This window comes from Neoarius graeffei, chromosome 16, assembly GCF_027579695.1.
Source record: "Neoarius graeffei isolate fNeoGra1 chromosome 16, fNeoGra1.pri, whole genome shotgun sequence".
In the NCBI taxonomy this organism is placed as follows: Eukaryota; Metazoa; Chordata; class Actinopteri; order Siluriformes; family Ariidae; genus Neoarius; species Neoarius graeffei.
Genome location: NC_083584.1, coordinates 3,417,511 through 3,561,689, shown reverse-complemented (window position 1 = coordinate 3,561,689; position 144,179 = coordinate 3,417,511). Strand labels below are relative to the sequence as shown.

The 144,179-nt window shown below is 44.5% G+C and overlaps 5 protein-coding genes across 7 annotated transcripts in view; 2 read left to right on the top strand and 3 right to left on the bottom strand.

The window, feature by feature from the left end:
• LOC132899892 (SH3 and cysteine-rich domain-containing protein 2-like) overlaps positions 1–14,746 on the bottom strand; it is a 29,467-nt gene extending 14,721 nt beyond the window's left edge. Inside the window, exons 1-3 of the mRNA XM_060941945.1 lie at positions 14,654–14,746; positions 8,331–8,622; positions 7,225–7,319 (exon numbers count right to left, since the gene is read on the bottom strand). Of these exons, the coding sequence (XP_060797928.1) occupies positions 7,225–7,319; positions 8,331–8,622; positions 14,654–14,746 (480 nt within the window). The remainder of the gene's footprint in view (positions 1–7,224; positions 7,320–8,330; positions 8,623–14,653) is intronic.
• Positions 14,747–22,560: 7,814 nt separating this feature from the next.
• Positions 22,561–45,198, bottom strand: fbxl20 (F-box and leucine-rich repeat protein 20). Of its 2 annotated transcripts, XM_060942334.1 has the most exons (15): positions 44,894–45,198; positions 39,118–39,179; positions 37,163–37,217; positions 34,008–34,082; positions 33,753–33,847; positions 33,041–33,109; positions 32,844–32,939; positions 32,438–32,564; positions 31,567–31,641; positions 29,883–30,013; positions 28,153–28,213; positions 27,984–28,028; positions 27,835–27,891; positions 25,794–26,006; positions 22,561–24,628 (listed from the first exon to the last, which is right to left on the bottom strand). In XM_060942334.1, exons 1-15 carry the CDS (start codon positions 44,933–44,935, stop codon positions 24,521–24,523), a joined length of 1,311 nt encoding a protein of 436 aa, XP_060798317.1. In that variant the 5' UTR covers positions 44,936–45,198; the 3' UTR covers positions 22,561–24,520. The 2 variants fall into 2 exon arrangements, with proteins under 2 accessions (XP_060798317.1, XP_060798316.1); XM_060942333.1 differs by lacking the exon at positions 44,894–45,198 and having other exon boundaries at positions 34,008–37,217; positions 39,118–39,162.
• A 12,190-nt stretch (positions 45,199–57,388) lies between these two features.
• On the top strand, positions 57,389–86,504 carry cdk12 (cyclin dependent kinase 12). Of its 2 annotated transcripts, none has more exons than XM_060942331.1 (15): positions 57,389–58,117; positions 58,211–59,253; positions 67,632–68,270; positions 68,357–68,563; positions 71,562–71,701; positions 71,786–71,956; positions 72,760–72,949; positions 73,030–73,086; positions 73,173–73,274; positions 77,829–77,906; positions 78,520–78,636; positions 79,327–79,458; positions 79,553–79,752; positions 79,855–80,295; positions 85,824–86,504. In XM_060942331.1, the coding sequence occupies exons 2-15, from the start codon at positions 58,238–58,240 to the stop codon at positions 86,180–86,182; spliced, it is 3,849 nt and encodes a 1,282-aa protein (XP_060798314.1). In that variant the 5' UTR covers positions 57,389–58,117; positions 58,211–58,237; the 3' UTR covers positions 86,183–86,504. The 2 variants fall into 2 exon arrangements, with proteins under 2 accessions (XP_060798314.1, XP_060798315.1); XM_060942332.1 differs by lacking the exon at positions 85,824–86,504 and adding an exon at positions 81,086–82,010 and having other exon boundaries at positions 57,390–58,117.
• A 6,127-nt stretch (positions 86,505–92,631) lies between these two features.
• LOC132901020 (uncharacterized) lies at positions 92,632–98,028 on the bottom strand. Its single transcript, XM_060943434.1, has 2 exons — positions 96,851–98,028; positions 92,632–96,790 (listed from the first exon to the last, which is right to left on the bottom strand). Exons 1-2 carry the CDS (start codon positions 98,026–98,028, stop codon positions 92,632–92,634), a joined length of 5,337 nt encoding a protein of 1,778 aa, XP_060799417.1.
• A 7,371-nt stretch (positions 98,029–105,399) lies between these two features.
• On the top strand, positions 105,400–125,921 carry ppp1r1b (protein phosphatase 1, regulatory (inhibitor) subunit 1B). Its single transcript, XM_060942330.1, has 5 exons — positions 105,400–105,723; positions 118,253–118,336; positions 123,805–123,880; positions 124,772–124,873; positions 125,105–125,921. Exons 1-5 carry the CDS (start codon positions 105,619–105,621, stop codon positions 125,236–125,238), a joined length of 501 nt encoding a protein of 166 aa, XP_060798313.1. The 5' UTR covers positions 105,400–105,618; the 3' UTR covers positions 125,239–125,921.
• The last annotated feature ends 18,258 nt before the right edge of the window (positions 125,922–144,179 follow it).

Below are 144,179 nucleotides of genomic sequence, written 5' to 3'. Positions count from 1 at the left end.
ACTTCTCTCCTGTAGTGTACACTACTCTACCACACTTCTATCCTGTAGTGTACACTACTCTACGACACTTCTCTCCTGTAGTGTGCACTACTCTACCACACTTCTCTCCTGTAGTGTACACTACTCTACCACACTTCTCTCCTGTAGTGCGCACTACTCTACCACACTTCTCTCCTGTAGTGCGCATGACTCTACCACACTTCTCTCCTTTAGTGTACACTACTCTACCACACTTCTCTCCTGTAGTGCGCACTACTCTAGCACACTTCTCTCCTGTAGTGTGCACTACTCTACCACACTTCTCTCCTGTAGTGCGCACTACTCTACCACACTTCTCTCCTGTAGTGTGCACTACTCTAGCACACTTCTCTCCTGTAGTGTGCACTACTCTACCACACTTCTCTCCTGTAGTGCGCACTACTCTACCACACTTCTCTCCTGTAGTGTGCACTACTCTACCACACTTCTCTCCTGTAGTGCGCACTACTCTAGCACACTTCTCTCCTGTAGTGTGCACTACTCTACCACACTTCTCTCCTGTAGTGCGCACTACTCTACCACACTTCTCTCCTGTAGTGCACACTACTCTACCACACTTCTCTCCTGTAGTGCACACTACTCTACCACACTTCTCTCCTGTAGTGCACACTACTCTACCACACTTCTCTCCTGTAGTGTGCACTACTCTACCACACTTCTCTCCTGTAGTGTGCACTACTCTACCACACTTCTCTCCTGTAGTGCGCACTACTCTACCACACTTCTCTCCTGTAGTGCGCACTACTCTACCACACTTCTCTCCTTCAGTGCGCACTACTCTACGACACTTCTCTCCTGTAGTGCGCACTACTCTACCACACTTCTCTCCTGTAGTGCGCACTACTCTAGCACACTTCTCTCCTGTAGTGTGCACTACTCTACCACACTTCTCTCCTGTAGTGTGCACTACTCTACCACACTTCTCTCCTGTAGTGTGCACTACTCTAGCACACTTCTCTCCTGTAGTGTGCACTACTCTACGACACTTCTCTCCTGTAGTGCGCACTACTCTAGCACACTTCTCTCCTGTAGTGTGCACTACTCTACGACACTTCTCTCCTGTAGTGTGCACTACTCTACCACACTTCTCTCCTGTAGTGTGCACTACTCTAGCACACTTCTCTCCTGTAGTGTGCACTACTCTACGACACTTCTCTCCTGTAGTGCGCACTACTCTACCACACTTCTCTCCTGTAGTGCGCACTACTCTAGCACACTTCTCTCCTGTAGTGTACACTACTCTACGACACTTCTCTCCTGTAGTGTGCACTACTCTACCACACTTCTCTCCTGTAGTGTGCACTACTCTACCACACTTCTCTCCTGTAGTGTGCACTACTCTACCACACTTCTCTCCTGTAGTGTGCACTACTCTATGACACTTCTCTCCTGTAGTGTGCACTACTCTACCACACTTCTCTCCTGTAGTGCGCACTACTCTAGCACACTTCTCTCCTGTAGTGTGCACTACTCTACCACACTTCTTTCCTGTAGTGCGCACTACTCTAGCACACTTCTCTCCTGTAGTGTGCACTACTCTAGCACACTTCTCTCCTGTAGTGTGCACTACTCTACCACACTTCTTTCCTGTAGTGCGCACTACTCTAGCACACTTCTCTCCTGTAGTGTGCACTACTCTACCACACTTCTCTCCTGTAGTGCGCACTACTCTAGCACACTTCTCTCCTGTAGTGCGCACTACTCTAGCACACTTCTCTCCTGTAGTGCGCACTACTCTACCACACTTCTCTCCTGTAGTGCGCACTACTCTACCACACTTCTCTCCTGTAGTGCGCACTACTCTACCACACTTCTCTCCTGTAGTGCGCACTACTCTACCACACTTCTCTCCTGTAGTTCGCACTACTCTAGCACACTTCTCTCCTGTAGTGCGCACTACTCTACCACACTTCTCTCCTGTAGTGTGCACTACTCTACCACACTTCTCTCCTGTAGTGCGCACTACTCTACCATACTTCTCTCCTGTAGTGCGCACTACTCTAGCACACTTCTCTCCTGTAGTGCGCACTACTCTACCACACTTCTCTCCTGTAGTGTACACTACTCTACCACACTTCTCTCCTGTAGTGTACACTACCACACTTCTCTCCTGTAGTGTGCACTACTCTACCACACTTCTCTCCTGTACTGTACACTACTCTACCACACTTCTCTCCTGTAGTGTACACTACTCTACCACACTTCTCTCCTGCAGTGCACACTACATTACATTACATTACATTACATTACATGGCATTTAGCAGATGCTCTTATCCATAGCGATGTACAATGAATGCAAAAGTCAGGTACACAAAGTGCTGAACTTCTAGACAAGAAAGTTCTAGTGCCAACTGAACAAGTGACAGCAATACTTAGTGTAATATTTTGCTGAAGTACCAATACTCAAACAGCCAAGGAAACAAACCAACCATATAAAGTACAACTAAAGAACTCAAAACAGCTAAGCCCAGGCGAGACCATACACAGCCTGGGTTGGTCTAGACCGAAACGCAGTTACACAGTGGGCAGGGAGGAAGGGGAGAGGTGCAGCCTGAAGAGGTGAGTCTTCACAGTCTGTGCTTGGAGGTGGTCAGGGAGTCGGCAGTTCTGACCTCAGTGGGAAGGTCATTCCACCAACGGGGAACCAGGACAGACAGCAGTCTTGAGTGGGCAGGGCAGGAGCAGAGAGGAGGAGGGACCAGGTGACCAGTAGTAGTGGAGCATAGGGATCTGGCTGGTGTGTAGGGTTGGATCAGGGTTATCCCTAATCCCTTGAGAGCCTGGTAAGCTAGCACCAATGTCTTAAATTTGATGCGAGCTGCGATAGGTAGCCAGTGCAGGTCAGCAAACAGAGGATTGACATGGGAAGAATGAGGGAGGTTGTAGACTTGGCAAGCTGCAGCATTCTGGATGAGCTGCAGGGGTCTGATGGCAGAAGCTGGAAGGCCAGCAAGGAGAGAGTTACAGTAGTCCAAGAGAGGATCAGCGCTTGGACCAGGAGCTGAGTAGAGTAGGTGGTGAGAAAAGGGTGGATCCTTTGGCTGTTGTACAGGAGGAATCTACATGTCACTGCAGCGATCTACAGGTCACTGCAGCGATGTTCGCTGAGGAGGAGAGTTTGTCATCGAACACAACCCCTAGGTTCTTTGCACTGGGTGAAGGGAGACCTAGAGATGTCCCCCATGGAAAGGACAATGTCCATGGGTGGAGAGGATGGAGCAGGAATGTAGATTACCTCTGTCTTGCCTGGGTTGAGCTTCAGGTGATAGTTGTCCATCCAGTTCTGGCTCTCACCCAGGCAAGCAGAGATGTGAGCAGAGATCTAATGGCCCTTTTCCACTACCCTTTTTCAGCTCACTTCAGCTCGCTTCAGCTCACTTCAGCCCGACACGGCTCGCGTTTCGACTACCAAAAACCAGCACAACTCAGTTCGTTTCAGCCCTGCTTAGCCCCTAAAACTCGCACCGTTTTGGAGTGGGGCTGAAGCGAGCCAAGCCGTGCCGAGTGAGTCTGGGGGCGTGAGCAGACACTCCCCTGTGCACTGATTGGTGAGGAGGAGTGTCCTCACATGCCCACACACGCCCCGCGAGCGCGCTGGGATCTGTAAACACCGCAAACCCGGAAGAAGAATAATTACGAATTACGAGAATTTCTGAAGCCTTATGCGCCTCGCCTCATCTATACGCTCTTGCCAGTATCTGTCCGCGTTGTCGGTGACAACAAGCCACAGCACCAAAACCAGCAACACTAACGACTCCATGTCCTCCATGTTTATTGTTTACTATTCGGGTCGTGAGACTACCGCTTAAAAGCTCACTGAATCAGTGACATACAGAGCATCGTGGACAAGTTCGCGGAGCGCAAGGCTCGTCGTATGCCCTTCAAATAATGCGCGCAGTAGGCTATTGATGTTTTATTATGAGCCATGTACAGTATGTCGCCGAATGTTTTTTTGTTTCTGAGTTACATGTTCGTTTGAAGGACTTAATGTCCAAAATAATAGTTGCACCCCGTAGTGTTGAAATTGGTAAACACAGCGCATTCAGTGAGGTTTGCACCGCCCTCCTTTTATTTCTGACTCTTCCTGTCACCGTTGCAACCTCTGAGCGCTCATTCGTATGCCCTTCAAATAATGTGCGCAGTATAGGCTATTGATGTTTTATTATGAGCCATGTACAGTATCCTAATGTTTTTTGTTTCTGAGTTACATGTTCGTTTGAAGGACTTGATGTACTAAATAACATAGTTGCACCCGGTAGTGTTGAAATTGGTAAACACCGCAGTTGCGGACATTTTGTAGCCTAAAATGATGTTATGATAAGCTTTAATAAAGGGTCCGGTCATTTGCCCCGCCCCCGGCCCGGCTCTGACTTGTTCCGCCACTGTCACTGATGTCACTGTTTGCGCTGCTTAACGACATCACGTGACGTCCACCCACTTTCGCTAACTCCACCCAATGTGTCCACCCACTTCCAGCCAGCACGGTTCAGCGCGGTTGTAGTCGAAATGCAACTCCAACAGCCCCGCTCAGCTCGACTCAGCTCGACTCGGCACGGCACGGCTCAGCCGCGTTTGTAGTGGAAAAGCGGCATAAGTGTCAGAAGGAGGAAAAGAGAGAAACAGTTGGGTGTCATCAGCATAGCGGTGGTAGGATAGACCATGAGCAGAGATAATTGGGCCAAAAGACTGGGTGTAGAGGGAAAAGAGAAGCAGACCAAGGCCTGAACCTTGAGGGACACCGGTGGTAAGTGGGTGTAGTGCTGATACAGTACCAGACTGGGTAACCTGGAAGGAGTGACCAGACATGTAGGACTTCAATCAGTCTAAGGCTGTCCCACAGATCCCTACAACTGATAAGGATGGCAAGAGGATGGAGTGATCAACAGTGTAAAATGCAGCAGAGAGATCAAGGAGGATCAGGACTGAGGAGAGGGAGGCAGCACGTGCTGCATGAAGTGCCTCACTGAATGACAGAAGTGTAGTCTCAGTTGAGTGTCTGGCTCGGAAGCTGGACTGGTGAGGATCCAGGAGGTTGTTCCATGAGAGAAAAAAGGAGAATTGGTTAGCAACAGCACATTCAAGTGTCTTTGACAGGAAGGGGAGAAGAGAAATGGAGCAGTAGTTCTGGATGACAGAGGGGTCTCAGGTGGGTTTTTTCAGAAGAGGGGTGATGTGGGCCCGTTTGAAGCTGGAGGGAAAGTGTCCAGAGGACAAGGAGGAGTTGATGAGGGAGGTGATAAATGGGAGGATGTCAGGAGTGATGGTCTGGAGGAAAGATGAGGGGATAGGGTCAAGGGTACAGGTGGTCAGATGGTGAGAGAGCAGGAGCTGGGAGACATAATAAGTGGAAAGAGCAGAGAGCAAGGGGGAAGAGACAGGGAGGAGGGGGTTGGAAGGGTGAGGCAGGCATGGAGAAGGTGCTGTGGATGGCCATGATCTTCTAAAAACACTGCAAAGTCCTCTGCAGTGATGGAGGACTGAGGTGCAGCTGGTGGAGACTTGAGGAGAGAAGACAAAACAAAACAGTTGATGAGGGTTAGAGATGGAGGTGTGAATTTTGGAGTGATAAAACTTCATCTCGGCTGATTTGAGTGAGGCTGAGAACTCAGCAAGGAGAGACGAGTAATGGAAAAGGTCATCAAGGGCCCTGGATTTTCTCCACTTCCTCTCTGCTGCACGGAGACCGATTCTGTAGGAGTGAAGTGTTTCAGACATCCAGGGACTAGGAGGGGAAGATCTTGCTGGCCTTGAGACAAGAGGAGATGATGTGTTCAGTGATGAAGAAGGAGAGGAGAGCAGGAAGGATGCAGCAGATACACTAGAGTAGAACTACTCTAGCACACTTCTCTCCTGTAGTGCACACTACTCTTGAGATTGAGGTTGAGAGTACGTCATGCGCGTTCTGGCTGCCGCTTCTCACCGGAGCTCTTATTTTATTTCTTTTTCTATTTTTTTTCTTTCTTGTGTGTTTGTGTAGTTTGGTGTTTGTTTGAGTGTTTTGTCCGCCGGTTGTGGTGTAGCTCCGGACCCAGTTTGGGGCGTCGGTTCCCTCCAGGCCTTGGTTCGCTGTGGGTGGTGCCTGTGCTCCCAGCTATGGACTGCAGTGAGCCTGTTGCTCAATTTACATCATGGTTGTCCAGCGCTCTGTGCTTTAATGCTTGGCGTGATGTTCCGAGCGATGTTGCTCGGTGGTGTCGCGGCGGCTGTGCAGGCGGTTTGGGACACACCAGCGCTCTGCATGGCGGTGCTTCTGTGCTCGCTTTGTGGATCCATGGCATGGTGTTCGAGCAATGTTGCTGACGGCGTCACGACGGCGGTGCTGGAGATGTGGGACCTGTTTTCGTGTGCCTTTTGGTGGGACTGTGGCTGCTACACCATGGGAATTACATCCTGACCTCTACTTGGTGGACTTTTTATTTTTTATTATATATATATTTTTTTTCTTTCCTTGTCTATAGTTGTAAAGCGTCCTTGGGTTTTTTGAAAGGCGCTATATAAATTTAACTTATTATTATTATTATTATTATTACTCTATCACACTTCTCTCCTGTAGTGCACACTACTCTAGCACACTTCTCTCCTGTAGTGCACACTACTCTAGCACACTTCTCTCCTGTAGTGTACACAACTCGAGCACAATTCTCTCCTGTAGTGTACAGTAGTCTAGCACACTTCTCTCCTGTAGTGCACACTACTCTAGCACACTTCTCTCCTGTAGTGCACACTACTCTAGCACACTTCTCTCCTGTAGTCTACACAACTCGAGCACAATTCTTTCCTGTAGTGTACAGTAGTCTAGCACACCTTCTCTCCTGTAGTGCACACTACTCTAGCACACTTCTCTCCTGTAGTGCACAGTACTCTAGCACACTTCTCTCCTGTAGTGCACAGTACTCTAGCACACTTCTCTCCTGTAGTGCACAGTACTCTAGCACACTTCTCTCCTGTAGTGCACACTACTCTAGCACACTTCTCTCCTGTAGTCTACACAACTCGAGCACACTTCTCTCTCAGGGCATCCATTTAATTCACAGTTGATCTTTCCTTATTCTTAGTGTAGACAATACTGATAGAAAGAGGGTTTTAGAAAGACAGAGAGAGAGAGAGACAGACAGACAGACAGACAGACAGATAGACAGACAGACAGAGAGAGAGAGACAGACAGACAGAGAGAGAGAGACATACTTTTCCTTGGCATGGTTGCTGTGAGAGTTCTGCAGTGCACCAGAGATGAGCTGAGATTTTACACGTCCTGCAGCGCAGACCCTGTTTAGAATTCCCTACAGACACACACACACACACACACACACACACACACACACACAGACAGATGCAGACAAACAGACACACAGACAGAGAGACAGACACAGACAGACAGAGTCAGTGAAATAGGTTACACATGCAGACAGACAGACAGACAGACAGACGGAGAGTGAATTAGGTTACACATGCAGGTTTAAACACCAGTGTGATGCGTCTCTGACGATGTGATCCAGTTCTAATCCTCACTCTGAGATCTGATCACTGTTACCTCTTTTCCACCAACATTGAGCAGGTTCTTGAACCGGTTCTTTACAGGATTCGTTGAACCTTGGTGCCAGCTAGTGAACCGGCCCACGTTTTCATTAGTTTTTGATCAGAACTGTTGTAATCACGTATGTGTGATGAACGGAGGGCGTGGCACAGCAGGAGTAAACAGTTGCAGCAAGAGGGCGGTGTGCGGTGATTACCTGCGAGCTTCTGTTCTGTTATTGCTGATATTTGTTTTTGGTCCATTTTTTCTGAAGATGTTTCCTTTTCTGTTGCGTTCTCCATGACTGCGCTCCGCTTCCTCTCCAAAATAATGACATGCCCCCTGATGTCATCACGGTTCAGGGTGGAAAAACCAGCGATGTTTTGGTTTCAGCTGGGAACGAACTTTTCAGGATCTGAACCAGTTTATTTTTAGTCGAAATGCTCTGAACGGGTCAAAATTTGGTGCACAAACAAGAACAGAACCCGTTCCCTGTTGGTGGAAAAGGGGTATGAGTTGTATTATTATTCCACCACCCCCTCCCTCCTACGCCCTGCTGCTGTCACAGAAAATTAATCAACACCTTCAGACCAATCAGAATCCACAATTCCACAGCTGAACATTTTAAAGGGACGATATGAAGGACACAGACGTCCATTACTCATTAGCTGGATTAGCCTCATTGCTATGTTACTGCCCGATGGAGATTCCACTATGATTAAGAGTGATCTCACTACGCAGTGGTGATTTGAGACACAGCCGGTGTTATGCCGCTCACCCACGATGACGTGTTTGCAGAGCTGACAGCTGGTTGGTCGACGGAACACGTAATCCAGGAAGCAGTGTGTTTGTGCAGGGCGGAGCTTTTGCTGTACCAGGAAGGAGGGGCTTAAAGATGGTTTGGGGCTCTCGCTGGGCAACGGTGAACCTGGAAGCAGAGGCGGGGATGGGGGCAGGGCATCATCGATGACATCAGAAGGCAGACGGGCGTCGCTGTAGGAGCGCTGGAAGAAATTCTCCACACTCTTACTGCGCATAAACGCCAAGGAACGCTTTAACCTCAACATCTGCTGAGAGATAGAGACAGAGAGAGGGAGAGACAGACAGACAGAGAGAGAGACAGACAGAGAGACAGACAGATAGAGAGAGAGACAGAGAGAGGGAGAGATAGACAGATAGAGAGAGAGACAGACAGCCACAGAGAGAGACAGAGAGAGAGAGAGAGAGACAGATAGAGAGAGACAGAGAGAGAGAGACAGAGAGAGGGAGAGAGACAGACAGCCACAGAGAGAGAGACAGAGAGAGGGAGAGATAGACAGATAGAGAGAGAGACAGAGAGAGAGACAGAGAGAGGGAGAGAGACAGACAGCCACAGAGAGAGACAGAGAGAGAGAGAGAGACAGACAGACAGAGAGAGACAGAGAGAGAGAGAGAGAGGGAGAGAGACAGACAGCCACAGAGAGAGACAGAGAGAGAGACAGACAGACAGAGAGAGAGGCAGAGATAGACAAACAGAGAGAGAGAGGCAGGGAGAGATAGAGAGAGACAGAGAGAGAGAGACAGACAGAGAAAGACACACAGAGAGACAGAGACAGACAGACACAAAAAGAGAAAGACAGAGAGAGAGAGAGACAGAGATAAAGAGACAGTGAGAGACAGACAGCCAGACACAGAGAGACAGACAGAAAGTCAGTAATCAATGTATTTAAATTGTCATGTTCCACAGTTCTTTCTGTAATGGAACTCAATCTCTCACAGTTCTGATTGGTTGAGATTATTCGACGTGTCACACTGACCAACCTGCTTTACTGTTCCTGCGAGTGACACTTTAACACGGAACCAGGAAATACATTCACACCTTCACTCATTCACACATTCACACCTATTCACACCTTCACTCATTCACACATTCACAGCTTCATTCATTCACTCATTCACACATATACACTCTTTCACACCTATTCACTCTTTCACACATTCACACCTATTCACACATTCACACCTATTCACTCATTCACACATTCACTCATTCACACCTATTCACACCTTCACTCATTCACACATTCACAGCTTCATTCATTCACTCATTCACACCTATTCACTCTTTCACACCTTATTCACTCATTCACACATTCACTCATTCACATCTTCATTCATTCACTCATTCATACCTATTCACTCATTCACACATTCACTCATTCACACATTCACTCATTCACACCTATTCACACCTTCACTCATTCACACATTCACAGCTTCATTCATTCACTCATTCACACATATTCACTCTTTCACACCTTATTCACTCATTCACACATTCACTCATTCACACATTCACATCTTCATTCATTCACTCATTCACACCTATTCACTCATTCACACATTCACTCTCACACCTATTCACTCATTCACACATTAACTCTTTCACAACTTATTCACTCATTCACACATTCACTCATTCACATCTTCATTCATTCACTCATTCACACCTATTCACACATTCACTCTTTCACACCTATTCACTCATTCACTCATCAACACCTATTCACTCATTCACACATTCACTCTCACACCTATTCACTCATTCACACATTCACTCTTTCACAACTTATTCACTCATTCACACATTCACTCATTCACATCTTCATTCATTCACTCATTCACACCTATTCACTCATTCACACCTATTCACTCATTCACACATTCACTCATTCACATCTTCATTCATTCACTCATTCACACCTATTCACTCATTCACACACATTCATTCATTCACACATTCACTCTCACACATTCACACCTATTCACTCATTCACACATTCACTCTTTCACACCTATTCACTCTTTTGCACATTCACACCTATTCACACATTCACACCTTCACTCATTCACACATTCACAACTTCATTCATTCACTCTTTCACACCTATTCACTCTTTCACACCTATTCACTCATTCACAGCTTCACTCATTCACACCTATTCACTCTTTCACTCATTCACATTCACTCATTCACACATTCACTCATTCACACATTCACTCATTCACACCTATTCACTCTTTCACACATTCACACCTATTCACTCATTCACACCTATTCACTCATTCACAGCTTCACTCATTCACACCTATTCACTCTTTCACTCATTCACATTCACTCATTCACACTTATTCACACATTCACAGCTTCACTCATTCACACCTATTCACTCTTTCACTCATTCACTCATTCACACATTCACACCTATTCACTCATTCAGTCCTATTCACTCATCCACACCTATTCACTCGTTCACTCATTCACACATTCACTCATTCACACCTATTCACTCATTCATACCTATTCACTCATTCACACCTATTCACTCCTTCACACCTATTCACTCATCCACACCTATTCACTCTTTCACACCTATTCACTCTTTCACACCTATTCACTCCTTCACACCTATTCACTCTTTCACACCTATTCACTCATTCACTCATCAACACCTATTCACTCATCAACACCTATTCACTCATCCACACCTATTCACTCCTTCACACCTATTCACTCATCCACACCTATTCACTCCTTCACACCTATTCACTCATCCACACCTATTCACTCTTTCACACCTATTCACTCCTTCACACCTATTCACTCATCCACACCTATTCACTCCTTCACACCTATTCACTCATCCACACCTATTCACTCTTTCACACCTATTCACTCATTCACTCATCAACACCTATTCACTCATCAACACCTATTCACTCATCCACACCTATTCACTCTTTCACACCTATTCACTCATCAACACCTATTCACTCCTTCACACCTATTCACTCATCCACACCTATTCACTCTTTCACACCTATTCACTCATTCACACCTATTCACTCTTTCACACCTATTCACTCATTTACTCATCAACACCTATTCACTCATCAACACCTATTCACTCCTTCACACCTATTCACTCATCCACACCTATTCACTCTTTCACACCTATTCACTCATCCACACCTATTCACTCTTTCACACCTATTCACTCATCAACACCTATTCACTCCTTCACACCTATTCACTCATCCACACCTATTCACTCTTTCACACCTATTCACTCATCCACACCTATTCACTCTTTCACACCTATTCACTCATCAACACCTATTCACTCCTTCACACCTATTCACTCCTTCACACCTATTCACTCATCCACACCTATTCACTCTTTCACACCTATTCACTCCTTCACACCTATTCACTCATCCACACCTATTCACTCCTTCACACCTATTCACTCATCCACACCTATTCACTCTTTCACACCTATTCACTCATTCACTCATCAACACCTATTCACTCATCAACACCTATTCACTCATCCACACCTATTCACTCATCCACACCTATTCACTCATTCACTCATTCACACCTATTCACTCATTCACTCATTCACACCTATTCATCTAGAGTTTCACTGTTTACACTCTGGCTGTCAAAACACCAAGTCATTCAACACCAACATTAAATACATCACGATCACACATTTAATATTATCAGTAATTCATTCATTCCTTTAAAATCCACAGAAAGTTTATTTTTTCCACACAGAGGACACGGGAGGAGACGCGTCTGAATCAGAGACGTGACTCGTCTGGAGCAGTGAATATTTTATGGATAAAATGATGTTTGAAGTTAAAGTTTCTCTGTAAGAGCAGCAGATGAGCGCTGAGTCAGTTTCCCCTTCACACTGTGAGCATGTTTTCTTTACAACAGACTCAGAGTGCAGCAAACTAACACACACACACACACACACACACACACACACACACACAGCTTTATTTTAGTAGTAATTATTGACTTTAGTAATTCAACAATTTAAAATAGTGAATCAAAAGTATAATAAAATATCCGACACCTCACACACACACGACCATTTCATCACCTCGATTTAAAATCTGATGGCTTGATTAATCTGTGTCTGGGAGTTTAATAAAACTGGGAGTTTAATAAAATAAACAAAATGTAAACGAGCACTCTGTGCTGGACCGAGTGCTGTTCTCTGTGCCGGACCGAGTGCGGTTCTCTGTGCCGGACCGAGTGCGGTTCTCTGTGCCGGACCGAGTGCGGTTCTCTGTGCCGGACCGAGTGCTGTTCTCTGTGCCGGACCGAGTGCTGTTCTCTGTGCCGGACCGAGTGCTGTTCTCTGTGCCGGACCGAGTGCTGTTCTCTGTGCCGGACCGAGTGCGGTTCTCTGTGCCGGACCGAGTGCGGTTCTCTGTGCCGGACCGAGTGCGGTTCTCTGTGCCGGACCGAGTGCGGTTCTCTGTGCCGGACCGAGTGCTGTTCTCTGTGCCGGACCGAGTGCTGTTCTCTGTGCCGGACCGAGTGCGGTTCTCTGTGCCGGACCGAGTGCGGTTCTCTGTGCCGGACCGAGTGCGGTTCTCTGTGCCGGACCGAGTGCGGTTCTCTGTGCCGGACCGAGTGCGGTTCTCTGTGCCGGACCGAGTGCTGTTCTCTGTGCCGGACCGAGTGCTGTTCTCTGTGCCGGACCGAGTGCTGTTCTCTGTGCCGGACCGAGTGCTGTTCTCTGTGCCGGACCGAGTGCGGTTCTCTGTGCCGGACCGAGTGCGGTTCTCTGTGCCGGACCGAGTGCGGTTCTCTGTGCCGGACCGAGTGCGGTTCTCTGTGCCGGACCGAGTGCTGTTCTCTGTGCCGGACCGAGTGCTGTTCTCTGTGCCGGACCGAGTGCTGTTCTCTGTGCCGGACCGAGTGCTGTTCTCTGTGCCGGACCGAGTGCGGTTCTCTGTGCCGGACCGAGTGCGGTTCTCTGTGCCGGACCGAGTGCTGTTCTCTGTGCCGGAGCGAGTGCTGTTCTCTGTGCCGGACCGAGTGCTGTTCTCTGTGCCGGACCGAGTGCGGTTCTCTGTGCCGGACCGAGTGCGGTTCTCTGTGCCGGACCGAGTGCGGTTCTCTGTGCCGGACCGAGTGCTGTTCTCTGTGCCGGACCGAGTGCTGTTCTCTGTGCCGGACCGAGTGCGGTTCTCTGTGCCGGACCGAGTGCTGTTCTCTGTGCCGGACCGAGTGCTGTTCTCTGTGCCGGACCGAGTGCTGTTCTCTGTGCCGGACCGAGTGCTGTTCTCTGTGCCGGACCGAGTGCGGTTCTCTGTGCCGGACCGAGTGCGGTTCTCTGTGCCGGACCGAGTGCTGTTCTCTGTGCCGGACCGAGTGCTGTTCTCTGTGCCGGACCGAGTGCTGTTCTCTGTGCCGGACCGAGTGCTGTTCTCTGTGCCGGACCGAGTGCGGTTCTCTGTGCCGGACCGAGTGCGGTTCTCTGTGCCGGACCGAGTGCGGTTCTCTGTGCTGGACCGAGTGCGGTTCTCTGTGCTGCTGAATAATGAGTGCGGAAACTGTTTTGTTTCATTAAACCTGTGATTAATGTGAAAATCACAACCAGGACGATATTCCTGCAGTAATATATCAGTGATACACCACACTCCTATTAGATTTATTTCAACACTCACAAAATATTCTCTCTCAGATATCATTATATTAATCTTTCACTTTTCATTTTTAAATCGCCTCTGACATTTCCTCAGCAGCGAAGTCAACGCTGTTTCCTTTTTCAGTCTGTATTTTCTATCCCTGATTGCTTTTCAGGATTAAAGCTGAGAGTTTGTGTTTAAAGGCAATGGTCTGGACTCAGAAAACCGACTCAAGCCACTGCGTAACCCGACTCTGAATACCAGAAACTTTCCTTGTGGAAATCCTGACATGACTCCTGGACTCAGGTCTCCATCTGAGATTACGACCCTCTCTCAGCACACACACACACACACACACACACACCAGTGATCAAACAGCCGTGATCAACACACTGTACACACAACACACTGATGTTCAGCTGCTCCCATTCATAACTACAGAGAGAAATGTCACTTACAGCTGCTTTAATGTGAAGCCCTGATGTTCACATTTACAGAACAGAAGCAGCTGCACTTCAAACTTTAGTCTGGATTAATCTGTAAGACTGAAATCCAAATGTGAAATACAACATATGGGGAGAGAGAGAGAGAGAGAGAGAGGGAGAGAGAGAGAGAGAGTCTCACCTTGGACCCGGTGTTGATGGATAAGGTGCTCGGTGATCTCTGCAGCTCGTGCGGCTCCACTTCACTCTCCATCTCATCACTCTTTTCCGTCATCACCGCTCTGAAACTTTACAATAAACTTCAGCCTGAGCAGGAGCAGGAGGAGCAGGAGGAAGAGGAGGAGGAAGATGATGATGAGGAGGAGGAGTGTCGGACTTTATCCCGGTAGTGTGTGCGCTCAAATAAAAAAAAATAACCAAATTGCGCGTGCGGGGAAAAGAAGAGGAGAGAAGAGAAGAGAAGAGAAGAGGAGAAAAGAGGAGAAGAGGAGAGAAGCGGAGAAGAGAAGAGAAGAGAAGAGAAGAGAAGAGAAGAGAAGAGGAGAGAAGCGGAGAAGAGAAGAGAAGAGAAGAGAAGAGAAGAGAAGAGAAGAGAAGAGGAGAAAAGAGGAGAAAAGAGGAGAAGAGGAGAGAAGCGGAGAAGAGAAGAGAAGAGAAGAGAAGAGAAGAGAAGAGAAGAGAAGCGGAGAAAAGAGGAGAAGAGAAGAGAAGAGAAGAGAAGAGAAGAGAAGAGAAGAGAAGAGAAGAGAAGAGAAGCGGAGAAAAGAGGAGAAGAGAAGAGGAGAAGCGGCTCTCTGACTTCTAATGCATCCGCGCACTACTGAACAAGCGGAGAGCGCACGCGCTCTCTCTCTCTCTCTCTCTCTCTCTCTCTCTCTCTCTCTCCCTGCAGGTTTACTGTAAAGTCAGCAGCGTTAAAATGACACTGCATCCCAGCTTCAGTGTTCAGCTTCAGTGTTCAGTGTTCAGTATTCAGCTCCAGTGTTCAGTGTTCAGCTTCAGTGTTCAGTGTTCAGTATTCAGCTCCAGTGTTCAGTGTTCAGCTCCAGTGTTCAGTGTTCAGCTTCAGTGTTCAGTGTTCAGCTTCAGTGTTCAGCTTCAGTGTTCAGTGTTCAGCTTCAGTGTTCAGTGTTCAGCTTCAGTGTTCAGCTTCAGTGTTCAGTGTTCAGCTCCAGTGTTCAGTGTTCAGCTTCAGTGTTCAGTGTTCAGCTTCAGTGTTCAGCTTCAGTGTTCAGTGTTCAGCTTCAGTGTTCAGTGTTCAGTATTCAGCTCCAGTGTTCAGTGTTCAGCTTCAGTGTTCAGTGTTCAGCTTCAGTGTTCAGCTTCAGTGTTCAGTGTTCAGCTTCAGTGTTCAGCTTCAGTGTTCAGCTTCAGTGTTCAGTGTTCAGTATTCAGCTCCAGTGTTCAGTGTTCAGCTTCAGTGTTCAGTGTTCAGTATTCAGCTCCAGTGTTCAGTGTTCAGCTTCAGTGTTCAGTGTAATACCGGGAAAAATTTCCCATCATCTGATCCAAGGACACGGAGAGTAAAGAGTGCACTCAAACAAATAAAAATGAATAAATTATTAGCTGCACCCTACCCATAATACACACTGCCTTTTGCAGGGCGTAGGGAACAGGGTGAAAGGAACAGGGCGTAGGGAACAGAGCATAGGGAACAGAGCAAAAGGAACAGGGCATAGGGAACAGAGCATAGGGAACAGGGCAAAAGGAACAGGGCGTAGGGAACAGAGCATAGGGAACAGAGCATAGGGAACAGGGCGAAAGGAACAGGGCATAGGGAACAGGGCATAGGGAACAGAGCATAGGGAACAGGGCATAGGGAACAGAGCATAGGGAACAGGGCGAAAGGAACAGGGCGAAAGGAACAGGGCATAGGGAACAGAGCATAGGGAACAGGGCGAAAGGAACAGGGCATAGGGAACAGGGCATAGGGAACAGAGCATAGGGAACAGAGCATAGGGAACAGGGCGAAGGGAACAGGGCGAAGGGAACATGGTGTAGGGAACATGGTGTAGGGAACAGGGCAAAGGGAACAGGGTGAAGGAAACAGGGCAAAAGGAACAGGGCATAGGGAACAGGGCATAGGGAACAGAGCGAAAGGAACAGGGCGAAGGGAACATGGTGTCGGGAGCATAGTTTATTCCTGAAACTGAACTGCATCTGATGCCAATATTCACTTTCAAGTTCCAATATACACTATATTTCCAAAAGTATGTGCACCTCATAACTATGAACATCTCATTCCAGATTTAGTCCCTTTTCCTGTTATAATGTGCTCCGTTCTTCTGGGAAGGCTCTCCACTAGATTTCTGGGTGTGGATTTGTGTTTGTTAGTGAGATCAGACCCTGATGATGTGATGTTGAGGCTCCAGTTCGTCCTAAAGGTGTTCAGTGGGGTTGAGTTGAGTCAGGGCTCTGTGCAGGACACTCGAGTTGTGCATGGAGCTCCTGTGCTTTGTGTACAGGAGCATCGTCAGGCTGGAACAGGTTCGGGTCTCGCAGTTCCAGTGAAGGAAACTGTAAAGCCACAGCGTACAGAGACGTTCTATACAACTGTGTGGTAAATTTGTTAAATTGTGCCAATTCTTTCCAGTGCACCTCAGTAGAAACACAGTGGTTTAACTCAGAGCCTGTGCACAAGTGTAGCATGTGGAGGGATAGATTAAATAAAGGTACTAAAGACGTACCATTCAGGGTATTACTGCACAGGGACAAGAAATAATACAGTTTACTGTGACTGAGATTTGAAATATATTTAAATAAAACATTTTTTTTCGTGGTCCGGTTTCCATCAAATCCTGCGCTCTGATTGGCTGGCGAGCGGGTCCGTATCCTATGATACAGACCCTAGTTACGGACCCCGGTTACGGACCTCTGGCGACTCGCTCGTTCACAACAACAACAAACATAGTAGCAATTTTTGTCAACATTTATTTTCACATTTCTCAGGAGAATCGCATTAATTTTACAGCATGGATAGCGATAACGACAGTGTTCACAGCGAAAGCGAGTTTTACCCCCCTGAGGAAGAAGAAATAAAATAAAACATTTGAGGAGAAAGCTAAAAACCTCTAACTGCTGCTAACGCTGAGCAAAAACATGGCTGAGTCCTGAATGACTCCTATTTGTATAAATACGGGACTACATAGGCAGCAAAATGTAGTTTTTTCCTGCCATGGAAGTGCACTTGTATACCGAGGAGGAAGCAATTTGCATTACAGTCGTGAATGAGGATTCAAAATGGCGGCTCGGCTCGCCTCGGCACAGTTTTTCCTTTCGGGCGCTCTCGTTTTCTGTTAGAATTTGGTAAAGAAAAAAATATATATATTATTTACCAGCTTAAGGTCGGTCCGTATGGTGAAATACCGTGACCTCGGCCTTGAATACTTGAGTACTTTCAAGACCTCGGTCATGGTACTTCACGATACAGACCTCCCAGCTGGTAAATAACATATATATACTCTACATCTTGATCGTTAGTTTGCTGACATTTTCCAACATGTTAATTAGTACTAAAATAAACTATTAAAAGTTAAATGACTGTTTTCAATTTTATACAAAGTGCAATAATAAGGGTGGCACGGTGGTGTAGTGGTTAGCACTGTCGCCTCACAGCAAGAAGGTCCGGGTTCGAGCCCCGTGGCCGGCGAGGGCCTTTCTGTGCGGAGTTTGCATGTTCTCCCCGTGTCCGCGTGGGTTTCCTCCGGGTGCTCCGGTTTCCCCCACAGTCCAAAGACATGCAGTTAGGTTAACGTGGGGCGGCCTTGGGCTGAGGTGCCCTTGAGCGAGGTACCGAACCCCTGACTGCTCCCCGGGCGCTCTGGCGTGGCTGCCCACTGCTCTGAGTGTGTGTTCACTGCTTCAGATGGGTTAAATGCAGAGGATGAATTTCACTGTGCTTGAAGTGTGCAGGTGACGGATAATAAAATAAAGATTTCTTCTTCTTAATACAATATGTGAAAGCTGCTGTAGTGAATACAAACCGTGAACAAAATAAATATTCTGTATAATACATGGAGTCAAAATATGTAAATAAATAAAATATAATACAATAGAGATATAATCATTTCAACTTATTTGTGAAAATGAACACCCACGTGCAATGAACCGGTGCTGCAGGTGCTCTAGCCCCTGGCCCTTTTCTGTTTGCTGTCCAAAGTGCCCTTTTCATAGGGACTGTTTTGTTGTTTTGTTTTTTTTTAATATTTGTAAAAGATAAGTTAGCTCCAACATCAATATTCTCTACAATTTGACAATAATATATGAAATTATAGATTTATAAAATAACGTTTTTCTATGTAAATGCGGGCATCAATCCGTGACGTCATGCATTCAGTGCGCCTCCGTGCAGAAAGCGCATGCAGGCGGTTGGCAGGCGGTTGGCAGTGGGAGACAGTGCGAGGAACGGCATGGTGGGTCACACTGAAAGTCTCCTTTCATTTCTTATCTGAACATGCAATATTGTGCAGCTTAGAACACAACAGTAAATGCGTAGGGTTGTTTATCATTTAATGAAGCCGCCGAGGCTGTATTTAAACCGTTTGCTCCATCCATTTCATTAACGTGGCAGATTCGGAAACTTTAGTTTGAACGACGGCGTTAATAACATATTCTAGCAGCTTCGAAAACTTAAAGTGCCATTCCACCATTGGATGTATTCTTTGGCATAAAATACAATATATTTTGACAACATATATAAATGGTATCACTAGACAGAGAAATCTTTTAGCTTCAAAATGATATATCAAACATAATTTTTTGACAACGACAAGTATATTAATTTTGCGACCAAAGTCACCTACCCTTTTAATTTCCGCGCGTGATGTCATCGGCAGGTTCCCCTTCTTGTGTACCACGTGACGTGTGACGTGGCACATATTATCAGCAATGGCGGATAGAACGCGATAAAAATAATACCAATAAATCTAGCTAATACCAATAAATCTAGCTAACTGAAAGATTAACTCAATTTTTCGCAATTTTTTTGGCCCCCATATACGAGGAGAAATGACTCTCTCACTTTGGGGGTTTCCTGGTCTAAAAATAGACCGACACGTGGTACACAAGAAGGGGAACCTGCCGATGACATCACGTTTCACTACCGCGCGGAAATTAAAAGGGTAGGTGACTTTGGTCGCAAAATTAATATACTTGTCGTTGTCAAAAAATTATGTTTGATATATCATTTTGAAGCTAAAAGATTTCTCTGTCTAGTCGTGTTGTCATAAAATATATTGTATTTTATGCCAAAGAATACATCCAATGGTGGAATGGCACTTTAAGGCTGAATGACGACGTCCACAACATATTCTATCAAGACACACAGAATGTTCAGTTGCAATTGAAATTTAGTTTTGAATAAAGTTAACTTGTGTGAAAAATTTGTTCCAAGTGCCCTTTTTTGAATGTTGAGCCCCTGCCCCTCCAAAGGTCTTTGCACGGCCCTGGACATGAATGTAAATGCAGCCTGAATTATATCTACATATCGACTTACTATGTGCATCACAATAAACTTCATAAAATCAGCTTCATGATTAAATCCATGATTAACTGTGAAATTGCTGCTTTTCAGCATCGGAGAGATGAGAAAGAGCTGATCACGTGACAAGAGACGGTTACCTCACCATCATGTGTGAAAGAGCCAATCAGGCTAAAATATGCAAATACATGGCAGGAGAAAGGGGCGGGGTAATATAACTGGAAGCCTTTTGTTTTGCATATTTATGAGCTCAGAGTAAAAGTGTCATAACAGGATTTTATTCGAGAGAAAATCTATTTCAGGGTTTTCAGAAAACGAGTTTTATATATTTATAAGAATAAAATAAGCTGAATATTTTTTTAAATGTCTGTAAAACTATAAACATGGAAAGAGAAAATAATAATGAATATATTTACAACAGTAACAAATACTACTACTATAAATAATATCAATGCTGTAGATTGTTCTTTAGGCTCCGCCCCTTCCTTTCAGTGATGCATGATGGGATAGATTAGTGCACACATCAGCAGATACAGTCCCTCATCACACCGTTTTGTATCTTATACACACCTGTACACACACACACACCTGTACACACACCTGGACCACAGGAGAGTGATTTGAGACAGCCGCAGCGTCAGTGTCGGCCGCAGGCGCCCTCTGGTGGTCAGAGACGGTAATACAATTTTAAACGTGATTCAGGATCCAGTTTTGTTTCTGAGGTTTAATTTGCACTGGAGGCCAATCAGAGACAGCCTCCAGGTCAGCATGGGGCGGGTTTACAATGGAGAGATCTGATTGGCTGACTGGCTCTGAAGCAGCTTCATCTCGCTGCGGTGTACAAAGTAATGCACGTGCCCATAAACAGTGGTGCTTGAAAGTTTGTGAACCCCTTTAGAATTTTCTATATTTCTGCATAAATATGACCTAAAACATCATCAGATTTTCACACAAGTCCTAAAAGTAGGTAAAGAGAACCCAGTTAAACAAATGAGACAAAAATATTATACTTGGTCATTTATTTATTGAGGAAAATGATCCAATATTACATATCTGTGAGTGGCAAAAGTATGTGAACCTCTAGGATTAGCAGTTAATTTGAAGGTGAAATTAGAGTCAGATGTTTTCAATCAATGGGATGACAATCAGGTGTGAGTGGGCACCCTGTTTTATTTAAAGAACAGGGATCTATCAAAGTCTGATCTTCACAACACATGTTTGTGGAAGTGTATCATGGCACGAACAAAGGAGATTTCTGAGGACCTCAGAAAAAGCGTTGTTGATGCTCATCAGGCTGGAAAAGGTTACAAAAGTTTTGTAACCTTTTCCAGCCTGATGAGCATCAACAACGCTTTTTCTGAGGTCCTCAGAAATCTCCTTTGTTTGGTTTTGTAACAAAACCATCTCTAAAGAGTTTGGACTCCACCAATCCACAGTCAGACAGATTGTGTACAAATGGAGGAAATTCAAGACCATTGTTACCCTCCCCACGAGTGGTTAACCAACAAAGATCACTCCAAGAGCAAGGCGTGTAATAGATCACAAAGGACCCCAGGGTAACTTCTAAGCAACTGAAGGCCTCTCTCACATTGGCTAATGTTAATGTTCATGAGTCCACCATCAGGAGAACACTGAACAACAATGGTGTGCATGGCAGGGTTGCAAGGAGAAAGCCACTGCTCTCCAAAAAGAACATTGCTGCTCATCTGCAGTTTGCTAAAGATCACGTGGACAAGCCAGAAGGCTATTGGAAAAAGGTTCTGTGGATGGATGAGACCAAAATAGAACTTTTTTTGGTTTAAATGAGAAGCGTTATGTTTGAAGAAAGGAAAACACTGCATTCTAGCATAAGAATCTTATCCCATCTGTGAAACATGGTGGTGGTAGTATCATGGTTTGGGCCTGTTTTGCTGCATCTGGGCCAGGACGGCTTGCCATCATTGATGGAACAATGAATTCTAAAGGAAAATGTCAGGACATCTGTCCATGAACTGAATCTCAAGAGAAGGTGGGTCATGCAGCAAGACAACGACCCTAAGCACACAAGTCGTTCTACCAAAGAATGGTTAAAGAAGAATAAAGTGAATGTTTTGGAATGGCCAAGTCAAAGTCCTGACCTTAATCCAATGGAAATGTTGTGGAAGGACCTGAAGCGAGCAGTTCATGTGAGGAAACCCACCAACATCCCAGAGTTGAAGCTGTTCTGTACGGAGGAACGGGCTAAAATTCCTCCAAGCCGGTGTGCAGGACTGATCAACAGTTACCGCAAACGTTTAGTTGCAGTTATTGCTGCACAAGGGGGTCACACCAGATACTGACAGCAAAGGGTCACATACTTTTGCCACTCACAGACATGTAATATTGGATCATTTTCCTCAATAAATAAATGACCAAGTATAATATTTTTGTTTCATTTGTTTAACTGGGTTCTCTTTATCTACTTTTAGGACTTGTGTGAAAATCTGATGATGTTTTAAGTCATATTTATGCAGAAATATAGAAAATTCTAAAGGGTTCACAAACTTTCAAGCACCACTGTAATAAACACTTCAAATCATCTCTCTCTCTCACACACACACACACACACACAAAATACCACCACACAGCTGTTAATAATATAGTTATATATTTATTCATACATACATATTCATTCATTTATTTATCTATTTATAGGGGTTAATCGTAAAAAGGAAAACAAAAACAAAGTAAAAGGGAACAGATTTACAACAAGGGGAATTGCAATAACTAGTCACACCATCCCCAACACACACACAAATTGTGTACTGTACAGACAGACAAAGACAAACGTGTGAGAGACATAGACATGTTTGTATAATGGAGAGACAGTGTGTGTGTGTGTGTGTGTGTGTGTGAGATAGATATTTCTTAAACCAGTCGGCTCCTGTAGTGATGAACTAGTGTGTAGATCCAGTTTCTCCATCATGGGTGGAGTGTGTAAACCAAAGCCACCACGCACACAAACCGTACAGACAGTGACAACATTAATACACACTCTCTGATTGGTTCAGTTCATTTTCTCATTGTGGTTAGAGAGAGTGTGTGTCCCACCTCAACCCCAACACTTCACCAATCACCTTTTCCAGTGTGCGCACGCACACACACACACACACATCATTCTTTAAATCCACCATATGAAGTCACTGATCATATCTGTCCTCCTGCAATCTGATTGGCCAGTTGTGACACCACTGACTCCTTCCTAATGTCTAATTGGCTGTGCATGCAGGCCCTGCCCACTCAAAGTTCCATGTACCTCTTCCAATCCAGTCCAGTCCGATTGGCTGGCTTGTTGTGACCTTGCCGAGTTGTCCGTTCCTGCTTCCCCTGTGTTCAGGCCCCGCCCATCACATGGATTGTTGTTGGTTTTTTGTTTTTTATAAAAACTAGATTTGTAACATGCAGCTTTTGGCATATTTTACTGCTTTAGAAAAATAGTCAGGTTCCTCTGTGTGACCAAACCTCAGAGAGAGAGAGAGGGAGAGAGAGAGAGTTTGTGTGTCCATTCGTAGTGACTTTTGGAAAACCGTCCTAGTTAAATTAAAATCATTAATAAGTTTGTATTTGGGAGCAATGTCCAACTATTTATGACTATAATTTTTTTAGATGTGATCCACTGACTCCCGTCTCACCTGACAAATTCATACGACTCAAACAACCGACTCGTACAACTTGACAACTGACAGATGGCCCACCAACTGACTCGCACTGACGTAACCTGCCCAAATGATTCACCTGACTATGACTCATGTAACCGATTTATAAGACTTGCAGACTCATGACTGATGGAAATGACTCTGAGAGATCTCTGTTTTACCGACACCCAAAACACTCATAACTCATTCAAATGAGTCATAACTCACAGCCTCATCTCAAAACCTTGAATATCCCACTCACTAACCAACTCATGACTCACTTGCTGACTGACTCTTGGTTCATGACTCACTTGCTGACCCATAACTGATTCACTAAGCCATGTCTCACTTGCTAACCGACTCCTCGACTTGGCTCCTGGACTCACTAATTGACCCATGGCTCACTCCCAACTGACTCCTGGATTTGACTCCTCGACTCACTATTCAATTCACAACTCACCTGCAGACCGACTCATGAGTCATGACTCGCTTTACTAACTGACTGATGACTCACTCATTCACCAAGTCATCCCTCACTCACTAAATGACTCATGGACTCACTAACTGACCAAACAACTCCCCAAATGACTCATGACTCACCCACTGCTCACTTACTGACTCACGTTTCATGTCTAGACGACTGAAGATTTCCACAAGGGGGCGCTGTGCAGCACTCAGGCTTAACAGCAGCAACACCATGCATCTGAATTATAAATACTTTTAGATGTGCAGTGAATTTCTGAAGAAATGTGAGAAGTGTCCTGAACACTGTAAGGACGGACACACACACACACACACACACACACCTCTCTCTCTCTCTCTCTCTCTCTCGCTTTATCAAACGATCCCCCAGCATGTGCGACTGGACAATCAGGGTCAATGGTCATTCAAGGTTGAGGAGGCGGAGACTGTGACATCATAGCAGGATACAGCAGCGGCAAAATCTCTGGCGACTTCCTCCTACTGAAGGGGGAGGAGTCACTGGTGCAAAGTAGGCGTGGACTTTAATGTTGGGCAAGTGAGTCTGGATGGAAAAAAAAAATCAAAACAAAACCTTAGCATTTTAATCCCAGACTCCACCCATTCTGCTCATCACTATATTCCAGTGACTGAATAACTGCTCCAAAAACACTTTACTTTACTTTTATTGTCCTCACTTGCGATTAAATGCTGCCTTTACTGAGTTTGTAAGCAAATCTGGTGACCTTATCGTCAGGTAAAAGCAAAGTGGACCAGTTTACTCATTCATCCTCACAGCATGAATGACGTTAATTCATGCGATTCACCCAAATGACTCATTACTGACTCATGACTGCCAACTGACTCACATTGACATAACTTGTCTGACTGATTCATATGCTTCACCTGACATTCATATGACTTGCAGACTCACTGAATGACTCATAACTGACTCATTTACTACCGACTCACCTGAGACTCATAACTCACTCAACTGATTCATGGCTCACAGACTCAGCAAACAAATCCATGAATCACCTGACTGCTTCATGAGTCAGTTGTGTGAGTTATGAGTCTATCAGCTGAGCGCACAAAATATGACTTGAGTCAGTCAGCAACTCTGCAAGTTATATGAATCAGCTGCATGAGTCAAATGAAAGAAATCAGGTAGGTTACGTCAGTGTGACTCAGTTGTCAGCCGAGGCTTATTTTATAGCTTCACCTGACAGACTTGTAACTAAAACAAATGACTCGTGCTTTACACACTCACCTGACTCACAGACCTCACACAAATCCCCCAAATGACTCATGATTCAGTCAACAGTCAACTGGAGACATAACTGATTCACTATCTGAGCAAAAGCTCAGTCTCCAGTGAACTCCCTGACCAACCCAGGGCTCACGCGCCAACTGACTCATGACTCAATAATGTTCTTAACGGCTCAGACCTACACGAAGGAGCAAGGGGTCATTTTTAAGAGCCCCCTGCTGGCTGAAAGGTGAACTGCTAGCTACCGAAACCGCTTGCCTCTGTTAAAAAAAGTGCAAATGACACGATTTAGGAGAGAAGGGTGGAGCTGTGGGTGGGGCTAATTCTAGGACAGTAAAAATGTAAAACATTTGTAAGTCTGATACAAGAAACAAAGAACTGAGTGAAACCCACCCAGAGCATGAAAATACTGCGAATCACATGCGCGCGCGTGTGTGTGTGTGTGTGTGTGTGGACTCACTCTGAGCCTCTTAATCCCAGCACGTGTGATCTGTTGGCAGTCGTATAACTCGATGCGGTCGAGGCAGTGGCAGGTTTTGAGGTGCTCCAGGGAGGCGTCGGTGATGAGCGGGCAGTTATCAAGCTCGATCACCTCCAGGCGGTCGTGAGCGCACGGCCCACTGCCCAGGTGACGAATCCCATCATCCGTGATCAGCTCACAATGAGACAGACTCTACACACACACACACAAAAAAAAAAAAAAAAAAAAAAAAAAAGGTGTTACGGTCATGACACAGGAATAAAGCGAAATTATGTTAAACTGCATCAAGAGTAAAAAGAGGTTCTACCATAATAACAGAGTAATAAAGAGAAGTTGAAGTAAATTAGAGTGCAAAGTAAGTAACTTGGTGTCATGAACCCAGTTACCCCCCCCACACACACACACACACACACAGAGTAACGGAACATATAAAAACAGTTAACAAAATGACATCAAGAAAAAGGAGTCGTTACCATAATGAGAAGAGAGAGAGAAGAAACCTGCGCAGGTCTGAGCTCAGACGTTTTCTGATTGGGAGATAGAAGCTGCGGCGTGTTATGAGCTGGGTATATAAATTATGAAGCTCGAGAAGGTTATAAAAACGTAGCGATATGGCCTAAACTTTAAACAGTGCAAGACATCAGCAACTTAGTTCAGTAAATTCTTCCATTAGATTCATTTGTGGGGAAAAAGTCTCAGGAAGCGGCACAAAGGCACATAAATAGAAAAAAAAAAAAACCTGCTCAGAAATACAGCGACACCAGGATTCGGAGAAATGTTGCAAAATGCATTCCTTTCCTGGACAGCGCTCTCGACCACTCGGCCACAGAGGATTACATCGCAAACTGAGGTTACATAACGTGGCACCTACAGAGTCAGTACGCAGCGGTGCCACACCACGACCGTGTTATCGCTTCCTGAGGCTGGCACGCCAATTACATTCTTAAACACGCTCGAACTCGGTGAAACACACATACAGACGGGTGCCTCTGTAGGCTTCAGCCAAAAAGTGAGAGTTACTGCTTTGTCAAAGAGAGAAAACTGGGGGGAGATCATGAAGAGACAGAGGAAAGAAGAGACACAAATGACACAGGGAGGAAAAGGAATGATCATAAAATAATAAAATAAAACGAGACCGTCAGTGAGGGCGTGGCTCACTCCGGCCCCATCTGGTCCAGAAGGAACGATCTAAAGTGGGCCACCTTGCGCAACAAATGTTGCGAGCTATATACACGATATACAAGCGATATATACAAGCGATATCCACTCTAACAATACCAACCTATTTACCAGAAAGAATCCAAAACGGTGAGGAATTGACAGATTTTTGTTGAACTGCTCATTAAGGCTTAATTAGTCCATAACTTCATTAATAATTGTAATTAAATAAATCTGAGTAGAAGTTCTATGCACCCTAGGTTCCCCTACCTTCATACCAGAAAGAATCAAAATCGGTGAAGAATTGAGGGAGGAGAAGCGATTTGTGTGGAAACTGCTCATTAGGGATTGATTAATTAATTACTCCATATCTTCATTATGAATCACAATTATGCAAATTTGGATAGAAGCTATATGCACCCCAGGCAGACCGACCTTCCTGCCAATAAGAATAAAAATTGGTGAAGAAGCAATTTTCATGAAATGTGGACGATGACAGACAACACACGACGGCATAAACTAATCACCTGTCGGCTGGAGGAGTTAAAAAGGAGTCACCATGAACACATAGAAAGGAAAAGGGCGGTAGTGAACAGAATGGCACTGATGGAGAGAAAGGAGAATTACTTTAATACCACAAAGAGAAAAAAAAAAAAGAGAAGAAAGTCTTAATGACAGAAAAGAGTGAAAGATAAGAGGGCGTGGCCATACTGATTGAAGGAGAAGGAGGAGTTACTGTGAAAATAAAAGGGAGAAAAACAAGGGGATACACATGAGGGGAGTCATGATGCTGACAGGTGGTGCCATGACGACGGAGAGAAAGGAGGCGGGTCAGTGGACTAAATAAAGTGACATCACTTACGAGAACCTGGAGCCGAGGGCAGTGTATCGACAGCTGGATGAGGGTGGCGTCTGTGATCTACAGCAAAAACACATCACACTGTTCCCGTCACATCTCTGTAGTGGACGGGATTGAAAAAAATAAAATCAAAACAACTGACGCCCACTCACCTGTACACACTCCTCCAGATCCATCTTCTCCAACTCGTGGCAATTCTGCAGAAGAAACCGAGGAAGAGGGACAACATTTACGCTGATATTTAATTAGAACAAAAACACTTAAGTCCATAGACACCGTCTGTACCGTACACGCACGTGTAAGAGAACGTGCGTCACTCACCCTTGCGAGTGTGGTAAAGCCGACGTCTGTGAGCTGGGAACAGCGAGCCACTTCTAATATTCTGAAAGACACACAGATGAAGATATAAAATCTCTCTATCAGTTATTCTTATAGCAAAGTTGATTCTTTTCCTCTGGCAGCACATCCCCAAGAATTTTATTCCTCTTATACCACAGCAGTTCACCAATTTTTTTAATTTGAAAAGAATGACGTCATACTTTTTAAAATCCATTTATAGTTACGTTTAATGTTACAAGAAGTTCGTTCCTGGTCTCGCGGATGTTGTAGCAGCTGTAAACAGTCGCTCCCTCAGCAGAGTCTCTTTATTCTCGCTCTCAAAGTTAATCAGACAAAAATTAGAAACGCAGCTCGTGTCATCATGTTACTGAGAAACCACAAAGACACACGAACATCATCTCACGTCAGAAACGTCACGTTTCAGCTTCATCTCTGACTGTTACACACTGGAGACTCCTTCCAGAGACGATACGCACGCGCACGCACGCACAGCTCTTTACTTTAAGAAAACTAAATCAGTGGAGCGTCTGCTGGACACGCCCCTGTGAATGAGCGGTTACTATAGAAACGATAACGTATCTGAATGAGGGCATGAATATAAACCTGCACTACTGTCAGAGCTGCTGTTAAAGAAAACTAAATCAACACCTTCTGACCAATCAGAGTGCAGTTCTCAGCTGGGCTGTGGTATATTTAACAGTTATTCCATGAAATCGAGTCGTACATGAGCTGATGGGTGACGAGGCGCGTAGCACCGAGTTGTCTATAATCCATGTACGGTGAGACTGAGTGGAATGACGGTTTTATTCTCTCCACATTCACTGGATTTTGAGAAACTGAGCATTTTTATTTTTAGCAAATTCAATAAATAAAAACTTTATACAAAACGTCTGACAAAATCATCTCATTCATCTCATCTGTAGCCGCTTTATCCTGTTCTACAGGGTCGCAGGCGAGCTGGATCCTATCCCAGCTGACTACGGGCGAAAGGCGGGGTTCACCCTGGACAAGTCGCCAGGTCATCACAGGGCTGACACATAGACACAGACAACCATTCACACTCACATTCACACCTACGCTCAATTTAGAGTCACCAGTGAACCTAACCTGCATGTCTTTGGACTGTGGGGGAAACCGGAGCACCCGGAGGAAACCCACGTGGACACGGGGAGAACATGCAAACTCCGCACAGAAAGGCCCTCGCCGGCCCCGGGGCTCGAACCCGGACCTTCTTGCTGTGAGGCGACAGCGCTAACCACTACACCACCGTGCCACCCCCGACAAAATCATTTCCGCTGAAAATGCAAACAAACCGGCGAAATGACCGGAGCGATTTGTGAAAAAATATGATAAGATTAATTCTTGAGGGAAAAAAAAAAAATATGTTCTTATCATCAAAAACTTTTATTCCATATTTTGTTGCTTTTTTTGTATTTTTTACAGTTTTGTTTTTGAGTTTTTATTTTGTCCTCGGTTGCTTCAGTAACACGCTCCGCCATTTTGTTTTTTTCTACTCACGGTATATGAGCTGATATCCTCGTAGTAGAGTCGCCAATCAGAGCGCGTAACTGCTCATATCCAGTGAATGTGGATGGAATAATAGGAGATAAACTCTCAGTAGGACTGCTTGCGTGAGAGATACACACACACACACACACACACACACACACACACACACATATATATATATATATTCATATGCACGCGTGTACCTGAGATGAGGGCAGTTCTGTCCCAGAGCATTTAGAATGGCGTCTGTGATGTTCGCGCAGCCGGACACGCACAGAGACTGCAGCCGATGACAACCTCGACAAATCGTTATTAAGCCTTCATCTGTGATCTGCTGCTCAGAACAAATCACACACACACACACACACACACACACACACACACACACACACGTGTGTATATGAAAACCACAGACACAAATTTCTCGTCATATCTACACTATTACACAATCTGTTTGACTCTGAAAAGGGTTCCTTTCTGAAAATGAAACTCTTTCAGAAGCTAAGAACCTTTAATTAACCAAAAACTATTAAGGAACCCTTGAAGGCAAGGGTAGAAAGAACCAAGAGCCACATAAAAGGTTAAACTCCAGACAGGTTCTAGATATTAAAGAAGAACATAATGAGGAATAATTTGGAATTTGTACAGTTTACAGATACTACACACACACACACACACACACACACATACACACACACACACATACATAAAGAACAAAAGGGTTCTTTAACCTCCTAGGGCTCAGCGGTCACATGCGTGGACAGCACTTTATGGAAATTCGGAACAAGAATCCACATATGTGGACATACTTTTTCTCTAAAAGTACATCGTATCAAAAGGTGATGCTTAGTTTTTATTCTAATCAGGTTCTAATAAGCCCAAATAGCAAAGAGAAATAAAAAAATGCATGTAAAAAAACAGCTTGGGCCTTAGGAGGTTAAGGGTTCTGGATGAGGATAATTAAGGGTTCTTGGCTGCCAAAAAAAAGGGTTCAAACTAGATAGGAGATTAATCAGAACATCAAGGACATAGGAGCTCATCTGGCCGGCCATCAAAACAACCCTGACGACCAAAACAAACAGAACCGAAATGTGACGATGTGAGAGAGGACCAACCTCCACCACAAACTGTTTACAACAGGAACATCAACAAAAGGATGAAATTTTGTTCCCTGAGGGAAGACCGACCCAAAACATCCATCAGAACTGAATCCGGATGATAAATGAGAGGAGATACAATTCTAGTCAGAAGGAAATGTGTTAAGTGACCTAATGACTAATTTGTTGGACGATACAGCGACAGTGTTGTGCAGAAGGTCGAGTTGAAACGATCAGAACTGAGATCCACTGGGAACTGAGGGAGGAGACACGATTTAACCGAAAAGAAACAAAAAGTTGTAAACAAATTGTTTAGAACAGGAAAAACAAAAAAATCAACAAAGAAATGATCAAGTTTTGTTCCCTGAGGGAAGATCGACCCAAAACATCGACCAGAACTGGAATGGGATGAGAACTGAGAGAGGAGAGACAATTCTAGTGAGAGGACTGGAAAATCTGTTAATTTGGCCTAATTAGTAACTCGTGAGCAAAAAATCTGACAAAACAACGACCAAGTTTTGCGTGACTGATGAGTTCTTTCAGACAAAACAATCGGAACAGAAACCCGTGGAGAACTGACGGAGGAGACACGATTTAACTGAATTGTGGACGACAGCCGCGGCGCCATGGCAACAGATCATCAGCCTGACGGACAGAGGAGCTAATAACCCACCTGAAGAAAAGTTAACCAACTTAGACTGAATAAAATTATTCACATCAAGTTATAAATAAAACCTCAACTCCATTTGATGGGCGTGCGTGCGCGTGTGTGTGTGTGCGCGTGTCTTACTGAACACGTCTGCAGGTTGAGCGTGACCAGGTCAGGACAGTGAGCACCGATGTGTTTCAGAGCCTCGTCTTCCAGCTACGCAAGAGAACAGACAGAATAAAAGCCACGGTTACATCAGGAGTTTCCCACTAATGTCCACCAACACGGACAGTCCGCTGGACACGCCCCTGTGGAGGAGCGGTTACTATAGAAACCACACCGTCTGTGGGGGAATGTGGAATACTTCCTGCTCTAATATTTAAATATAAATGTTAAATAGATTTAAATAGTGTTAATTACATAAATAATGTTAAATAGCTGTGTGAATGAACTGGTGCATTAAATCCACAGAACACACACGCAGACACAGAGAGAGAGACACACGCAGAGAGAGAGAGTAAGAGAGAGAGAGAGAGAGAGAGAGACAGAGACACATGCAGAGAGAGAGAGAGAGAGAGAGAGAGAGAGAGAGAGAGAGAGAGAGAGAGACACAGACAGAGAGAGAGAGAGACACACACATGCAGAGAGAGAGAGAGAGAGAGACACACAGACACAGAGAGAGAGAGAGACACACACACATGCATAGAGAGAGAGAGACACACACACACGCATACAGAGAGAGACATGCAGAGAGAGAGAGAGAGAGAGAGAGAGAGAGAGAGACACACGCAGAGAGAGAGAGAGACACACACGCAGAGAGAGAGAGAGACACACACGCAGAGAGAGAGAGAGACACACAGACAGACAGACAGAGAGAGACACACAGACACAGAGAGAGACACACAGACACAGAGAGAGAGAGAGAGAGAGAGAGAGAGACAGACAGATATGGAGGATGAGGAATATTTCATTTCAGCACATGCAGGAGGACCTGACTGAGGCCCCGGGGTACCTGTGTACAGCCCTTGAGGAACAGGCCTTTCAGCCCCGGACAGCAGCGGACGAGCGCCTGGATTCCGTCTTTGGTCACCTGATCGCACCAGGAGATGTTCAGCTGCTCCAACATCGGACAGCCCTCACTGCACACAGAGAGAAACACACAGAACATCTACAACAAGAGAGACCAGACGGCTTTCGCATTCATTCTTACAAAATCACTTTTAGACAGATAAACGCTAATCTGTGCAAGAACTTCAGAAAGGAATCAGGAGAGGAACCGGGAAAGTGGAACCGGTTCCTCTGATTCACACTGACGGCGCGATTACAGTACGACAGAGGAGGAGAGGGGCTTTACACAGGGCAGGAAGGGGCAAACTGGGCACGCGTGCGCGTGTGTGTGTGTGTGTGTGTTTACTCACCTGAGTGCTTTGAGAGACAGGTTGGTGATGGAGGTGCATGAGGCGAGATCCAAGTGCTTCAGTTTGGGACAGAATTTACTCAGACTGTTACAGGTACTGCACACACACACACACAAACACACATTTATCAGTAATTATTATTTAATTACACACACACACACACACACACACACACACACACACACACACACACACACCTGTCTGTGATCTTTGTACAGCCGTTCAGACTGAGCAGCTCAATGTTTCTGCAGTTCTGCGCAAACGTCCTGCAATAAAACCACAAAACAATAAACAAACAAACCCTGCTGTGATGATAACGGAGACAGAAACAGCCAGAACACATTAAACACCACGAAATCCACTCCGACAAACACGTGAAGATATTCATTACTGACAGCGCAGGATCTGCACTGTACACCGTTTATTCTGGGAAACTTTCACTGTGGGCTGTGATCCTAAAGAGCTGGGAGACGGAGAGAAGGACGATGGAAGAGAAGGAGGGAGAAAGAGGGAGGGAGAAGAATGAAGAAAAGAGAGAGAAAGAAAGAAAGAAAGAAAGAAAGAAAGAAAGAAAGAAAGAAAGAAAGAAAGAAAGAAAGAAAGAAAGAAAGAAAGAAAGAAAGAAAGAAAGAAAGAAAGAAAGAAAGAAAGAAAGAAAGAAAGAAAGAAAGAAAGAAAGAAAGAAAGAAAGAAAGAAAGAAAGAAAGAAAGAAAGAAAGAAAGAAAGAAAGAAAGAAAGAAAGAAAGAAAGAAAGAAAGAAAGAAAGAAAGAAAGAAAGAAAGAAAGAAAGAAAGAAAGAAAGAAAGAAAGAAAGAAAGAAAGAAAGAAAGAAAGAAAGAAAGAAAGAAAGAAAGAAAGAAAGAAAGAAAGAAAGAAAGAAAGAAAGAAAGAAAGAAAGAAAGAAGTACCTCAGTGCACTGTCTCCCACACCTAAACAGCCTCGGAGACTGAGCTTCCTCAGGAAACCTCCACATCGCTTTGAAATGTTCTCTACCACACGACCCTGCATTAAACACACACACACACACACCCCACTGTATTCTTATACACACACATACAGTTAGAGATGTGGTAATATTAAAGCAGATTGTAATATTGTGTGTGTGTGTGTGTGTGTGTGTGTGTGTGTGTGTGTGTGTGTGTGTGTGTGTGTCTTTCCTGACCTCGATATCCCTCTGGAAGTCGAAGAGGTCGATGCGCTGCCAGTTACTGCCATCTAGAGCCAGAACGTTCCACGACTGAGGAGCGCACACACACACACACACACACACTCTCTTTTTCACATCATTAAAGGAGAACTGAAGGCAAATTTTTTTTATTATCAAAATTCTCTCATCTTGTTGTCTTCGTCCGCTTATCCGGGGCCGGGTCGCGGAGGCAGCAGTCTGAGCATGGAAGCCCAAACTTCCTTCTCCCCAGACACCTCGGCCAGCTCCTCGGGAAGAACACCGAGGCGTTCCCAGGCCAGCCGAGAGACATAGTCCCTCCAGCGTGTCCTGGGTCTTCCCCGGGGCCTCCTCCCGGGGGGACATGCCTGGAACACTTCCCCAGGGAGGCGTCCAGGAGGCATCCGAAAGAGATGCCCGAGCCACCTCAGCTGGTTCCTCTCGATGTGGAGGAGCAGCGGCTCTACTCCGAGCTCCTCCCGAGTGACTGTGCTTCTCACCCTAAGGGAGCGCCCAGCCACCCTGCAAAGGAAACTCATTTCGGCCGCTTGTATCCGTGATCTTGTCCTTTCGGTCATTACCCAAAGCTCATGACCATAGGTGAGAGTCGGAACGTAGATCGACCGGTAAATCGAGAGCTTCGCCTTTTGGCTCAGCTCCTTCTTCACCACGACGGACCGGTAAAGCGACCGCATCACTGCGGAGGCTGCACCGATCCGCCTGTCGATCTCACACTCTATCCTTCCCTCACTCGTGAACAAGATCCCGAGATACTTAAACTCCTCCACTTGAGGCAGGACTTCTCCACCAACCTGGAGAGGGCAAGCCACCCTTTTCCGGTCGAGAACCATGGCCTCGGACTTGGAGGTGCTGATTCTCATCCCAGCTGCTTCACACTCGACTGCAAACCGCCCCAGTGCATGCTGAAGGTCCTGGTTTGAAGAAGCCAACAGGACAACATCATCCGCAAAAAGCAGAGATGAAATCCTGTGGTTCCCAAACAGTCAAAATCTATCAAAATTCTATTTCTCATTTTATTAAATATAGGAATGCATTTTTGATCGCTATTTTGTCGCTGCTATAGCAAGTTCTGAGTGTTTGAAATCTGCTCTGTAATAGATCAGTCCATATGTCAAAGCAATGGCCATAATCGAGATGCGTTGAGACCTGCGTGAGACATCGTAGGACAGCAGTAAAACGTACAGCGGAAATCAAAGTGACCAACATCTGCCAACGTTCCCGGTGTCCAAAATCGCTCACTTGTTCACTACTCCCTATATAGGGAATTACTATATAGTGGACTATATATTGAGCTAGAGCTGGGCGATATGGCCTAAAAAAAAAAAAAATCTTCGATTTTTTCACAAAAAAATCCAATTTTCATCGATTTTTTTCCCTACTAAAAATCAAACTACAGATGACAAAGAAATGGTTCAAAACAAGTTTTACCTTTATTTTGTTTTCACTTAAATTTCCCCTTTGGGGTTAAAGTGCAACCAGAAACCAAAAAGAAGCCAAAAAACAAGCTTGTAGATGAGAACATCGCGATAACATCTGTGACTGCCTTCCACCGCCCCGTTCTGATCATCAGGCACACGGTGGGAAACGTGTCCGGGGCGGCTGCTTGCTTTGCTGCGGATGGTGCGCTCGCGCTGCGGCGGTGTTCGTTCCGCTGGGAGCAGCACTTCTCCCGCTCCGCTGCAGGCTTCTGTTTAAGGGGTTGGAATAAATTCGTCGTGCTGCGTCCTTTGGAAGCAACTGTTTTCAAACACACCTTACAACGAGGACTTGTTTGGTCTGCGTCCGACGCCGCAAAACCGAACCAATTCCAGATCACGGAGGAAGTTACTCCTTTCTTGGGCACAAGTTGCGGCTTTCCCCCAATCGCTGCCATGCTGTTTGTGTGTCTCTATGGCAAGTGCGCGGGAGGAGGGCGATAGTGTCAGTGCCCGATCCGTCCCTGCTGCCCGATCCGTTCTGCACATGCGCAGAGGAGAGCATCGGTGGAGGAAGTTAAAACTGAGAGAAAACCAATTTTCATAAAAACACATCGTCCTTAACTGTAAATTCGAATTCATCGATAAAATCGATTTATCACCCAGCTCTATATTGAGCTCATTGGTAAAATGAAAAACGCTTTCGGACACTAGTCCGTCACGCTGGTATTTACGTCATTACTGTTGCACAATTAAAACGTGCCAGATCAGTCGGCTGGTGGGTTTCAAAATAATAAATACACGCGTGTGTGTTTGTGATAAATCCATATTATACTGAGCGCATATCCCACATTAATCAATACACAGTACCTGCAGCTTTCAGCTCTTTTAAATCAAGCCTGAATCCTTTCTTCTTCACCGCTGCCTTTTATTAAATCACATTTGAGACTTTTAATTTGATTTCTTTCAGCGCGACCACAATGCATGATGGGATATATTGCTTTGGTTAGTGACCGTCGTTATGCACTACTTTTTGTGATGCATCGTGGGATACTTTGAGTGCACTATATAGGGTGTAAATTATCCTCACTAAGGTTTTGGACAGCACTACAGAATGGTGTCCCCGCTGTATAGTGCCCTGTATAGTGAGTAGGGAGCGATTTTGGACACAGGGGTCGTCAAAAGACGCACGCGCCCTCTTTCGAATGCTGATGTGATCAAGCCGGAAGTTTTATTTGTTTTGATAGCGATCAGGAAAGTTTGAAAAAAGTAGGCAGTAATCGTCGTTTAAACTCGTTTTTGTGCAATATTTCGTTTGGAAAACAGTTTTCAAAATGGCGGCACTGACACCTGGGTGACGCTTCACGTTTTGAAGTCTCGCACAAGTCTCGTGAAGATCGCGCGGATAAGCGACGCCTGCCATCGACCAAACGAACTAAATTCAACACGGCTAAACACCGAAAAGGCCGATAAGTATAATATTTAATTGCGATTAGTTCCCAATACGAGTCACGATATAAGGTTACTAAAACCCAAAACGTCATTGAATAACACGCTAATTAAGAAATAAAGCAAGTTTACAAATGACTTCAGTTCTCCTTTAAAACCTTTTAGAACCAATCAAATCAATCTGATGTAAACACACAATGATAAATCTCTCTCTCGCGCTCTCTCTCACACACACACACACACACACACACACACACACACACTCACCCGAGACACTTGTGCGCAGCGACAGAGCGTGACCACATCTAGAAATGAGAAAATTCTGGAAAAGGAAAATATTCAGATGAACACAGTTTGTAAAAGATTTCAGTTTGTAAAAGTTTATAGAGAACACACAGGGTGACAAACGCCAGGAGTTTATTTCCACAGCCTCATCCCGTGGCCATGAGCTTCTACTACTCCATAACAACATTAGCATTATAGCTCATATCCAAAACTGTACTGCAAAAAATTAACTGGTAATGATAATAACGAAGTGATTAAATAAATATATTTAATTTATTTAACATATTGAATTTGCTATGATGCTACATTACGAGTCACCTCCTGGCTAATTATACTGAATATCTGACCATTTTTGTGCTTTGCAGAAATAAAAAAAAATAATTTACACACTCTCACTCTGGTGAATTTTTGTATTTTTTTCTTGCTATATTGCTGTCCATCACACAAACTGAAAGACTGATTTTGATTTCTTTAAATAATCCTGGAACATCATTTAACATCTAACTCATCAGCTCAGAGCAGTCCGATCTGTGTGACCTCACTAACCGTAGACGTATCAGACGCTCACTGGCCGTTCTGTGAAAACTGTGCATGCAGACGCTCATCCAAGTTTCCAAACCTGTCATTGTTTAACTCTTGAATATTTCCTATCATGAATACTCTCATTAAAAAGCTTATAATCTCTGCTTTCCAAAGAAATGTATCTGGTTAAGGTCTGTTCAGTGCTTTGGGAGTAACGGCAGGTTGAAGTCGGTACAACGGAGTAAAAACTCTGCTCGCGGGACGTCGGGAAACTGCCGCTGCTTTTTGAGTCACGGGAAAGCGGTCAGGCTCTCTCTCTCTCTCTCTCTCTCTCTCAATCAGTTTCCCACTGGATTACTCGTCAATATCAATCAGATCACTTTTATAGTGATGTTCTCTCGCTCTCACTGTTTCTGATGAAGGATTCAGCAACATTTTCCCTCTGCTAGTTTTGATGTTCTGATTCACGGAAGATTTTGAAATGAGTTTTCATAGCTTTACCTACTTATTTTTTTCAAATCAAACTGATTCATGTAAATAAATAACTATTTTAGAATATAACTGGAGTTGTTTTGATGAAAAATATTGAGATCTTAGTGGTCGGAATGAGATTTTAAAAAACGGATGTCAGAAACGCGAGTGTCGGTTTCAGTTGAGTTAATGTGAATTGTTTACTGGATGTGGATCAGACAGTTTTTTCGAGGTTCGCTTTGAAAGCTGTGAATATTAATCAAAATAATCATTTATTTTATTTCATATAAACACTAGTCAGCCCTACTGAGAAATACAAAGGCCTACAGAGCACAAAGAAGGGGATAGAAATCATCTTTTATTACTTTTTTATTCTGATAGAGAATAGTAGATGTGAAATATTCAGTGTTTATTTATGCAGATTTTATAATTAACACTGATTTCTCCTCCTGTGTGATGTATAAATGAGTTAAGATCAGCTTTATATTGCACAAATAAAGCCATTTGGTGAAACTTTGAAGAAGAGAGTGTACCAATTTACCATTTTTACCTAATTAGCATAATTAATACTAATTTACAGAATTTGTTTTTACTAATTTTTCAAAAACTTTGTATTCAGTCTACAGCCATCTATGTGCTGCCAATTTCCATGTAAATATCTTGAAAAAAATAGAAACGCTATGAAGAAAAAAAAAACATTTGATCTCATTGGTTAATGAGCCCCATTATGGACCATGTGACCCTCAGATGGACGTTACCGCAGTTTTCTAAAAAATTAAGCCGTTTCTTCAACCTTTGATTTGTAATATCTAAAAAAAAAAAAATGGATATAAAATTTGTATTCTGCAAAATGTATGTTGTTCTGCATTCAATTCTGAATTCATCGAGACCAGTTTCAAGCAATTTAGATTGAATTTGAATTTTCAGCTGATCTGCCTACTAACCGTAACAACAGCTCCTTCGGAAGCTTCTTGTTGATGATCGCCTCGTCGTTGTTTGAGAACATCTGAGGAATAAAGATATCAGCATAATTAGCTAAAAGCAAAAAAAAAAAAAAAAGACAATATTCCTGATTTTATGGAACATAAAAACTTATATATATATATATATATATATATATATATATATATATACACACACTTATTTGTGTACAAGACGTCCTGACTGGAAACAGTCGAGGAGTAAAAGTTGTATTGTGAATGAAAAATATTTGAAACTGGCCACCAGCGGCTCTAAATCCAGTCCTGTATATACAGTAGAGTACACCTGGAGTTCAGCAGAAAATTCCACACAAATGATCCTTTCACACTTTCACACAAGTTCAGCTCAGAGTTTAGAAGTTGTGATGCAACACTGCCGTTTCTCAATACAGCAAAACCCATGTGAGTTGGATTAGCGCTGGATGCTAAGCGTAATTACAGTAATCTTCACCATACAGAATCATTTTATTAATAATTTAATGACAAATCTGAGGAAAATGTTGATGTTCTTGATGGTTGTGTATCGCTTCCACGGGCACTGTGCGTTTACATTTATGTAGAAAACACACAAGAGCTGTGTACTCGCTAGCACATTAGCTCAGTTATCAGTTAGCTTGTGCGCGGGTAGGAGAAGCTAGCACATGTCCTTATCTTATCTCAATTTATCCACTGAGATGATTTTACTTTATAAATCCTACATTAAAAACTACATTCATGAGTTCTCTCTCTCTCTCTCTGTTTTCTTCTCTCAGAATATTCATCAGAACAACGCTAACAATGAAATACTTCATAGTTTTCCATTTTTCTTTTTAAATCCTTTTACTTTTTTATTATTTTACCTCAGGATCGCTTCTTAAAACCCACATGACAACCCCAACAAAATTCACATTTTAAATTTTATTTTCATTACTCTGGCCTTTCTCAGTGACAACAGCAAGGATGCTAATGCTAAACGATTTTTGGATGCAACATAACTGCCCTTATCATCATCATCATCATCCTACAGTTTCTCCTACATTCATGTGTGACATTTCCACTACTGTCTCATGCTGAATGATCTCTGTGAGCATTACGCTCCTCATACAGCCTCGAATGAGCTTTAATACTAAAAGAGTGAAGAACTGAAAACTTTAGCAAAAGATAGTTCTTCCAGCTAAAACAATTGAAAATTACAGATGATTATGGATTCAGCGTTACTGAAGGATTTGGTTATCTTTGTTTTCTATCACAGCTATAAAGGAATGAGAGTCGTGCTGTTTATTGCTGTGAGAGAGAGAGAGAGAGAGAGAGAGAGAGAGAGTATTCGCTATTGTAGCCTGCTAGCTAACGGTTTAATCAGCAGTTAGTGTATGAGATTAGAGTTGTATTTAGTTAAATCCCTACAGAAACACTAAATGCTAATCATGACCTCTAACTCTTTGTTCCTAATAAAGTAGCTTTAACTTTACACATTTAATTACATACTGGTGCATTATGGGTAATACACCCTGACACACAGTAGAGCACAACTGAATCAAATTACCAACAATCACAACAAGAGTATCTTGCTCGTACCACAACTACGCAAAAGATATTAAACAATGTTACCAGACATTAAACTTAGCGTCCATGTTACCAATGTACATAGCGTTTATATACAAGTTTCCACATGTTTATATAAAACATTCATTTATTCACAGAGTTCCTAATCGATTTTCCCCCTTTGCTATGATATTAGACAGAAAACAGAACTGAGAATTTGACTAGCAAGCGTTCACACCAGGTCTTTATCTACGCAATACTTATAAGAAATGATGAATTTCCTGTGAGTTTCCTCATAACGTTCTTCCTCTCTGCATCTTACAGACTTTTAGCTTAAAACGTTACACTAAACATTACACTTTGAGACCTGAATCATAATAGGTCTCATTTATCAACTGTTTAGAAGTGTAGTCGTAAGTTGCGTGTAAATATTTTTATGGACAAACCAAAGTAAAAATTCCCTCCATATTTACAAAAGTTCCTGATTTTCTATGGACTCAAATGTGTATTTTGATAAATGTCAATCAGACGTCAATTACCATGCCCATTAATGGAAAAAAAAAAAATGTGTAATTTAGCCACGCCCACAAAACTCTAAAAGGCAAAGAGAGCTAAAAGTGCAGCACGCACCATTAGCACGCACTAACCCCGCCTACTCTTACAGGGTGTTGCTACTTCAGTCCTAAATTAATGGTTAGTTTATTTATGTTATTTTATGTATTGGAGGGGGCGGCACGGTGGTGTAGTGGTTAGCGCTGTCGCCTCACAGCAAGAAGGTCCTGGGTTCGAGCCCCGCGGCCGGCGAGGGCCTTTCTGTGTGGAGTTTGCATGTTCTCCCCGTGTCCGCGTGGGTTTCCTCCGGGTGCTCCGGTTTCCCCCACAGTCCAAAGACATGCAGGTTAGGTTAACTGGTGACTCTAAATTGAGCGTAGGTGTGAATGTGAATGGTTGTCTGTGTCTATGTGTCAGCCCTGTGATGACCTGGCGACTTGTCCAGGGTGAACCCCGCCTTTCGCCCGTAGTCAGCTGGGATAGGATCCAGCTCGCCTGTGACCCTGTAGAACAGGATAAAGCGGCTACAGATAATGAGATGAGATGAATTGGGGGTGGGGTTTTTTAATTGCTTTCTTTCTTCAAAAGAAAAGTTCAAAGACATGCAGGTTAGGTTACCGTGGGGCGGCCTTGGGCTGAAGTGCCCTTGAGCGAGGCGCCGAACCCCTGACTGCTCCCCGGGCGCTCTGGTGTGGCTGCCCACTGCTCTGAGTGTGTGTGTGTGTGTGTGTGTGTTCACTGCTTCAGATGGGTTAAATGCAGAGGATGAATCTCACTGTGCTTGAAGTGTGCATGTGATGAATAAAGGGTTCTTCTTGTTATTAATATGAAGCGACGGAGTTTCTGATATTGTTCATTAAAATGTGTGTGATATTAGTGAAATATTTTACACCTGATGCTGTAATCCGTCGACTATTACAGTTTGAAGATCCATCGAGGTTCATGCTAGCGAGCCTCCTGTTGCTTTATCAGCTGCTAACGTGAATGTAGAGTTAATGTGGCTAACATTAGTGAGGGCTACATGGTGGTTGTCATGGCAACATTATATTCCAACAGGTGTGACTGTTTGTTCAGCGAGGTGTGTTGGATCGGGCGACCAGGACTCCCGCTAATGATTTAACGTTAGCAGAATGATACCGAGTGTTATTATTCTGAGACAGAAGATTTTGCTTCCTAGAATGGTCCGTCTGAAGGTTTCAGCAAAAACTGTGGTTTTCAGGATGTCAGTGTGGACGCAAAGTAAAAACAAAAGAAGACATTGTGGATTTCTCAACATAAACACCTGGAGATACATTACACATTAGTATTAGTATAAATATGCAGGTGATTATAGGAAATCGCGTGCTGATTGGTCGAGAGATTCTGACTATTTCTCAATAATCACCTCGAGTGACTCAGTAAAACGGCGTCCAATCGCTTCGCCACTGTAAGTGATGAAGAATTACAAATGATGAAAGAAAATGCTGTTCCTAAAAGCATTAAAGATGCTCCGAAGTTTGGTCTAAAACTGTTTAAAGGGAAGGTGGAGTTGTGATTTATCGATTTCTAAACAAAGTATTTTATGTGACTCAGTGTAGACCAGCGTTTCTCAACCTTTTTTCAGTCACAGCACCCTTCAGAAGTACCGTATGCAAATTCTCAAGGCACCCCCATATAAAACATACGCAGTCATGCTGACCCCGGCAGTGAGGTTGTGACGTGGGAAAGGGGGCCAGGAGACAAATTTTGATGATGCATGAGGCGGCGATGATCTGCATTAGTGTAACTATCGTTTTTTGGAATTTTAATTCATTTTATTTATTTCACTGTTAGAATATATAATTTTGAGAAAGGCTGGTGTGGAAAAAGGACAAGTCTGTGCTGCAAAGTTATTACATTTACATACTGATTTTGAAGTAAGTAATTTCTTTAATACGATTTTTTTAAATAAATCACCTATGTATTAGTATCGGTAATTGTATGGGGACGAGTAAAATTAAGGATCAATTAATTTCATGAGTGATTTCGAAGTTTCGAAAATTTCAAAACTTTGAGATCACGAGTGAAATTGATCCTTAATTTTATGAGGAACTACACGATTACTTGTTTGTAATATTTAGGGCCAAATTCATACTTCGGAAGCTGTTCAAGTTCACAACATTTGTCATTCACGTTTTCTGAACCGATCAGGGTGCGAGACTATCTTGCACGTTCGAATCAGTTTCTAAAGCGCCTTTCATCATGACACGGCGACACGACACGAGGATTTTGAAAGTGGTTTACAAAATTTTATTGGAACTTCTTTGCAAAAGCCATTTTGTTGACAGAATTTGCTAATTTTTGTAACTGTAACCAAGCAACGAACCAGCCAATAGCATTTCAGAAATACGGCCCAGTGTTAAGGAAAAAAAGCCCTCCTTGATTGACCAGTCAGAATTGAGTAATTTAGCCCCATGCATTATATATAATAAAACAACTGTCCGCCTCAGGCTCAGGGAATAACAACATTGCCTTCGTCTTGATTATTATTCACTGATATTCACTTCAGTGAATAATTATTAAACATTACATAGACACGAGTGTTTTACTGGTAAATAAGCCACTTGTATTTTTCATCCGAGCTCCATCTGGGACATGGAGAACCTGAGGAACTCGATGAACTGTTTTGATAAATGTAGGGATTTCTTGTTTGCGAATGTGTTGATATAATCAAAAGAAAATCACACGTTGGCTTGAAGATATGAAGTTTATCTTCTCGTGTTGAAAATATTTTCACTCGTGATATAAAATTATACATTTCACCACTCGAAGATAAACTTCATACGGTATATCTGTGCACCAGCCTGTGACATCCTCAATATTATTATTTAAAAGGAAATTGACTTTAGTCACCACACGGCTGTAGGTGTTTAGATGGAACTGTTTGTTTCAGTATGAGACAGTAAGTAAACAAGTAAATAAACAGTGACATCCTGCCACCCATTGGGGTGTTTCTGCCCCACTTTGCCACCCCACATCGAACACCCTGAGTTAGCCTGCATGCTAAACCCGACCGAGTCTCAGATCTGCCACGTTTTCAAATAAATAATCAGTCAGTGGGTGAGGATTAGTGACCCCACCACAGCTGCAGTGTCCCTTCAGCCGGCGCTCAGCGGAACCCGGGCGGGTGTCGGGTCGAGTCCCCAAACCGCTCCTTCATGAGCCGAGGCCTGGCGGGCGCGCGCGCGGCTCAGCTCTATAACCGCCCGCTTTTATGATCAGATCCCATTAAACTCCGCACATGATGCGCTTTCGTGTGTAAAGTGTCGAATAAAGCGGTGTGTTTTCTCCAGGCTGTGTGTGTGTGTGTGTGTGTGACATGCGGCGGGTTTGTTTTGGTAGACGGCTGAAAGAAGGGAAGGAAAGAGCAGGCCGACAAACGCGAGCAGCAGCGCCATGTGGAGCTTCAGTAAGCGGCCCGCAGGCCCTGGGCTCGGGTTCGGGGGCAGCAGGTCTGTGAAAGCGGCTAAACGAGCTGTTAATATTCAAGTGAGCACGAAACCACCTCGGCCTAAGAGGAAACACTGAGCTGCACAAAAACAAAGAGGAAACAGCTGACAGCTGGGATAAACAAGGCCCGAAACCTCCTCTAACACACTGATCTCCCCCGAATCATCAGCCGCCGGTCCTGTGGAAGGCAGCCTCTCACCTCAAAGCGACTCCGCGACACCCCGTTCACCTCCTTCCCCATTCCACAGCCGCACTATTCCTGGAGATGACTCGATGTGCCAATGATCCGCTGGTTAAAAGGGCAAAACCGACTTGTGTGTCCTGTTTCTGGCGATGTGAAGCCGCCTTCTCCTGCTCATTCTCCCATCTGTCTCACAAATAAACCCAATGAGTATTCCTCCTCTTCTTCTCCAGTGAGAGAACAGAGCCGCTCCTGAGCTGGAATTAAGCCGATCTTATCTGCTGTGGGTTTCGCTGCAGATCTCCACCTCCTCTCCACCTCCTCCTCCCCCTTTACCCCACTAACATCACACACACACTCCACTCCCCTACCTAACCCACTCCCCTAAACTCACCCACTCCCCTAAACTCACCCCAAACCAGCACACTGCTCTCATTCAGCTGTGTTTTAATCCAAGCTCCGAACCTGCAGGTCTACACACACACACACACACACACCCCACTGCATCACTATCATGACCACACACTCACAGCTCAGAAATGTTCATCAGGCTGATTTATTATTATTATTATTATTATTATTGTCTTGAAGTGATTCAATAGCGCTGATTGTCAGGTTTGTAAACAAAGCACGGCATTCTGGGTATTCGGACCTCGTGGGCGAAGGTTTTAACTTCATCACTTAAAGCTGAGAAAAACAATAATTGTTATATAAATGAACAGATGACATCACACGCGATTAATTTTTAATTAGTGTGATCATCGTTCTCTTCCTGATGTAAAGCCGCAGGTCTCAGATCAGTCTGCAGTTTACATCAACAAAAACAACAACACGCGGATTTCCACACAAATGGACCCAGGCCGGGTGTGTTTACACCGCCGGATTATCCGCTTGAATGAACAGGGCTTTTTACAACAAATTTACGACATTTACACGTTTGTTTAAATCTCCCATATTACTCGCAAAACCACAACATGGAACTGGCCGTACACACCGGAAATGACGTATGCGGAAGTGGGTTTGTATACAAACGCGGAATTGGTCTGTTTAGATATCTAACAAAATATAAATTCTCTATTGTGAGTGAGTGTTTTATCGTATTAGATTTATACACTTTAAACGTTTGATTTTCAACACAAATTGACGTCTTTATATGTTATAAAATTTAACTACAGCTTGAACAAAAGCGGAACTATTGGCTAAGTGTCCGTGTTCCAGCACGGAAGAAATATTTTCAAGAACACAAAATCTTTTCGATGACAAACATGAACATAACCAATTACAAATCTTTCTTTAAACAACTAACTGATTGATAATTATTTTTTTTACATAATGATAATGAATGTAAACAATTTTTTACGTTTGATTAGATCATAGGAAAAATCAGCCAGAAAACCTTTTTTTAATTCAGTGATTTAAATGTTAAAATGTGGTTCAGTTTTCCTTCCTTTTATGAGCAATGAGGTGAAACTTGGAAACTGAAACCTTCATTTGAATAGGCACAGTTCTGTGGTCAGATCTCTGTGTGTTTGTCATCTTTTGGCATTAAAATAACAGACAAATATCTTTGGACACCCTTAAATGATCACCTAACTGAGCCTGTATTACATTATTATTGTTATTGTTATTATTTTTCTTTTACACCACAGTGCTGTTGAGTTCTGGACTCTGATTGGTCAGAAGGTGTTGATTAATTCTCTATAACAGCAGCTCTGACAATAGTGCATGTTTATATTAATGTGCTCACTCTCATATGTTATCGTTTCTATAGTAACAGCTCAATGATAATGAACAGACTGAAAAAATCATTAAGGTGAAGTGAAATGTTTATGTAATGTTTCTAGAAGGAGCCTCCAGTGTCAGCGCTTTGGAACAGTCAGAGGTGAAGCTGGAATGAAGTTTTCTGACCTCTTCAGGACAGAGAGGTTTACACTCCTCTGCGTTTTCTTTCATCTTATTAACATCAAGAGAGAGAGAGAAAGAGGCTGGTGAGAGAACGACTGTTTATAGCTGCTACATTGTAAACAAGAACAGAAACTAAATTGTTTCATGAATGTTCCACAACATTAAATGGAAATCAATAAAGATATGACGTGACATTCTTTAATAAATAAAACAATTGTAGTTGTTGGTAACTTGGTGTGGTATAAAAGCAATAAAACACTCAGGGTGGTGTTGTTAGAGGAAAATAATCAACTTTATGGAGATAACAGTAACTTTATTTCATCACAACACTCTGGTGTTGATTATTTTCCAGCACATCCTGGTGTGTTTTATTCCCTACATGACCATTATGCCATGTTATGATTTGCATTTCCATTAAATAAAAACCCATAATGACGACCTTCATCAGACATCAAGGACAAACTTCATTAGATTTTGTGTTATTTAATATACTGATTAATGTTGTATTGTTTTTGATTGATTCCTGGGAGTTTCTTTCATTTTCCCTGATTACACGATTCCACTGTGGCACATGGATAAAGCAGAATGACTCTGGAAACCTTCAGGTTATGACCTGTAGATTGTCAGTGTTTTATATCATTATTTCATCATTTGTTCACATTTTAGAAGACATACTCATGAAGAAAGATTAAATTTTGGGGTGTAGTTTAATCCCTAATTACGTAGGACACAACCCAGAGACTTCATTAATCCAGAGCAAAGGCGTGTTTTACAGGATTATCAGCCTCAGCCCGGTTCATGACGTGGGTTTAAACAGAACAGAAATAACTAATCATGTTGAACAACAGGTTTCTTTAGAGTCAGCAAACACTCAGAGGAGGCTCTAATCATATCCCCTGGGGAAACAACAACAATGCTGGATAAAAAGACTGAATTATTCCAGCCATTTAAAGAGAAATGTATCTGATAGGAATTACAAACACACAGTGTGGTCGTCTGAACTGAACCCCAACATTTAAGTGATAATGAAGTAGAGATGTGTTGTTTATTTTTTTTTGCTCTGTTTTCACTCTCTGGTAAAATTACAAACATTCCAAAGGTCTCCTCACTCTGACTGCTGTGGGAGATTGATTTTTTTTTTAACCTCCACATGCTGATAAACTGACAGGTTTCCAGTTACAGTGGTGCTTGAAAGTTTGTGAACCCTTTAGAATTTTCTATATCTCTGCATAAATATGACCTAAAACATCATCAGATTTTCACACAAGCCCTAAAAGTAGATAAAGAGAACCCAGTTAAACAAATGAGACAAAAATATTATACTTGGTCATTTATTTATTGAGGAAAATGATCCAATATTACATATCTGTGAGTGGCAAAAGTATGTGAACCTCTCGGATTAGCAGTTAATTTGAAGGTGAAATTAGAGTCAGGTGTTTTCAATCAATGGGATGACAATCAGGTGTGAGTGGGCACCCTGTTTTATTTAAAGAACAGGGATCTATCAAAGTCTGATCTTCACAACACATGTTTGTGGAAGTGTATCATGGCACGAAGAAAGGAGATTTCTGAGGACCTCAGAAAAAGCGTTGTTGATGCTCATCAGGCTGGAAAAGGTTACAAAACCATCTCTAAAGAGTTTGGACTCCACCAATCCACAGTCAGACAGACTGTGTACAAATGGAGGAAATTCAAGACCATTGTTACCCTCCCCAGGAGTGGTCGACCAACAAAGATCACTCCAAGAGCAAGGCGTGTAATAGTCGGCGAGGTCACAAAGGACCCCAGGGTAACTTCTAAGCAACTGAAGGCCTCTCTCACATTGGCTAATGTTCATGTTTATGTGGGTGGTAAAAGAGAGCAACTGGACTTGCTTGAAGATTCTTGAAGACGTTTCACCTCTCATCCAAAAGGCTTCTTCAGTTCTGTCTGACTAGTAGGGAGTATCAGGTATTTATCCTCTCATGGATGAAAAGCTCATCTAAGGTGTCGTTGAGTCATCCTGTTGGTGTGGGTCAATGGGGGCTGGATGTGAACGGCCTCGAGAGTCGTTAGGGTGATCAATGGAATGCCCATTAAGATGATCAAAGGAATGCTGATTCTCTCTGTCCTCTTGTGAGTCACTGAAAACCGCTGGGTTTTGGTGTGCATTCAGTTGTCTGGGAAGTGTGCCAAGGACTGCATTGTAGGTGGCTGATAAATTATGTCTTACATCCACACGACAACGGCAACGAGATGTTATTTAAAAAAATATCGCGTCCACATGGGCAACGATCAGTAAAATATCAGGTCCATATGGCAACGCAACACTTGCTGAAAAAGATGCAATACACATGCCACACCTCTAGGGGCGCTGTAAGACGGTCCCTTCGGAGACACCAGAACAATAGAAGTAAGGACGCATGCGCATAAACTATTATGCGCGAGACTTCATATTAGCCACAAAGTCAGAAAAATCTGTTCGTAAAATTACATTATAATGACCAAATACAATGAAAAGTATTTTTCCAGTCTCACCTGTGAAAGGTAATCCCATGTGATCTCGTTTGGACGGTAAACCTGTTGGTACAGTTAAACGCAGCACATGAATGAGGCATCTTTATTCTCTGCTTTGACCCATCCAATATGGCAGCGAGGATGACGTATGATTCTACGCGGAAGGCGGCGTCTTTAATGGTCCGGAATAAATTGAATGCTACATGTTGATGGATTAATTTGTTCTTCTACGCCCTTTTTGAGGAATGTATTGTAGGACTTAAACCAACATCTGAAGAGGTGAGATCGCTCCTTTTTTTCCCTATTTTTCCTGGCGGGATTGACTCTGCCCTAAGGGCTATTCTCTCTCTCTCTCTCTCTCACTTTGCACCATTACACAATAAATATTCACAGTGAAAATATTTTGTAAGCGCGTTTCATGAACCAAGTTATAGGATTTGTTGACAACTCGCATCGAGTTCGTTACACTTCTACCCGGCGTGAAGGACTCACAGTCATGTGGTTGTGACGTCATCGTAAACAAATCCATTCTACTCATCCAGACGACTTCGCAACGGCGCCGTTGCCAGATCTTTCCACTCTGGAACCCGTTCTCAAAAGATTGCGTTTTGGGGCATCCAAAACGCCGGTGCCGTGTGGACGCCAGACCGAAACGATAAACAATTGTATCGGATTCACCTGAATCCGTTGCCGTGTGGACAGGGCCTTAGACCCCCACCTTTGTTCAGTGATGGCCGTTCCAGGTTGACAAAAATGGCTTCTTTAACTCCTCGCTCATACCAATACCTGATACTCCCTACTAGTCAGACAGAACTGAAGAAGCCTTTCGGATGAGAGGTGAAACGTCTTCAAGAATCTTCAAGCAAGTCCAGTTGCTCTCTTTTACCACCCACAGTTTACTATGACCTGGATGACTGAGAATCTTCACAGACACGTTAATGTTCATGAGTCCACCATTAGGAGAACACTGAACAACAATGGTGTGCATGGCAGGGTTGCAAGGAGAAAGCCACTGCTCTCCAAAAAGAACATTCAGTATGTTTACATGCACATCCAAATTGAGCTGCTGTCGGTAATCGAGCAAAGGGTCCCAGCAGGGGTGCCAGAGAAATCCAATCCTACATGCACACAAGGAAATCGAGCTATTGTGTGAGGTACATTGTGCACTCGAGCCACAGGTGGTGCTACACGCCCCATCGTGTTGGTACACTTCCGGTTGTCGTCATGAAGAGCTATTCAAGAGTGTAAACAAAGTTATCAGTTCCGTGTTCTCCATTGCGCGTTTTTCTCCCGTCCATGAATTTTAATATATTCAACTCCTTAAGCTGAATGAGCATGAACTCTGTCTCCTCATTGCTCCAGAAGTGCACGTTTCTGCTCGCCATTTTCTCTTCTTCGTTTGTTCCTCCTGACCTCTTCTGCTGCTCGCTACTACTGTTGTCATGCCGACCGAGGCTGTCGTGTTTCCCGCTTGTGGTCTCGTCACTCGTCACTTCCGGAAGGGGCAGTGCTGAAGTAAGTAGCTCGACTACGTAGCTCGATAGGGTTTACATGCACTAAGTAGCTCGGCAAAAATCACATAATCTAGGTCGTGTAGCTCGATTACGAGAAATCAAGTTCGGTTCAATTTCAGCCTAGCTAAGGTGTTTCCATGGCATTTAGAACTTCGATTTCAGTCGAGCAACGGCAGAAATTCGATTTCCTCTATGTGCATGTAAACACACTCACTGTTGCTCGTCTGCAGTTTGCTAAAGATCACATGGACAAGCCAGAAGGCTACTGGAAAAATGTTTTGTGGACGGATGAGACCAAAATAGAACTTTTTGGTTGAAATGAGAAGCATTATGTTTGGAGAAAGGAAAACGCTGCATTCCAGCATAAGAACCTTATCCCATCTGTGAAACATGGTGGTGGTAGTATCATGGTTTGGGCCTGTTTTGCTGCATCTGGGCCAGGACGGCTTGCCATCATTGATGGAACAATGAATTCTGAATTATACCAGCGAATTCTAAAGGAAAATGTCAGGACATCTGTCCATGAACTGAGGCCACATCCACACGACAACGGCAACGTGATGTTATTTAAAAAAAATATCGCCTCCAAATGGGCAACGATCAGTAGAAATCAGGTCCATATGGCAACGCAACGCTTGCTGAAAACGATGCAATACACATGCCACACCTCTAGGGGCGCTGTAAGACGGTCCCTTCGGACACACCAGAACAACCCATACGAAAAAGAACAGTAAAGAACTTATAAGAGTTTACCACTGTCTTAGTAGTAAATCCTTATAAATATAAATAAATATATATGCCATGTATGATTTACTCCTGAAAGTGGCCCATTTTGCATTTTCCTCATACAAATTTTTTATGAAAATCTAGTATGTATGAAGTGAACATTGTGCATGGTTTTTACAGATAATGTGTATGATGAATTACACCGTCTTTGTATGCTTCATGTAATGTTTGTAGTTTTAAATTATATTTTACAGTTTAAAATGTACATGCCTTTTATATGTAAATCCAACACAAACATATGTGGATTTACATATAAAAGGCATATACATTTTAAACTGTAAAATATAATTTAAAACTACAAACATTACATGAAGCATACAAAGACGGTGTAATTCATCATACACATTATCTGTAAAAACCATGCACAATGTTCACTTCATACATACTAGATTTTCATAAAAAATTTGTATGAGGAAAATGCAAAATGGGCCACTTTCAGGAGTAAATCATACATGGCATATATATTTATTTATAAATCCTTATAAGGATTTATCCTTATATTTATAAGGATTTACTACTAAGACAGTGGTAAACTCTTATAAGTTCTTTACTGTTCTTTTTCGTATGGGAATAGAAGTAAGGACGCATGCGCATAAACTATTATGCGCGAGACTTCATATTAGCCACAAAGTCAGGAAAATCTGTTCGTAAAATTACATTATAATGACCAAATACAATGAAAAGTATTTTTCCAGTCTCACCTGTGAAAGGTAATCCCATGTGATCTCGTTTGGACGGTAAACCTGTTGGTACAGTTAAACGCAGCTAATCTTTATTCTCCGCTTTGACCTTTCCAATATGGCGGCGAGGATGACGTACGCGGAAGGCGGCGTCTTTAATGGTCCGGAATAAATTGAATACTACACGTTGATGGATTAATTTGCTGTTTCTCACCTGTGAAAGGTAATCCCATGTGATCTCCTTTGGACGGTAAACCTGTTGGTACAGTTAAACGCAGCTAATCTTTAGTCTCCGCTTTGACCTTTCCAAAATGGCGACGAGGATGACGTACGCGGAAGGCGGCGTCTTTAATTGTCCGGAATAAATTGAATGATACACGTTGATGGATTAATTTGCTTTTCTACGCCCTTTTTTGAGGAATGTATTGTAGGACTTAAACCATCATCTGAAGAGGTGAGATCGCTCCTTTTTTCCCCTTATTTTTGCTGGCGGGATTGACTCTGCCCTAAGGGCTATTCTCTCTCTCTCTCACTTTGCACCAGGCATTACACAATAAATATTCACAGTGAAAATATTTTGTAAGCGCGTTTCATGAACCAAGTTATAGGATTTCTTGACAACTCGCATCGCATCGCAATGAGATCATTGGCACTACTGGTGTTAAGAATCAGACCATTTTATAAATGAATATTTTGCTGTAGAGCTGCAGTGTTTGTACAATTGCATGTTTTTGCTTCACTATTACTGTCACTATTCTGCTTCTTGCATTACTACTGTGAACTAACACTGAACATAATAATAATAATAATAATAATAATATCCAAGCTCGTGTTTCACTCTCACTAGTGCTCTGTAAGGCTTTTTCCTGGTGATATTCGTTACACTTCTACCCGGCGTGAAGCATTCACAGTCATGTGGTTGTGACGTCATCGTAAACAAATCCGTTTTACTCATCCAGACGACTTCACAACGGCAACGTTGCCAGATCTTTCCACTCTGGAACCCGTTCTCAAAAAGATTGCGTTTTGGGCACCCAAAACGCCGGCGCCGTGTGGACGCCAGGCCTAAACGATAAGCAATTGTATCGGAGTCACCTGAATCCGTTGCCGTGTGGACAGGGCCAGAGTGGAAAGATCTGGCAACGTTGCCGTTGTGAAGTCGTCTGGATGAGTAAAACGGATTTGTTTACGATGACGTCACAACCACATGACTGTGAATGCTTCACGCCGGGTAGAAGTGTAACGAATATCACCAGGAAAAAGCCTTACAGAGCACTAGTGAGAGTGAAACACGAGCTTGGATATTATTATTATTATTATTATTATTATTATTATTATTATGTTCAGTGTTAGTTCACAGTAGTAATGCAAGAAGCAGAATAGTGACAGTAATAGTGAAGCAAAAACATGCAATTGTACAAACACTGCAGCTCTACAGCAAAATATTCATTTATAAAATGGTCTGATTCTTAACACCAGTAGTGCCAATGATCTCATTGCGATGCGATGCGAGTTGTCAAGAAATCCTATAACTTGGTTCATGAAACGCGCTTACAAAATATTTTCACTGTGAATATTTATTGTGTAATGCCTGGTGCAAAGTGAGAGAGAGAGAGAATAGCCCTTAGGGCAGAGTCAATCCCGCCAGCAAAAATAAGGGGAAAAAAGGAGCGATCTCACCTCTTCAGATGATGGTTTAAGTCCTACAATACATTCCTCAAAAAAGGGCGTAGAAAAGCAAATTAATCCATCAACGTGTATCATTCAATTTATTCCGGACAATTAAAGACGCCGCCTTCCGCGTACGTCATCCTCGTCGCCATTTTGGAAAGGTCAAAGCGGAGACTAAAGATTAGCTGCGTTTAACTGTACCAACAGGTTTACCGTCCAAAGGAGATCACATGGGATTACCTTTCACAGGTGAGAAACAGCAAATTAATCCATCAACGTGTAGTATTCAATTTATTCCGGACCATTAAAGACGCCGCCTTCCGCGTACGTCATCCTCGCCGCCATATTGGAAAGGTCAAAGCGGAGAATAAAGATTAGCTGCGTTTAACTGTACCAACAGGTTTACCGTCCAAACGAGATCACATGGGATTACCTTTCACAGGTGAGACTGGAAAAATACTTTTCATTGTATTTGGTCATTATAATGTAATTTTACGAACAGATTTTCCTGACTTTGTGGCTAATATGAAGTCTCGCGCATAATAGTTTATGCGCATGCGTCCTTACTTCTATTCCCATACGAAAAAGAACAGTAAAGAACTTATAAGAGTTTACCACTGTCTTAGTAGTAAATCCTTATAAATATAAGGATAAATCCTTATAAGGATTTATAAATAAATATATATGCCATGTATGATTTACTCCTGAAAGTGGCCCATTTTGCATTTTCCTCATACAAATTTTTTATGAAAATCTAGTATGTATGAAGTGAACATTGTGCATGGTTTTTACAGATAATGTGTATGATGAATTACACCGTCTTTGTATGCTTCATGTAATGTTTGTAGTTTTAAATTATATTTTACAGTTTAAAATGTATATGCCTTTTATATGTAAATCCACATATGTTTGTGTTGGATTTACATATAAAAGGCATGTACATTTTAAACTGTAAAATATAATTTAAAACTACAAACATTACATGAAGCATACAAAGACGGTGTAATTCATCATACACATTATCTGTAAAAACCATGCACAATGTTCACTTCATACATACTAGATTTTCATAAAAAATTTGTATGAGGAAAATGCAAAATGGGCCACTTTCAGGAGTAAATCATACATGGCATATATATTTATTTATATTTATAAGGATTTACTACTAAGACAGTGGTAAACTCTTATAAGTTCTTTACTGTTCTTTTTCGTATGGGTTGTTCTGGTGTGTCCGAAGGGACCGTCTTACAGCGCCCCTAGAGGTGTGGCATGTGTATTGCATCGTTTTCAGCAAGCGTTGCGTTGCCATATGGACCTGATTTCTACTGATCGTTGCCCATTTGGAGGCGATATTTTTTTTAAATAACATCACGTTGCCGTTGTCGTGTGGATGTGGCCTCTGGAACCCGTTCTCAAAAAGATTGCGTTTTGGGCACCCAAAACGCCGGCGCCGTGTGGACGCCAGGCCTAAACGATAAGCAATTGTATCGGAGTCACCTGAATCCGTTGCCGTGTGGACAGGGCCTGAATCTCAAGAGAAGGTGGGGCATGCAGCAAGACAACGACCCTAAGCACACAAGTCGTTCTACCAAAGAATGGTTAAAGAAGAATAAAGTTAATGTTTTGGAATGGCCAAGTCAAAGTCCTGACCTTAATCCAATGGAAATGTTGTGGAAGGACCTGAAGCGAGCAGTTCATGTGAGGAAACCCACGAACATCCCAGAGTTGAAGCTGTTCTGTACGGAGGAACGGGCTAAAATTCCTCCAAGCCGGTGTGCAGGACTGATCAACAGTTACCGCAAACGTTTAGTTGCAGTTATTGCTGCACAAGGGGGTCACACCAGATACTGAAAGCAAAGGTTCACATACTTTTGCCACTCACAAATCTGTAATACTGGATCATTTCCCTCAATAAATAAATGAGCAAGTATAATATTTTTGTCTCATTTGTTTAACTGGGTTCTCTTTATATACTTTTAGGACTTGTGTGAAAATCTGATGATGTTTTAGGTCATATTTATGCAGAAATATAGAAAATTCTAAAGGGTTCACAAACTTTCAAGCACCACTGTAGTGTGTTAGTCAGACTGTTAGAAACTGATGCTGTGAAGGAGATAAAGATGTTTAAAACCTCTTTATTTGACCGTTTATTTGAGGCCTAGCTCAGAGTTGCTTTAAGTTGACACGTGCACTGGGTGGATTTTCCTCCAACATGCCAATCCTGAATTTTCACTTCCTGTTTTATTGTAAATCAGTCATATAAACCGGTTTGGCTGTTGGCTGAATCATCCTGCTGGCACTTTAATTTACTGAGTATCTGCCCTTTTTACCCCTGGTATATTCTGCGGGGGGATATACAGCTATCACTCTGTCTGCCTGGAAACACTTTCGTTTCTTGAGCAGAACTCAAAAACTATATTAGGAATTTTTTTTCACGAAACCTGACAGTTATGTTCAGTGACTAGAGGAGCTGTGCATTTTGGTATTTCTGTGATTTAATCCCCCCCCCCCGTATTTCCATGGCAACCAGTTCAATTTAGGAAAATTTGGAGTGGGGTTTCGTGTGTGTGTGTGTGTGTGTGGGGGGGGGGGGGGGTACTGTCATCTCCTGATGACTTTTGTTCACTGTGTGGTCGCAGTTTATTAGAATAACAATTCATAATAATTATTAATAAAGAACAACAACAAATAAATGTGCTTAATTATTGGAATGAAAATGTAATTCGAAAAACAAAGTAAAAATATAAAGGAAAAGATAGGAAGATAAACCAGTCAATAATAATAATAATGTTTAGAAATTAAAACGTGATGTATAAAAATGAAAAGGCTATTAGGAAGGACGCTCAGCCAATCACAGAGCGGAGAGAATGGAACATTAGTGTGATCTGATTGGTTATTCATGTCATCTGTCTTACCGCAGCTGCTTAATGCGGTGATCTGATTGGTTGTCGCTTAGCAACCCTTTCACTTCGCCTCACAGCTCTTCCTGGATTCGGAAATTCAGTGGATGTAAATATTGTTTTTATTCTAAAAAAGAATTTCGATGCAGTAGAGCTGGTAAGGAAATAGTTATTCTGTTATAACAGCACATATGCTTAGATTAAAACCAAACATGCTTGCTCACGGCTTTGAAAATATTTATAATGTATACTGAATATTATTAAGATTAGTATAGATATTTTTATGCACAATATAGATTTTGTATATAATAGTTATTGTAGATTGCATATTATTTTTATGACATATACATAACTTACATATACATATATTCACACTTTTTTTTTTTTTTTGTCTTCCATCTTCCCCTGCATCACTAAAGAGACCCCAGACTGCCGGAACCCGGCTCCTCCTGTGTGTCAACAAACTCGGCCAATAAGCCTGATTCGGATTCCGACCGACTCTGCAAACGGCGCATGCGCCACACGTCAGTTCCGTTGTCGGACGCGCGAGCCGTATTGTATGGGCGGGCGCGCGCACAGTCAGGCAGCGAGAACGCGCACAGTTGTGAGCTTCGCAACAATGGCCACCTCGGACTCTAAAGCGGTTCTTTAAATCCACGAACATCGCCCTAAATATCGGCCTGGTTTCCTTTCAGAGCTGCTAAAAAATAAACTGGAATAAATTCTGCACACGAATATATGATTATTGCCGATAAATATTAAAAAAAACCTCAAAGATACTACTGAGAAATATTAAAAGCGAATCATGTAAACAGAACTAACCGGCTTGCAAGTTTTTTTTCAGTTTAGTGAACCATTTATCCATATATGATGGATTTCTATTCGTTTCTCAACCTTTAAAAGACTCAAATACAAAAGCTCGGTGCCGGGGAAGGATAAAGCACTGAAAACGAGACTTTTATCCTTTCAGTTTTTTGTGTTTTTTTGAAAAGAGCTCGCTCGCTAGCTTAGCTTAGGTTAGCTTAGCACAGCTAGCTAGCTGAACGAGGCGAGGAGAGGAGAGGAGAGAGTGCGCAGCGGCCTCGCAGTGGGTTTGAGGTGTTTTTCCCCGTCAGGCTCCGGGAGAGGGAACTGTGACCGCAGCAGAGAGAGCGTGGCGGAGGGAATCGCGGTTAAAGGCGGATTTATGTTCCAGCGGTGTTGTGTTTAAGGCCAGAGGAGAGCGGAGGCGCGCGCTGCGGGCCGGGCATGAGTTCCGGGTAAAGCGGTTCCGAGAGCAGCGCGAACTGTGTGAGCTCCACTCCGGTACCGCTGTGTGTGTGTGTGTGTGTGTGTGCGCGCTGATGGTGTGTTTCAGTGTGTTTGTGCTTTGTGTTTCCCCAGAAGGGAGCGTGGTGGGCGGAATAAGGCATGCCTGGCTCGGACCGACATCATGTCACCAAGCGGAAGTCGGAACCTGAATACAAACAAGCAGCGACGGCCACCACCGGAAACGCCGACTCCAGGCTTCATCAGACCAAATCTACAGGCTCCTCCTCGTCCTCCTCCTCTTCATCCTCCTCCTCATCATCGAAACACAACAAACGCCACAGGGCGCCCAGGCAGGGCAGCCGGGCCGACTCTCCGGTGGAGCCCCCTGTCGTCTCCATTAAGCCTCTGGTGGAATACGATGACATAAGTTCCGATTCGGATGAGTTCCTGGACCCTCCCGGACCTCCGGCCGAGAGAGAGCAGAATGAGCTGTACCGTAACAGAGAGATCCGGACTCATAAACGCAAACGCTCGAGGAGAAAGTCCAAAGACCCGCATCGGGTCCGGGAGTCGGGCGACGACGGAGACAGAGACGCCAAGATGAAGAAGATGAGCGACCGAGAGGGAAAAGACGCAAAGCGGAAAAGCAGAGACAAGCTCGCGTCCGCTGTGGGGGTGTCTCGCCCGGACGGTGACTCGGGTTCGAGGCGGGAGCTCGCCGAGTCACATTCGTCCTCTGCCGGCCTTCAGTTATCTGAGTCGTCGAGCGCGGCGTCGCAGAAAAACAAAATCAAAGAATCCCACGATTCGTCCCACAGGTCGTCTCACCGCTCGCACCGGAACAAGGCCGAGCACGAACACGAGCGCGAGCACTCGGACCGCAGCCGCCGCAAGGCGTCCAAAAACCGGAAAGGTGGCTCGTCTCGAACTGGAGGTGGCGGCGGCGGCGGCGGTGGTGGGGGTGGTGCCTCAGTCTCCACCTCCTCCCCTGTGGACCCAGAGGACGGGTACTCGTCCCGGCGCCGTGCGAGCACCCCGAGTCCGTACCGGGACAGCTCCCGGAGGAGCAGGCAAAGATCCGAGAGTCCGTACTCACGCCGGAGATCCTCCAGCTACGACCGGGATGGGAGTCCATACGGGAACAGACGCTCGTGCAGCACCAGTCCGGTGTCCCGGTGAGTACCAGCATTCGCGCCTTACAGCAAGACACCATCGTTCAGCACCGTCGCACTCGCTCAGCACCGTCACGCTCGCTCAACACGGTCACGCTCGCTCAGCACGCTCAGCACCGTCACGCACGCTCAGCACCGTCACGCACGCTCAGCACCGTCACGCACGCTCAACACAGTCACGCACGCTCAACACAGTCACGCTCGCTCAACATGCTCAGCACCATCACGCACGCTCAACACGGTCACGCACGCTCAACACGGTCACGCACGCTCAACACGGTCACGCTTGCTCAACACGGTCACGCACGCTCAACATGCTCAGCACCATCACGCTCGCTCAACACGGTCACGCACGCTCAACACGGTCACGCACGCTCAACACGGTCACGCTTGCTCAACACGGTCACGCTCGCTCAACATGCTCAGCACCATCACGCACGCTCAACACGGTCACGCACGCTCAACACGGTCACGCTTGCTCAACACGGTCACGCTCGCTCAACATGCTCAGCACCATCACGCACGCTCAACACGGTCACGCTCGCTCAACACAGTCATGCTCGCTCAACATGCTCAGCACCATCACGCACGCTCAACACGGTCACGCACGCTCAACACGGTCACGCACGCTCAACACGGTCACGCTCGCTCAACACGGTCACGCTCGCTCAACATGCTCAGCACCATCACGCACGCTCAACACGGTCACGCTCGCTCAGCACCGTCGCGCTCGCTCAACACGGTCACGCTCGCTCAACACGGTCACGCTCGCTCAACACGGTCACGCTCGCTCAACATGCTCAGCACCATCACGCACGCTCAACACGGTCACGCTCGCTCAGCACCGTCGCGCTCGCTCAACACGGTCACGCTCGCTCAACACGGTCACGCTCGCTCAACATGCTCAGCACCATCACGCACGCTCAACACGGTCACGCTCGCTCAGCACCGTCGCGCTCGCTCAACACGGTCACGCTCGCTCAACACGGTCACGCTCGCTCAACATGCTCAGCACCATCACGCACGCTCAACACGGTCACGCTCGCTCAGCACCGTCGCGCTCGCTCAACACGGTCACGCTCGCTCAACACGGTCACGCTCGCTCAACACGGTCACGCTCGCTCAACACGGTCACGCTCGCTCAACACGGTCACGCTCGCTCAGCACCGTCGCGCTCGCTCAACACGGTCACGCACGCTCAACACGGTCACGCACGCTCAACACGGTCACGCTCGCTCAACACGGTCACGCTCGCTCAACACGGTCACGCACGCTCAACACGGTCACGCTCGCTCAACACGGTCACGCTCGCTCAACACGGTCACGCTCGCTCAGCATGCTCAGCACCATCACGCACGCTCAACACGGTCACGCACGCTCAGCACTGTCGCGCTCACTCAGCACCGTCGCGCTCGCTCAACACGGTCACGCACGCTCAACACGGTCACGCTCGCTCAACACGGTCACGCTCGCTCAACACGGTCACGCTCGCTCAACACGGTCACGCTCGCTCAACACGGTCACGCTCGCTCAGCACCGTCGCGCTCGCTCAACACGGTCACGCACGCTCAACACGGTCACGCACGCTCAACACGGTCACGCTCGCTCAACACGGTCACGCTCGCTCAACACGGTCACGCTCGCTCAGCATGCTCAGCACCATCACGCACGCTCAACACGGTCACGCACGCTCAGCACTGTCGCGCTCACTCAGCACCGTCGCACACGCTCAATACGGTCGCGCACGCTCAGCACCGTCGTGCACGCTCAGCATCGTCGCGCATGCTCAATGCGGTCACGCATGCTCAGCACCGTCGTGCTCACTCAGCACACTCAACACCGTCATGCACACTCGACACCGTCGGACTCTCAACCGTTATAACCATGTTTTTATGGTATTCACTGATGTGGTAAATGAGTGAACTTTGACCTCTGAGAGGTTTGTTTTAGGGCTGAAAATGAAAGCAGAAGGAAACTGTAGTGTTAACTCTGTGCACCCTGATTGTGAGTGTGGATTAGTTTTCGTTCCTCCTGTAGGTTTGTGAGTAAAACAGGAGGAATAACGCTGTGTGATGTGTCCTGATGTTCAGGCAGAGCGATATGGTACTATCGTGTCAATATCGTGATAAATTATACATCTTATATATAGCAATACAAAGCAGTGCGTTTTTCTGAGATTGTCAGTGTCTGGAAATTATTAAACAATCGGAACTGAATAGCGGTAGCTGGTTTTATTTATTTACTTATTGCCTTAAAAGAAGGCTCTGATTTTCTCCTCCTTTTCACCGTTAGTGTAGTTTTTTTAGGCGTTAAATATCGTCTGTATTGCTGGCAGTTTGTGAGCTGTGTAAATGAACAGGTATTCTCTGAAGCCGAAGTTATTATTCACTGAGCCAAGTAACTGTTTTAGTATGAATACGCAGGTGATCATTAAAAAAATTCAGTCTTCAAAGTCTTCATGTAAGTGTAATAACTTTGCAGCGCAGACTCGTGTCACTGATCTACGCCGAGTCTCATGAAATACTTTGTTTTGAAATTGATAAAATAAATCCCAGCCCCTCCTTCCCTTTGAATAGTTTTAGAACAAACTTCGGAGCGTCTTTAGTGCTTTTAGGAACAGCGTTTTCTTTCATCTGTGATTCTTCCTCACTTAGGTGGGGTTTACATTAGACCGTATCAGCGGATCATCAGATTAACGTTTTTAAAAACGATTCGCGTGCACACAGCAACGCCAATACACGGATACGCTAATCACATGACTAATTCGGCACATAAGTTGAAATGTGTCAGTGCGGCTCATCGCTTCCTCCTCAGCGGCTGCGCTCCAAATCACTCCGTCCTGAACAGCGAGTGCCCTCTGGAGGGTGCGCACTCCGGCCCTGCGCAGCTCACAGAGCGCGCGAGTGAAGCGCACGAGCAGTGATTCGGGACTGAGCCGCTGTGCGCAAGTCACTTACCACTTGCAAGTGGAAGGATGGCAAGCCTAAAGACAATCATAACTACACAATGGGCAGTATTTGCATCAGTATTTGCAGTATTTTCATACTTTTATACTCTTTAATGAAAGGTGATACAAGGCGGAAGTCCGCGCCGTTTTTCAGCAGTCGCGTCACATGACCAATGCCAGCGAATCAGGAAGGTGGATGTCACAGTGACGTTGTCCAATGACGACGCCAGCTAGAGCTCAGCACAGCGTATCTGCGTATCTCAATGTTTACACAGCACCGGAGCTGACACGATCTGGATTGAATACGTGGACCCTGGCGGATTCCCGTTTCCCGGCATTTCCAGGCGGTTTAATGTAAACGGACAGTGCATCCGTGAAGAAAACAAGACAGATACGGTCTAATGTAAACTTGGCCTTACGGTGACGAAGCGATTGGACGCCGTTTTGCCGAGTTGCTTGAAGTGATTATCGAGAAATAGTCTTAATGTCTCGACCAATCAGAGCACTTGATTTCCTATAATCACCTCCATATGTATATTTATTATTGTTATACATGTCATGTATCATAGAAATACTTTTAAAGTGTGCTGATGTGGTCATGTCCCCCAACCCTGCCTGTTGCTCGGTGCCGTGATGGTCGGCCCTCTGAAGGCCGTTTCGGGGGAAGTTTGGTGAACGAAGTGGTTTATTTGCCGCGTCTGTGATTAACATTGAATCGCTTCATGTAAAATCTTGTGTTAAAAGTCGCTGCATGAAAATGTCGCGCTGTAAACGCTGAGTTCATCCGTCATTTCTGTTAACATCACTGAGCCACAGAACGGAATTTAAACTAAAATTTAGTTATTTGCAGAACTCACGTACACGCGTCCTGGAAACGAAAATAAAACGTGTTTAAGTACCATCACATCGGCTGCGTGCCTTTTCCCTCTTTACTTCCTGTTACATGTTTCCTGCATGTATAGAAGTGAAACATTAACGTAGCAGTACTGTTTACTCAGAAGGTGCTACCACCACCACGCTTCACTGAAAGTGGTAAGTGTGTGAAAACAAAAAACATTCAGATCAGTCTAATATTTTAAATATGAAGCTTGTTTTTCATTTTGTTTTATTTAAATGAGGCGCCGTTTACACATACCCGGGTATTTTTAAAAACGCAGACCTTTGCCTTCGTTTGTGCCTTTTGTTTATACACAAACGGAGTTTTTTCCTCTGAAAACGATTCTTTCTAAAAACCCCGGCAAAAGTGTTGATTTTTTGAAAACTCCGTTTAGCGTTTGTGTGTAAAGAGACCAAAGCGGAGTTTTAGGCAATCTTCACGCCACAAAAGAGCGACCATTGTACATACGACAAGCATGGAAACACTCAGAGTAGCAGGGTTTCTGTTATTAAGAGCTATATTCGCCTGTTTGCTTTTGAGCATAAAGCTCATAAAGCTCATTGACCAGCAGAGACGCATTAGGGCTCGGAGGGCAGCAATTGCGGAGCTTCTGGTGACCAGACGAGCCCGACCGTACCACCGCCAGCGTCGGCGATTTTGGGTTCGACCTGGACGGACTGCTATCTGGTGGGAGAATGGCGTTGTCGTCCCGGAGGAATGGCAGGAAAATTTCAGAATGTCGCGATCCTCACTCCTGTCACTCGCAGAGTTGGTACGTCTGTACATACAGGGTGAGCGTACTCACGCGCGCTTCTGTCGGCGGTTCTCGATGAGGCTTCTCATTGGCTTGTGTGGAATTGTCATTCTTCTAACACTGCCACCGACAGTCTTGGCGTAGTTTAACAGCTCTTGACAGCGTGTTTACGCGGATCAGTATAAATGTAATTAAAAAAAAAAAACGCAGCTGTGTGCACGAAGTTATTTTGGAAAACGGAGTTTAGAAAATATGCATTTTTAAAAATGCCCGGGTATGTGTAAACAGCGCCTGAGTCGATTATAATTTTACATTTTTCACAGGAACTAATCGTTGTTTGGTTGATTGTCGGTGAATAATTGATGATCACGGATGTGATTATAGTAATACTTGTTGCAGCTGTAAACAGATTGGCGTTACCATAGAAACAACACCGTTGTATATAAAGTAGCGTGTGCATGCGGTGAATGATGTGGTTTGGGAGCAGAGCTGTGTGTCCGAGAGCAGGGAGTAAAATATTCCTCTGCAGAGACGCTTTTGCCGCTTTTCCACTACAAACGCGGCTGAGCCGTGCCGTGCTGAGTCGGGCTGAGTGGGGCTGTTGGAGTTGCGTTTCGACTACAACCGTGCTGAACCGTGCTGGCTGGAAGTGGGTGGACACATTGGGTGGACGTCAGGTGATGTCATTAAGCAGCGCAAACAGTGACATCAGTGAGCTTTTCAGCGGTAGTCTCACGACCCGAATAGTAAACAATAAACATGGAGGACATGGAGTCGTTAGTGTTGCTGGTCTTGGTGCTGTGGCTTGTTGTCACCGACAACGCGGACAGATACTGGCAAGAGCGTATAGATGAGGCGAGGCGCATAAGGCTTCAGAAATTCTCGTAATTCGTAATTCTCCTTCTTCCGGGTTTGCGGTGTTTACAGATCCCAGCGTGCTCGCGGGGCGTGTGTGGGCATGTGAGGACACTCCTCCTCACCAATCAGTGCACAGGGGAGTGTCTGCTCACGCCCCCAGCCTCACTCAGCTCGGTTTGGCTTGCTTCAGCCCCACTCCAAAACCGTGCGAGTTTTAGGGGCTGAGCAGGGCTGAAGCGAGCCGAGTCATGCTGGTTTTTGGTAGTCGAAACGCGAGCCGTGTCGGGCTGAAGTGAGCTGAAAAAGGGTAGTGGAAAAGGGCCATTTGTGGTGACGTCATGACGGGGATGGACAACTGTGACAAATTTCATGATACTTTACAATACATATCCCGATATCCCAGCACCCTGAATAACGCTGGGGGCGTGCTTAAAGCGGCTCAGGTTAATGATCCTTTTATTAATGTCTTGCAAAAATGAGCCCTGAAAATAAGAGAATTTAAAAAAGACATAAAATTATTAAGTTTTTATGATTTTGCAGATTCAGTAGAAATTGAATATTTCGTTTAATTCATTCAAATTGTAATCAGAGTTCAAATGTGTAGAAGTGCTGATGGTGTCCAGTGACGATGTCATTTATCACGCTATCTCAGTCAGATCGTTGTATCGGCCGCGTTCATCGTCTCACTCAACACAGCGGTCTTATTTCCTTTAGGAGGAGAAATATTAACGGTATAATCAGGGTGTCGGCTCGTCCGTCACTAAAGTCTCAAATCATCATCGTCATGGACTTTATCACATACTGAGGTTTAGTCCTGATCCAGTGTCAATGATTAATCACACACAGGGGGCTGTTCAGGGAGGGAGTGGGGTAAAGGTCTGGACAGTTCAAAAACACACTCTCTCACTCTATCACTCTCACCATCACTCTCTATCATTCTCTATCACTATCTCTATCACGCACTCTTTCAGTCACTTTCAGTCTTTCTGTCTCACCATCACACACACACTGTCTCACACTCTTTCTGTCTCTCTCTTTCAGTCTGTGTGTGAGATGTTGTGTTCTCAGAGAGGAGGTTAAACTCTGTCCCGTTGATTACATCACTGTTTTGTTCCATCCAGCTGATAGTGAGTCAGTGTTTGTAGATAAGTATCCGTGTAGAACACTGACACCTGGATCAAACTACTGAAATTCAGCACATACTGGATCCCAAAGAAACTCTGAATAAAGTGTAAGGAGGCGGAGTTAGCCCATGGCGTTAATCCTCCATGTCGGCGCACGTGCTCGAGCGTCCACCACTCCGATCTCCATTATTGTTTCGTTATTCTCTGAGCTCGGATTCTGTCGTTTGTGAAATTTTTCATCTTTCCCCTGACCGTAGTGCAGCGTGCGGTAATAATACGGCACCGGTTCCTGTCGGATCGCAGTCTCCGGGATTGAATCGTAACGCGGTTACAGCTAGGAACAACTAAGAGATCTCTCAGCCTGATAACGATCACGGTTCATTATTTCCTCGATTTGAGTCGCTGTAAATTTGTATTGCAATTTGTCGTGTGATGTATCAGTACGTCTGTTATAATTGTGGAGTGAGTAAGTAAGGGAGCGTCTAAAAAGTGCACAACTCGGGCAACTGTGTAATATTCTAGCCGAGATTATAGTCCTCTGTTCCTCAGGGCCTGTAACGCACTGCAGTGTGAGGATACAGTATGGACTCGGTACAGTGGGATAGAAGACTTATTACGAGTACAGAGTTACACGTCTTAAAGAAGTTCAGTGATAAATTATTAATATATAGGCTATTAAAAATAATCCCTAAAAATCCAGAAATGGAGATTTCTACATTCTGAATGTTGGCGTGTTTGGGCATCAAACTGACTGCAGGTGTGACCTTGCGTTCCTGTACGGGTGCAGTAGGAAATGTTTTTATTTTGCAGCATGTTTTATTAATGATTACTAATGATGTACTTTTTTTTAAAAATAAATTATCACACACGTAAAATAAATGAATTGTGCCACATAAAACCCAGGGTTAGTGTTACAGCAAAACCATTTTGAAATCAAGCTTTTTTACTTATTGCTATTTTTTTCTGCAAACAAATGAAACAAAACTCAGCAATTTTGTCTTCACATTATTGTACTGGATAGTGTTCAATTTGAAGTTCAGATTTACCTGAGACGTAAGAAAAAGCGGTTCCTTCGTCCCATCGACCTTCATTTTGTGCTTTTTTTTAAATTAAAAACTATCAGTTCAGGCACCCACGCTGGTTTAAAAGCTGATACCCAACATTCCTCCTCTGACACACCCTTTTAAAGCTTGTCTAGAGTGAGTAGTGAGCACTTCCTGGAGTGTCTTGACGCTGAAGAACACTAAACCTCTTCTCCCACAGGTTCTAGTGTAGTTAGTGTAATAGTTACGTAATACTGAGCCAGGCTAGAAATGGAGAGATCAGCATTCTGGCGGATAAGTCTGATCAGGGCGGGGCCAGATACCACATCACTTATCTACTCGCCGTTTGCTGGAACTCTGTCACTAAGCTTCTGTGAGTGAAGGATGCAACGAGTTTATGTTTTAAAGATCGTAGTCATTTCACTTCAGCGCGCACAGTGGAGTCTGGCTGCGTCCGGAATCAACTCTCCGTGTGGGAAATCTCACAGAAATAACGACTTGATGAAAGGAGACTTTAAACGGGGTGTTAAACGCAGGCGGACATGCGAGTGTACGAGTGTGTTTGTAACTCATGTTTTTATTGTCTGATTAAATAATGAAGCTGGTTTCATGTAACTCTGTCCCGTGTCAGTCATTCCCACCAAAACTCCATCTGATGTCCGACATGTCAGAGCTTTAATTAAATAACTCGTGGTCGAGAGTGTGGAAGATGGAGTTTTGATGTTGTAGTGTTTAGGATGGAGCCATAATTGTTTAAAAAATGTGTTTTTGTTTTCAGGCGCTCGATCCGATCACGCAGTCGCTCTCCTCTGTACTCGTCGTCTCGTCGATCCTCTTCACACTCGCGCAGCAAGAAACACACTTCGCTGGGTGGAGCCAGCGGGAGCTCCACCTCTAGAAGCCGCCCAGCCAGTCGCTCCCCTTCGTCTTCTCGCCTGCCCATTTCGTCGAGCCTGGGGGCGGAGCTTACACGCAGGAAAAAAGAGAGACAGGCTGCAGCGGCAGCTCGGGCGGCTGCGACTCCGCCCACTCAGCCTCAAGACCAGAAGGTGGACCTAGAGTCAGGCCCGCCCCCAGCACCAGAGCCCCCTCTGCCTGCTCCTGCTCTGAATCCCATCGCTCCAGAAGAAATGGATGTAGCACCGCCTCCTCCTCCACTTCCTGCAAATTCCCCGCCCCCTCTTCCTTTGAACTCTCCACCTCCGCTTCCTTTAAACTCTCCACCTCCGCTGCCTTTGAATTCACCACCACCGCTTCCTCTGAACTCTCCTCCTCCACTTCCTACTTCAGCCCCACCTACATCCTCAGCCCCGCCTCCTCAGCCAAAAAGCCCTCCCCACAAAACCACTCCGATCAAAACCTCCACCCTTCCGCCCCTCCCTCTACCACCGGCACTACTGGGAGACTGCAGGGACAGGTGAGTGTATACACACACACACACACACGCACACACACGCGTGTAAGAAGTGGAAGGATCTCTTTAATGTATATTTAAATCCTCAGTCCGAAGAAGGTCACGCCCACTCACCGTACCTCAAGGAAAGAACGAGAGAAAGAACGAGAGAAAGAAAAAGAGAAAGAGGTTAGGACACGCCTTCTTAGTGACTTGCCCCTCCCACCTTTACTACCTGGAGGGGATTCATCTCCACCCCTTTCACCTGTGCAAGAAGCCCCGCCCCCTGTACAGCACACCTACAAGAAGAGACCAAAGTAAGTGTACTTTTTTTTTTAACCTGGTAGAAGATTCTGTATGAGCTAACCCTTCCTGTGTTTCCCCCACAGTATCTTTATTTATTTTCGCACAGTTTAACACACTTCGAACCACCAGAACATCATATCCCACGTCAGCAGTGTGAAACATGCCTGTCTCTCCCACCAAAACAAATCTATGGACAAAAAAGATTAAAGTGCAAACAAGCCCCACATTAATAAAGTAAACAACAGAGAAAAATGATGAATTAAAAATACATTTACAGAAACATTTCCACATGCATGAACACACTACACGTGTTGGTTGGGGACAGTGTCAGGCTGACTTTATATTGGATCATTTTACACCAAATAACATGCGTCTTGTCCAGGCGAACTGCAGAGAGCTATTTATAGATCATCCCCAGGTGCTTCCATTATATGGAATAAGTCTTTATTTTATACGTTGTCTTGCAAAAGCGCCCCTTTGTTTCCCTTTAATCCACTCCAGTGTAGCTTTAGCGGTATGTTTAGGGTCGTTGTCCTGCTGGAACGTGAACCTTCATCCCTGACTCAAACAGGTTTTCCTCCAGAATTGCCCTGTATTTAGTGCCATCCATCTTTCCTTCAGTCCTGACCAGCTGTCCTGTCCCTGCAGATGAAAAACATCCCCACAGCATGATGCTGCCACCACCATGCTTCACTGTAGGAATGGTGTTCTCAGGGTGTTGGGTTTGTGCTGCACATGGCATTTCCTATGATGGTCAAAAAGATCAGTTTTAGCCTCATCTGACCAGAGAATCTTCTTCCATGTGTTTGGGGAGTCTGCCACATGCTGTTGGACAAACTCCAAACATGTTTTCTTAAGCAGTGGCTTTTTTCTGGCCACTCTTCCATAAAGCCCCGCCCACTCTGTGGAGTGTACGGCTTAAAGTGGTCCTATGGACAGATACTCCCATCTCTGCTGTGGATCTCTGCAGCTCCTTCAGTGTTCTCTTTGGTGTCTTTGTTGCAGCTCTGATTAATGCCCTCCTTGCCTGGTCTGTGAGTTTTGGTGGGCGGGGCCTTCTCTTGTCAGGTTTGGTGCTATATTCTTTCCATTTTGCTATAATGGATTTAATGGAGCTCCGTGGGATATTCAAAGTTTGGGATATTTTTTATAACCCAACCCTGATCTATAGACCCTTTTCACTCACGTGACCTTCGTAAACGCGACCGCCATTTTGAACATGAAGAAATAACGGTTTATGGCACAGACCCTTTCGGTTCTCGCTCATCTAGCTGCTACAATGACTGCTTAGACTGCAACAATAATACCTAACACACATTTAAGTATCCGTCGTAAAGACGTGAAACTCGTCGAGTGACGAGTGTGTTCATTGATAAGCTAACACAATCTAAAAGTAGACATACCATCACACTGCCCTGGCGCTGTGTACAGTTTACCTTCTATGGTTTGTGCACTCACTATTTGCCATTACTTTCTCCAACCCAGTGTTCGAACTATGCCGATATTTTCGGGGGGTCCCCTTTTTTTTCCCTTGGGGGGGGGTGCTTGCGCTTGTCTCAGAGCGCGGATCTCCAAACACATGAGAAGCCTATCTTACGCACACATCACACGGACTCCACACACGCATCGCGTCTGAAGTCATAACTCATCAGGGGAAATCGTGTCCGCATTGGCATGTTCAAAAAACAACCTCGCGTCAACAATGATACCACACGCAAGAACAAAAAAAAGAGTCAGGCTACTCAACACATCCGATCCACAGCAGCACCAAAGCATCACTGGAAATCATGTCAACAACCAATCTTCCATTTCAACACGCGTCAACAAACAAATGGCACCACAAACATGAACGAATCGGTCAGGCTACCGATTCCAAACCCACAGCAGACGAATAATTAAATGCATCTTACCTTAAAGCAGAATCGACCACAAAGGAAGTGTGTTGGCACTGTTGGCACACTTACTTTCTACTAGTTTGTGTCCCCAACCTGGCAGCAGCAGTCGTTGTCATATCGGTTTATTTTATCTTTGATGTAAACGCAACACTTCGGATATGCAAATGCTTCCCGTTACACACGATTGCTATGTCAATAAACATCATTTTGCCAATATTTTAGAGACCATCCATCTTCTCCGTCGGTCAGCATCTGTTGGGATCCGATAAAATGATAAATCTTGCCTTGTGTGTTGATGGTTACTACATCCAGGTGCACAACAATATAATGGCATGATGGAAGTCTTGCTGAAAGTAAAAACTTTCTTTGATGGCTATATTCCTTTCGATGCTTCGCCGTCGTTCCTCGTTGTTGGCTGTGGTAGACTACTGGTAGTTCATGTCCAAAATGGCGGCCGCGTTTGTCGTGACGTCACGTGGGAAGGGTCTATACTTCTCCACAACTTTTGTCTCTGACCTGTTTGGAGGCTCCTCGGTTTTCATGTTGTTTGCTTAGTCGTGTTGCAGAGTCAGGGTCCTTCCAGAACAGGCTGATTTATACAGACATCATGTGACGAACCAGCTCTTATTTAGGGGTTTCATACAAAAGGGGGTGAATACTTATGCACATTCCAGATTTCTGCTTATTCATCTCATTGTTTGTGTCACAATAAAATAACAACGTGCACCTTTGAAGTGGTCGGCATGTTGTGTAAATCAAATGGTGCTCACCCTCCAAACATCCATCTTAATTCCAGCTTGTAATGCAACGAAACAGGACGAACACCAAGGGGGTCAATACTTTTGCAAGACACTGCATACAGGTTTTTTCTTTTGTAGCTTTATAGTAATTTGAGTTGATTGACCTTACTCATGTTACAGTGTGAAGATGGTGGATATGATTTCACTAATCTCTCATCAGTAGTGTCACTTATCGTCCTGTTGTGTGGATAAACTCCTCTTCCAACAAACATGCAAGAACGAGGAAACTACCGCTGTCCCGTACTTTGTGAAGACGCACCCGTTCATTCACAGCCGTAATTACAACAGTCCTCACTAATAACGTGTGTGTGTAGGTTCTGCTCTCCTCGTTTTGGTGAGAAGAGACAAACCCAGATCGACTGGGGGAAACGCTGCGTGGACAAGTTCGACATCATCGGCATCATCGGGGAAGGAACATACGGACAGGTGTATAAAGCCAAGGACAAGGACACAGGTGTGTGTGCACGTGCGAGTGTGTAAATGTGTCCTGTGCAGTGAGCTCTGTACATGTTTGTTATTAGTGTGTGTGTGTGTGTAGGTGAGCTGGTGGCCCTGAAGAAGGTGCGTTTGGATAATGAGAAGGAGGGCTTCCCCATCACAGCCATCCGGGAGATTAAAATCCTCAGACAGCTGAACCACCGCAGCGTCGTCAACATGAAGGAGATCGTCACAGACAAGCAGGATGCACTCGACTTCAAAAAGGACAAAGGTCAGTCTGCCAGAGCTGCACAAGTTTCAAGTTCACAAGTTGCTTAATGGTTAGAGAAGCAGCTTCGGGACCAAAAGGTTTCTGGTTTAATTCCCTGGACCAGCAGGAATGACTGAAGTGCCCTTGAGCAAGGCCCCTAACCCTCAACTGCTCCTTAGGCTCTCTGTGCATGCTGTACGTCACTCTTGATAAGGGTGTCTGATAAAGACTCATCTCATTATCTCTAGCCGCTTTATCCTGTTCTACAGGGTCGCAGGCGAGCTGGATCCTATCCCAGCTGACTACGGGCGAAAGGCGGGGTTCACCCTGGACAAGTCGCCAGGTCATCACAGGGCTGACACATAGACACAGACAACCATTCACACTCACATTCACACCTACGCTCAATTTAGAGTCACCAGTTAACCTAACCTGCATGTCTTTGGACTGTGGGGGAAACCGGAGCACCCGGAGGAAACCCACGCGGACACGGGGAGAACATGCAAACTCCACACAGAAAGGCCCTCGCCGGCCCCGGGGCTTGAACCCAGGACCTTCTTGCTGTGAGGCGACAGCGCTAACCACTACACCACCGTGCCGCCCTGATAAAGACTGTTGCATACATAATGTATGTAATGTTTCAGGTGTGTCCATTTAATTAAACCTGATGAGCAGCAGATGATTAAGGGCTTGGTGGTTACTTTAAACCCGTATATATCCACACACACACACACACACACACACACACACCCCTGTAAACAAGTGATGTATTTGACTGGTGTGTGTGTGTGTGTGTGTGTGTGTGTGTGTGTGTGTGTGTGAAGGAGCGTTCTACCTCGTGTTTGAGTACATGGACCATGACCTGATGGGGCTGTTGGAGTCGGGCCTCGTCTCGTTCTCACACGAACACATCCGCAGCTTTATGAGGCAGCTGATGGAGGGACTGGACTACTGTCACAAGAAGAACTTCCTGCACAGAGACATCAAGTGTTCCAACATCCTGCTCAACAACAGGTACACACACACACACACACACCCTGCACAGAGACATCAAATGTTCCAAAGTCCTGCATCATCCTCTCTTCCCCCCCCAGCGGACAGATAAAGTTGGCTGATTTCGGGTTGGCGCGTCTGTATAACTCGGAGGAAAGGTGAGTTCAGCTGAATCACTGATTCTTATGTCTGGTTCTTTCTGGTGTGTGTATTAATGACCCAGTCTCTGACCGGTCGTTTCCAGTCGGCCGTACACCAACAAGGTGATCACGCTGTGGTACCGCCCACCTGAGCTGTTGCTGGGGGAGGAGAGATACACACCTGCCATCGATGTCTGGAGCTGCGGGTACACACACACACACACACCTTTAACAGCTGACAGACCGTAAGTCTTTTAACCAAATCTCTGCAGATGCAAATCTGTGAGACTGTAGATGCAAAAATGTGTTTAACCACAACCTTGTGGGAATCATAATTGATGATAGCAATAAAAAGTAACTTTATACAGCATCTTTTATACATTTAAATACAGCTTAAAGTGCTTTACCAAAATACAAATAAAATGCACATGAAACACATACACAAAGTAAACCATCAGGGATTCAGAAAAAATAAGAGGATAAAAATACATGTATGTAAAAATACAGCCCCAGTTCCAAAAAAAAAGTTGGGACGCTGCGTAAACTGTAAATAAAAACAGAATGAGATGATTTGTAAATCATGGAAAAACTCTATATTCCATTGAAAATAATATAAAGATAACATAAATGTTGAAACTGAGAAATTTTATTGTTTTTTGGAAAATATCTGCTCATTTTGAATTTGATGTCAGCAACACGTTTCAGAAAACTTGGGACAGGGGCGTGTTTACCACTGTGTTGCATCAGCTCTCCTTTTAACAGCACTTTGTAAACGTTTGGGAACTGAGGAGACCAACTGCTGTAGTTCTGAAAGAGAAATGTTGTCCCATTCTCACCTGATATACAGTTTCAGTTGCTGAACAGTTCGGGGTCTCCTTTGTTGTATTTTGCACTTAATAATGCGCCAAATGTTTTAAACGGGAGACAGGTCTGGAATGCAGCAGGCCAGTTTAGCACCCAGACTCTCTTACTACAGAGCCGTGCAGTTGTAATATGCGCAGAAAGCGGTTTGGCGTTGTCTTGCTGAAAGAAGGAAGGTCTTCCCTGGAAAAGATTTAGTCTGGATGGCAGCATATTGCTCTGAAGCATGTTTATATCGTTCAGCATTAATGACGCCTTCCCAGATGTACTAGTGCATCTCAAAAAATTAGAATACCATGAAAAAGTTCCTTTTTTTTCATAATTTAATTCAAAAAGGTAAACTTTCATATATTCTATATTCATTACATGTAAAGTGAAATATTTAAAACCTTTTTTGTTTTAATTTTGATGATTATGGCTTATAGCTCATGAAAATCAGAAATCCGGTATCTCAAATTATTAGAATATTCCCTAAGATCAATCAACAAAAGGATTTACAATCCAGAAATGTCCAACTTCTGAAAAGTATATTCATTTATACAGGGGTTCCCAAACTTTTCCATGCCAAGGCCCCCAAACAGCATTAGCTTCTGGCCGGGGACCCCCTTTGCAAACCCACAGACGATGCTACAAAATATGTAAAGAAACATCAACTTTTAGAATGTTTTCTCTTATTCAATATTCAATAATTGTTACATTTGTTTAGCATAAGAATATTATTAACTAACATGTTTTCAACACAAATATTTTCGCACTGAACAATAAACTGTATAACCTCCTGTAGTACCTGATTCAACTCGTTATCCATCCTTTTTGTGACCAGTGCCTCGCGATGGAGCGTGCAGTGTGTGGCCACTACATGCGGGGCCTTCTGCGTAATGAGCGCGGTCACTCCACTGATCTTCCCGGTCATTGCCGCGGCTCCGTCCGAACACACCCCCACACAACGGGCCCAGTCCAATCCGTTAGACTCGATGTAATCGTCCAAAACTTGAAAAATGTCTTTCCCAGTAGTTCTTCTTTCAAATGCTTTACAAAATAGTATTTCCTCCACAAATCTTTCCTGTGAAATAAATCTGATGTACACAAGCAGTTGGGCCTCATTGGATAAATCTGTGCTCTCGTCCAGCTGAAGTGCGAAGTATTCGCTGGCTCTCACCTGCAACAACAGCTGAGCAGATACGTCTTGAGCCATGTCACCAATCCGTCGGCTCACGGTGTTATCAGAGAGTAGGACAGCAGCGATTTTTTTGGCAGCATCCTCACCAAGCAATTCTCGGACAATGTCTTTGGTGGCTGGTAAAATCAAATCTTCTCCAATTGAGTGAGGTTTTTTAGCACGAGCAATGTGGTACGAGGCTAAAAATGAGGCCTTCAGGGCCGCTCGGGGACAGTACGGTAGCTTGCTGGGTGAATGCAGCAGATTGCCTGATCAAATGCTCTTCTTTGCGTCTGAAGAAATCGACTGTTTTTTCAGCATCTGTCGGATGTTTTTGTACCAAGTGACGCTGAAGTTTCGAAGGTTTTAAGCACTCGTTTGACAGGGTCTCCAGACAGAGGACGCATTTCGGGCAATCATGGCCATTTTTCTGTATGGCTGTAAAGCCATACTTAATGTATGCTGCCTCATATTTTCGGATTTTAGTTGGCCAGGACTTCTTAGTTTTTTTCGCAGCAGTGTCCTCCACAGCAGGGCTGTTGGTTTGTTCCTTCGGTCTCTTCTTCAAAAACCTGTCCATTTTGCACTAGCAATACGCTAGCTTGAGGAGCAAAGCAGCTTGATAAATGGCGCAAACTGCAACATCACAGGCAATCGGAGAGATGAGCATGGCAAACAACATTTTGATATGATGTATTATTAATAATTATATTTTATAATAATGATTAAAAAACTAATTACAATATATTTAATAATTATTATTTTAAAGTATTTTTTTCGCAATTTTTTTATCGTCCCTCCAACTTTCTGAGGCCCCCCTAGCGCCCCCTGGCGGCCCCCCAGGGGGCCGCGGCTCCCACTTTGAAAACCACTGCATTTATACACACAATACTTGGTCGGGGCTCCTTTACCATGAATTACTGTATCAGTGCGGTGTGGCATGGAGGTGATCAGTCTGTGGCACTGCTGAGGTGTTACTGAAGCCCAGGTTGCTTTGATAGTGGCCTTCAGCGTATCTGTATTTTTGGGTCGGGTGTTTCTCATCTTCCTCTTGACAATACCCCATAGATTCTCTATGGGGTTCAGGTCAGGCAAGTTGGCTGGCCAATCAAACACAGTAATATCATGGTCAGCAAACCATTTGGTAGTAGTTTTGGCACTGTGGGTAGGTGCTAAGTCCTGCTGGAAAAGGAAATCATCTCCAAAAAGCTCGTCAGCAGATAGAAGCATGAAGTGCTCTAAAATCTCCTGGTAGATGGCTGTGTTGACTTTGGACTTGATAAAATACAGTGGACCAACACCAGCAGATGACATGGCCCCCCAAATCATCACAGACTGCGGAAACTTCACACTGGGCTTCAAACACCTTGGATTCTGTGCCTCTCCACTCTTCCTCCAGACTCTAGAACCGTGATTTCCAAATTAAATGCAAAATGTACTTTCATCTGAAAAGAGGACTTTGGACCACTGAGCAACAGTCCATTTCTTTCTCTCCTTAGCCCAGATAAGACACTTCTGACATTGTCTCTGGCTCAGGAGTAGCTTGATATTAGGAATGCGAAAGTTGTAGCCCCTTTCTTGAAGATGTCTGTTGGTGATGGGTCTTGATACACTGACACCAGCCTCAGTCCACTCCTTGTGAAGCTCTCCCAAGTTCTTGAATCAACTTTTCTTGACAATCCTCTCAAGACTGCGGCCATCCCTGTTGCTTGTGCACCTTTTCCAGCCACCCTTTTCAGCAATGACCTTTTGTGGCTTACCCTCCTTGTGGAGGGCATCAGTGATCATCTTCTGGACAACAGTCAAGTCAGCAGTCTTCCCCATGATTGTGGTTGTGTGTACTGAACTAGACCGAGAGATACACTGTGTTCATACTGTTTTACTCAAACTCGAAATGAAATATTCTAATATTTTGAGATGGTTTTTTTGTTTTTGTACTGTATGCCATACTGATTAAAATTAAAATAGAAAAATGCTTGAAACATTTTAGTTTATGTGTAATGAGTCTATAATATATAACATTTTCACTTTCTTAAATAACTGATGGAAAATATTGAACTTTTTCACAATAGTCTAATTTTTTGAGATGCACTAGTACAAGCTCCCCGTGTCATGTGCACTGAGGCTCCTCATGAATGAATGAATAACTTTTATTTAAGCACAATAAGTTGATCAGGAGAGCTGGTGGGGTCGTGCACATACAGATAATTACAAATACAAAAAACTAAAAATATAATATAATCTTTAAAAAAATTTTCATATTAATTAACAGTAACAATCTTTGGTGTCTTATTTGTTTTATACATTTCCTCTATTATTTGTGTCTCTGTTGGTTATAAACAACTAACTACATTTTCCGTGTCAACATTTTTTACATTCAGAATGAACTCGTTCCCATCTGCGATTCCGAACGTCTGATTTACACGAAGGTGATCGGACAGGTGGGAAGAGTTTATGTCCCAAGTGTACAGATAATTAGATCAAAATTTCTGACATGCGCAGTCAGTCCTGCGAGTCTGGTTTACTCTGCTCAGTAAAGAGCGGTGTTTGGGCGAAGCGTTGTGATTCAGTTTGGGCTTTTGCACAGGTTCTAGGTGGAATATTGGGCTCTGTGGAAACCCAGCTAGTGAGCTGTGTATGTGTGTCGGGTCTCCTCCCTGAACAGAACGTGAACTCTACATGACTGCCACTAGGGGGCGAACTTTCACCATACGATGTGTTTCCTTTCTATGCTGTCCAGGTGCATTCTGGGAGAGCTCTTCACGAAGAAGCCCATTTTCCAGGCTAATCAGGAGCTGCTGCAGCTTGAGCTCATCAGGTCTGTGGTACTACACACGGAATCTCATTCCAGATTTATTCCTCCTTTTCCTGATAAAATGATCACTCTTCTCTTCTGGGAAGGCTCTCCACTAGATTTCTGGGTGTGGATTTGTGTTTGTTAGTGAGATCAGACCCTGATGATGTGATGTTGAGGCTCCAGTTCGTCCTAAAGGTGTTCAGTGGGGTTGAGTTGAGTCAGGGCTCTGTGCAGGACACTCGAGTTGTTCATGGAGCTCCTGTGCTTTGTGTACAGGAGCATCGTCAGGCTGGAACAGGTTCGGGTCTCGCAGTTCCAGTGAAGGAAACTGTAAAGCCACAGCGTACAGAGACGTTTTAGACAATGTGGGGAGGAGCCACATATAGGGTTGATGTATGGGGTGCACATACTTTTGGACATATCATGAATAATTATGTTGAACCACACAGTCATGTTAACTAATGTAGTCTGCTCACTTACACCTGGGAGACACGCCTTTAGACTCAAACAGACTTCCTGTTTTACTCACAGTACAAAATCTCCTTTTTCTTATCTGTGTTAGTTTAGTACGTGTTATTCTGGATATTCATATTCCTGCTGTGTGTGTGTGTGTGTGTGTGTGTGTGTGTGTCAGCCGTCTGTGTGGCAGTCCGTGTCCTGCAGCGTGGCCTGACGTCATTAAACTGCCCTACTTCAACACCATGAAGCCCAAGAAGCAGTACAGACGCCGCTTACGAGAGGAGTTCTCCTTGTGAGTTCACGTGAGATTCAGTGATGTAGATTCTGTCCCTTTGCTGCTCCGTGTTGTGTTTGGTGTGTGTGTGTGTGTGTGTGTAGATTCTGTCCCTTTGCTGCTCCGTGTTGTGTTTGGTGTGTGTGTGTGTGTGTGTAGATTCTGTCCCTTTGCTGCTCCGTGTTGTGTTTGGTGTGTGTGTGTGTGTGTGTGTGTAGATTCTGTCCCTTTGCTGCTCCGTGTTGTGTTTGGTGTGTGTGTGTGTGTGTGTGTGTGTGTGTGTGTGTGTGTGTGTGTGTGTAGATTCTGTCCCTTTGCTGCTCCGTGTTGTGTTTGGTGTGTGTGTGTGTGTGTAGATTCTGTCCCTTTGCTGCTCCGTGTTGTGTTTGGTGTGTGTGTGTGTGTGTGTGTGTGTAGATTCTGTCCCTTTGCTGCTCCGTGTTGTGTTTGGTGTGTGTGTGTGTGTGTAGATTCTGTCCCTTTGCTGCTCCATGTTGTGTTTGGTGTGTGTGTGGTTGTTCTGTTTATTAGCTCAGTGTTCTACAGGTCACTATGGTGTAATTAACTCTCCTAAACCTCACACTGTTGCCATGGTGACAGGAAGTGTACCCTCTTACATCACACTAACAGCTGATCCACTTGGGCCTGTACTCTAGTACACACACACACTGTACTTAATTAATAATTATAATAAATTCTCTCTCTCAGTTTGCCCTCTTCAGCTCTGGACCTCTTTGACCGTATGTTGACCCTTGACCCCTCACGAAGGTGTACAGCAGAGCAGGCTCTGGCGAGCGGGTTCCTCTGTGATGTTGACCCCAGTAAGATGGCGCCTCCAGAGTGAGTGTCCTCGGTGTTCCACACAAACATGTATTCACACCCAACAGCTACTTATTTACACTGTGTGTGTGTGTGTGTGTGTGTGTGTGTGTAGTTTGCCTCACTGGCAGGACTGTCATGAGTTGTGGAGTAAGAAGAGGCGGAGACAGAGGCAGAGCGGGCTGACCGAGGACGCGCCTGTTCAGAAAGCAGCGCAGCAGAAGGACTCGGGGAGCACAGCCAGCCGAGAGAACAGTCAATCAGCACCCAGCTCCTCCCCCGCCCCGCCCCCCACCACACACACTGACCTCACAGGTGTGTCTCTCTCTCTCTCTCTCTCTCTCTCTCTCTCTCACACAGACACACACTCCTGTCATAGAGATGGATCTTTACCTGTGTGTGTGTGTGTGTGTGTAGGTCTGGGTGCGGTCACTGATCAGTTGAATCAGACGGAGATGGCGGTGCTGCTGAACCTGCTGCAGGGTCAGACCGAGCGTCTCACTCTCCCTCAGATGGCTGAGCAGCTCCTCTCTTCCTCCTCCTCACTTCCTGTCCCTGACTCCGCCCCAGACGCAGACTCCTCTCAACAGCTGGAGCTGCTCAGCCACACCCTCTCATCTCTCATTCAGGCATCCAATAGCGTCCCGACTGCTGCTGCTGCTCCTCCTCAACCTGAGGCTCCTCCCCCAGAAGCCCCGCCCTCAGACGACACCACCGGCCTCCTTGCACTTCTCCTGAGCCAGCTGATTAAAGCTCCGCCTCAGGGGGTGGGTCAAGGTGAGGAGAGCAACGGCGTCCAGTCGGACGGGGCGGTGACGAGAAGTGGCTCCGCCTCCCTTTCAGGCGCCGACTGCAAGGGCAAGTCTGAGTTTACTCTCTAGGGGGTGTGGCTCAAAGTGAACCGAGGGCTGTGATTGGCCAAAGCAGATTGGGAAGCCTCCTCATGTGGCTCCTCGTAGTGTTAAATCTCCTCTTTTCAGAGCAATTGTATATTTTTCTTTTTGAAATGTTTCTCATTATTTTTGTTCCAACAGTAGAAATCACGCGCTGAAGAAATATAAAATAAATCCAATTTGTTTGTTTCAGATCCTTATTTTTCATTTTAATGCCGTACATCTCAATTTATAAAGGAGTCAGTGTTGTGTTTTAAATGGGGAAAACACACACACACACACACACACACACCCACCCCGCAACAGGACATGAAGACCTGTCATGTGCTCCATCTTTCCATGTCATCTTTCATGTCATCTCATTGTTTCTCATCGTGCCTTGTTATCCTCGTTAACGAGCTCAATCACACTGAAACCGACCTCAAGCTTTTCCTCATCAACAAACGCAAACCAGAGAGGCACTACGCTCATGCTAGCAGCTGATGGCTGTCTTTTTGTGCTTGTGGGCGTGGCCTGTCCAGAACTTTTTTAAAAAGTTCAGATTAGAAGTAATATATTGCACTAGTTCTATATAACAGCTAACGAGTTAAACTAAAATAAACCTGTACTGCTCAGTGCCAAAATCTGATCTATTGTGTGATTTGTGTGTTTGCGCGCTTAGCTTCGTTCTCAGATTGGATTAGCAAAGCGAGCTAACTGTACTAGCTGTGTACACAAACAAAACCATGTTTATTGGTTTTCTTCTGTTTTTGCAGGAGCTTGCTGAAGGTAGTGAGTGTGGAACTGAAGAAACGTCAGCGTGCGCGCACACAGCGGTTTGGGTTTGTCGCTTCTTTACAGCGTCACGCCTCATTTGCATAAAAGTGAGAAAATATCAGTTCAGAGGTCGCTGAAGTCGCAGCTCTGGGCCGGGCGCATGAAGAGAATAAATCTGATCTAAATAAATCGCTCATGAGTGTGAACGGAGTGATTCAGTCCCGTTTTACATTTTTGGTACAAAATAATAAAACTTTCTGTTCAGATTCAGACGTGTGACTCCTCAGAGCTGCTCAAGGTTTATCTTATAACTGTGTAATAAATTTAGAGCAGGTCAATTTGCATAAATTAAATAGACTGGTGTGTGCTCCTGTGAGTGGAGAGTAAACCGAGGATACAGGAGCACGCGCGCACACTGCATGAGTGGAGCTGTTAACGTGGTGAACGCTGTCCGGTCTGATTTCGCATCAGCGTGAGATCGGACTGTTATTAATCCTGACAGTGCATCGTAGAATAAAGGAGTAACGGAGCACTAACGTGACATTCTTCACTGGAGTGAGCGAGCACAGGGTCTAGTGTTTATAAACGTGTTATTAAAGGGTAATAATCACACATGTGGACTGGGGTTAGAGTCGGGCGTCTGGATGATTTTATATTTGCGTTACACTTCCTCAGTCGCAGTTCGCCTCCTGATCATCTGTGTTTGTGTGTTTTTATGTCACTTGGTTTTTTTGGGGTGTGTGTGGGGGGGACACGGTGTCGCAGTGTGTCCTCTCGGCCAACGTTGAATAAATTATGAGCTGAACACGAACAGCATGTCTTTCTTTTTCCTTTCCTTATTTTTTCAGTTCATTGTTTTCACCTCGTCATTATTTTCACTGCACATGAAGAGTTTTATTAAAATCTAAAACATGATCAAATAAAGCTGTGATGAGTGTGTTCTCAGAGTCACGGTGCAGTGACAGGGAGTCGCCTCTGGGGGCGCTCTGTCTACACCACTAACGAGCTTTTGCAATCATTTAAATTACACTGGGGAACAGAGGTTTTGTTGAGTTTGGTCTGACAGCTGTTTTAACTAATTTTTGGGTGCGGAATCCAAAACTGATCTCAGTTTTTCTCTATCACGTCAAGTTTTTGAGCTATAGGATCCCCGTTTTCTTAAAAAATAGGAAAAATACTGTACTTAATAGATATGTGCTTGTTTTATAAAAATTTACAAATATTGACATACAATGAAATATGAAACAGGCATGACTGCAATGTTTATTTAACACTATGTTTTTACAAAGGCTATGGCTACTGTAATTATAATTGTGTGCAAGAAGAAGAACCCTTTATTCATCACATGCACACTTTAAGCGCAGTGAAATTCATCCTCTGCATTTAACCCATCTGAAGCACTGAACACGCGCACACACAGAGCAGTGGGCAGCCACCTCGCTCAAAGCCACCCCATGTTAACCTAACCTGCATGTCTTTGGACTGTGGGGGAAACCGGAGCACCCGGAGGAAACCCACGCGGACACGGGGAGAACATGCAAACTCCACACAGAAAGGCCTTCGCCGGCCCCGGGGCTCGAACCCGGACCTTCTTGCTGTGAGGCGACAGCGCTAACCACTACACCACCGTGCCACCTGCGCAAGTAGTTAAGGTAAAAATGTACGTTTATAGCTCTTTCTGGAGTGTTCAGCTTGAGGACTGTCGCGTTTGATGCTCCAACAATAGTCAGCCATCATATGTACATCGCATCTACCCTGATAACGTTCTTCCATAACCTTCAAAAATAGTTTTACTACAGTGGAATTTTGCTTATCTGGAGGGTAACTGTGGAGAAAAAACTTGACGTGCTAGAAAAAAACTGACTGCAATTTTGGAATCAGCACGCCAGTTTTAGTTTTAATCAGCATAAAAATCTAACTCGACAGAAAAAATTTTCAAATTGTTCCCCAGTGTTATTACTGATTTGTAAATAAAATGAATGTCTTAACAAATCACAAAAGCATTTAAATTTATGATGAACGATATGAGTTGCTTATAAATAAAATGTATTGGTTAATATTGAATTAATAATCAGTGAATTCTATAATTTCACTGCTGTTCAGCTGGAGATAAAAAAAAAAAGTCCATTATTAAAATAATGTCCGAAACGTAAATATTCATGTAGATTAGTGAAGTAATTTTCATTTGTTTTATTTATAACCTGCAATAATTCGAGTTTACCATAAATGTTCATTAATTTTATTTCCTAATAAGGTATATATTTTATTCTGAGTAATATTTTATTTCAACTTTTTTTTTTATCGCTTACTAAGTGTTGTTTTTAGATTTATTTTTTTAATAAATAAATTAAGTACAACAATTTGATTTATAAATGGTAAAATAAGCATTTTATTGGCTTAATTTATCTAATTTAAAATATATTTTAAGTAGTAACTTTTTTTTTGTAATTCACTTTAAATTAGAAACCAATTAATTTCATTCATAATGGCATTTATAAATTTGCATTATACATTTGTATACAAAATTGAAAAATCTATTTAAAAGAAATTGTAATCACTAATTATATTTATTAATAATGTATTTACTTTTTTTCTTAACTTGTAAAAACATCTTGACTCGGGACACTCGAGCTTTCAGACCCCGAGCTGCTCCTGATCTCCGTGCTTTAATGCGAGACGGCGTTTAGTGTAAAGTCACAGAAGAGCGCGTCAGTGTGAGAAGGAAATATAAAATAGATGTTTGAGTGAGAGAACTGAGAGGGTCAGCCACGTTCACTTTCATCACAGCGAACTTTATTACTCTCTCATATTACAGAAACGCACAGAATCAGCGGATTAAATCACGAGAGCGCGAAGAAAGGAAATATTTTATTTCATTCAAAAGCAGGAAGAGGTTTTATTTTATTAATCAGTAAATTATACTGGAATGATGTCATTTTATTAAATTTGGTGAATTTCAGGAAAGTGGAGTTTCAACTCAATTCAAAAGAAGTTTATTTTGGTTTTCTCTGAAAAGGCTTTATTATTTAAAACTATATTTCATAAAGTAATTTATAATGTTATAAAATATTAAGATGGTTCAGACTATTGACGGCACTACATTTACAGATTTAAATATTAATTTTTATTAATAAAATTAGTTTGTTTTGGATTTATTTATTTTAATTAGTGATTGACGCGTTGTTGCTCCGCCCCTCAGCAGCAGTGTGTAAATCACCACCCCACTCTCGCTGTGGGTTTCTCACGCGTGTGATTCAGATCAGAGTTTGATATTTGAAATGAGGCTCCGAGAGCAGCTTCTCCGAGGTTCTCTCTCAGGGTTCTGTGGGTTTGAAGTGATTGAAGTGTAAAACTGAGCGAGGTTTGTCCACACGCTTCAGGATTAGGACATTAAAGGTTAATAGGTGGAGCTAACTCAGACTTGAAGAATGATTTTTTTTTTGTTGTTTTTAAACTCCTTGAGCCATGGACACAAAGCTCCGCCCCCAGTACATACCGTGACTTGACTCAAGTTAGCGTTAGCGAGGAGAGTCAGGATGCTGGTGCTCTGTAAACACACACGGTTTTTAATGGTGGTGATTTATGAGGATGTTGTCGAGTGAACTCTGGGTCCTGGTTTTGATTGGCTGTCTGAAACGGTCCACTTGGGCGGAGTTCAAAGCTTTACACAGATTGTGTTTCTAAACCTGTCCAACAGCAGCGTCGTTAATTCTGTGTCCTGCTTCATCTCCAGCACAGAGGTTGTATTGTTTGTTTTTTGTTTTTCTTTCTTTCTTCCCCTCACAGGAGAATAAGTTGTGTGTGGTATGAAGTTACCGGTTTCAGACATGGGGGCGTGTCTATAAAATGACTGACAGAAGGCCCATGTAAACACAAACGTACTGTAACGCAGTTTTCCAGGCGTTTTCTCAGCCGTTCAGTACACGCACACTGAGGCTGTAAACCTTCTTTAAGATAATTTACAGATTTATCCTCTGATTTGTACAAGTAAGAAATAAAAAGAATCACGTGTTGCACCTTTAAACTCAAACAGACAGCCGATGATGTCACAATGGGTGTTAACAGTAGCCGGCCAATCAGCAGCTTCAATGTAAACACTGTTCATGTGCACACGTGTTTTCATTTATAACGGTTTTTCCTTCTCCATCCCTTTTATACCTGCATTCCATCTGTACATCTGCGCCATTTATACCTTCCGCCCACGCGCGTGTGTGAAATATAAAGATGGAATAAGTTATGTTTGTATGTTCATTTATTTTTGCTCCCTTTCTTTCTTTCTTTCTTTTTCTTTCTTCATCCTTCATTGCTTCCTCCCATCTTTCCCCGTTCCATCCAGTTGCTCGCTTTTGTTTATTCCCACTGAGATGGATTTAACTTTTGATTAATTTGATTATGAAAAAATCGTTTTAAAATTTGTCATTTTTCAAAGCACTGACTGACTGTACACGCGCACACACAGGTTTGAAGAGAATCTTATGAGTAATAATTGAGCAGAAATGTTATTAGACAGTAATTACTACGATCCACACTTTGACTTGATGCCAGTATGAGTTATTATTGTACTGTAGATAAACTGCTGTTTATTGGCGTAAACTAAACCTCTCTGTCTCCATCTGCTGGTGAGGAGCTGCACTCACCTCACTGTCTCCTCTAATCACACTCTCACAGCACTGTGGAGAACACACACACACACACACACTCCGAGTGTTAGCTCACTGTTGTCGTTTGTTGTTTCAGACTCGACCCTCTTCAGTGAGAAGCCTCTCGCCCTGACTCCGGTGCTGACCTGTGACCCAGCGACCCCGGCTGCTCCGTCTGTGCAGCCAGACGATCTCCATGGTGACATGGCGTCTGCGCTCCTACAGCTCATTTCCCAGCATGCCTCAGAGCGCAAGTCCACTTCCTTAGACTCTCGGTGTGTGAAGGAGACGCAGCCGTCGTCCTCGTATTCCTCTCCGGCAGCGCTCATCTTCAACCAGCCTGAACACGATGCTAACAATGCTAATGCTAACGCAGGAGCTCAGTACCCCCGTGACCAGGACCTCCGTTTCACCCTGGGGTCCTGTGGGGAGGACAGACAGGAGAGCGAGTCCTGAAGCTTCACCATGGTTTCTCTTTAATGGGTATCTGGACTGGACTCGACACTAATTCTACATCTCACACACTTCTGTCCTGAGGTGGTTCATTCTACACACACACACACACACACACACACACACACATCAGCTTTACTTTATATAAAATCTTCAAAATGACTGAGATCATGACCTAAAACTGAACACAGCTACAACAGGACCACCACCACCACCACCACGTCCCACATCATCATGAGTTCTTCGCTTTCAGTTACAGTGACGAGATAAACAAATGTTTTTGTAAATAATTTTTCTTCTGTTTATTAAATGAAGCTGTGTGAAAGAGCGGTGTGTTTATACAGCGTGAGTGTGAGACGGGTTCAGCGTGTTTATACAGCGTGAGTGTGAGACGGGTTCAGCGTGTTTATACAGCGTGAGTGTGAAACGGGTTCAGCGCGTTTATACAGCGTGAGAGTGAGACGGGTTCAGCGTGTTTATACAGCGTGAGAGTGAGACGGGTTCAGCGTGTTTATACAGCGTGAGAGTGAGACGGGTTCAGCGTGTTTATACAGCGTGAGAGTGAGACGGGTTCAGCGTGTTTATACAGCGTGAGAGTGAGACGGGTTCAGCATTTTGATACAGCGTGAGAGTAAGGCGGGTTCGGGGCATTTATACGGCGTGAGTGTGAGACAGGTTCAGCGTGTTTATATGCTGTGAGAGTGAGACAGGTTCAGCATGCTTATACAGCATGAGTGAGACGGGTTCAGCATTTTGATACAGCGTGAGAGTGAGACAGGTTCAGTGTGTTTATACGGCGTGAGGGTGAGATGGGTTCGGCATGTTTATACAGCGTGAGGGTGAGACGGGTTCGGCGCGTTTATACGGCGTGAGGGTGAGACGGGTTCGGCGCGTTTATACGGCGTGAGGGTGAGACGGGTTCGGCGCGTTTATACGGCGTGAGGGTGAGACGGGTTCGGCGCGTTTATACGGCGTGAGGGTGAGACGGGTTCGGCGCGTTTATACGGCGTGAGGGTGAGACGGGTTCGGCGCGTTTATACGGCGTGAGGGTGAGACGGGTTCGGCGCGTTTATACGGCGTGAGGGTGAGACGGGTTCGGCGCGTTTATACGGCGTGAGGGTGAGACGGGTTCGGCGCGTTTATACGGCGTGAGGGTGAGACGGGTTCGGCGCGTTTATACGGCGTGAGGGTGAGACGGGTTCGGCGCGTTTATACGGCGTGAGGGTGAGACGGGTTCGGCGCGTTTATACGGCGTGAGGGTGAGACGGGTTCGGCGCGTTTATACGGCGTGAGGGTGAGATGGGTTCGGCGCGTTTATACGGCCTTTTACAGTATTCAGTAACCCCCACAGCTGAACCCAGGTACTGTACCTTTTGTCAGCCCCAGGACCTCACTCACGTGGTACCGGTAGTCTGCTCACGTGGACGAATGCATGATGTCACCCAGATAGGCAGCAGCAAGGGCGGTGGACAACATCCATGAGCATTTGGAATGTTGCTGGCACCCCATGGAGGCTGAAAGGGAGGAACTGGTACTCCTACTGGCCAGACAATGTGCTGAATGCTATTTTTTTGTCTCACTCCTGGGTCCGGGGCACCTGCCAGGAACCCTTGGGGATGTGGAAATTAACTGCGGCCCCCCTAACATGGTCTTACCAGGTTGTCTACCCAAGGGACGAATAGTTAAACTCCGAAACATGGTCGAATATCCAGAAGTCATTGCAGATCTGGAGACTACTGTCTGGCTTCAGGTCTGCAATGATGGGGCTGGACCAGGGGCTGGCAGACTCCTCGATAACACCATCATGTAACATTTGTCCACATCGTCTTTGATGGGTCTCTGGGACTTGGTAGGGTTGTTTGCTGTATTATGACCCCAGGGATCTTTCTCATGCTGGGTCTGACGTGGCTCTGCCGAGAACTCTTCACCAAATTGGTTTACCAGCTCCCTAAGCTCCTGTTATTGGAAGCGAGTGAGGTCATCTCCTCACTGAACCAGGGTACACCCAAGTGGGTCTGTGGGGACAGTGGCACACGATCTGTCCACTTTTTATGCAAGTTGATATGGTACATCTGAGAATCTTTGCGCTTACCTGGTTGTTGCAGATGGTAGTTCATTGGGCCCACCCACTCGAGGACTGTGTAGGGGTCCTGCCAGTGGGCAAGGAACTTTGCTTTGATAGCAGCAGGAGCACATGGTCACCTGGCTGGACCTTGTGAGGTTGCGCTGGCTGGTTGTACGTTCAGTTTGGGCCTCCTGCATGTATTGGTGCACGATCAGTACTTTCCAGCCAATCCTCTCTTGCTTGTTCTGGACAAACTCGATCACCGAGCAGAAGGGGGACTGCCTTGGGGTACTGGGTGGTGTAGTTGATGATGAGGATGTGCTTGTGCCCTTGGGCAGACTTTGGGAGTGGATCCACTAGATCCATGCATACTTTCTTCAAGGGAACACCAATCATGGGCAAAGGCAAGAGTGGAGCCAGGGCTGGCTTCCTGAGGGTGATGTGCTGGTGCTGAGGATATCTCTGGCAGAAGTTATGCACTTCATCTTCCATACCAGGCCGGTGAAAGTGGTTCCTCAGCTTTTCAAGAGTGTTGAGAGTTCCTAAGTGGTCTCTGAGCAGGTAGGATTGGGTGAGGTGCATCACTCCATTGACCTTGGAGCAGGGATCACCAAGAAGGAGCATGCTTGGCCTCGGTGTTTGGTGTATTAGTACAGAATCAGGGAGGGCTTGACCTCTGAGCTGATCTTTACCCTCAATCTGGCATACCTGCCCCAGCAGTGTTTGAGCCTCTCATCATCCTTCTTCTCACAACCAAATTTCTCCTCATCATTGACATGGTGGTATCTTCAGTACCAGTCAAAAGTTTAGGCACCTATTCATTCATAGGTGTTTCTGTACAATACTGAAGACATTAGAACTATGGAATAACATCTGGAACTTATCTGGGAAACAAAGTATTAAACAAAACAGTGTTTGATATTTTAGCTCCTTCAAAGTATCCAGTGTTTCTCTTGATGATGCTTTGCACACTACTGGCATTATCTTACCCAGCTTCATAAGGGAGTCAGCTGGAATGCTTTTCAATTAACAGGTGTCTCTCATCAAAAGTTAATTAGTGCAATTTCTTGCCACCTTAATGCGTATGAGATCAAACAGGAAATATGGTGGTGCTTGAAAGTTTGTGAACCCTTTAGAATTTTCTATATTTCTGCATAAATATGATCTAAAACATCATCAGATTTTCACACAAGTCCTAAAAGTAGATAAAGAGAACCCAGTTAAACAAATGAGACAAAAATATTATACTTGGTCATTTATTTATTGAGGAAAATGATCCAATATTACATATCTGTGAGTGGCAAAAGTATGTGACCCTTTGCTTTCAGTATCTGGTGTGACCCCCTTGTGCAGCAATAACTGCAACTAAACATTTGCGGTAACTGTTGATCAGTCCTGCACACCGGCTTGGAGGAATTTTAGCCCGTTCCTCCGTACAGAACAGCTTCAACTCTGGGATGTTGGTGGGTTTCCTCACATGAACTGCTCGCTTCAGGTCCTTCCACAACATTTCCATTGGATTAAGGTCAGGACTTTGACTTGGCCATTCCAAAACATTCACTTTATTCTTCTTTAACCGTTCTTTGGTAAAACGACTTGTGTGCTTAGGGTCGTTGTCTTGCTGCATGACCCACCTTCTCTTGAGATGCAGTTCATGGACAGATGTCCTGACATTTTCCTTTAGAATTCGCTGGTATAATTCAGAATTCATTGGTCCATCAATGACGGCAAGCCGTCCTGGCCCAGATGCAGCAAAACGGGCCCAAACCATGATACTACCACCACCATGTTTCACAGATGGGATAAGGTTCTTATGCTGGAATGCAGTGTTTTCCTTTCTCCAAATATAATGCTTGTCATTTAAACCAAAAAGTTCTATTTTGGTCTCATCCGTCCAAAAACATTTTTTCAATAGCCTTCTGGCTTGTCCACGTGATCTTTAGCAAACTGCAGACGAGCAGCAATGTTCTTTTTGGAGAGCAGTGGCTTTCTCCTTGCAACCCTGCCATGCACACCATTGTTGTTCAGTGTTCTCCTGATGGTGGACTCATGAACATTAACATTAGCCAATGTGAGAGAGGCCTTCAGTTGCTTAGAAGTGACCCTGGGGTCCTTTGTGACCTCGCTGACTATTACATGCCTTGCTCTTGGAGTGATCTTTGTTTGTCGACCACTCCTGGGGAGGGTAACAATGGTCTTGAATTTCCTCCATTTGTACACAATCTGTCTGACTGTGGATTGGTGGAGTCCAAACTCTTTAGAGATGGTTTTGTAACCTTTTCCAGCCTGGTGAGCATCAACAATGCTTTTTCTGAGGTCCTCAGAAATCTCCTTTGTTCGTGCCATGATACACTTCCACAAACATGTGTTGTGAAGATCAGACTTTGATAGATCCCTGTTCTTTAAATAAAACAGGGTGCCCACTCACACCTGATTGTCATCCCATTGATTGAAAACACCTGACTCTAATTTCACCTTCAAATTAACTGCTAATCCTAGAGGTTCACATACTTTTGCCACTCACAGATATGTAATATTGGATCATTTTCCTCAATAAATAAATGACCAAGTATAATATTTTTGTCTCATTTGTTTAACTGGGTTCTCTTTATCTACTTTTAGGACTTGTGTGAAAATCTGATGTGTACTGGCTTAAAAACGGGTTTGGCTTTTCCTATAGCCCCAGTTCCTATCCATTTCGTAAACCAGTGAAGAAAGCAGACTTCTGGGTCTTTGACTCACGCCCTTGGCCTAATAAATCCAGTGAGATGAAGTAAAGGGAAATGTTGCCGGTTTTATTACAAAAGAAAATAAATACAAACAAAATGATGCACTGGTATGCAAAAATGAGTACAATGTCGGTAAATTGCATGACTGTCCAACAATAGTTGATGTGATCAGCGTGCGTCTGGCTGGCGGGCGAGGTCAAAAGATTGTGTCGCTGCGGCCTGCCTTCTTCCTGACATGCGCACTGGAGCATCCTTTTATCCATATTGGTGGCGCCATTTCACCACCTATAGAGGGCGCATACTCAAGAGGTGCAGAACACAACGAACATAAGTCAAAACGAAATAAACTTTAATGTGGCTCCTACACACCGGCCCCTTAATTGTTTTCCAAGAATCAATTATTACAAAATATACAAAAAAGGAGCCAAGTTATAAAGGGTCTATTAACTATGAATAGCAAAAGAGTCCAAATATGGCAGTTATTAAAAAAAAAAAAGTATGCAATTCAAATGAATTAAATAAATAACACTACTTTCCTGTATAGTGTTTTCATTAGGCATCGTCATCGGCCTCAAGGATGCGGCACAGCTTGGTAATGGGCCTCTCAAGAACTGACGTCTTGGTCTTAAGCTTCACGGATCTGACCAGGCCTCTTGCATCTGCTGTGGTCTCCAGCACTCTTCCAAGCGGCCAGGACCCTCGCGGAGCATTGGGATCGACCACCAGGACAACGTCTCCGATGCTGAAGTTTTTCTTTGTGCCTGTCCATTTCTGCCTTTCCTGTAGCAGTAGAAGATACTCCTTCGTCCATCTTTGCCAGAAGACGTCAGCCATGTACTGGACTTGTTTCCAGCGGCGTTTGGCGTAAATGTCGGTCTTCTGGAAGACTCCAGGGGGCAGAGTGGGTGTAGTCTTAATCAAAAGGAGATGATTAGGAGTCAGTGGTTCCACGTCGTGGGGGTCTGAGGAGGCTGTGGAGAGGGGGCGGCTATTCAGGACTGCCTCCACCTCACAGAAGAGGGTATGAAGGCCTTCGTCATCGGTTGTTTGCTGGTGCAGAATGGAGTTGAATACCTGCCGGACGGATCTTATGAGTCTTTCCCAGACTCCGCCATGGTGTGATGCAGCAGGTGGGTTGAAGCTCCATTCGATGCGATCAGGAAGTAGGGAGTCTTGAATTTTCTTCTGATTGATGGACATCAGGGCCCTCTTCAGCTCTGCATGCGCACCCACCAGGTTCGTCCCATTGTCAGACCTGATGCGCCTGACTTGGCCTCTCCTGCACACAAATCTCCTCAGAGCATGAATGCATGAGTCGGTGTCCACGGTATATGCAATTTCTAAATGTACAGCTCTGCTAGACATGCAAGTGAAGATAACTCCGTACCTTTTGATGGTGCCTCTCCCTCGCCTCACCTCAATTGGCCCGAAGTAGTCCAGTCCAACGTTGGTGAAGGGTGGGAGGTCAGGTAGAATTCTTTCCAGCGGCAGGTCTGCCATTTTCTGCTGTCCTACTTTGCCTCTCACACGGCGGCACATGACACATTTGGAGAGCACCTTTCTTGCCACTGAGTTGCCCTTTACGATCCAGTATCTCCTACGGAGCTCTGAAAGCATGTGGTTTCTGCCACTGTGTCCACTGCGCTTATGAATGTGTCTTAACAACAATACTGATATGTGTGAACGATGCAGGGGTGTTTAGTCTCCTCCGGCATTGCAGATCGGTGTAGCCTGCCACCTACCCTTAAGAGGCCATCCTCCAATACAGGATCGAGTCTGCGCAGCCTGCTGTTGTGGGGTACTCTGGGAGGAGTCATCTGCAATGTTGACAGTTCGTTAGGGAAAGCTTGTCTCTGAACATACATGACAACAGCTCTCTCTGCGTCTGCTAGATCAGTCACTGTTAAGGGCTTTATAGCTTCCAGCTTGGGGCTCAACTTTGACATGTCAGAGTGGACAAGTGGGGTGAGCTTTCCACTTTTCACTTTCAGCACCAAAGCTTTCTTTAGCTTGAGGTACCAAGCTACAGCCTTTAAGAGGCTGGTCCAGTCTGAGAAATACATGATAAGCTGGTCAGTAGGGGTTTCAGGTTTTACCATGGCTGTGAACACTGTAGTGGTTTTCCTTACCTCTGGATCACCCTGAAGCAAAGGACCCTGTGCCTGCACTACTGGCCAACATTCCTGTGTTTTCCATAGAAAATCTGGGGCATGCATCCATCGTTTTTGCTCCATAAATTTTCTGGCATTCAACCCTCTGGATGCGTCGTCCGCAGGGTTGTCTTTGCTGCCTACATATCTCCACTGAGACAGCTCTGTATTGTCTCGTATAAATGAGACCCTATTTGCCACATAGGTCTTAAACCTGGCTTGGTCGTTAGCGATGTATTTCAGCACCGTTTGGCTGTCCGTCCAGAATACTGAGGGCTCTAAATCCAAGTGTAGCTCTCTTCTCAGCATTCGGTCCACTTTGACTGACAGAGCAGCGGCTGCTAGCTCCAGTCTTGGCACCGTGATTTTCTTTAGGGGTAGTACTCTAGATTTGCCCAGTACAAAGGTGACATGTACTACATGCTTCCTGTTCACCTGTCTGATATAGCTGACAGAGCCGTACCCACTCTCACTGGCGTCGGCAAAGTGATGCAGTTCGACACATCTGGTCACTCCAAAGCCCTCTGGTTTCAAACAGCGCGGCACGGTGAAGCCTTTGACCAACTCCAAGCTGCTGGTCCACTCCATCCATCGCTTAGATATGCCCTGTGGTAGTGGTTCGTCCCATCCGTAGCCCGCCTGGCAGAGCTCCTGTAGCAACTGCTTAGCAGGAAGAATGAGAGGGGCAAGAAAACCAAGTGGGTCAAAAACAGAGCTTACAACAGACAGTATGCCTCGGCGTGTATGTGGCTTTTGGTTGAGGTTGGTGTTGAACTGAAAGCTATCTGAGTCTACAGACCATTGCAGTCCCAATGCTCGCTCAACTGGCAGGCTGTCTTTGTCAAGATCAAGAGACTTAATGTCTTTGGCTCTGTGCTCTTGGGGAATGGATGCCAGCACTGCACGGCTATTGCTCACCCACTGAGTTAGCAGGAACCCACCTTTGCTGCACAATGCGGTGAGGTCTCTTACCAGCTGGATGGCATCAGACTCTTTGGCCACTGACCTGGCGCAGTCGTCAACATAAAAGTTGTGTCTAATGGTTTCTGCTACCTGAGGGGAAAAACAACTTTCATAGTCAGTGGCAGTTCTTTGGAGAGCATAGGTTGCAATACTGGGGGAGGATACAGCACCAAAGATGTGCACAAGCATGCGGTGTTCTTTTGGAGTCTGTCTGGTGTCACCTTGTGGCCACCAGAGGAATCGTAAGTAGTCCACATCAGACTTTGCCACTCTGACCTGATGGAACATTGATTTGATGTCAGCCATGACTGCAATGGGCTCTTTGCGAAACCTCATGATAACACCAAGGAGAGAGTTGGTGAGGTCTGGGCCCGGTAGCAGTTCCGAGTTGAGTGATACACCTTGGAATGATGCAGCACAGTCAAACACCACTCTGAGCTTTTTCTTCTTTGGGTGGTAGACCCCATGGTGTGGCAAAAACCATGTGGCTCCTGCTGGCTGTTGGAGCTCCCCCTGTGGGACTTCCTCAGCGTAGTTGTTGTCAAAGAAGTCTGTGATGAATGCTGTGTACTCCTGTTTGAACTGATCATTCCTGGCCATTTTCCTTTTCAGGCTGTTCAGGCGCTGTTCTGCCATTTTCCTGTTGCTTGGCATATGCACGCTCGCCTTCCTGAAGGGCAGTTTTAAACTGTAGTGTCCATTCTCCAGTACTGCCTCATTTGCCATCTGCAAGAATCTTTTATCCTCGACAGACATTTCCGTCTTTTCCTCAGATGCATTCTCCTGGAAATCCTGGTTGTACTGTGAGATTATCAGCTTTTCTAGACCCTCAACCGATATCCTATTAACTGTCACACTTGTCCTAATACCAGCAGTGCTTCTGAATGGCCCATTTACCACCCACCCTAACAGCGTTCTAACTGCATAGGGACCCCCATTTTGGCTGTTTATAACCTCCCATGGCTCAAGTAAGTGTGGAGCATTTGTGCCAATCAACAGTTCCACTTTTGAACAAATGGAGGGAATGGTGACCTTACCCAAGTACGCCCAATGCGCTAGATCACTTTGCTTGGGGATGCTGCTACTGGTTACTGGCATGTTCTTTTGGGTCAATGTGCCAGGAAGACTGAAGAATGTGTCGCTGTTCAATGCTGAAATCTCCAATCCTGACACAACATATGTTGGGACTGACGTTTCCTGACTCATGGTACGCAGAAGTATGTTTGTCCTCTTTCCAGTCAAGTTCAGACGTGTCATGAGCTCCTCTGAGCAGAAGGTGGCAGAAGATCCAGGATCCAACAGAGCGTATGTTTCAATGACATGGCTGCCCTTTGCTGCCCTGACTTTAACTGCAACAATGGAAAGCACGCCCTCATTGTCTCCGGCCCCTATATGAGCACATGACTCTGCTGCACTTTCAGGTGGATTAGCCGTTTCCTTGGTTGCAATGTGGAGGCTGCTGGGATGGTTTCGCCTGCACACGTTACAGATAAGACGCCTACTGCAGTCTTTACTAATGTGCCCTGAGGTGAGACATCCATAGCAGATTCCCTTGGACCTTAGAAAGCTCAGCTTGTCTCTATGAGCCTTTCTTGTGAACTTCTGGCAAGAGTCCAGTGCATGCTTGGAGCTGCAGAAGTCACATGACTGGTCTGATGGGACATAGCTTGTTCCTTTAACAGGCGCTATACTAGTGGCAAAGCTACTGCTGGAGGGCTTGGAGGGCCGTGTTTTAACATTAGCGTTTGCCTTTCCTTTTCCTACTGGCTGATCTCGGAGATCGCCAAACATTGGGTCTCCAGCTACGCGAACCTGTGTTTCCATAAAAGAGACAAGATCTAAAATTCTCACCCGGCTCTGGCGTTGTTGTTGCAGCTCAAATGCTTTGTTGCACCATTTCTCCCGTAGCTTGTATGGCAACTTCACAGCAATGCTTCTCATGGTTGATATGGTGTCCAACTCCTCCCTATAGGTCATCTCCTCCATTGCATTGCAACAACTCCGCAAGAACATGGCAAACTCCTGCAGGGACTTGGCATCCTGTGGTTTGATTTGAGGCCATGAGAGGGCCTTTTCTAAGTAGGCACAAGAGATCTTATACTCATTGCCAAAGTTTTCTTTCAGTAATTTCAGAGCCTTTTCATAGCCTCTGTCAGGTTCCATGTATTCACAGCTTTTGACAAGCCGTTGAGCTTGGCCCTTTGTGTACTGAATTAGATATTGCAGTCTGTCTCTACAGTTGTCAGTTTTACGTTCAATTGTGTTTTTGAAGTTGTGAATGAATGATTTGTATTCCAATACCTCACCATCAAAGACTGAAATGCTGCCCTGTGGCAAGGTGGATGATAGCTGTTGCCTCATGAGCAGTTTGGTCAATTCGTTTTGGTTTTCCAGTACCGTTACCAAATGACTGTCATGTGGTGAGCTGGCCAAAGAGGGTGTTTGAGCCTGAGGCTGAAACTGTACCTGAGGTGGCAGTTGAGGCTGTAGTTGAGGCTGAGGCTGAGACTGTTGTTGTTGAAGCTGTGGCTGGGACCACGGTGGGAGTTGAGGTTGTAGCAGCTGTAGAGGAGGCTGAGGCTGGAGTGGCAGTGGATGAGGCTGCAGAGGCTGAGGGTGCAGTGTCACAGGCAGAGACTGGGTCTGCTGCGGCTGAAGCTGAGGCTGCCGTGGGAGTTGCACAGGTTGTGGCTGCAGAGGAGGCCTTGGCATTGGCGGCTGTGCAGAAGCCTGTAGTGGCAGAGACTGTAGCTGCAGTTGAGACCGAGGCTGAGGTGCTATAGGCAGAGGCTGAGTCAGATGCTGCAGTGGCAGTTGCAGAGGCTGTGAGAGAGGGGGTTGCACAGGTTGAAGTTGAGTAACTGGAAGTGGTGCTAAAGGCTGTACTAAAGGCTGAGACTGAAGTTCCGGTTGAAGAAGCTGAGTAACATATGAGTTCTGTGTTGCAGTAGGCAAAGTGTCTTGAGATGAACTACTAGCTGCACTGACAGCCAACTGAGGGAGGACAGGGGAAATGTTTGCTTCACCTCCATAGGGAAGGCTAAGAGGCAAAGAGGTATACTGCACCTGGCTACTGCTAGTGGGCCTAAGCTGAGCTGCACTGTGATCTTGGTTTAGCAAGGGAAAATTAACATGGGCACCACTTGCCCTGGGCCTGACAGAGGGGGTGCCATGGAACGAAATTAGACTTTCCTCATCGAACTCAACATCCTGTGGTGCACGTTCCTCCATCACAGACACATTTGTCGTTTCCAAACTAAACGGAATGGGAGCTAAAGTCTTTTCGGCAGCTTTTAAATAATTAATTTTGGCATTGGTTGCATCTAATTCAGTGCTTATCTCCAGCGCTTCCTTGTACTTACGCAATATTTCCTCCTGGTCCTGAACGGCGTGTTTTTGCTGAAGCTTAGACGCTTTGACCAGTAAAGCTTCTCTTTCTGCCTCCGCGTTGATGCGTAATGATCTCGTTGAGGAGTGGGATCTGCCTGATGAAGCGCTAGACCTATGTGATCGCGTGTCAGGAAAGTCCAGATCCGTTTGAGCATGGCTGTGTTCTGGAGGGGCAGGTTCATGCGCTGGTGCCGTGTCATGCACTAAGTTTGCGGATGAAGTTACTTCAGATGTGCTAGGGGAGCTAGGCCTTTCGGTAGAAACTATCCACTGCGAGACTTTCCCAATAAAAGAATCGATGTCTTCAAGTTTCGGCCAATACCAGATTCTCATGTCTTCCTCTCGCGCTGTTTCATCGAGCAAACTCACGTAAGATGCATGCAACGCCTTGAACTCCTCCAAAAACTCATTAAACTTTGTCATGTTCTCCTTTACTTCCTCAAGAAAGTCCTTCTTTGTCATCAAGTCGTTTACAATGTTCATGCGTCTAGTTATGTGCGACATCTTTCCTGCTCTGGCATATCGCATACGCGTCACTGTTTCATCCTCCATTGTAACAGGTGCCTCTGCTTTCTTTGCGTCAGCCGTTATTCAAAACGTAAAAAGTTCCAGAAATCCAAAATCACAAAAATATAAATCTTATTTTCAGTTCTCAAAGTCCAATGAAATTCAAAAACAGTTCCTTTTCCTTTCAAACTTAAAAGTCTTCCAACGAAGCCGCTTCCAGCCTACGGCTTGAATTGTTTGGCCAAGATAATTAACTTTCAAAAATCAAGTTTCTAAAAAGTCTTTTCAAAATCCACGAACAAAAATGGCTTCTAAACAATCAGAGGAATTTTATCTTAACGAAAAAACCTTCACTATATCCGTATTTCGTCTCACTTACCGCCGACGAGGAGATTCCTTTGTCTCCGGTCTCCGCTTTGGCGTGTAATGGCGACAGGTTCCCTTTGAGAGCAGTGAGAAGGTTTCCACGTATTCCAATAAGTCCAACGAAATCCAAAGAAGTTGCAGCAATCTTTTGACTAAAGTGTACTGGCTTAAAAACGGGTTTGGCTTTTCCTATAGCCCCAGTTCCTATCCATTTCGTAAACCAGTGAAGAAAGCAGACTTCCGGGTCTTTGACTCACGCCCTTGGCCTAATAAATCCAGTGAGATGAAGTAAAGGGAAATGTTGCCGGTTTTATTACAAAAGAAAATAAATACAAACAAAATGATGCACTGGTATGCAAAAATGAGTACAATGTCGGTAAATTGCATGACTGTCAAACAATAGTTGATGTGATCAGCGTGCGTCTGGCTGGCGGGCGAGGTCAAAAGATTGTGTCGCTGCGGCCTGCCTTCTTCCTGACATGCGCACTGGAGCATCCTTTTATCCATATTGGTGGCGCCATTTCACCACCTATAGAGGGCGCATACTCAAGAGGTGCAGAACACAACGAACATAAGTCAAAACGAAATAAACTTTAATGTGGCTCCTACATGATGTTTTAGGTCATTTATGGAGAAATATAGAAAATTGTAAAGGGTTCACAAACTTTCAAGCACCACTGGAGTAAATTAAAAAAAAAGTAAATAGCCCTATTCAACACAACTGTACTAAGCCATATTATGTCAAGAACTGAATAACTAAGTAAAGAGAAACAGCATCCATCATTACTTTAAGACATGAAGATAAGAGACTTTTATTCATCTTTCGGTGGGGAAATTTCCATGTTCCAGCAGCTCACAGATGGAAAGAGTCAGGAATAGACAGTAACAAAAAAAAAGAGTGCAATAAAGATAGTATAAAATAATGTAAAAACACGGGCTATGTACGTATGTAATGTACACAGCAAAATAAGAATGGAACTTAGGTAAGAGTAGTACTTCACCTGAAGTAACAATATTGCATTAATAAAATACTGGCAACTAAAATAGAAATATTGCACCAGGTATTAAATGTTATTGCACAGCATGATATAACTAATGAGGATGGAATATGTGAGTAAAGTAACCAATAAATGACCAAAAAAGCACAGGGTATGAACATAATTGGACAGAAGAGTTATGAGAGTGAGACATGAATAAGAAATACTTGTAAATGAAAGTGATATTGTACCAAGTAGTAATATTGCTGCACAGCATAAGTAGATGGTGGTGATGAGATGCGGAATAAAGTGACAAAAAGGTGATGGTGCCGTTGAGAAACAGTGCTACATTACAGCAGGCTGTCAGTGAAAAGTCTGGCAGCAGTTGGGATGAGAGACCTGCGGTAGCGTTCCTTCTTGCACCGTGGGTGCAGCAGTCTGCTGCTGCAGGAGCCGCTCAGGGCGCCAACAGTCTCATGTAGGAGGTGCGAGGTGTTGTCCATGACCGACATTAGCTTAGCTAACGTCGTCCTCACACACACACACACACCTCCTCAATGGAATTCAGAGGGCAGTCCAGGACAGAGCTGGCCCTTTTCACCAGCTTGTTCAGCCTCTTCCTGTCTCTCTCTGAGCTTCCACATCCCCAACAGACCACGGCAAAGAAGATAGCAGATACTACCACAGTGGTAGAATGTCCTCAACAGAGTCTTGCACACGCCGAAGGACCTCCGTCTCCTCAGCAGGTGGAGACGACTTTGGCCCTTCTTGAACAAAGCATCTGTGTTGGTAGTCCAGTCCAGTTTATTGTTAAGCTGAACACCAAGGTATTTGTATTCCCTCACGATCTGTGTCTGTACCCAGGATGTTCACTGGTGTATGCTTCCTTCCAGTGAAGGAAGTGACTTTTAATTAATAAAAATAAAGAAAAAACATTGAATTAGAAGGCGTGTCCAGACTTTTGATTGGTCCTGTAGAAGAGAATGGGTTAGTGGCAGGATTTAACTCGCCCTTGGCTCTGGAGTTGGCCCTTTCCTGTCTTTTGTTAAGAGGAGAGGGACAGGCAGTTCAGGTACTGTGCCTAGTAAGAGGGCCCCTTCACCTCTCTGGTCACTCAACTGAACTTTGGTCATGGCCATCTCTCCTGTGTCCCCAAGCATGCAGGTGTCCAAGACAGTTTCATATGTTTTTACAGACTCTGGTGGACAGAGGGCCAGGTCATTTGATGGTGTTTCCAGAGTAGAGAAGGGCCTGGACGGGGCTCCTGTTCACAGCCTGATGGTGCTGCTTGGTGCTCGGGGGGAGTGCACGGTACAGCTGTTGACCAAGGATTCTTGACTTAGTCCAAAGGTGATTGGGTTGGGCTCGCTCGGTGTGCACGGGTTCATCCGGCAGCAGGAGTCCCATGTGTGCAGTCTCCATGCCTTACCCTCACCCCGGGCTGGGGCCCAGAGTGGTCTCCAGGGTCAGAGAACGTTGGCATGTACAGGGCACACTCCAGGCCCTCAACTGTCTTCATGGGGAATAGAAACCATTGGTGAAGTTTCTCCGTCTCAGTGCAGCGAACCTTCCCTTCTGCCAGTGCAGTTTTATACGTCCCTTATACAGTGGGGCTGTTTATACAGCGGGAGAATCAGCAAACGAGACAGAGAGAGAGAGAGAAAGGAAGGAAGACAGGAAAAAGTAAAAAGAGGAAGAATGATGAGCGAGAGAGAGAGAAAAAAACGGAATTAAAAGATTAATTTAAAACCTTAAATGTAAGTGTGGTACCAAAATGTTTGGGGGTTTTTGTTTGTTTTTGGAAAAGATATAAGAGAAATAAAAGAATAAAGAGAGAGAAGTGAGGTAAGAGAAAGAACAACTCTTCTACTCTTTTCAGACTCTTCTTGCTTGGTTTTGACACTGGCTTTTTGCAATCACCTTTAGCTAACCCGCCTGCGAGCCCCCGCTTTCTTTCCACCCGCTTGACTTCAGCAGTGGTGAGTGAGTTTCCACCGTTCACTACGCTGTTGCCTTGTTTTATGTGCTGGTTAGTCAAATTGCTTCCCTGCACTGTACTCTGGGTGGAACCGCTGGTGTTTTGGCTACGTTTATGAGCGGTGTTGGGCTAAGGTGGCTTTGCACCTTACATTGGACTGTGTCTGTCCATCTGTTTTTAGATTGTGACTGTGGGTCTGGGTGTTGGTTTTGTGGCCGGGCTTTTACCCATGTTTTACACCTACTCGCCGGAGGAATTAAAAAGCCTTGGTGCGCGGCACCGCTTGGATTCCACGGTATTTAATCTGTGCTGCTCTATTGGAATCACTCCGTGCTCTCCGACTGCTCATTATGCTTCGGAGTCTTCCATACCCATCATATGGACTCACAATCAGATTGCCACAGTCAACAAGAACGCTCATGGAGTTAATCACGGTGTTCTTCGCTCACTTGGGAAACTGCAATGTTCTGCTGTCTCTGGATTGTCACCTGTGTTTCCTGTGAAGATTGGCCTTTTAAACTCCATCACCAACAAAGCGTCACTCATTAATGACCTGATTATCCAAAAGACCCTGGACATACTTCTGCTGGTGGAAACATGGCAACAGGCCGAGGACTATCTACATTTAAATATGTCTTCACCATCTGGATACACACACACATCAAAGCCCCGTCTCACAGGGAAGGGTGGAGGTCTCGCTGCAGTTTTCTGATGTGGTTTGAAACTTGAAGAGATTGTTTTTCATGATGTAACATCCTGTGAATATCTGGCTTTGAAAACCTCCACTCCCACACCGATGTTGCTGCTCTTAATCTATCGACCTCCCAAATCATCGCCATCTCTCTTTCTGTCTGAACTGAATGAACTGCTAACTGTAGCCTCATCTGTCTGTCCTGCCGTCATTCTTCTGGGTGACTTTAACATTCATGTTGACGCTAGTTGCTCCTTGACTGTCTTTGAATGTTTTAGTTGAACTCAGCATGTTGACTTTCCCACACATAATCCTGGTCATATACTTGACTCGCTTCGCTCTACTGGTGTAAAAATTGTATCTGTATCGGGTTCTGATGGAGGTTTTACTGATCAGGTTGATTGAGTGTTGTCTCAGTGTGCCTTCTTCTAAACTTCCTCTGCGTTCTACTGTCTCTTTCTATAATCTTTCTTCTATTGATGTGCATTCTTTCTCTGCCTCTCTCCTCTTCTTTTTGTAAATGTGCTGAGGTTTCCTCTCCTGATGATACAGTTGCTATTTACAATAATACTATATCTAACACACTTAACACTTTCGCTCCCCTTAAAACTAGACAGGTCTCCGCAAATCGCACCTCTCCTTGGTTCACCTCTGAGCTCAGGGCCATGAAGGCCAAGGGAAGGCGGCTAGAGTGCCTTTATAAGAAAACTGGCCTTACTGTTCATCTTTCACTCTTCTCTGAACACATCACAAAGTATAAGGATGCTCTTAACGCTGCCCGATCCTCCTACTACGCTAACATCATTAAGAGTGGCAACTACAGACCCAAAACTCTGTTTAATACAATAAATAAACTTCTTCAGCCTCCTTCCTCGACCGCTCCCAGCTCCCCTGCTCAGTGTCGGGCTTTTTTGGATTTTTTCAAGGATAAAATTGACAGTATTTACCAACACTTTCATTCTGAAATTCATTCTTCTGTTCCGCTAGTAGCTCTTTCTCATAAAGCTGACTGCTGTCTCTCTGCTTTCTCTTCTGTTGATTCTTCTAAAGTATCAGAAATCATGACTAAGTCCTCCTCATGTCTGCTGGACCCGGCACCCACTGCACTTCTTAAATCCTGGGTATCTGCTATCTCCCCTTATATTGCTCATATGATTAATCAGTGTTTTGCTTTAGGCACTGTTCCCATCTCCCTCAAAATCGCTTCAGTTACACCAATACTAAAGAAACCTGGTCTAGATTCTCTTTCACTGTCCAATTACAGACCCGTTTCAAATCTCCCTTTCCTAGCTAAAGTAATGGAACGAGTTGTAGCCTCTCAGCTTCATACTTTCCTTGCTCAAAATGATCTCTATGAACCCTTTCAGTCAGGCTTTCGCAATCTGCACAGCACTGAATCTGCTCTCTTAAGAGTTGTTAATGACCTCCTGCTCTCAACTGATGCTGGTCATCTCAATGTCCTTGTTCTCTTGGACCTCACAGCTGCCTTTGACACTGTACATCATGAGAGACTCATTTCCAGACTGTCTTCTTTTGGTATTACTGGCTTAGCTTTAGCCTGGTTTCAGTCATATCTAGCAAACAGGCAACAGTTTATTTCTATTGGTGTTCATAAATCATCCACTGCTACTGTTGCTCAAGGTGTGCCTCAGGGTTCTGTCCTTGGTCCCCTTCTTTTTATATGTTTCTCCTACAGGCCAGATTATTCGTAACCATGGCCTTAACTTTCATTGTTATGCTGATGACATTCATATCTACATCACTATCACCCCTTCCATAGCCTCTGTTCAGCTGCTAAGGACTTGCATCACTGACCTTAAGCAACGGCTGCATAAGAACTGCCTTAAACTTAATGCTGACAAAACAGAGGTTCTATTAGTAGGTACCAAAAGACAGGTTCTGAATTTCTCCAGTTTTACTATTGATGTAGATGGTGTGTCTATTCATCCTTCCCAAGTTATAAAAAACCTTGGAGTTCTCTTTGACTCCACCCTTACGTTTGAACCCCATCTTAAACTAATTACTAAGAATGCTTTCTTTGACCTCCGCAATATTGCTCGTCTCCGCCCTTTTCTCTTTCAAACTGATGCCAAAATGTTGGTCAATGCGTTTTATCTTTTCTCGTCTTGACTACTGCAGTTCTCTCTTTTATGGTCTCCCTGCCACATTGCTCAATCGCCTGCAGTCCATCCAAAACTCAGCAGCTCGAGTCCTCACACTCACCAAGCGCACTGCTCACATCACTCCTGTTTTACAGCGACTGCACTGGTTGCCAGTTATCGCTCGGATCAAATACAAAATCTTGCTGTTAACCTATAAAGCTCTTCATGGTCTCTCCCCTTCCTATCTCTGTGAGCTAATTCATTTGTCCTGTCCCTCCCGCTCCCTCAGATCTTCTGTCTGTGGACTTCTGACTGTTCCACGGTTTAAACTGGATCTATGGGTGGCAGATCATTCAGTGTTGCTGCTCCTAAACTTTGGAACTCGTTACCACAATCGCTTCGTGACTGTTCCACTCTCTCTTCCTTCAACGCTAACCTGAAAAATTTCCTCTTTACCTCACACTATTCTTCCGAGTACTCTTCCTACTCTTCCACTTCTTTTTTTTTTGGTAACTCCTGTGTAAAGCGTCCTTGGGTTTGTGAAAGGCGCTATATAAATTGAACTTATTATTTCTCTCTCTGTCTGTCTGTCCCTCCTCTCTCTCCCCTGTGTCCCCTCTCTCCTCTCTCTCTCTCTCTCCCCCTCTCTGTGTCCTCTCTCTCTCTCTCTCTCTCCCCCTCTCTCTCCCCCTCTCTGTGTCCTGTCTCTCTCTCTCTCTCTCTCTCTCTCTCTCTCTCTCCTTCTCTCTCTCTCTGTCCCCCTCTCTCTGTGTCTGTCTGTCTGTCTCCTTTCTCTCTCTGTCTGTCTCCTCTCTCCCCTGTGTCCCCCCTCTCCTTCTCTCTCTGTCCCCCTCTCTGTGTGTCTCTCTCTCCCCCTCTCTCTGTGTCTCTCTCTGTCTCCCCCCCTCCTCTCTCTGTCTCTCTCTCTCTCTCCCTCTGTCCCCTCTCTCCCTCTCTTTGTCCCTCCCTCTCTTTTTGTCTCTTTTCTGTTTCTCTCTGTCTCCTCTCTGTCTCATCTCTCAATCTGTCCCCCCTCTGTGTCCCCCATCTCTCTCTGTCCCCTCTCTCTCTGTCCTCTGTCTCCCCTCTCTCTTTTTCCCCATACCCCTCTCTCTCTCTCCCCGTGTCCCCCTCTCCTTCTCTCTCTCCCTCTCTCTCTGTCTTTCTCCCCTCTCTCTGTGTCCCCTCTCTCTCTCTCTCTCTCTCTCTCTGCCCCCCCCCCCCCCCCCCCCCCAATCTCTTGTTCACAAATTGAGGACAGAAGCGGCTCAGCAACAACTGGACCAGATTATCTTTTATTTCAAATCACACACATACAAGCTCCTCCCTCTCTCTCTCTCTCTCTCTCTCTCTCTGTCACACACACGCGCGCACACACTTTTTCACTCAGAGAGAGAGAGATTTAGAAAGTGGACTCTGCACCAAAGTATGTGTGTCTGTGTAGCATTTGACCACGGAGGACGAGTTACTGGATATACCATATAAACTGTGTGTTTGTGCATACAAGTGTGTGTGTGGAGGATGGAGGCATCAGAAGTTCACGAGGAAGCAAAGGAGAAGAAGAAGATCCACTTTGCTGTCCCTTCCACAGCCCAGACTCAGCTCGACCCGCGCCAGGTGGAGATGGTGGGTGAGACACACACACACACACACACACACACACACACACACACACACACACACACACACACACACACACACCCTTAAAATAAACAGTGAGTGTCTCTTTAAAAAGAGTTCAAATGTTCAATCACCCATTAGTGAGGCCGTGTGTGTGTGTGTGTGTATATACACTCGGTAATCTCTGATTGGACAGTTAACTATCAGCTTGTATAAACATTGCATTCCTGTCTCTGATGTAAACCTGTGTGTGTGTGTGTGTGTGTGTACACAAGTGCAGGGGGGTGTTGACTCATTTACCTCACACACTTCCCCTTTCTCTCTCACATATTTACATCAGAGACTTGTACTTCATTGCAGACAGAATAAACCCGACATATTTCATGTTTTGTTGGTCAACTTCATTTTATTAGTTCATATCCATCCAAGCCCTGTGATGACCTGGCGACTTGTCCAGGGTGAACCCCGCCTTTCGCCCGTAGTCAGCTGGGATAGGCTCCAGCTCGCCTGCAACCCTGTAGAACAGGATAAAGTAGCTAGAGATAATGAGATGAAATGAGATATCCATCCATTCCTGCGTTTCAGGCTGCAACACATTCCATAAAAGTTGTTACAGGGGAAGTTTAGGGCGAGTAATGAAGTAAAACAATTAAATAATGATGTGATGTGAAACAGGTGATTATAATCCTGATTTGGTATAAAATCCGTATACGGGAAAGGCCGAGTGTTTGAGGAGTAAAGACGAGCCGAGGATCTCCAGTTTATCAACAGATGTGTGAGAAAATTATTGAAATGTTTAAAAACAATGTTCCTCAAAGAAAGATGGGAAGGGATTTGGATATTTCACCCTCTACTAAAATATCATTAAACCGTTCAAGGAATCTGGAGGAATTTCGGTGTGTAAAGGGCTCAAGCCTAATCTGAACCCCCGTGATCTCCGATCCCTCACTGCATCAGGAACCGTCATTCATCTACAGCTGATAGAACCACATGGGCTCGGGATTACTCTGGAAAACCTTTATCAAGCTACAATACGGAGTTACATCCACAAACACCAGTTACAACTTTACTGTGCTAAAAGGAAGCCTTATGTTAACTGTGTCCAGAAGCGCCGTCGACTTCTCTGGGCTCGGAGGCGTCTGGGATGGACCATCACACAGTGGGAACGGGTACTGTGGTCAGATGAATCAGTATTCCAGGTCTTTTTTTTTTTTTTTTAAGAAGAAATGGACGCAGTGTGCTCTGAAGATGAAAAAGAACCATCCGGACTGTTCGCAGGAACGAGTCCAAAAGCCAGGGTGTGTCATGGTATGGCGTTGGGTCAGTGCCCTTGGCAAAGGTAGCTTACACTTCTGTGATGGAGCATTAATGCAGAAAAGTCCACTGAGATTTTGGAGCAACATCTGCTGCCTTCAAGACGACGTCTTTTCCAGGGAGATTTCAACAAGACAACACAAAACCACATTCTGCTCACATTATAAAGGCGTGGCTGTGGAAGAAGAGGGCGTGTCCCCTCTGTCCCCAGTAGACAATGTGTGGAGAATTTAGAAATGAATATGACAGTGACGACCCCGAACTGTTCCACACCTTCAGACCTGTTTACAGGAAGAACGGGACAAAAATAACACCTGAGACACTTCATCACTCGGAGTCTTCAGTCCATAAACAGCTTTAAGTGTCGGGAGAAGGAACGGGAACATTATACACATTATAAAGTGGGAAATGATTTACTGTAACAACTAGTTCTGATTTGGGGTTGTAGAGAAGAGGATAAATGGGTTCATTCTACAAAACGACAAAAAAAAGCGATGTTCATTTTTATCCATGTGAGATTGAGATGGAGCTGCGATTTCAGTGACGGACTTTTTTTCACTTCTCTGTAAATGATGTGTGAAACCAAGCGATCATCTCGAACGATTCCTTGGACGGAGTCTACAGAGCTTGTGTGCTGATATTTCTGCAGTTCGATACGCACATCTTCAGGTTCCTCCTGCAATTAGTTCCCATTTAATGGAAGAAAAAATGATCAACATTGTGTCTCTGGCGCGTGTGCAGTGAGTACAGTTAGCTCACTTTGCTAATCCAGTCTGAGAACAAAGCCGAGTGCGTAACACGTAAATCACACAATAGATCAGATTTTTAAACTCATTAATGTGTTACTTAATTTGTGTTGAACTCGTTAGCTTTAGGGATTATTTATAGCTGCTCCTGTTTCTCCTCAGAGCTTTCAAAACAACAGGAGCAGTCGGTACAAACCCACCAGAGACGACTACAAGCAACATGAGTGACTTTCAGCTCTTATCTCCTGTGTGTGTGTGTGTGTGTGTGTGTAGGCCAGGCCATCCTGTGATGTTTTAATTTTAGTCTGTGTGTAAAGTGGGTCAGGTTGGAATGAGGACAGCGACGCTCTCGGCAGAGGAAAGAAAATATTCTCTCTGGAGATTCTAATTAATGTCCGTCCTGATTATAATGATTCATCATCCTGCTCATTACACACTTTTTATATATACACACGTGCACACACACACACACACACACACACACACACACCTAGTGTTTCACAGCGTTACACTCAAATCAGAGCTGGGTTTCAGAAAGTCTCAGGGTTTGGGAGTTTCAGACAGAGGGCTGCCAATCAAGTGTACTCATTAGAATATTAGACCACACCCATATTTAATTTTTATTAATTTGAGTGGTGAATGTATTTATCACAAGTGAATGAAGTGGATGAGTTAAAATATTTTCAACACAAGATAAACTTCATATCTTCTCCCCGCTGTGGAATGTTCTTCATATGGATACATTCACAGAATAAATACGCAAGTTAATCAAAAGAATTTAAATTTTGAAACGGTTCGTCATTTTGACAACGTGCGTTTAGTCAGCGGGAAAACGCCGGGAGTGACGTCATCAGAGTGAAATATCGGAAAATATGTCCTTCAGATCTGTGATGTATTTCGGATGAAAAATGTGAGTTTTTCAACACGAGAAGATAAACTTCAGATCTTCAAGCCAACGTGTGATTTTCTTTTTATTATATCGACACGTTCACAAACAAAGTCCCCAAATTTATCAAAACAACTCACTGATTTCCTCCTGAGTGACAGATAGAGATTTGTGTCCTGGTTTTGGTTGTCCGTGTCCCGGATGGAGCTCGGATGAAGAATCCCAGTGGCGTGTTGCCCACTCGGCTCTGTGTAATAAATGTACGCGGTACTTGCTGCTGGAAGTGTGAGGCGTGATGACGCTGTGGGATTAAGGTTCTGTTTTTGGGTTTCTTTCCATTGACGAGTCGTTTGATGCCATTCAGGACTCATTTGACTCACTGAACTCGAGGACTGATTCATGGAACGAGAGAGGATCGAACCTCAGCCTGTCACTCAACACTAAAGTCTGTAAAAGTCTTTAGTCTCAGATGATCGTCATTAAATCACCATGAGCACAATGACCTGTGAAGATCAATCATGGTTTTCTTCCCTGAATCACTTCACTTTTCACGTCACACGGTGAACTAGAACATCGAACAGTTTATGTTTCTGTTTTTCTTTCCTTTATATTATCCTGAACAGTAACTGCACCTCTCTGTCCTCCCTCGAACGGGGTTCAAAAATCACTCTTTAGATCACTCTGTATTCTCTTCACTTTATTTTATTACTGCATGTTTTGAGGCTTGTGAACAGAATATTTATTCACATCAGGCTCCTTGATCTCTCTCTCTCTCTCTCTCTCTCTCTCTCTCTGATATACACAGATCTCTGTGCATCTCTGTGTGTCTCTCTCTCTCTCTCTCTGTATCTCTGTCTATCTCTCTGTATCTCTGTGTGTCTCTCTCCCTCTCTCTATGTACCTGTCTCTCTCTATGTATCTGTCTCTGTGTGTATCTGTCTCTCTTTCCCTCTCTGTCTCTCTCAATCTCTCTCTCATTGTCTCTCTCAATCTCTCCCCCTCCCTATCTGTCTCTCTCTCGCTGTCTCTCCCTCTCTGTCCGTCTCTGTGTCTCTCTCCCTCTCTGTGTGCCTCTCTCCCCCTCTCTCTCTCTGTATCTCTCTCTTGCTGTGTCTCTCTCCCTTTGTCTGTCTGTGTCTCTCCCTCTCTGTCTGTCTGTCTGTCTCTCTCTCCCTCCCTCTCTCTCCCCCTCTGTGTGTCTCTCTCTCTCTCTCTCTCTCTCTCTCCGTCTCTCCCCTCTTTCATTCCCTCTCTCTGTATCTCTCTGTGCTAAGATCCTGGAAGGCTGCATTGTTTTCAGTTCTTTCCTTTTAATGGCTGATATTCGGCACATCAGTGTGTTTTCTGTAAATTAGCTGCATCTGAGGCTAAATTGGTGTCACATGAGAGTAAAGGGTTAGTGGGCGGAGCTTTTCAAGTCATTTAACACCTCCCACCTCTGACTTCCTGCTTTAAAAGGAAATGCATCAACACAGAGAATCAAAGCCCTGACCCACGGGCTCCGTTACAGAAACTCCCTGTACCGCCGTTACCCAGAATTCCACACGAGGAGAAAATGTCAATTTAATAACATTTCATCGAAACCTTAAATTTAGTTGTGTTTTAAGTTACCTTTACTGAAAGTTTTCAATTCATTAACTATTACCAGTAACTTCAAGACCCTTTACTGGTATTTTTAAGAGTCGTAGTGACTTTAAGTGGCATCTTAAATGCTGTTTTAAAGATGGCTAGATAGATGAGACCGTCATTGTAGTTATTCAACGAACCTTAGTTTGCATTTAACAGCGTTTCATTCTCTTTTACAAGTGACAGAAGGTCATTAATGTTATACTATAAGAATTCTTAAAGTTATAAGTAAATACACTGACATTATTTCATAAACTTTAGGATCCTTTAAGAATATCTTAAATCTGTTCATTTGTTTCGTGCCATACACAGAGTTGCCAGGTCTGTGATTTCCATGCAGAACTATTTCCTTTGACTTGTTTCTGTGGGCGAGCCACACCTCCGAGCCACACCTCCAAGCCACACCTCCAAGCTCCTCTCATTAACTGGGAGTCCGATTATCTTTTGGAGAAATCGTTAAATTGGGAGTTTATAAACATACAAATCAGATCAAATTCTCTGAGGAATTGGTGTAGAATTCCTGATCATTCCAAGATTCTTCTGAAATTGTGTGTATGAGAGAGGAGGAGATGATGATGCAGCAGACAGCGCTGTAGATGGAGTTCATGTTTTGTGGGTTAGGTCACTGTGCAGTGTCACTGTCACGATGCTCTCTGAGGATCAGACCCAGTTAGACACGAACTCTGTCCTTAAGTGATAAAACGATGGATTAGAAATGCTCCAGAAAGAGGACGGATTTTAATTTAATACTTTCTAAATAAATCTCAGTGGAGCGCAGGTCTTAAAGTGGAATTAGATCATGTGTTATTGTAATAAACAGTAAACGGTACGTCCTTATAGAGAATCTTACGCGAGGATGGAGAGGAATTGTTTTCATCCCAAACTATTTCCTGCTCATCCCAAGATCATGATGTCCAAAAATAGATCAATTACACTTTGATTAAAAATCTCCCCGAGCTGGGTGTGATATGGACAAACACAACATGACGTGTTTCACTGCAGTGACTTTGGGTTCGGATGTCGATCATTTTTAACGAACTTGTGGATAAAACTGGCGACGTTTCTGCGCTGTAGACACCGGAGTGTAAAAACTGCCTCCTCAACTCAGTAACTCCGTATCGTTCTGACATCATAAACACGACGGATATCTCGCATGGGGTTAGAAAGAGCTCAGCTCCGGAGTGAGATGATAATCCAAGAAGACAAAACAAATATGGAACTCGAGTTCATTTATTGTTACAGTGGGGCAAAAAAGTATTTAGTCAGTCACCAATTGTGCAAGTTCTCCCACTTAAAAAGATGAGAGAGGCCTGTAATTTTCATCATAGGTACACTTCAACTATGAGAGACAGAATGAGAAAAAAATCCAGAAAATCACACTGTAGAATTTTTAAAGAATTTATTTGCAAATTATGGTGGAAAATAAGTATTTGGTCAATAACAAAAAAGTTCATCTCAATACTTTGTTATATACCCTTTGTTGGCAATGACAGAGGTCAAACGGTTTCTGTAAGTCTTCACAAGGTTTTCACACACTGTTGCTGGTATTCTGGCCCATTCCTCCATGCAGATCTCCTCTAGAGCAGTGATGTTTGGGGCTGTCGCTGGGCAACACGGACTTTCAACTCCCTCCAAAGATTTTCTATGGGGTTGAGATCTGGAGACTGGCTAGGCCACTCCAGGACCTTGAAATGCTTCTTATGAAGCCACTCCTTCGTTGCCCGGGCGGTGTGTTTGGGATCATTGTCATGCTGAAAGACCCAGCCACGTTTCATCTTCAATGCCCTTGCTGATGGAAGGAGGTTTTCACTCAAAATCTCACGATACATGGCCCCATTCATTCTTTCCTTTACACGGATCAGTCGTCCTGGTCCCTTTGCAGAAAAACAGCCCCAAAGCATGATGTTTCCACCCCCATGCTTCACAGTAGGTATGGTGTTCTTTGGATGCAACTCAGCATTCTTTCTCCTCCAAACACGACAAGTTGAGTTTTTACCAAAAAGTTCTATTTTGGTTTCATCTGTCCATATGACATTCTCCCAATCCTCTTCTGGATCATCCAAATGCTCTCTAGCAAACTTCAGACGGGCCTGGACATGTACTGGCTTAAGCAGGGGGACACGTCTGGCACTGCAGGATTTGAGTCCCTGGCGGCGTAGTGTGTTACTGATGGTAGCCTTTGTTACTTTGGTCCCAGCTCTCTGCAGGTCATTCACTAGGTCCCCCCGTGTGGTTCTGGGATTTCTGCTCACCGTTCTTGTGATCATTTTGACCCCACGGGGTGAGATCTTGCGTGGAGCCCCAGATTGAGGGAGATTATCAGTGGTCTTGTATGTCTTCCATTTTCTAATAATTGCTCCTACAGTTGATTTCTTCACACCAAGCTGCTTACCTATTGCAGATTCAGTCTTCCCAGCCTGGTGCAGGTCTACAATTTTGTTTCTGGTGTCCTTTGACAGCTCTTTGGTCTTGGCCATAGTGGAGTTTGGAGTGTGACTGTTTGAGGTTGTGGACAGGTGTCTTTTATACTGATAACGAGTTCAAACAGGTGCCATTAATACAGGTAACGAGTGGAGGACAGAGGAGCCTCTTAAAGAAGTTGTTACAGGTCTGTGAGAGCCAGAAATCTTGCTTGTTTGTAGGTGACCAAATACTTATTTTACCGAGGAATTTACCAATTAATTCATTAAAAATCCTACAGTGTGATTTCCTGGATTCTTTCCCCCCATTCTGTCTCTCATAGTTGAAGTGTAGCTATGATGAAAATTACAGGCCTCTCTCATCTTTTTAAGTGGGAGAACTTGCACAATTGGTGGCTGACTAAATACTTTTTTGCCCCACTGTATATAGAAGTGACCTGAACAGACGCAGGATGTAGCACCTGAAGCTCGCACTCGTTTTCTCTGCAGTCTATCAAAAGACATTCAAATAGAAATGACCTGCTGAAACTCTACAGAAACATAATGTCAAAACGGTCACCTGAATTATTCATTGAGTTATCGATTTGATTATTACATTAAATATGAATCTTCGTTTCTGTAACGAATTAAAATTCCCATGCTAAGCAGGCGTTAACAAAACAGATTTACTGTAACTAGTAGATTTATATTTAATATATTAAAGCAAAAGTCTCGAGACTGAGCGTGCACTAATGTAGGGATCCAGGAGGTGGGCGTCGCCCTGGATGGACCTGAAATGCGAAATACAGAAGAAGAACGCTGTAAAACTACTGGCACAGACTCCAGAGTGTCGTCATCACCTTCCAGCAACGGCATTAAACTCACTCACACTCCTCTTCTCTTGAGGTAGCCATGTTGCCAACTGCCCCACCCACCTTTTCTGTTTTTGTTTTTATCTTCTTTGTGGGTTGGCTTACTTTCAGACCACACCCTTTACCACTTCCGGTAGGTCAGGAGGGGCATCACGATAAAGTCGTAGTGTGCACATGTTCAGCAGAAGATTGTGTGCACTTTGGAGACACCCATGTGCACATCTGCATCTGTGGAAATATCCGTCGGCCTTAAAGTGCACATCACGGGTAAATTCAGGAGCAAGCTCACTGTAATTCTCCTATTTTATATTAAACTTTGGTCAAATATCTGTAACATTCTGCATTCTCTGCATTTTTTTACCTTGCACAATACCAGAAAAATTCAGTTGAAATCAAGCCATTTGAGGCGAATTGGTCCGCCTCTGAACAAACTCGGCATTTGGATTCCCCGGCAAACATTGATTTTCGTGACGTCGCGTGCGGGACTCCTCCCTCTGAATCCTACGTCAGCACTGGTTTGTTTATGAGAAAACGACCTGGTGGTTTTCTGCAAATTTCTTCAACGTTATCGCGTAATTATTAAAATGGTTAACAGATGTATCGTAGGAGGGTGTAGCAACACCAATCATGATGGGATTAGTACTCATCGTTCCCCACAAGACCGGACAATGAGAGAGAAATGGGAGCGCTTGGTCTACACAGGCTGTGCACTGAAACCACGCAAAGCTCGCGCAGCCTGCTGGCGCTTCCGCAGGTGACATCACGAATTTGGCTCCAGACTCCCTTGGGGTTTTTCCAGACGTGGTTTTTTTTTTTTCTACTGTAGACAGATGGCCCTGTGCAAAATTACCCTTCTGGATGAGTGTGTAAAGGGACATACTTTTCATATAAAAAAAAAAAAAACGAAATTGGTCCAGAATATGCCCTTTAAAGCAGCGGTCCGCAACCACCGGTCCGCGGACCGGTACCGGTCCGCGAGACATTCCGAACCGGGTCGTGACATTGGGGGGAAATGCCAAAAAAAGGGGGGGATTTTTTATATATAAAAGAGAGAGAGAGAGGTGTAAATAAAACATGGGTTCATTTCACGTTAGATAAGTATGCGTGGACGCTGCATAGCCTATTGCATTCGGAGGCCGATAGCACATTTTATTTTTTTCAATCATGATGACTGTCTGACCCGCCCTCAACACGTAGGCTATTTTCCCACAGCGCTGCCTCAGATCAGCTCAGTTCTCATGGTCAGCGACAGTGTATATTAGCTACAATGAGCAAGAAGCAGCAAACATCCTTAGAAAGTTTCTTTGGTTTGGGTAAGGGTGAAAAGAGGTCCAGCATCGATGACGATGACAATAATGATCCCGGAAGCAACCCAAAGAAAAAGAAGGGATCTTTCAATAGGAGATATGATGATTCCTACCTAAAATTCGGCTTTACACAGACCGGTGACTCGCATGCTCCTAATCCGTTGTGTGTGGTGTGCGGGGACAAGCTGTCGAATGAGTCTATGAAGCCATCAAAGCTCATTCGACACCTTGAAACTAAACACCCCACACTTAAAAATAAACCTCTTGAATTCTTTGAGCGCAAAAAGCAAGAGCAAGATTCACAAAAACTCATGCTAAAGACAACTACTTCTGTGAACGTGGCTTTGCTAAGAGCCTCGTACAGAGTGGCGTGTCAAATAGCTAAGTCAAAGAAACCATTCACTATTGGAGAAGAGCTAATTCTGCCTTCTGCCCAAGACATGTGCGACGAAGTGCTTGGGGAGGCAGCAGCCAAAAAGATAGGCTCGGTACCTCTTTCTGCCAGTACTGTGCAGAGGCGCATTAATGATATAGCGGAGGATATTGAGGCGCAGTTGTTGCAGAGGCTAAAAGGGTCGCCGTGGTTTGCAATTCAGGTAGACGAGTCCACTGATGTGGAAAACAGGGCAATACTTCTCGTTTTCGTGCGGTACATTTTTGAGGAGGATGTTGAGGAGGATCTGTTGTGTGTGCTCTCCCTTCCAACAAACACCACAGGTGCAGAGTTGTTTCGGGCGTTGGATGGTTACGTGTCAGGGAAATTAGACTGGTCCTTCTGCATCGGTGTATGTACTGATGGGGCTGCGGCGATGACTGGGCGGCTGTCTGGTTTCACTGCGAGGCTGAGCGAGGTTGCACCTGACTGCGAACACACACACTGTGTCATTCACAGAGAAATGCTGGCCAGCCGTAAATTGTCACCGGAGTTGAATGCTGTATTGAACGATGTCGTTAAAATGGTCAACTTCATCAAAGCACACGCACTCAACACCCGGTTGTTTGAGCAGCTCTGCGAAGAAATGAATGCAGAGCACAAACGCCTTCTCTTGCACGCAGAGGTCAGGTGGCTGTCGAGGGGGAAGTCACTGGCCAGAGTGTTCGAGTTGAGAGAGCCTCTGCAGGCATTTCTGGCAGGAAAACAGTCTGATCTGGCTGCGCATTTCAGTGATGAACACTGGGTGTCAAAACTCGCCTACCTCTGTGACATTTTTGCTTTGCTTAATGAGCTCAACCTGACACTTCAGGGGAGAATGACGACTGTCTTTAAAGTAGCAGACAAAGTCGCTGCATTTAAAGCAAAGCTGGATCAGTGGGGGCGTCGCGTAGACAAGGGTGTATTTGACATGTTTCATTTATTAGTGGGGCTATTGGGGGAAACGGAGCCAGCGCCAGCTCTATCACAGTTGGTTCGTGACCATCTCGTTGGGCTGTCGAAAGAATTCGACCGCTACTTCCCAGCCTCCCGAGATCCGCGTGATAAGAATGAATGGATCCGCAATCCATTTGCAAGAATTCCTGACCACCTGTCCGTTCAGGAGGAAGCGCAGCTGATCGAGCTGGCAAATGACGGTGGTCTTAAGACTAAATTTGACCAAACAAACTCTCTGTCTGCGTTCTGGGTAAACGCCAAATGGGAATATCCGGAAATAGCCGTAAAAGCGCTCAAAACGTTGCTGCCCTTCCCAACTACTTTGCGAGGCCGGGTTTTCCGCAATGACAGTGACCAAAACAAAACTGAGAAACCGATTGGATATTTCAAATACATTAAGAGTGTCACTGTCCAACATCACCCCCAGATGGGACATTCTAGCTGCAGGGAAACAAGCACAGGGCTCACATTAAAATTTAATCGGCTTATGCCATAATAAAATTAGGCCTTTAATTTGTTTCAGCACCTATTCCTATTGTGTTGTGCATGTTGTTTTCATGTTCCTAGTTCAATTTTGTTGTTCAAGTTTATGTTCCTGATTCAGTTTTACTTACTGTTCATAGCTGAAGTTCGCTACTTTTAACGCATGCACAACACCAGATATGGAACCAAAACGATCACCAAAATTGTCCTCCAATTCAAATAATCAATTATTCTAATTTGTAAAAGCGTCAGCTAAATGCATTCTCCCAGTATCTGCTAAACGTAGACACCCCGCCCCCCAGCTCGCGCGTGTGAGACCACGCCCCCCCCCCCCCCCCCCCCCACACACACACACACACACCGGGCCGCAGCAAAACAATGCTGAACCAAACCGGTCCCTAGTGCTGAAAAGGTTGGGGACCCCTGCTTTAAAGGGGCGGCTCACTCTTCCCAGAATCCTCTGCGCCAAGCAACAAGTCTCCGTTTTTGCATCCACGGATAATCAACTGTTTTAAAAACAATCTGCAATAATGTAGCGACGTCCTCGGCCATCAATCGTGACTTGTAACGTGAAACTGAAGCTATTTTGTCAAAATAGTTCTATTTTAAACTCTCGAACACTCTGTTCTGATTTCGTTTGATTATTCTGTTGTAATGGACCAGAACGGGTCTCGGCCATCTCTCAGGCAGCCGCGGAGGAAAGACCGTATCAGGTGTATTTTACTCAGACTCTACCCGTATGACACGCAGATGAAGAAAAAGTTTGAGATGGATTTCAAAGGCATCACTAACAGCAAGTTTGCAGAGGTTTTGCTCCACGGAAAGCGAACAGATTAGTGATCACATGACAGCAAACTGGCTTGTGGGACGCGTGAGGAGTCGCCCCTTTAACTCGCCTCAACTCGGATCCTTACAGCTGATGGCGAATGGCTTTTTGCTGAAAGACGGATGAGCACAAATTTGACCTTGAGGTAAATTAGATTTTAAGTGAGTTTTAAAAAGCAATAGAAAATAATCCCATGGCATTTGAGATGCGTAAGGAGTCAAGTGGGCGGCACGGTGGTGTAGTGGTTGGCACTGTTGCCTCACTGCAAGAAGGTTCTGGGTTTGAGCCCAGCGGCCGATGGGGGTCTTTCTGTGTGGAGTTTTCAGGTTCTCCTCGTGTCTGTGTGGGTTTCCTCTGGGTGCTCCGCTTTCCCCCACAGGTTAGGCTAACTGGCTACTCTAAATTACCCTACTGCTGCAATTCTGGCCAAATCAACCAAACATGGTTCTCCTCAAGCCCGGATTGGGTTTGGCAGTGATGACGATGGAGTCAAGTGAAGGTCACAATAAAAATGTAAAGGAAAAAAAGTGGTTTTTTTTTTCTTTTGTAAATCTGCTTGAGTGAGTGTAACGCTGGAGTAAAGTACAAATCTTCCGAATAATACTTTGATAACATAAAGTTCAGTGAAGTATTGATTCAGTGCAGTCATCGTTATAGAGAGGATATTGGGTTAACTCATGATTTGTTTTTTGTTGTTATTGTTGTAGATACGCAGACGGAGGCCAACGCCTGCCACACTGTTTCGAGTCGCTGACCAGCCGTGTCCAGAGGACGACTACACCACGGGTCAGGTAGGACAGCACCCCCTGCTGTTCAGGAGGATAAACTACATTCTCACTCCACAGCTCTGCCTCATCCAGTAATCAGAATAAAGTCTGTCAAGTCTGTTCTCACATACGAGGAATTTACCTTCGTGTTTGGTGCTTTAGAGTTAAGATAAAAAAAAATTAAGCAAAGAGGCAAAAGTAGAAATATAAATAGAAATATAGCTGCAAGTGGTGATGGGGGTGGCAGAGCTCCTCCTGAAGTCTACAATCATTTCCACTGTCTTCAAGCATCATCAGAGATGAGTCCAGTGAGGGTGGTGTCATCTGAGAACTTTAGGAGCTTGACAGACTGATGCCTGGAGGTGCAGCTGTTGGTGTAGAGGAGAGGGGACGTAGCCTTGGGGGGGATCCAGTGCTGATGGTTTGGGAGCCAGAGACGTGTTTCCCCAGCTTCACATGCTGCTTCCTGTCAGACAGGAAGTCAGTGATCCACCTGCAGGTGGAGTCAGGCACGGTCAGCTGGGAGAGCTTGTCCTGCAGAAGAGTCGGGATGATCATGTTGAAGGCAGAACTGAAATCCACCAACAGGATCCTAGAGTCGGTTCCTGGGGAGTCCAGGTGCTGGAGGATGAAGTGAAGAGCCGTGTTGACTGCATCGTCTGCAGATCTGTTGGGTCTGTAGGTGAACTGCACGGGGTCCAGGAGCGGGTCAGTGATGGCTTTAAGATGAGAAAGCACAAAGCGCTCTAAGGATTTCATAACCACAGAAGTCAGAGTGATGGGTCTGTCGTCATTTAATCCTGTAATCCTTGGCTTTTGGGGGCGGGGCTAATGATGGAGGCCTTGAAGCAGGCTGGAACGAGCAGGCATGTCCTCTCTTTTCCTCTTATCCATAAATCTGCAAGAATCAAAGAAAATTCAGCAACTTTGATAACATCTTAACTAACTCTTTAAAGGGGAACTGAAGTCATTTGTAAACTTGCTTTATTTCTTAATTAGCGTGTTATTCAATGACGTTTTGGGTTTTAGTAACCTTATATCGTGACTTGTATTGGCAACTAATCGCAATTAAATATTATACTTATCGGCCTATTCGGTGTTTAGCCGTGTTGAATTTAGTTCGTTTGGTCCACAGCAGGCGTCGCTTATCCGCGCGATCTTCACGAGACTTGTGCGAGACTTCGAAACGTGAAGCGTCAGCCAGGTGTCAGTGCCGCCATTTTGAAAACTCTTTTCCAAACTAAATATTGCACAAAAATGAATTTAAACGATGATTACTGTCTATTTTTTTTCAAACTTTCCCAATTGCTCTCAAAACAAACAAAACCTCCGGCTTGATTACATCAGCATTCGAAAGAGGGCGCGCGCATCTTTTGACAGCGTTGGCAGATGTTGGTCACTTTGAGTTCCGCTGTACATTTTACTTCCGTCCTACGATGTCTCTCACAGGTCTCAACGAATCTCGTTTACAGCCATTGCTTTGACATATGGACTGATATATTACAGAGCACATTTCACGCACTCATAACTCGCTATAGCAGCGACAAAATAGCGATCAAACATGCATTCCTATATTTAATGAAATGAGAAATAGAATTTTGATGATAAATTTGCCTTCAGTTCTCCTTTAAAGAGCTTGTTGATGTCCCTCTCCAGAATGGAGAGAGTTGAGGCTGTGGTGGGGGAGGGGGGCCTCTAGGGTGAGAGGTTATAGAGAGGCCCCAGCAGCGGTGGGGATGGAGGGCAGGAGCTGGATTGTGGAGTCACGGGGATGTTATCAGGACAGTCCCATTGTCTTTCAAAGTGACGGTTGGTTGGTCAGGCGCAGGTTGTTAACAGAGTGGGGGGCTGAAGGTTTGTAGTTGATCTGTCTGAGCCCTTCCTTTCCAGACAGGTGCAGAGTCATTGGCTGAGAACTGGTGTCAGAGTTTCTCAAGCCCACTTTACACAGGGACGGTCTGAAACAAAAACGCAGAAGTCCGTTTTCGTTCTCACTTTTTTCTGCGTCTACACGACCGTTTTCAAGGAGGAAATCTGCGTCTATACGGTGGCGCATAAATGTGTGGAATTCAATTGGATGTGCATGCCAGGCGGCTAGGTGGTGCTGTGAAAGACCTCCGCTATGTCTGCACGCATGCGCAACGTCTTCCGTCTTGTCTGATCTGCACATCTGCGCCGCGAAAACTTTGACTACTCTGGCTATGGTAAGTAAGAAAGTAAGTAAAAAAGTAAGAGCATACTATACCCGCCTCTGTTCATTAACGGTATATGTGCAGATTCGGTATAGATGTTCGAAGGACTCCTGGACGTTTATTAAAGCTGCCAGAGCAGCTTGAAGGTCCGTTGGATCGATGTAATCAGACATGCTCTTACTTTTTTACTTACTTTCTTACTTCCCGGGCTGGCATGTACAGTATATGACATATGTATGACGTAAACGCGTACCCGACGTGAGCAGATCCGAGCAGAGTTTTGCGTATTGGGTAGTTTAGACGGATATGCAACGGGGGCTGTTTTTAACTTAAACACTCTGGAAGGCGTTTTCAATTTTTTCCGTTTTTCAGCCTCGGAAACGCCGTCCCCGTGTAGACGAAAGGCACTTCCGATAAAATATTTAGTCGTTTTTACCCGACAGCGTCCTCGTGTAAACGGGCCCACAGAGTGCAGGTGTTTTAGCTTCTCTCACCGCCTTGCTAAACTCTTTAAACCTGTCCCTGTCTCCACTTCTGAACGCTTCTTCCTTTTGCGCTCTTAGCTGTCTGAGCTGATCTGTGATCCAGGGTTTGTCATTACTGTAACTCGCCCTGGTTCGTGATGGAACACAGTAGTCCTCACAGAAGCTGGTGTCGGACGTCACAGCCTCTGTGAACTCATCCACACTGTTGGTCGCAGTCCTGAACACATCCCAGTGTGTACAGTCCAAGCATGCCTGAAGGCTCTCCACAGCTTCATCTTTGATGTCCTCACTACAGGTTTCCTCAGCTTTAATTTCTGTCTGTGCAGGAATCAGGTGGACCATGACGTGGCCAGTGCAGTGCGGGGGATGGGGTGAAGGGCACTGCTGACTGGAGTATAACTGTATGAGCTGACTGTATGAGCTGACTGGTCGGGCATTTAATAAACTGTTTGGGTAGTTTGTGGCTGAGGGTACCTTTGTTAAAGTCACAGAGGACAATAATTATAGAGTCCAGGTTCGTCTGCTCCACACCCAGCATCTGATCACCAGCATGCGCTGTGTGTTCTGCCTGCTGGTCTGCGGTGGAATGTAAACACCGACCAGAATAAATGAAGTGAGCTCACAGGGGGAGCAGAAGGTTTACAGTTAATGATAAATGGTTCCAGGTCAGGAGAACAGTGCTGCAAGATCACTGACGCATCGCTGCACCAGCCGCTGTTTACATCAAAACAGATTCTGCCGCCTTTCATTTTACCGGAGAGATCCGTGTTACGGTCCGCTCTGAAAAGGTGGAAGCCGGCCAGCTGCAGCGCTGAGTCTGGTACGAGTCCGTACAGCCGCGTCTCCGTGAAATATAAAACGAAAGATGAGTGAAAGTCCCTGTTTCTCCCCACCAGCAGCTGGAGTTCGTCCAGTTTGTTGCACAATGAGCACACACTGGAGAGAAATATCGCAGGTAGCGGAGTGCGAAGTCCACGCCGGCGGAGGTGCACCAGCGCACTTCCCTCTCCTCCGCCGTCTCACTGAGTGAGCAGTGGTGAGCACACCTTTGACCAGAATGTCCAGTAATTTCACAGGTGACACCAGAACAGTTGGTGGTAATTCTGCTGCAGTTGTTCCCCTGATGTTCAAGAGCTCTGGTGAAGGAGATTCGAGCATCATAGCAGTGAACTGAGTTTACAAACAAAATAAGAGAAGAAAATGTGCACCAACACACCAAGACAGCCATCTGCGGCACCATCGTGGTGATGTACGTCACTGAGATGAATAATCACTCCCATTATGCACAGGAAGTTCATACATGAAAGAGACATATAGTTTAATATACTTATAAAATGTTTTCATATAAATCTATAGTTTACAATAGTGATGCATCAACACCCCCCCCCTTTCAGTACAAATACCTGTGTGTGTGTGTGTGTGTGTGTGTGTGTGTGTGTGTGTGTGTGTGGTACTGATACAGGAGTCCGAATGAATTAGCAACGTAACCATTTGCCCAGTTCATGATTCAGTTCGATTCATGATATTTTGGGGGGGAAAAAATTAAATGATTAAAAATTTATTACCAAAAAATGCAACATTTTTATTTTCCTATTCTCTATCAGCGTAAATATTCATTTTGTTAAATTAAAAAAAAAACTTTTCATTTTCTAATAACCAGCAATAATTATTTACCCACATTTGTAAAGGTTGGAGTAAAATATAAAGGCCTATTAACTAAAATATTCCTTTGATTTAAAAAAAATTAATAAAGTTCTTAATAAACTTTATTCTGCCTCATTTTGCTTCTCCTTTCTTTCTTTCAGCAGGCTGTAAAAAGAGCGAGTGGTGATTTGTTGTTAAATCTATTTGTACAGAAAAGCAGCAGCTTTTTCACATTTCAGCTCCATTTTTGCGGAATTAGAGCTGCGTTACTTCCACCTACAGTGAAGTCACATGCATTCCTGCTATTGTACATTACTGCGCCCTCTGCTGCCTAAACAACACAATTACAGCTAGAAAAAAAGGTGTTTTTTTTTATTTCATCGATTTGAATCATCATAAATTGATATATGGTTACATGACGAGTATTAATGAATCATATTTTTTTAAGTTCACGAGCACGGTATCAGACGGATATGTAATACCAGTATCGATGCATCCCTCGTTTACACAGTATAGAAACGCTGTGAGTGCAGCAGTGCCTTCTGGGTAAAGTGTGCTCCTGAAGTTGACTGAATCATCAGCTAACCCACATCTAACAAAATAATAGTTGTATTAAAGTGGATTAAGGTGGTTGACGGAACTCGCCTGGAAAAATCCACAACCCCAGAGGAGCGGTGTGTGTAATGGTGCTCATCTCCTGACTCCCTACACAACCATCTGAGTCAGGGATTTGGATTCTGGGATGTCCGGCGTGTCCGAGGTCCTGTTCACAGCGGACAGTAACGCGTGTCCTGGGCGATGGGATGGTGGGGATCAGTGCTGAGTGCAGGTGTGAATGGGTCCCAGTGTGTCTCAGAGACGATCACTCGGACCATGTTCGGAGGAGGTCTGGGACGCCTGTGGCCGCATCACACCTGTAGTGCGAACGTGAACACGTCTCTGTGTACGGGTCAGCAACGACGGACCGACTGATCCCCTGCGGCATCGCTCTCACTGGGAAATAAATCCCCACCATGCTGCTTTTTATAGCTTCACTCATCATCTCATCCATTTATACACTTCATTAACAGAACACACACACACACACACACACTAAATGTTTAATAAATACACCAGTATAAATATGATTTATTAATTTTATGAACAGAAACTGATTTGTTTGGTGTTTCAGTGGGTGGTGGGTGAGAACGGAGTCCTGAGACCAAAGCGCATCAATCCCAACGTCTACCAGCCTCCTTCACTGAAAGGTAGACGTGTGTGTGTTCGTTCCTCATTGTACATCTTCCGTTTCACCAGACTTTGCTGTGCTGATTGTAGTGTTTACACACACACACACACACACACACACACACGCCCCAGTCATGTCCTCCATTTTTACTGTTTGATGTGTCGGATTAGTGCCAGATGTGATGGGCGTGTCCCTGTGCTGGATTTTACAGGATTATAACTAACACACGCACAATTTCTCACTCAACCCCCATGTTCATGTTCACACTAACACACACCCCAGTCACTAATGATGTCACTTTTGTGGGCGTGTCTCACCTGCTCTTGATATCACTGCAAGTCAAACTAAGAAATGATCAAAGCTGCGACAGAAATGAACAACACTCCATTTAACATGAACTTCTTTCTAAATGCATATCTTCTACACACACACACAGTGAGAATTGGGTGAAGGACACACACTTGACCGTGACTTTGACGCAGTGAGCTGCTGCTGTTTATCTCAAATTTGTTGAATAAAGAACGATAAAGAACGATAAAGCTCAATCAGCTTCAGACTCCGCCCACATCTGCAATATCATCTGGTGTGTTTGTGGAAAAATGTGTATCAGTGACGTGTGTGTGTGTGTGTGTGTGTGTGTGTGATCGTTACATCCAGGTTACAGCGTTGACGTGTGTGAGAGCTCTGATGTTATGACTCATTTCATCTGTCTGTCATTTTTATCTTCATGATTGATTGATTATTATTTACCTGCTGTGTGAATGCGTACATGTGTGTGTTTTCCTCTATCATATACACCAGCACTTCCCTTATATACTGAGTTTCCCTGAATGCCTGTTTTTGCCCCTGTGTTCCTTTGTCTGTCCATTTGTGTGTGTGTGTGTGTGTGTGTGTGTGTGTGTGTGTGTAGCTGTTCAGCAGATGGCTGAGGCTCACATGCAGAAGTTGGGTGTTTTTCCTCACATGGAGGAGGACGGAGAGGATGAAGAGCGAGTGTTAAGGTTTACTACCGGTAAAACACACACGCACTTGTAGTTGTATGAGGATGATGTGTCTGTCAGCATGGCACCCGGACGGTGCACCAAGTGCCTGATTGATGTTGGAGTATTTTGTTCTTGCACTGTGTGTGTGTGTGTGTGTGTGTGTGTGTGTGTGTTAGAAATGAAACATGGTGGTGTTCCAGGCCCTTTATAATAACAGACTGATGATCTTTAAAAATCTGTCTTGGTTTTGTTCTGATCAGATTCACAGACAGAGACGAGCTCGAGTGACGACCCGAGTAAACCACTGAGCAGCACCAGAACTGACGAGGAGGAGGAAGTGAAGGAGGAGGAAGAGGAAACAGCAGATGAGAAAGATGGAGCAACAGACGGATGAAAAAGGAACCACAGAGGAGACGATTGAGTTTAAACCGAATCAAGCAAAGGGAGGAAAAGAAGTGTGTGGGGGTGTATTTTGTGGGGGGGGGGGGTGCGTGCGTGTGTGCTTTTCCTCTGAATAAGCTCTCTTTACCAATTCCCACGTCCAGTCCATTTATACATATATGCAGTGTGCGCACACACACACGCGCACAAAAGACTAGGTCATAGATCAAAATATAAATAACTACAAATATTTTGGAAAATATGTAAGTTATTAAATAATTAGGTAATAAAGTGAGATTGTGTGTATGAGTATTAGAATATTATTCTCACCACTGTACAAGTCCACACCCAGTCAAATATTTTTGTCTCATTTGTTGAACTATTCTTTATCTACTTTAAGGACTTGTGTGAAAGTCTGATGATGCTTTCAATCATATTTATGCAAATCTGTAAAATATAAATGGACATAGAAAATTCAAAAGGGTTCACAAACTTTCGAGCACCCCTGTATGTTCTTAGAGTATCCTTGTTTTTGATATAAAGTCTGTTACATTCTGATCAGATGAATGAACTCGCTTTATGGTACGGATTTGCATGTCGTTGCCACTTGGCAACATTTACATTTTAACATTTTACAAAAGTCGCATTCCATCTGAGCTTGTTTTATTGGTCAAAATTAAATGTTAACTTCCCACAGATCGTGCGTTAGTTTTTTCTTGAAGGACTTTTGTTGAAATACTGCGTAACGCTTCAGTTTCTGACCGCGCTCCGGTGACGACCGCGACGGCATCAAGCATCTGATGAAAAGGGAAGCGCTGCCAGCGTTTCCAGGTCATGTGACCTGACAATAATGTTTCATAGCTAAAGAAAGATTCACATGTTCACAAAAAAATAGTAAAATGTCGGTTTTCTGCTACTGCTGATTAGAAGAATGAGAAACTGATTGTTGCCACGCGGCAGCATCATGCAGGAGAGGGTCAGGAATTTAACCTCATGATTGCTCCATCAACATCACACACATCAAACTGGGAGAAGTTTACCAAAAATCATTTATTTAATGTAAAATGTGTGTAATTGAGTTCATATTGAACATTATCAATTAAACACACAGGAAATGTATTATTACTGTACATGGAAAAAAAAACAGTGCTGAGTTTCCTAAAAGCATCACAGCACAAAGATCATTAAATGGGCGAGCAAGCAGCACAATGAACTCTCTCTCCTAGTTAAGATGCTCTTAGTGCTAAGAGGCTTTTGGGAAACCCACCACAGCTCTGTGCAAAAGTCTGCGGCACGTGCAAAGAAATGCTGTAGAGCAAAAACGGCTTAAAAATAATGAAATGTTTCAACATTAAAAAAAATACTATAAACAGTAATCAGTGAGCCGTAATAAATGAAACAGAGTCAGTATTTGGTGTGAGACGACACTTTGCTTTAAAAAAAAAAAAACTATCCGTCTGAGGTCCAGTGAGTGCAGTTTTATGTGGAAATGATCTGTAGGTTTTCCTGAGCATCTTACAGAACCAGCCACAGTTCTTCTGGACACTTTGACTGTCACACTCACTTCTTCAGTTTACACCAAAACCCAGCAGCCTTCATTATGTTTTCTTTTTTCATCTGAAAAGTGTCTCTGATGGAATACGCTGCTCAGATACAAACTTTTTTCTGTAACATTTAATTTTGTGCTGGAAAAAATACAAATGTTGGAACTCTAAAATGTTTTTGTAATGTTTTGACTTGATAATGTAGAAATCATAAAATGGAAATCTATAACAAAGTTTGGATGGAAAATACAGGGGGGGGTGAAGACTTTTGCACAGTACTGTATCTCGGCTATGTTGTACTAACTCATTCCCGCGGAATCTGTTTGTTCCCTCACTGGAGTTAAATCGTGACCCACCTTTAAAACAAGGGAATTAATTATTAAAATGTGGCCATGATGGATATATATTCATGTTATGGGCGGGGCTCCGTACAGTCCGGGATAAAACAAACACCGCCATTCGAACCGCGCCGATCTCCTCAACCCCCGAGTTCAGAGAGTGACGTCAGATCAACATGGTCGCTCACAGCGTCAGCAGTAATACACCGTACACACACACACACACTGACCTGTTAGAGCTATAACACTATAAATCTATAATCTGTGTTCTGAGGTAAATCTACAGCACGCAGCTCCGTTAGCGGTTAGCTCACTGCTAACTAACAATAAACATGGAAGAGTCTGTGCTTTCTCCTGCTTTGTAGCTCGAGGTGGAAGATGATTCTGCAGCCTTCCTCCTTAAATCAAAGACTGTTCGAGCAAGAAACAGCCCTAAGTCTCTGAACACGTGTGTGTGTGTGTTTGGCTTATATCTGTATGATATACAGTTGTTTCCTGGATGTTCAGGTGCTGATTGTGTGTCGTGTTCTAGAGATTAAAGAACAAAACCCAGATTGTTCTTTAATCAGCTTCTTTATGAAGACTGTGATGTTTTCAGGTCGAATGCTGACAAGACAAACCTCGACAGATTGCTGAGGTTGCGGAAGAGAGGAGCCTGCGTTATTCTACCAAAGAAGACCAGAGAAGAACGATCTGAAAACTTGTTGGGTTTTGGGTTGAATCCCTTTCACTGATCATTGGACTTTCCATAAATGCCGATTTGTATTCAAATGCTTGAAAGGACTTTGCCCGTCGTACCTCAGGAACATGCTCACCTGTAATTCTGAAGGACGTGAGTACACCACAAGAAACGAATCTAACGTCCACATGGTCGAGATATCATCCCAGTCTGGTTATAGATCCTTCAGATATTCTGCTGCTAAATCATTTAGCAGTCTGGATTTGATAGTTATAAACTCTGTGTGTTCAATCGTTTTGCTCAAACTATTGATTATGTAACTCTAAATTTCCTTAATTTCCTTCAGGATTAATAAAGTATCTATCTATCTAAAAATATTCAAGATTAACTCTAAATTGTCCAATGTACTTACAGACCCGTTGCAACAAGGTAGGCAGACTTGGCAATTGCCTAGGGCCCCAGCCCTCGAAGGGCCCCCGCTGCCGAACGACTGGTTATGTGTTCAATAGCAATGACAACTTTTTGAGCGCGGCAGCGCAGCGCCTAATGATGCTTGTTGAAATACCCAAGTTCCAAGGGGGGCCCCTAATGCACAACAGCGCCTCCCTACATGCTTTGGCCGAAAAGTGCAATGACAGTCTGTTGTCAACCCCTCAGTGCCCATCTCCGTCCGGTCAAGTGGTTGCAGAGCTCCGCGGCAAAAAAAAACACAAAATCAAATATGAAGCGAAATTATCCCTCAGGGAGCCAGAAGAGAGAGAAGAAAAGGGAAGAGGAAGACAGAAAAAAACAAGACACTGGTAAGTGAGAATGTACACACTCATTAATACCAAGCGGGTCAACAAGCAAATTTGGTAGCTAGCTTACGTTAAAGTGCTGATGACACGAACATGACTCTATGCAATTTCTTAAATAAACTATACAACATGGCAAACATGTTAGATTTCTGTTATAATTACGTGAAAAGAAGCTGTTGTTACGCGAATATCCAACTTTTAATTGCACAGCGCAAGAAAACTGGGTCCGTGGCTTGCGGCCATGTTGTGACGTCAGCGGGAGAACACGCTGCGGTTCACTGGCTGTTCTACTCTGGTTCTACTCAATGGAAATGGCGCATGAAAATGCCGGTGAACTCTCTAGTGCTAGCTCTTCCTCTTCTGGGAGTCTAGAATTGTGTTGATCTCTTCCGAATAGAATCTATGATAGCCTACCCTCTTTACCCTTTGCCTCTCGTTGCTAGGCGGCAGTTACATGAAAGCCGCAAGCTTTCACAAGCAAATACATGACTGATATCACGCCGACTTTATGATTACATTTATGATTATCATGTAGAATCTATAGCTCTACGTACCTTTATCTTATGTCGTTTCACAACACATGTTCTGACAGGAGGACTGTCTTTGGATCTGGCATAGCTACTAGTAGACCCCCTCCGGAATACTGGCAGTGTTGCCAGATTGGGAGGAATCCCGCCCAGTTGGGCGGTTTCAAGTGCATTTTGGTGGGTTTTGAACATATTTTGGGCTGGAAAACTTCAGCAGTATCTGGCAACACTGTGTAGGCACTGCTGATGGTAGCAGCACACGTTTGTGCTGAACTGAACACCCAAGAGATTCTTTTAAGCTGGGAAGGGTGTCAAAACAATCCAAATCGAAGTGTTCAGAGCACAGGACGGATGTTGGTGAGGGCTCCCACTTGTCACGAGTGCGCCTGACTTGCTTCACCCACTTCGCATGCAGCTCGGGATCTCTGGGAAACTTGAATAAACTTACCCCATCCTTGTGGGTTTTGGAGCAAAAGCCGGCAACACAACGCAAAGGCATAATAACTTATATATATATATAAATGTATAATAATAATACTAATAATGACAAACTGAACACCTGTCGCATCAACAACAAACTGGTAAGTGAGGAGGAAGGTTCTTTCGCTGTTGTCATATAGCTCCTCCTCCTCTTTCGTCTCCTGGGTGCTGCAGCCCCGTCAAATTTGCCCAAATAGCCGCATTTTTTTATCATAACTTGTAAAATAGGCGCCTTCGTGAATTAATATATGGATCATCAGGAATCACTTTTTATGTTATAAAACATCGCCAAAGATGTCAAAAACGTGTCATCAGCACTTCAATGGTAGTTATCTTGTAGACAGTGTTTATAACAGTGATGTAAACGTTGTCATGCACAACAGGCTTACAAACTTGCAAGGACTGGCTAAAAATTCTAATATGTGCCACACAAATAGGTGAAAGACTGTCAACTTCTCCCAGATTAACTTATTGTGTTTATCAAAATGTCATAGTCAGAGTTAGTTTCAGCGAGCTGCATGGCTTTGAATGAATGAATGAATGAATGAATGAATTTATTTATTTCGAACATGTATAAAAATGTATGTAACTATTTATACATACAAAAGAAAGAAAATGAAAAAAGTGACAAAAAAAGAATAAATAAAATAATATAAAGAGCTAATACATTACAATACACCGCACATTGTTCGAAAAAGGAGTGGGAAGAAGTACAATACTTTTTTTAATTTCCCACCCCTTTTTAACTACCCCGAAATCCAAACTACATTAATACACCTATAAAAATATATACCATATATACACTTCATGATTATCCATATAAATATATAATTACAAAAATAAATATATACTACATACCATATCCATATACATATATATACATATACACATAACTATCTATATAAATATATAATTACAAAAAAAAAAAATATCTACTACATACTTATCCCTGTAAATATGAAGATATCTATCCCCATAAATAAATATATACCATATACTAAGCTAGTTCTAATATAACAATCAACCCTATTCTATTTATCCCTCATCATCCTCCATTAACATATTTCCTCTGCAATATACTTGTTTAAAAATATTTTTTTGTACCTTTTTTTAAACAGATTTATATTTGCACTTTGTTTTATTTCTGTCTCCAGTCTGTTCCATAAAGTCACCCCACAGCTCGATACGCACATGCTTTTCATATTTGTTCGAACCTTTGGTTTTTTAAAATTTAGGTCTCCCCTTAGATTATATCCCCCCTCTCTCTCACTAAACATTCCTTGTATATTTTTTGGCAATAGATTATTTCTTGCTTTGTACATTATTTGTGCTGTTCTGAATTTGACCAGATCCATAAATTTCAACATGTGTGATTTTATGAATAGTGGGTTTGTGTGATCTCTGTATCCTGTTTTGTTTATTGTCCTTATTGCTCTTTTCTGTATTGTACATATCGGCTGCAGAGTGGTTTCATCAGAAGTAGCTAGTGTGTCATGAGCATGAGTGGAGTAGGACAGGGGATGGCTCACAAGAAAGCTCTTTTTTACATAAATAGCCTATTTATGTAAAAAAGTGGCACTGATGTCAATTGAATGTGATGTCCGCAGGTCTTTGGACATGGAGGGTATTGTGGCTGCCTTTGCTGAAGCCAAAGCCCGCAAGCAGCAGTTTTAGACATTTTGCCCATGATTCTAGTTGTGTATTCTTAAATTTTTATGTGTTTTTCTATACCTTTTGCACTTTTCTGTGTGTGCTGGTTCTTATTAAGATTCTTATTCATGTTTGTAATCATTTAATCACCATTTGAAGTTATTTCTACTTGTGTATATACTGTAAATATTTAGTGTTGTGTTATTTGCACATTTTATATTACTTTGTCTTATTTTCATATTATATATATATATATATATATATATATATATATATATATATATATATATATATATATGTGTGTGTGTGTGTGTGTGTATTTTGTCTGTTCTTGTGTTTAATTGGGTTTGATAATTATTTATAATAATGTAAAGAGTTCATTTATTAAGGAAAAATCGTAAGAATGATTACAATATGTGTGATGTTTATTTATTAAGTCTTCAGTGGGTAGGCGGCCATAAGGCCTTTCGTCAAGGGGGGGATAATTATGGGCCCCAGATCCCCCTTTGCCTAGGGCCCCCAAATAGCTTGAAACGGGCCTGTGTACTTAAAGCTCCAAGTTTTTAGAATTTTCACAGTATTTCTTAGTTTCAATTGTCAACACAAATCACTATGAGCTTTAATCTTTTTATCCACATTATTATATTTTATCTCATTTGCACTTCAGTGGAAACGGGATCTTGAAATTGCAGAGGTTTAGTGGACAGGTTGTAGTTAGACAAGGGTCATTTCTTGCTCAGTTTTCAAGGTATCCGGATGAAACTTGGTGTGCATATACGTAGTGATCATCTGTGATCTCCATATCATACATGACATCACATAACGTCATGACGCCATTTAATGATGTCGTAAAATTTTCAGGAATGGCTATGAATGGGACCACCAGGTACAGTACCAGGACAAGCTGGACAAAATTCTTTCATGCCATCTTCCATGGCCCTTATAACTTAATACTTTTTTTGCACTCATATGATGGAGCAATCCCATTGTAATATGGTTTAATTGAATTTTTTTCCATATAGCACTGTATACTGAAAAAATTGTTATTGGAGACATTTTATAGCCTATCTGCACGGCATTTAATGAAAGTGATGCGGAGACGGCACGGCACGGCTTCAGCAGCGTAAGCACAGCACATTATTCTACACGATCCCTGCTGAGCTCCAAAACATGCCTTGATGTGTAGATATCGTTAGTAGCCTACGATAGTAGCAGCGGAATAAAAAAAAAAAAGTTTCTGATAGCTTGATTCCGGTATAGGCCTGCTGCATGTTGAGGAAATTTAGGTCACACCTCCCACGGAATATTGACGGGTATTTCGCACACTATTTATAACCATCACATTAAAAGTTATATATGTTGTTTTGATGCCTGTTTGTTTCCCAAATATATACGTGTGTGTCTTAATGGGTGAATAAAAGGCATTGAGTTAAATATTATTGTAGAAAGGGGCTTTATGAAGTTCAGTCCATTTACTTGCATTGGTTTACGGGGAAGATTTGCCACATCCAATACGGCGGACACTCTGACGTATCCCAGCAACGGGCCACCAGCTCAATGCGGCGTCTATGTTTATATGTCTATGTAGCAGCCAGCCAGCCAGCAGTGGAGTGTGTACAGTCTATGCCGGAGAGGCAGGCAACTGGTCACTCAGTTTTTCCCAAAGAAAGGTAGCTATCGCTCACGTGTGTGTTCAAAATATTAGCGAATGGTAAATGAACAGTATGAACGTGGTTGGATTAGCCTATCAACAGAACACTTTTACAGTTTATACAGTGACATTTTTTCCATTTTAATAACTGAACTGACTTGTGTGATAAACAAGATGAAATATTACGTTATGCTGGTGCCAATAACTAGTGCTAATAACCAGTTTCATAACTAATGGGGTGCCCTAAATATGCACAGATTCAGCCTCAGGGGGGCCTCCGCCCTACCAAACCACTGAACCCCCCTTTGGAGAAGGAGGTAAGCAGCAATACAACCCATAAAGGCTTGAAGTTTTTAATGAGCGAGCGCCATATACAGTTTGCTAGATTAAAGTGTTGCTAATAACGGACAGCAGTCAAGTGTTTGACATGGTTACGTGTGTGGAATGTTCACACGTTCTAAACCATTGGTTTCAAATTGAGGGGCTGGAGAAAGCGCAGCACACATAAAAGAGGGATAGAGGTTACAACATATGAAGAAATACGTACGTAATTGATCAAATTGAAATGTCACTCCGTGTCACTTTGAAATAAATTTATAATAAGATGTTTCCTGTCTTTTATGGGTAACATTTGTAAGGCTACTGAGTATGGAGTTCATTAAAATGCATCAAAATTGTGACGAGGGTGGGCAAAGTTGGGGGGCCCAAAATTTCTGGCAGTGCCCCTGCATATGACCTCTGACCTTGGCCCCGTTGTCAAAATTAGGTCAAAGGTCACTTATGTGTTAAATCGCTACTCCTCCCTCATTTTTTCATGAATTTTCACCAAATTGGGTACGGGGAATCTATTTGGGGGCTTCAAAATAGTTCGCATCGGTTAAGTGATTTGACCCATTTTCACTGAATTACGTGACCTTGAACTTGTCAGTTAGGTGACTCGATAGCCAGAGGTGGACAGTAACAAAGTACATTTACTTGAGTATCTGTACTTTACTTGAGTATTATTTTTGGAAACTTCTGACTTTCACTTCACTACATTTGAAAGATAAATATTGTACTTTTCACTCCACTACATTTCTATCAAGCTCCTCGTTACTATGAAGCAGCTTTGAAAGTGGATTTTTTTTTTCTTCTAAAACGTGATTGTTTTTTTTCCCACGTGACACCGAGAGCCGATCAGTGATCACTAGGGTCACGTCACATCCATAGACTGGATAAAATCAAGTGCAATTATTTCTCAGCAGCATTATTTAACACGATCAGTTGAGGGCAGAATGGAAGGAGGTGGTTCTTCTGGGGAACGCACGCACTCATGGCTTTACCTAAAACCCACGTTTCAGTTTTCTGAAAGGATTAAAGATTTGTTTCGTTTTAAATGTTTGCTTTGTTTGCTGAAAATGGAGCACATCGCGGCCTACAAAAACTCACCATCTGACCTGCGGAAGCATATTGAGGTCTGTAAGCGTTTTATTCCAAGAGAAAGCTTGCAGTGAAGTTGTCTGTGCTTTTAGAGCTAGCGATAATGTTGCAATAGCTGTGCAGTCTGGTTCGTCAAATGACTTTCTATGGATTTTCCCGCCAAGTTGCCGTAGCCTTGTCCACAGCTAACGTTAACACATAGCTAGTTAACTTGGACACTGTTAGCATGTAAACCGGGAGTGACGCTAACATGAATAACATTAACTTATCTGAAGTCCTTTCAGAAATGTTTTAGCACAATCTTGCCAAATAAACAGAATGTAGAAATCTCTCTTTTCTAGTAACGTTAGTTACCCAATATGATTTCGAGTCTGAATATATATTAGATGGCGCCGCAAGAGTGGCAGCTAGTTGCAGTAGCTCCGAGCGTGTTTGTGTTTTGGTATGTTTTTGTACTTTTTTCGTGTTTCTTTCTGCACTAGTCTCAGTTGGAAGTGTGCATCTCGGGATGTACTACTCGTGAGACTGTGCATTTGTATTTTTCTCTTTTTCTTTCTGGGGCTAGTTAAATCGGCATCAGCGGACCCTTTTAGCCACGGCTCCATTGTTTACACTCGGGAGCAGCTGTTAGCACTGCGCAACACCAAGGTACTCCCCGTGGAAAGACCGGTGATCCCCGCGGAATTAAGGAGAAGGAGAAGGGGATGCAGAGCTGGAATGAAGTGCCAGGAGATGAAAAGACGGTATAAACCATGTATACTGTCTGTCATCATGGGAAACGCAAGAGAGATTTCTACATTCTGTTTATTTGGCAAGATTGAGCTAATGGCGCTAACCAGGCTTCAGAGGGAGCACCGGGAGTGTAGCCTTACCAGTATGTGCTTCACAGAGACTTGGCTGAATTAACTCTCACCGGACTCACACGTCACTCTGGACGGATTTCAACTCGTGAGAGCGGACAGGAAAGCCAAGGAGAGCGGTAAGAGGAAAGGAGGGGGTATAGCGATGTTTGTGAATGACAGATGGTGTAACCCGGGGCACATCAGGGTAAAGGAGCAGTATTGCAGTAAAAACATTGAACTGTTAGCGGTTAGCATTCGGCCATATTACCTCCCGAGGGAATTCTCGTACGTTATCGCAATAGCTGTGTATATCCCCCCAGCGGCCGATGCTGCTGCAGCCTGTGAGCTCTTACACACTGCAGTGTCAAAGCTTCAGACATCGCACCCCCAGTCCCTGCTACTAATCTCCGGTGACTTCAATCATGCTTCCCTGTCCTCCACTCTCCCAACATTCACTCAGTATGTGAAATGCCACACCAGAGACAAGAGAACTTTTGGATTTAATGTATGTGAACACCAAGGATGCATATAGTTCATCACCCCTCCCCCCGCTGGGCCGTTCTGACCACAATCTGGTTCACTTGTCTCCTACATACATACCTATGGTGAATAAACAACCACCCACCAAGAGGTATGTAAGGAGCTGGTCTGAGGAGACCAGTATGGCACTGAGGGACTGCTTTGACACCACGGACTGGGATGTGTTGTGTGAACCTCACGGGGATGACATTGATAGCCTGACAACCTGCGTCACGGATTACATTAATTTCTGTGTTGAAAACACTGTGCCAGTCAGGAAGGTACGGTGTTTTCCCAACAATAAACCCTGGGTGACCTCTGAACTAAAAGCCCTATTAAACGAAAAGAAGAGGGTTTTTAAATCTGGCAACAAGGAGGAGAAGAGGAGAGTGCAGAGGGAGCTGAAGAGGGGGATAAGGAGAGGCAAGGACAGCTACAGGAGGAAGCTGGAGGAGCGCCTCAAGGGGAGCAACACCAGAGAGGTATGGAGAGGCCTGAAAACCATCTCTGGCCACACAAAGGACAGTGGGAGGGGCCCTGTATCTGGGGGCCAAGACTGGGCAAATGAGTTGAATCTCTTTTTCAACAGATTTGACTGTGCCACCCCACCCTCCCCCACTCACCATAGTCCTGACCGGTCTGTGATATCACTCCACCACCACCCCTCTCCCCTCATAATACCTCTGACACCAACAGCTCCCTCCTCACACCACATCACCCCCCTCCGATCTCTGCCAGACCAATCCACACACTCCACCCCCGACCTCACTCTACAGGACTCACACCTCGGTTACACCCCTCGCCTCTCCATAACAGCTGATCAGGTGTTGAAGGAGCTGAGGAGGATCAAGACAAGGAAAGCTGCTGGCCCTGATGGTATCAACTGCAGACTGCTTAAGGACTGTGCAGATCAGCTCTGTGGGATTCTTCTGTACATTTTCAACCTGAGCCTCAGTCTGGAGAAAGTTCCACTTCTGTGGAAAACATCATGTGTGGTTCCAGTTCCCAAGACTGCGCACCCCAGGGAGCTCAACCACTTTCGGCCAGTAGCTTTAACATCTCACCTAATGAAGATCATGGAGAGGATTGTTCTCTCCCACCTCCGACACCTGGTGAAGAGTGAGATGGACCCCCTGCAGTTTGCATATCGACCAGGCATTGGTGTGGATGACGCTGTCATTTACCTGCTACCCCGGTCACTTTTGCACCTGGAGGGCACTGGGAGCACTGTGAGAATCATGTTCTTTGACTTCTCCAGTGTTTTCAACACAATCCAGCCATCACTGCTTAGGGGGAAGCTGGAGGGAGCTGGTGTCGACTGCCACCTGGCTGCATGGATCATTGACTACCTCATTAACAGGCCGCAGTATGTGAGGCTCCGCGACTGTGTGTCTGATGTGGTAGTCTGCAGCACAGGGGCTCCACAGGGTACAGCGCTCTCTCCTTTCCTCTTTACACTTTAAACATCTGACTTCAGCTACAACACGGACAGCTGCCACCTCCAGAAGTTCTCAGATGATACAGCCATCGTTGGACATGTGTCAGAAGGGGACGATCTGGAGTACAGAGAGGTCATCACCAACTTTGTCGCCTGGTGCGAACTGAACCACCTGCGCATCAACACCAGCAAGACAAAGGAGGTGGTGATCGATTTCAGAAGGACGGCTCCTCAAATTGCACCAGTGAACATCCAGGGTTTGGACATCGAGATCGTGGAGGAGTACAAATACCTGGGTGTTCACCTCAACAACAAACTGGACTGGACTAACAACACAGATGTCTTGTACAAGAAGGGCCAAAGTCGTCTCTACCTCTTGAGAAGACTGAGGTCTTTTGGTGTGTGCAGGACACTGCTTAGGACTTTTTATGACTCTGTGGTAGCATCAGCGATTTTCTACGCTGTGGTCTGCTGGGGCTGTGGAAGTTCAGAGAGGGACAGGAAGAAACTTAATAAACTGCTCAGAAGGGCTGGCTCAGTCTTGGACTGTCCTCTGGACTCCATTGAGGAGGTGGGTGAGAGGAGGATGTTAGCCAAGCTGACCTCAATCATGGATAACCCCTCTCACCCCCTACATGAGGCTGTGGGGGCTTTAAGCAGCTCGTTTAGTAGTAGACTGCTACACCCACGGTGTAAGAAGGAGAGATACCGCAGGTCATTCATACCTGCTGCTGTCAGACTGTAGAACACCCACAACTTGTAACGTAGCACCAATAACCTGTTTGTCATTATATTTTCACTACTTCACCACTACTACCTCTGCCATCTCTCATCGATGCAATTATTATGTGCAATAATATAGGCCCTAAACAATTTTTATGCATACTTATATTTATATATAAATATTATTTATGTAGGGCGGCACGGTGGTGTAGTGGTTAGCACTGTCGCCTCACAGCAAGAAGGTTCTGGGTTCGAGCCCCGTGGCCGGCGAGGGCCTTTCTGTGCGGAGTTTGCATGTTCTCCCCGTGTCCGCGTGGGTTTCCTCCGGGTGCTCCGGTTTCCCCCACAGTCCAAAGACATGCAGGTTAGGTTAAAGGAACAGTCCACCGTACTTCCATAATGAAATATGTTCTCTGAATTGAGACGAGCTGATCCGTACCTCTCCGAGCTTTGCGCGACCTCCCAGTCAGTCAGACGCGCTGTCACTCCTGTTTACTCCTGTTAGCAATGTAGCTAGGCTCAGTATGGCCAACGGTATTTTTTGGGGCTGTAGTTAGATGCGACCAAACTCTTCCGCGTTTTTCCTGTTTACATAGGTTTATATGAGCAGTGACATGAAACAAAGTTCAGTTAAAAAAATTGAAACGTGGCGATTTTCTATGCTATGGAAAGTCCACACTATAATGACAGGCGTACTAACACCTTCTGCGCGCTTTGGCAGCGCATTGATACCGTCAGAGTGAAGGTATCAATGCACTGCCGAAGCGCGCAGAAGGTGTTAGTACGCCTGTCATTACAGTGCGCACTTTCCATAGCATAGAAAATCGCCACGTTTTAATTTTTTTAACTGAACTTTGTTTCATGTCACTGCTCATATAAACCTATGTAAACAGGAAAAACGCGGAAGAGTTTGGTCGCATCTAACTACAGCCCCAAAAAATACCGTTGGCCATACTGAGCCTAGCTACATTGCTAACAGGAGTAAACAGGAGTGACAGCGCGTCTGACTGACTGGGAGGTCGCGCAAAGCTCGGAGAGGTACGGATAAGCTCGTCTCAATTCAGAAAAGAACATATTTCATTATGGAAGTACGGTGGACTGTTCCTTTAACTAGTGACTCTAAATTGAGCGTAGGTGTGAATGTGAGTGTGAATGGTTGTCTGTGTCTATGTGTCAGCCCTGTGATGACCTGGCGACTTGTCCAGGGTGAACCCCGCCTTTCGCCCGTAGTCAGCTGGGATAGGCTCCAGCTTGCCTGCGACCCTGTAGAACAGGATAAAGCGGCTAGAGATAATGAGATGAGATTATTTATGTACATATGTGTGTATATATACAGAGTCTACCTGTAATGTGCAATTTTTCCGAGCCTCTCAATAAGGCAATATTTCTATACTTTTTCACAGTAGATAATGCAAATAGCCCTCTGTATTTAATCCTTCATTTGTCTAATTTTTATTTCAGTTTTATTTGTTATCTGTTTGACATTTTCTTGCTACTGTAACATGTGAATTTCCCCGATGTGGGATGAATAAAGTGAATCTAATCTAATCTAAAAGAGTTTGCTAGCATGTCAGGTGGAGCTTCACTGACTAGCTAGCTTAACGTTAAACCACCATGATTCCACAGGCAGAGCATGGGTAGCACCACCACTGAATGTGGCGGGGGCGTGTCCCCTTCACATTTCATAATTCTTTGTTTGGACCCCCCCCAATTTAACATAAAATATGAGTTCACCCAGCGCCGTTCCTATTGCTTCGTGAAAGAATCCATTCAATTCAATTCAATTTCAATTCAAAACACTTTTTATTTGTCCCCGCAGGGCAATTAAAGAGCATCAAGAGCAGCATTAGGGCAGTCGAACATCAGACAACATAAAAACATAAAAACGCAAATTAGAATACTCAACAGCTGTCAGTTCTGTGTACGTTCAGTCTGACAAGGGGCTGGACAATGATGTTGGGACAGGGAGGGGTCAGTGTTCAGGAGTCGGACCACTGTGGGAACAAAGGTGGACCTCCTCCTTTGTGTCCTGCAGCGTGGACAGCGCAGCCTGCGTCCTGATGGAAGCCACTCCAACACTGAGTGTAGTGTGTGTGAGGGGTCATGTAGGATCCTGTGGGCGGTGCGGATGGTTTGCTGGTCACAAAAAGCAGACAGAGCTCGAACAGGGAGTCCAATGATTTTGGAACAGACTTTGGTGATAGTGAATAGTCTTGACCGGTCTTGTAGGCTGATGGAGTGAAACCAAGAGATGAATGAAAATGTTAATACACTCTCAATGAAAGAGTGGTAGAAAATCAGGAGAATGTCTTTATTCACTCCAAATGATCTCAACTTCCTCAGCAAATATTGTCTCTGGTGGCACTTCTTGAGGATCTCCTCAGTGTTGGAGGAAAACCTCAGAAGACTGTCAAATATTGTGCCCAAATACTTGTATTCCTCCACCAGCTCCACCGGCTCCCCCCGGATGGTGGTCGTGTGAGCCTCTGCCATTGTCTCTGCTTGATGGAGAATGTCACAATGAACTCTTTGGTCTTATTAGAGTTCAACTGGAGACCGGCTCCCTCACACCAGGAGATGAAGTCCTGAAGTACAGAGCCATGGTGTGGGTTAGAGGCGGAAAGCAGAGAGAGCAGGACTGTGTCGTCCGCAAATTTCACCAGATGACAGTCTGGCTGAGTGGACCTGCAATCATCGGTGTAGAGGATGTAAAGCAGGGGTGATAGGACACAGCCCTGTGGGGAGCCAGTGGAGGTGTGGAGGATGTCAGAGTAGGATCCGTTAACAAACACCCTCTGTGGCCGGTTGGTAAGGAAGTCAATAACCCACATAATAACCCGGTAGTCCAAGTTAAAGCGGGTCATTAACTTCTCGGCGAGGATGTGTGGCTGCATGGTATTAAAGGCAGATGAGAAGTCCACAAACAGGAGCCTGGCAATGGTGTTGGGGGTCTCCAGATGTGAGTGGATGGTCTCCAGGATGAATATCTTGGCATCATCCACTCCCCTGCTGGCCCTGTATGCGAACTGCAGTGGATCCATCAGAGGCTCAACAGACCTGGTGATGTAGTTTTTAATAATCCTCTCCATCGTCTTTATCACCAGGGAAGTCAGAGCCACTGGCCTCAGATCATTCAGCACCTTAGTGGGGCCCTTCTTGGGGATTGGGATGATCGTGGATTGTTTCCACTTCCGGGGCATTGTGCTGCAGTTCATAGAGGTCTGGAAGAGCTGCTGGAATACCTCCCCCAGCTGCTCAGCGCAGTGCTTTAGGGTTCGCCCACAGATGTTGTCGGGTCCAGTGGCAGTGATGATTTTGGTTCTCTTGAGGGCTCTCACCACCTCTTCCCTGCTGAAGGTGATAGTAGAGTCACCAGGCTGGAGTGAGGAGATGATGGAATTTAGCTCTGTGGTATTGTCTTTTTCGAATCTTGAAAAGAAAGAGTTGAGGTCGTTGGGTAGAGATGTTACGCTGCAGCCATCAACCTGGATGGGTTTGTGACTGGATGCTGTGCAATTCACAGCTGCCATGTTCTTCAGGCCCTGCCAGGCAGAGTGGAGATTCCCCTGGGTAAAAGAGGCCTCCACTTTGTTTTTATAGTCCAGCTTGGCTTTTTTAATGGCACGCTTGACCTCACGAGTAACCTCTTTCTTTTCCTCCTCCGAGCAAGTGAAGAAAATCCTCTTTTTCTTATTCAGTACTTGTTTCAGATCTTTAGTAACCCAAGGTTTATTGTTGGGAAATATTGTAATAGTTCTGGTTGGGATTATACTGTCCACACAGAAAGAGATGTATTCTGACACTGTGTCTACCTGTTCATCGATGTTACTGGAGGTCAGAAGAGAATTCCAGTCAGTAGTTTCAAAGCAGCCCTGTAATCTACCGTATCAATACTGTCTGGAGTCCATTGCTTGATGTTCTTAGTAATTTTGTCTGACCTTTTGACTACAGGAAGGTAAGCAGGAGCAAGCAGAATGCTATTATGGTCAGCAGAGCCTGGGGGGGGGGGGGGGGGGAGTGGGACAGCTCTGTATGCATTTGGGATAGAACCATAGCATTTGTCTAGTATTGTCTAGCATCCATGTCGTGTGGTACAGTTGATATACTGGTCAAACCCTTTAAGTGTTCTGTCAAGTGAACAGTGGTTAAAGTCACCCATTAGAAATTTGGGAGCATCTGGAGAAACAGATTCTAACCTGTTCATAGTGTTCTTGACATGTTCAATAGCGGCAGAAGCTTTCGCTTTGGGATGGATGTAGACCAGGATAATGAATATTTGTGGAAATTCACGTGGAAGGTAGAATGGATGAAGGGAGATAGCCAGCAGTTCAATATCGGTATTGCACAGTTTTTCCCTGACCACCACAGATGAACACCAATGTGTGTTGATGTAAATGCAGACCCCCCCACCATGATGCTTTCCAGTCAGTCCAGAGTCTCTGTCCAGCCTTATGGGGGGACCAAAGCCATCTATGTGCAGGGCATCAGTACTGTCATTTTCATTTAACCATGTCTCTGTAAATGCGAGGACTGATGCCGTCTGATATTCGTACAAATGGTTAATGTTTGCTTGCAGTTTGTCAGTTTTGTTACGCAGTAAGCGAACATTAGCGAGAATAACTGACGGGAGAGTCCGATGTTTCACTTTTCCCCGCTTCAGTCTAGCCCTGACTCCTGCCTTTTTCTTCCCCCTCCGTGTTACCTTTTTCTTTCGGTGTAGCGTGAAATGTCCAGGCGAGTGTTTACGTTGTATCACCTCCGGTAGCTCCTCTGTGAAAACAACTTGGTCGGATTGCAGCCGCAGCTGCAAGAGCAGGTCCCTGGGGTATGTAATCCGCTGTATATCTGGGAGGCTGTATCCACTTGATAAACGGAACAGATCGATCATCCAGTACAGCAGGGGCACCGTAATCCACAGGATCCATGAACAATCCATCGTCGAAATCGTATAAGCTAGCACTAGCCTTGTTAGCTTCCGTGCTACAACACCCTCCAACAGCACCCGACAGTCTCTATAATCACTTTAAGCGGGCACAGGTTGTCAAAAATATCCCAATAGACAGTCCGCCAGAGTATTCCAAAAAACAACATAAAAACATATACAACAAGTAAAAACTGCTGCTCTTAGTGCCACTGGTCACCGCACGAGCAGTGCTCAGTCAGCTAACTCAGTCCCGCACCATTCCACTTGATCGATAACAGAATACAGATACCACTGAAAATCCACTCTGGGTTTTCCGGGCGCTCCTGACAACAACTCACCGCGCGCAGGTGAAGCGACTCTCAGTGCGAGCAGAGACATGTTGGTGCAGCTGCTGGAAAGTGGAGGAAGTGACGTCAGCCCCATTGCCATCTCACAATGTCTAGCTTTTGCTAAAACCTTATTCTTTTGTTATCTGCCCTCAAAATTAACCCTAGGCCTCGTTAAATTAATGTTCAACTAAACAATGAAATAAGCTTAGCTTGGTTGATGGTGAATTGTTTGCAGTATTTGCTCTTCCCCAGACACAATGGACATAAGGACATTCTTTACAAAGCAGCGGAAAGTCAGTCAGAATTTCCCCACAGGACAGGTTTTCTGTCCCAATGGAAATGTTAGTGCAGTTAGCTGGCTAGTCAGTGTTAGGAGACGTATCAGCTAGCTTAATGTTAGCTATCATTTAATTCAAACCCAGTAGGCCTGCCTTACTGTAATGCCAAGAATGAGGTCAAGTCTGCTCTGATGATATTTATTGATTCCCTGTTGTGATTTGAAATTGCATACAGTGAGTGACTAGTCAGCAGAATATAATACTTCTGTAGCCTAATTTATTATAATTCATTCACCAAGATAAACTTGATCAGGTGAACATGAGGGACGTTTGCCAGTCTTTTGTCTCTCTAAATGACAGAAGGCAGCACATTTTTGGAAGCTTTGTGTAACCTGAGCAGGAAGAACTTGTTTTGTCTGGTCTTTGGCAGTTTTCTGGAAAGAAATGCCGCTTTTCCACTACAAACGCGGCTGAGCCGTGCCGTGCCGAGTCGAGCTGAGTCGGGCTGAGCGGGGCTGTTGGAGTTGCATTTCGACTACAACCGCGCTGAACCGTGCTGGCTGGAAGTGGGTGGACACATTGGGTGGAGTTAGTGAAAGTGGGTGGACGTCACGTGATGTCGTTAAGCAGCGCAAACAGTGACATCAGTGACAGTGGCGGAACAAGTCAGAGCCGGGCCGGGGGCGGGGCAAATGACCGGGCCCTTTATTAAAGCTTATCATAACATCATTTTAGGCTACAAAATGTCCGCAACTGCGGTGTTTACCAATTTCAACACTACCGGGTGCAACTATGTTATTTAGTACATCAAGTCCT

What these genes read in the sequence shown, in the direction of transcription:
- fbxl20 (XM_060942333.1), bottom strand. Translation starts at nt 34,376, where the DNA reads ATGTCCCCCCGGGAGGAGGCCCCGGGGAAGACCCAGGACACGCTGGAG. An exon ending in TGTACAAAGATCACAGACAG is followed by an intron (nt 32,940 to 33,040) that starts GTGTGTGTGTGT and finishes GTGTGTGTGCAG; the next exon opens with TACCTGTAACAGTCTGAGTA. An exon ending in CAGAACTGCCCTCATCTCAG is followed by an intron (nt 28,214 to 29,882) that starts GTACACGCGTGC and finishes TGTGTCTTTCAG; the next exon opens with AATATTAGAAGTGGCTCGCT.
- cdk12 (XM_060942331.1), top strand. Translation starts at nt 58,238, where the DNA reads ATGCCTGGCTCGGACCGACATCATGTCACCAAGCGGAAGTCGGAACCT. An exon ending in AGCACCAGTCCGGTGTCCCG is followed by an intron (nt 59,254 to 67,631) that starts GTGAGTACCAGC and finishes TTTTGTTTTCAG; the next exon opens with GCGCTCGATCCGATCACGCA. An exon ending in AGCCAAGGACAAGGACACAG is followed by an intron (nt 71,702 to 71,785) that starts GTGTGTGTGCAC and finishes GTGTGTGTGTAG; the next exon opens with GTGAGCTGGTGGCCCTGAAG.
- LOC132901020 (XM_060943434.1), bottom strand. Translation starts at nt 98,028, where the DNA reads ATGGAGGATGAAACAGTGACGCGTATGCGATATGCCAGAGCAGGAAAG. An exon ending in CCTATAGCACCTCAGCCTCG is followed by an intron (nt 96,791 to 96,850) that starts GTCTCAACTGCA and finishes GCCAATGCCAAG; the next exon opens with GCCTCCTCTGCAGCCACAAC.
- ppp1r1b (XM_060942330.1), top strand. Translation starts at nt 105,619, where the DNA reads ATGGAGGCATCAGAAGTTCACGAGGAAGCAAAGGAGAAGAAGAAGATC. An exon ending in CCAGCCTCCTTCACTGAAAG is followed by an intron (nt 123,881 to 124,771) that starts GTAGACGTGTGT and finishes GTGTGTGTGTAG; the next exon opens with CTGTTCAGCAGATGGCTGAG. An exon ending in AGTGTTAAGGTTTACTACCG is followed by an intron (nt 124,874 to 125,104) that starts GTAAAACACACA and finishes TGTTCTGATCAG; the next exon opens with ATTCACAGACAGAGACGAGC.